The following is a 144,179-nucleotide window of genomic DNA, read 5'->3' on the forward strand; positions in this document are numbered from 1 at the left end:
AAATTCATGCAATAAGAAATGAAAAAGGAGAAATCACTACAGACCCAATAGAAATACAGAGGATCATCAACACCTATTTCGAAAACCTCTACTCTCAAAAGTTTGATAACACAGAAGAAGTAGACAGATTCTTAGAAACATATGAAGTACCAAAGCTAGATCAGGAAGATGTAAAACTGTTGAATAACCCAATCTCTGTTAATGAAATTGAAAATGTCACTAAGTCCTTACCTACAAAAAAGAGCCCAGGCCCAGATGCATTCACTGCAGAATTCTACAAGAAATACAAAGAAGACCTAATGCCGACACTCCTCAAACTATTCAATGAAATTGAAAGGGAAGCAATCCTTCGTAAGTCATTCCTGGAAGCAAATATTACTCTAGTACCAAAACCTGAGAAAGACCCAACTAAAAAAGAGAACTATAGACCGATCTCCCTAATGAACACAGATGCAAAAATCTTCAATAAAATATTGGCAAATAGGATGCAGCAAATCATCAAGAAGATTATACACCATGACCAAGTGGGATTCATCCCAGGAATGCAAGGATGGTTCAACATACGTAAATCAATAAATGTAATCCACCATATCAATAAATCCAAAAGTAAGAATCACATGATCATTTCTATAGATGCGGAAAAAGCCTTCGATAAGGTCCAATATTTATTCATGATAAGAACTTTACAGAAAATTGGAATAGATGGTCTTTATCTCAATATAATAAAGGCCATTTATGACAAACCAACAGCCAACATCATACTAAATGGCCAAAAATTGAAAGCCTTTACTTTAAAATCAGGCACAAGACAAGGATGTCCTTTATCACTACTCCTATTTAATATAGTACTGGAAGTACTAGCCGGAGCAATTAGGCAAGAGAGAGAAATAAAAGGGGTAAAGATAGGAAAAGAAGAAGTTAATTATCATTGTTTGCAGATGACATAATACTCTACACAGAAGACCCCCTAAACTCCATTGAAAGACTCTTAGATACAATAAATGAATTCAGTTATGTGGCTGGATACAAAATCAATATTCAGAAATCAATAGCATTCCTATACATGAACAACAAAATCACAGAGAGGGAAATAAGAGAAACTACACTCTTCACATTAGCAAGCAAAAAAATGAAATATTTAGGAATTACTCTTACAAAAGAAGTGAAAGATTTATACAGTGAAAATTATAATACACTGAAAAAAGAAATTGAAGATGATCTCAGAAAATGGAAATACATCCCTTACTCATGGATAGGAAGAACAAACATTGTGAAAATGGCCATTCTCGCAAAACTGTTAGACAGATTCAATGCAATCCCAATAGAAATACCATCAACATACCTTATAGATCTAGAGAAATCACTCCTAAATTTCATCTGGAACCAGAAGAGACCTAGAATAGCAAAGGAAATTCTAAGCAGCAAAGACAAAGCAGGAGGCATCACAATCCCTGACTTTAAGTTATACTACAAAGCAACAGTAGTAAAATCAACATGGTATTGGAATCAAAACAGAGCCGAAGATCAATGGAATAGATTAGAAGATACAACCACAGCTACAAACACACTCAACCACCTTATCTTTGATAAAGGAGCCAAGCAGGTTCACTGGAAGAACGACAGTCTCTTTCATAAATGGTGCTGGAAAAACTGGCTCTCCATTTGCCGAAAACTAAAGCTAGACCCATGTCTATCACCATGTACTAAATTAAAATCTAAATGGGTCAAAGATCTGACTATTAAAACAGAAACACTAAATCTATTGGAAGACAAATTGGGTAGAAATCTTGAAGACATAGGAGTAGGTAGAGAATTCATGAACAGGACTCAAACCACATGGGAAATACTTCCCAGAATCAATAGCTGGAACACTTCTTATTAAAAAGTTTCTGCATGTCAAAACAAATCTCCAGCATGGTAAAAAGAAAACCCACAAACTGGGAAAAGATTTTCATAAACTCTCTCTCAGACAAGGGACTCTTGTCTAAAACATATAAAGAATTAAAAAAAACTCAGACCCCCAAAATTCAAAGATCCAATCCAAAAATGGGCATCTGAGATGAATATGCACTTCTCAGATGAAGAAATGCAAATGGCAAGTAAATACATGAAAAAATGTTCATCATCATTAGTCATTAGACAAATGCAAATTAAAATGACACTGAGATACCATCTCACTCCTGAAAGAATGGCCAGGATCAAGAAAACCAACAACAACAAATGCTGGAGAGGCTGTGGGGAAAAAGGAACTTTCCTGCAATGTTGGTGGGAGTGTAGACTGGCACAGCCTTTGTGGAGGTCCGTCTGGAGATTTCTCAAAAAGCTGGGATTGGAAGTCCCATTTATTCCAGCTATTCCACTTCTAGGCATATTCCCAGAAGAACTGAAAGCATCATACCACAGTGATATATGTGCACCTATGTTTATAGCAGCACAATTTGTAATCGCCAGATCTTGGAAACAACACAAGTGTCCATCAACTGAGGAATGGATAAAAAAGTTGTGGTATTTCTATACAATGGACTATTATTCAACTATAAAGAAGGATCACATTGAGATATTTATCAATAAATGGGCACAGCTTGAGACCATACTCATAAGTGAAATAAATCAATCTCGCATGTATGAATACCGAATAGTTTCCCTAATGTAAGTAGTGATTCAAATATATAAAAATATGTGGTAATCATGATTCCCCATTATGTGGCCTTGAAGCCTTATAAAGTTTTTACTTATTAATTGGAAAGGCTTTATTCTGGGCTTCTTGATATGGAAATACTTGAAGCTATAGTACATGAAGTTTTATTCAAATATTTCAAGGAAAAAGCCAGACACTATGGTAACTACTATTAAGTCGGGTTATTTGGTGGTGAACCACTAGATTGCTGAAACAGTCATGCTTTGACCTGTATTGTTATATTGTTATGTCCTGTTTTATCTCAATCTATGCCTTATTCATTAAAAAATTATTAAGTTATTTTTTATGTTTTTTTTAATTAAGGGGAAAAATTAAAAAAAAATTAGCAGGGTATATAATAATAACTTTTTTGATTTCCTATTAACTTGTTTTGAAGTCCTGTAATACTCCCACGATCTTGTTTTCACTCATTAGACTCTGTTCCATTCTGTATGATAGTATCAAGTTTGAGGGTATAGGCAACTACTTTGAAGGCAATAAGATTCACTAAGATGCCCATTCTAGTTTGACTATTGTCTCCTTTGGAAGTCCTGTAATTTTTACAGTGCTTAATTTTATTGGTTTTGTTCTCTACTGTTTTGTTCAACTTTATAATATATAATGAGATAGACAATTCTTTTTAAGGAAACAAGAGACATTGTTGATAACCATTGTTGATGACCTTGTACTCTGTTTTACATCATGTGCTATGTCTTTCCTTGGTTTGATTGACAGCTTTGTTTTGCCACATTTGACTTTATTCTCTCCTCCCCCCCAAAAAAGTAATAAGAACTAAGAAGTAATAAAACCCAAAATGTGTAAATTTTGTTGTAAAAAAGAGAGGGAAATAAAGAGTTCTGAATGATACAACAGCAAGAGTGTTTAGGGGTGTTAAATAGCTAACCATATTAATGTTTTTGGTTGGATCACTGAACACAACTGTTTGCAGTCTCCCTGTTTGAGTGTCCACTTTGTATGCTTTGATACTGTGATTTGAGCAACTATCTCTAAGATGATAATATGTAATTTATTAACCGGTGATTTCTTACTTTTTTTTTTTTGTAGTTCTGTATTACTTGTACCCTTACACTGCTTTGTTTTGTTTTGTTTTTTCTCTTTTTCCTTTTAAATAAAATTTTAAAAAATGACTGGAAAAAAAAAAGATGTATGTACTCAAGATACAACTATTCCATACGGCAAATAAAGTACAAGTTACCTTGAAGTTTAATGTAATGTGTTTATTGTGTATTATTTACCAACTAATGTTTAAATAGTACTTGATAATTTCTGGAAATTTCAATTCAAATAATCATTTTACATGATCATTTGCAACAAAGTAGAAATTATTTCTCCTTTCATAATAAAGGAGCCTTTCATGGTCAAGTGAGATCCGAAATTTACCCATAGCAATATAGCAAATAAGTGAATACCTTTGACTTCAATTCATGGATTCTTATCATAAAAGTCACGGTAAGAAATATGTAAAAGAAAAACAGGCTAAAGTAATTAAATACAAGACAATGACTAGTTTGAGGCAAATTTTTTAGGATACAAGGCATTCCAGGCTTTCAAAAATTACACGCCAATTTCAGTTTTGCTGATTGTCTGCTCTGTGATTTGTAAGAAAACATTTTTATTTCTCTGCCTGACATATAACAGGCTCCTACTTTCAGGAAGGTAACTGATGGGCTCACATTTTCAGTGCCATCACTGATGGGAGGATACTATCTGTCTGTTACCTTTCTCAGTCCCTCCTTATCACAAACAGAGGAAGAGTCCATACATACGTGAAAAGTTCCAAAACTTTAGACAACATATAATTCTGACTTGCCTAACTCTGACTAACCTAGTTTCTCAGAAATACCTAATCTTCCCAGATTATTTTCACATGGAAATATTCTTTTTACTCTCTTATCACCTTGAAGTTTTAGTTCACATCACTGATTCCATCAAGTTTTGTGGTTGCTTTCTTCCCCTATCTATGATTTTTGGGAAAGGCTTAAGGAGAGCTGCGTACTACATGATTTTACAAAAACAGCTTAACAAAAAGAACAGGAGCATGAAGATATAGCCTGGCAAGTAGGAGGCCCTGGATTCAATCTTGGGGAGGGGGGACAGGAGGGTTTTAGGAAAATTTATCTAGATTACACAGGCCACTTCAGAAAACCTGATTCCTTCTCAGATACTTCAAATATTTTTTTAAAAAAATACTATATTTCAGTGTGCTGCCTAAAAATATATTTCTTTTAATTTCAAAATTTAAATATAATTGCTATCACGGCCTTTGAAATATTATAGTTATTTTACAGTCATTCTTTAGTCCTACCTGCCCTGTGGATGTCAAAGCAAGTGAAGACTGGCTCCCAGCACAAACTTTGCAAATGAACATTCCTTTTAAAGCTTCAATAACTTTAGGTTTATACACTCTGTTGGTGTCACCATGGCCAAGCTTACCTATAAAAAACAAACATATTTTCAAGTTAAGCATTTTACTTATTCTAAAGACCTCATATTCTGTTATAAATATTAAAGTTGACAAAGTGCTCTAAACTTTTCATCACTTATCTGACAGATGTTGAAAACTGACAACAAAGCTTATTAACAAATGAGCATTTTTGTTACAAGAAAGTTACCAACCAGCTACTAATCACTTTCTGTATCTTAACCTCATGCAATTAGAATCATTTTAAAGAGATATGGAAAAGTCTTTTTTTTTTTCTTTCTTCCCCTTTAATGGCCGTATCTCTTAACTTCAACAATACACAGGTTCTTGTTGGATGCGGTGGTGCACACCTGTAATCTCAGCACTTGAAAGGCTGAGGTAGCAGGATCTTCACAAGTATGGTAGAGGTCATCCTGGGCTACATAGTAAATTCCAGGCCAGCCTGAACTACACAGTAAGACACTGCCTCAAAAACAACAAAAACAAATAAACAACAAAAAGCTAACACGTAGCTTCTAGACAAAAATATGTATTCATGTAATTTTTTAAAACTACAAGTTATTTTCAATATAAACTTTTTAAAATTATCTTTAGTGTGTGAGGTACTGAGGATTAAATCCAAGGCCTTCACACTGAGCTACACCCCCAGCTTTTTTTCCAAATTTTGTTTTTTATTTTGAAACAGAAACTCATGAAGAAGCCAGGAATGGTGGTGCACACCTATAATCCCAGCATTCAGAAGGCTGACACTGAAGAATCATTGCAAATTCAGGATACTAAATTCATTCAAGGCTAGTGGGACCCTGTCTCTAAAAAGATCTTGTGAAGTTACCAGATTGTCCAAACTAGGCTCAAACTTGTAATTCTCCCACTTCACCTCTCAGAATGCTTGGATTACAGACAAAACTTTCCGCACTTTGAAATTTACTTTTCGTATCTACACTTTTGAGGGATACAAGCAGTTGAGCATTCACACTGCTAGTGGAAGTGACTAATTAAAGTGAGCAATGATTTAGTCATTCATTGCAATGCTTTAATACTGAAAAAACCACAAACCATGTAGGTACTCGACAATTGGAAGGCAGTTTATAAATCATACTGAAGACACATGAAAATATCGATCCTTTTACAACTGTTAATAGGACATTGGTTGATATAGAAAAGATACTCATAAAAAACAGTCTCATTTGGGCTGGAGATTTAGTTCAGCAGCACAAGCACCTGCAAGCACATGGTCATGAGTTCGATCCCTGATACTGATAAAAAAGTCTCATTAAATCTAACAGGTTATAAAATATCTATGAAAATACACATGTCTACTTTAGCTTTTAAATACATCAATAGAGACATACATATAAATATTTCTGCGTGTGTGTTTGTATATGTAGATATATATAGAGAGAGATATGCAAGTCTACCTACCAAATGTTAACAATAGTTAAGACAATATTGGTAGGAGTAGAGTTTAATTTTTATTTCTGTTCATGTGGAGTTTTTCTATACTACAAACATGTCACTGAAAAATAAATCTTTTTTTAAATAAATCTTTTAAAAAGTCAAGAAGAAAGGCCAAAGCAACTGATAAATAATTTTTTACATACCATTGTCTCCTCCTCCAAAAGACCACACAGTTCTTCCATCTTTAGACAGAGCAATAGTATGTGAACTGCCACAAGAAACCTCTCCAACATTGCTAATGTCTTTTACTAACGTTGGAATGTTACGGCTATTGCTATCACCATGACCTTACATGAAAAACACAATGAAGAAGCAGTGTTAACTCCTTTTCTATAGGAAATCATTGCAAAAGTAGAATAAACATCACAAGTTATTTTGAAGTGCATTTAAATATGACAAGTGGAATCATTCCTAGCATCTTCTTAATCAGTCATTCAGTAGAACAACTGGGGCATCCAGACACCAGTGAAGCATCTGACATTCTATTAATGGTGCTAGAATCATGCTTGTATCAACTTGTTTCCATGACCCAGTAGATTATAACATCATATCATGAAGGTATGTCTCTTATTCCTAAAGCTGTACAGTGCCTGGCCATAATATAAGCTCTAGGTTAAAAACTTACTAGATTTAATTACATTTTACATAACAGCATGAGCCTGTAGGTATAAAAACTATATGCCCCTGAGCTTAAAATTAACATAATAAATGGTCTATATATCTATTCTCACAGCTTCTCAGTAACTAATCATTTTTATTTTCTGCAAGAATAGCTTTAATTTTTTAAAAAAAAATTTACCTAGTCTTCCAAAGTCTCCTTCGCCCCATGTATATAATTCACCATCCTCTGCAACAGCACCACTGTGTCGGTATCCAGCTGACACACAAACAACTACCTGCATGACACACACGGGAGTTTAAAGAGCACAGATGCTAAAACACACAGTCTGTACACTTCAAAGATACTAATATTCTACTAAGACTTCAAGATATTAATAGTCACAGCACTTTCAGAAACTATTCTAATATGGAAACTACACTCAGGACAAGACATGGGTGTTTTGATTACTTGTAAGGTAGTCAAGGAAGTGTCTATGTTCTACTTGCCAAGGAACAAACCTTGGCTTCCACCCACGTGAGAGAACTTTTCTCAATTTATGTAAAGGCACTGCAAGGGCTGGCAGGATCTCTAAAGATATCAGTCTAAATACTTGTAGAAATACCAAACGTATCTTGGCTTAGAGTAGGAAAGATCACAGTCCTTTCAGAACAATAATAAACTCCATTCCCAATACTGAGGAATGAACCCAAGGATGCTCTACCATGGAGTGACATCCCCAGCTCTTTTTATACTTTGAGACATGTTCTCATTAAGTTGCCCAGGCTCATCTGGAGCTCGTGACCCTACTGCCTCAGGGTCCTAAATAGCTAGGATTACAGGCACACTCCACAGTACCTGGTTAACAATTTTTACATATATAGTTAGCACAAAATATCTAGATCTAGCTGATCAAGAAAATCTCATTGTGGGGCCGAGGATTTAGCTCAGCAGCATAAGTGCCTGCCTGGCAAGCATGAGGTCATGAGTTCAATTTCTGGTATAAAAGAAAAGAAAATTATTATAAACTGGGTGTGGTGGCACATGGTAATTACCCTGACACTCAAGAGGCTGAGGCAGTAGGATCACAATGAGTCCAAAACCAGCCTCAATACACAATGAGTTTCTGAACTACACAAGACCCTGTCTCAAAAACAAAATCTTATATAATAGATCTCTTATTATATAATAAAGAGATTGATTATTACCAATTTAGAAAACTCAAAAGCAATATATAGGCGTCTATTAATTAAGGGGGTAAAGAATCAAGGGAGTAAAGATGTACAGTACATCAATATAATGCAGTTCTAACACTGATAGAAATCATAGCAACCAAAAATTTGAAAAAAATAACTGCACTAAAAGCTCCATATCTATTTAACCTCCAAATATTAAACCACACTGTAGGAAACTAAATATGAGATTAAATTAAAAATATTCAGCACCAGGCAGGGAAGGGAGGTGGTGGTGGCACTGTAATCCCTGCACTTGAGAGGCTAACGCAGGAGGATCAATGTAAGTTTGAGGTCAGCCTGAGCTGCTACTGAGTTCAAAGCCACTCTGAACAGCAGAGGAAGACTCTGTCTCAAAAAAAATCAGCATATAATAGATTAAATAGATGCTAAAAACTTGTGAAATGTTTCTCAATTTAAAATTGTATGATATTTTTCCTTTATCATATTTGTACTATTATTTGTTTTGTGGTATTGGCTATTGTATTCAAAGCTTCACACAGAGGCTTGGCAAGCCCAAACACCTGAGCTATACCTTCAGCAACCCCCCCCCACCCTTGTTTTATCTACAGGGTCTGAGTTTGTCAGGGTGGCCTAACACTTGGAATCCTCCTGCCTCAGCCGCCCATTAGCCAACAGTACAGACATACACCACCACACCCCACACTACTTTTTTTTTTTTGTTTTTTAATTTTATTTTGAAAGTAGTAAAATACAACAGATCAAGACAGAATAAAGCCAACTAAAATCGTACAGTGCAATTGGTACAGAACTTCACAGCAAGTTACCGGGATAACAGTAATAAGTATCACAGTATATTTCATTATCTTTACAATAGTTGTTCTTTCAACCACATATATCAAAATAAAATGAAATACAGAATATTACAGAACTTATCAAAACAGAATATTGAATAGAGCAGTACCATTAATCAAAATAGAGCAAAACAGTTACAAAAATATTTGCCTTCAAAGAGATGGCAGAAGGAAATCCCCCTTATTTGCTATGGTCAATCTCCCAGGTGATGCTCAGATTTCTGGTTCCCATTTGCTAATGGGGGGACAGAAGAAGTAGGGTAAGGAAAGTGGGATATTTGACTGTGGACCATGCACCAGTAGCTTCACTACTGCTTAGCAGGGAGGCAGGCTGGTTGCTTCGCATGTTCCAACATAGTGTGGATCTCAGAAGACACTGGTGGTTCTCCCCATGAAGGGGCTGTAGTCTGCCACACCACTGCTGCTTACCAAGGAGGGGAGCTGCTTGCTCGGTTTCCCAGGGTCCTAAGTTCCAACATGGTACAGATCTCAGGAGACACTGGTGATTCTCCCCCTGGAAGGGCCCAGCCGGCCACACCACCACCGCTTACCAGGGAAGGGAGCTGCTTCCTTGGTCTCCCAGGGTCCTAAGTTCCAACATTGTGCAAATCTCAGAAGACACTGGTGGTTCTCCCCCTGGAAGGGCCGTAGTCTTCCACATCACTGCTGCTTACCAGGGAAGGGAGCTTCTTGCTTGGTTTCCCAGAGTCCTAAGTTCCAACATGGCGTGGATCTCAGGAGCTGCTGGTGGTTCTCCCCCTGGAAGTGGTGCAGTCTGCCACACTGCAGCCTCTTACCAGGGAGGGGAAATGCTTGCTTGGCTTCCCAGCATTCTAAGTTGCAACATGGCGTGGATCTCAGGAGACACTGGTTGTTCTCCTCCTGGTAGGGCCACAGTGCCGCCGCTTACCAGGGAGGCATGCTTCTTGCTTGGTTTTCCAGGGTCCTAAGCTCCAACATGGCATGAATCTCAGGAGACATTGGTGGTTCTCCCCCTGGAAGGGCTGCAGTCTGCCACACCGCAGCTACTTACCAGGGAGGGGAAATGCTTGCTTGGCTTTCCAGCATCCTAAGTTCCAACATGGCACAGATCTCAGAACAGAATTGATTTGAATGATGGTTTTCTCTATCTCCATGGTTAACAACGTTAATAACAACGGCCTCCGGCCTCTGTCAATCTCACTTACTTGTTTAACAATTGGACCTTACATTATAAATGAATTAGTAAATTATGTCAAAGTTCAGATTCATAAAACTCATGATTTTAAAGACACAAGTTTATGAACAGATACCGCTACTTGAAAACTCCATGAGCCAATCTTTTGGTTCACTGACAAAAATCAGGGGGAATGTTATGCTCTATGCTTATCACCCTAGTAACCATGTACCCAGAGCACCAACCACATTAGTTATAAATTAACTGAGGTGTGCCATATTGTTCTGTATGCATCATCACCTTAGTAACCTGTTTGCTGTGTCAACCATTGTTCCCTTTGTGAAGAGACAAATGATGATGTGTCAACCTTTGTTCACCAAGGGCTGTAACTTAAGAAAAAATAAAAAGGCCTACTACCAACTGTGAAACATCTCTGACCTCAAGCAAAGGGAAACAAAGGCCTTCCTAATTCCTGCTCTGTCAGGTCACTCAGTTAATGTGCTATAAAAATCTGTCAAAATTCTGATTTAGTTGCACAGCTTTGCAAACTCTATCTTCTCTATGCCACTGGGTACTAGCTTAAATAAAGAGCTCTCTTACAGACATCTTGCCCTCCCCCCCTTGACAACAAACAACATCATGGGGCTACAACACTGACCACCTCCCTGATGTGTGGGAAACTCCCTAGAGCTGCTGCCCCATGCCTGTGTCCTATTATACTGGCCCCACAGGTCCTCACACACCTTGATGGGATTAATTACTGGTAGGTCACTCTGATTGGCAGGGCCAGGCTCCCTCTCTGTAATCTCTAAATGGCATTTGGGGAACACGACTCTCTCCCCTGTCCCTCTAGCTCCAGACACGGGGATCCAAGGGATCTCAGGGCCACCAGGATGCCCTTACTGCACTCCCAGGGCGAGGAGACCAAATTCACAGTGTGTATGGGCGAAGGCCTGAGCCCAGAGTCCAGGGGAAGACAGAAGATGAGGCTTGACAGGGTGGCATTAGGGTCAAATGAAACCCACTCTCGTTAACCATTACCATCACTTTTTTTTTTTGTCTTTTTCTTTTTTATCGGTACCAGGGATCGAACTAACGATTGCCTGTTTATAAGGCAGGCGCTTATGCCACTGAGCTAAATCCTCAGCCCCTACCATCACTTCTTAAAGGAGTCTTCATACTAAGTAGGAAGCTTTTCCAGGAAAACCACTCTCCTCTCACCTAGAAAATATCATTTGGTAAAACTTTTTTTTCAGACTGATGTAACTTTCAGGAGATGCCTGTGTGAAGTCCAGTGCTTGGGACCAACTCGCATGGGTAGTCATGCACACGCATACACACACACCTGCACCTGTGAAGTGAGCTTAACGTGAGAGAGCTGGGGCGCAAGGTCACAGTCCGTCTGGGGTCCGGCTTGATAGCGCCCAGGCCAGGCCTGAGCTCAGGATCCCTGATTGCCCTCCTCGCTGGGCTGGCTGGGCTAGCAGTGCGGTGTGGAGCAGAGCAGAGTGGGGATCCCCACCCCAACCCACCCCCGTGCCCTCTGAGCACCCTTGTGGGTGGCTGAGGACTCCCTGCCACAGGCATGGGTGCTGCTGGTTTAGGGGTTTCGGCAGTTTCCTAGGAGACCCTGGGATCCTTGGCTGCCTCCAAGACAGGCTGCAGGAGGGAGTCCCCGAAACGCAGGCTGGTACAGGGGCAAATCACCAAGGGGCCAGTGAACCCCAGACCATGTGTGCCCCTTCCCCTTGTACCCACTGGTGCACGCTAGATGGCTCAGAGAAGGCACGCACCTGGCGGCCCGGGGACACGTGGAGCCCAGCAAGTTGGAGGCCACACAGAGGCCACCATCTGGGCCAGAGCAGCCATTGCGCCTGGAAACGCCATGCCCTGGCACCTAGGCTGTGCCAAGCTGACTGTCGCCGCACGGACCAGGTGGGTCTCCCGGCCCCGCGCGGCTGCAGTGGGCCTCCTGCGGCCCGCACCCCGGACCCACGCTGCTTTCCAAGACCCAGGGCCCCGCGTGCCGCGCGTGGCTGTAGCAGCCTCCGCCCCACCGCACCCAGGCTCTGCACCCCCTAGGGCGCCCGCACGGACCCCTGGCAGACCCCGCCAGACCCGGGCTCCCTGTCCTACTCCCCGACCCTGCGACCTGGCTCCCTGGCCCCATGGCCGCGTTGGAAACCCTTTCACGCTCCCAGCCTCCTCTGCCCTTCTACAGCCTCCTCACAGGTGCTGGTGGATCTCCGCCAGCCCACACTATTGTTTTTAATTGGAAATATTTATACTATGAAAATGAGACATTCAAAGGAATATAACTAATGAAATTAAGGAAGTGTTAGACTAACAAAATATAATTTCAAATAATTGATCTAAAGCTCCCTTACTGAGTCCTATTTCCTGAATCGTACTTCCTGTGTTCTACTTCCAGAATTCTATTTCCTGAATCCTGCTTCTGTGTTCTACTTCCGGAATGTGATTTCCTGAAATCTACTTCCTGTGTTCTACTTTGAGAATTCTATTTCTTGAATCTTACTTCCTGTTTTCTCCTACATGAGGCCTCTTTCTTTAATCCTATTTCCTGTATTCTACTTCCTTAGTTCTATTTCCTGAATCTTGCTTTCTGTGATCTCCTTCCCGAGTTCTATTTCCTGAATTCTACTTCCGGAATTCTATTGCCTGAATCCTACTTCCTGTTTTCTACTTCCAGAATATTATTTCCTGAATGCTACTTCCGGTGTTCTACTTCCGGAATTCTATTTCCTGCATTCTCCTTCCTGTGTAGTACTTACGGATTTGTATTTCCGGATTCCTACTTCCTGTGTTCTACTTCCGAAATTCTATTTCCTGAATCCTACTTCCTATGTTCTACTACTTGAATTAAATTTCATGAATCCTACTTCCTGTGTTCTACTTTCGAAATTCTATTCCTTGAAACCTAATTCCTGTGTTCTACTTCTGGAATTCTATTTCCTGAATCCTACTTCCTGTGTTCTACTTCCAGAATTCTATTTCCTAAATCCTACTTCCGGTGTTCTTGTTCCTGCGTTCTACTTCCTGAATCCTACTTCCTGTGTTCTACTTCCAGAATTCTATGTCCTGAATCCTGCTTCCTCTCTTCTACTTCCTGAGGTGTATTTCCTGAATCCCACTTCCCGTGTTCTACTTCTGGAATTCTATTTCCTGAATCCTACTTCCTGCATTCTACTTCTTGAATTCTATTTCCTGAATCCTAATTCCTGTGTTCTCCTTCCTGAGTTCTATTTCCTGAATCCTATGTGCTGTGATATACTTCCAGAATTCTATTTCCTGAATCCTACTTCCTGTGTTCTCCTCCCACAGTTCTACATCCAGAAGCATAATTCCTCTGTTCTACTTCCAGAATTCTATTTCCTGAATCCTACTTCCTGTATTCTACTTTCAAAATTCTTTTTCCTGAATTGTACATCCTGTATTCTACTTCGGGCATTCTATTTCCTGAATCCTACTTCCTGTATTCTACTTTCTGAATTCTATTTCCTCAGTCCTAAATTCTGTGGCCTCCTTCTTGAGTTCTATTTCTAAATCATACTTCCTGTGTTCTACTTCAGAAATTTTGTTTCCTGAATCCTACTTCCTGTGTTCTACTTCCTGAATTCTATTTCCTGAATCCTGCTTCCTATGTTATCCTTCCTGAATTCTATTTCCTGAATCGTACTTCCTGTGTTCTGCTTTCTGAGTACTATTTCCTGAATTATACTTCCTGTGTTCTCCTTCTTGAGGTCTATTTCCTGAATCCTGTTTCCTGTGTTCTACTTCCGGATTTCTATTTCCAGAATCCTACTTCCTGTGTTCTACATCCAGAATTCTATTTCCTGAAACCTACTTCCAAAGTTCTCCTTCCTGAGTTCTATTTTCTGAATCCTACTTCCTGTGTTCAACTTCCGGAATTCTAAGTCCTGAATCCTGCTTTCTCTGTTCTACTTTATGAGTTCTATTTCCTGAATCCCACTTCCTGTGTTTTACTTCCGGAATTCTATTTCCTGAATCCTACTTCCTGTGTTCTCCTTCCTGAGTTCTATTTCCTGAATCCTACTTCCTGTGTTCTACTAACGGAATTCAATTTCCTGAATCCTACTTCCTGTGTTCTACTTCTGGAATTCTATTTCCTGAATGCTACTTCCTGTGTTCTACTTCCGGAATTCTATTTTCTGAATCCTACTTAATGTGTTCTGCTTTCTGAGTACTGTTTCCTGAATCCTACTTGCTGTGTTCTACTTCCAGAATTCTATATCCTGAATCCTACCTCCTGTGTTCTCCTTCCAGAGTTCTATTTCCTGTATTCTAATTCCTATGTTCCACTTCCGGAATTCTATTTCCTGAATCCTCCTTCCTGTGTTCTACTTCTGGAATTCTATTTCCTGTATTCTACTTACTTTGTTCGACTTTCGGAATTCTATATCCAGAATGCTATTTCCTGTGTTCTACTTCCGGAATTCTATTTCCTGAATTGTACTTCCTGTGTTCTCCTTTCTGAGTACTATTTCCTGAATCCTACATACTGCATTCTCTTCTTGAGTTCTATTTCCTAAACCCTACTTCCTGTGTTCTACTTAGGGAATTCTATTTCCGGAATCCTACTTCCTGTGTTCTACTCCTGGAATTCTATTTCCTGAATCCTACCTCCTGTGTTCAACTTCCGGAATTCTATGTCCTGAATCCTGCTTTCTCTGTTCTACTTCCTGAGTTCTATTTCCTGAATCCCACTTTCTGTGTTCTACTTCCGGAATGCTATTTCCTGAATCTTACTTCCTTTGTTCTACTTCCGGAATTGTATTTCCTGAATCCTACTTCCTGTGTTCTTTTTCCTGAGTTCTGTATCCTGAATCCTACTTCCTGTGTTGTACGTCCAGAATTCTATGTCCTGAATCCTGCTTTTGCTGTTCTACTTTCTGAGTTCTATTTCCTGAATCCCACTTCCTGTGTCTTACTTTGGGAATTCTATTTCCTGAATTCTACTTCCTGTGTTCTCCTTCCTGAGTTCTATTTCCTGAATCCTACTTCCTGTGTTCTACATCTGAAGTACAATTTCCTGAAATCTACTTCCTGTGTTCTCCTTCCTGAGTTCTATTTCTTGAATCCTACTTCCTGTGTTTTACTACTGGAATTCAATTTCCTTAATCCTACTTCCTGTGTTCTACTTTCAAAATTCTATTTCCTGAAACATACTTCCTGTGTTCTCCTTCTTGAGTTCTATTTCCTAAATCCTACGTGCTGTGTTCTACTTCCAGAATTCTATTTCCAGAATACTACTCCCTGTGTTCTCCAACATTAGTTCTATTTCCTGAATCCTACTTCCTGGGTTTTACTTCCGGCATTCCATTTCCTGAATCCTCCTTCCAGTGTTCTACCTCCAGAATACAATTTCCTTAATCCTATTTCCTGTGTTCTCCTTCTGGAATTCTATTTCCTGAATCCTAATTCCTGTGTTCTACTTCCGGAAATATATTTCCTGAATCCTACTTCCTGCATTCTACTTCTGGAATTGTATTTCCTGAATCCTAATTCTTGTGTTCTACTTTCAGAATTTATTTCATGAATCCTACTTCCTGTGTTGGATGGTCTGAATTTTATTTCCTGAATTTGACTCCCTGTTTTGTACCTTCGGAATTCTATTTCCTGAATCCTTCCTTGTGGCTTCTCCTTAAGAAATTCTATTTCTTGAATGCTCCTTCCAGTGTTCTACTTCCAGAATTCTTTTTCCTGAATCCTACATCCTGTGTTCTCCTTCCTGAGTTCTATGTCGTGAATCCTACTTCTTGTGTTCTCCTTCTTGATTTCTATTTCCTGAATCGTACTTCCTGTGTTCTACATGCAGCATTGTGTGTCCTGAATACTACTTCCTGTTTTCTACACCCGAAATTCCATTTCATGAATAATACTTCCTGTGTTCTACTTCAGAAATTCTATTTTCTGAATACTACTACCTGTGTTCTACTTCCGGAATTCTATTTCCTGAATCCTACATCCTGTGTTGTACTAACGGAATTTTATTTCCTGAATCCTACTTCCTGTGTCCTAACTTCCGGAATTCTATTTCGTGAATCGTCCTTCCAGTGTTCTACTTCCAGAATTCGATTTCCTGAATCCTACTTTCTGTGTTCTACTTCTGGAAATCTATTTCCTGAATCATACTTCCTGCATTCTACTTCTGGAATTGTATTTCCTGAATCCTAATTCTTGTGTAATTCTACTTTCAGAATTTATTTCATGAATCCTACTTCCGGTGTTCGACGTCCTGAATTGTATTTCCTGAATTCGACTTCCTGTGTTATACTTCCGGAATTCTATTTCCAGAATCCTTCTTTGTGAGTTCTCCTTAAGGAATTCTATTTCCTGAATGCTCCTTTCAGTGTTCTACTTCTGGAATTCTTTTTCCTGAATCCTACATCCTGTGTTCTCCTTCCTGAGTTCTATGTCCTGAAACCTACTTCTTGTGTTCTCCTTCTTGAGTTCTACTTCCTGAATCCTACTTCATTTGTTCTACTTGCATCATTGTGTGTCCTGAATACTACTTCCTGTTGTCTATGTCCGGAATTCTATTTCCTGAATCCTCCTTCCTGTGTTTTTCTTCAGAAATTCTATTTCCTGAATCCTACTTCCTGTGTTCTACTTTCTGAATTCTATTTCCTGAATCCTACTTCTTGTGTTCTACTACCGAAATTCAATTTCCAGTATCCTACTTCCTGTGTTCTTCTTCCAGTATTCTATTTTTGAATCCCATATCCTGTGTTCTACTTCCAGAATTTTATTTCCTGAATGCTACTTCCTGTGTTGTACTTCCTGAGTTCTATTTCGTGAATCCTAATTCCTATGATCTACTTTCAGAATTCAATTTGGAGAATCGTAATTTCTGTGTTCTACTTTTGGAATTCTGTTTCCTGAATCATACTCCCTGTTTTCTACTTGCAGAATTCTATATGCTGAATCCTACTTCCTGTGTTCTACTCCGAAATTCTATTTCTTGAATCCTCCTTCCAGTGTTCTACTTCCGGAATTCTATTTCCTGAATCCTACTTCCAGTGTTCTACTTCTGGAATTCTTTCTGCTGAATCCTACTTAATGTGTTCTCCTTTCTGAGTACTATTTTCTGAATGCTACTTCCTGTGTTCTCCTTCTTGATTTCTATTTCCTGAATCTTATTCCCTGTGTCCTAACTTCCAGAATTCTATTTCCTGAATGCTACTTCCTGTGTTCTACTTCTGGAATTCAATTTCCTGAATCCTACTTCCTGTGTTCTCTTCCTGAGTTCTATTTCCTAAATCCTACTTACTGTGTTCCCCTTCTTGATTTCTATTTCCTGAATCCTGTTTCCTGTGTTCTACTTCAGGAATTCTATTTCCTGAATCCTACATCCTTTGTTCTACTTCCGTAATTCTATTTCCTGAATCCTACTTCCTGTGTCCTAACTTCTGGAATACAATTTCCTGAATCCAACTTCCTGTGTTCTGCTTCCGGAATTCTATTTCCAGAATCCTACTTTCTGTGTTCTCCTTCCTGAGTTCTATTTCCTGAGTCTTACACTCTGTGTTTTACATCCGGAATTCTATTTCCTGAATCCTGAATCCTCCTTCCAGTGTTCTACTTCCAGAATTCGAATTCCTGAATCCTATTTCCTGTGTTCTACTTCCACAATTCTATTTCCTGAATCCTAATGCCTGTGTTCTACTTCCGGAACTCTATTTCCTGAATCCTACTTCCAGCGTTCTACTTCCAGAATTTTATTTCCTGAATCCTACTTCTTGTGTTCTACTTACAGAATTTTATTTCATGAATCCTACTTCCTGTTTTCGACTTCCACAATTCGATTTCCTGAATTCGACTTCCTGTGTTGTACTTGTGGTATTCTATTTCCTGAATCCGAATTCCTGTGTTCTCCTTCCAGAATTCTATTTCCTGAATCCTTGCTGTGTTCTACTTCCAGAATTCTATTTCCTGAATCCTACTTAATGTGTTCTCCTTTCTGAGTACTATTTCCTGAATCCTTCTTCCTGTGTTCTCCTTCTTGAGTTCTATTTCTTGCATCCTATTTCTTGTGTCCTAACTTCTGGAATTCTATTTCCTATATCCTACTTTCTGTGTTCTACTTCCAGAATTCTATTTCCTGAATCCTACTTCCTGTGTTCTCCTTCCAGAATTCTATTTCCTGAATCCTTGCTGTGTTCTACTTCCAGAATTCTATTTCCTGAATCCCACTTAATGTGTTCTCCTTTCTGAGTACTATTTCCTGAATCCTTCTTCCTGTGTTCTCCTTCTTGAGTTCTATTTCTTGCATCCTATTTCTTCTGTCCTAACTTCTGGAATTCTATTTCCTAAATCCTACTTTTTGTGTTCTACTTCCAGAATTCTATTTCCTGAATCCTACTTCCTGTGTTCTCCTTCCTGAGTTCTATTTCGTGAATCTTACTTCCTGTGTTTTACTTCCAGAATTCTAATTCATGAATCCTCCTTCCTGTGTTTCACTTCCGAAATACTATTTCCTGAATCGTACTTCCTGTGCTCTACTTCCGGAATTTTATTTCCCGAATCCTATATCCTGTGTTCTATTTCCGGAATTCTATTACCTGAATCCTATATCCTGTGGTCTCATTCTTGAGTTCTATTTCCTAAATCCTAATTCCTGTGTTCTACTTCCTGAGTTCCATTTGGTGAATCCTAATTCCTATGTTCTACTTCTGGAATTGTATTTGATGAATCCTACTTTCTGTGTTCTCCTTTCAGAATTGTAAATCCTGAGCCCTACTTCCTGTGTTCTACTTGAGTAATTCTCCATCCTGAATCCTACATTCTTTGTTCTACTTCCGGAATTGTATTTCCTGAATCTTACTCCCTGTGTACTCAATCCTAACGCCTATTTCCTGAGTCCTATTTCCTGTGTTATCCTTCCTGATTTCTATTTCCTGAATCCTACTTCCTGTATTCTACTTCCAGTATACTATTTCTGGAATACTACTTCCGGTGTTCTACTTCCAGAATTGTATTTCCTGAATCCTATTTTCTGTGTTCTACGTCTGGAATTCGATTTCCTGAAATCTACTTCCTGTGTTCTACTTCAGGAATGTTATTTCCTTAATGTTACTTCCTATATTCTCCTACATGAGGCCTATTTTGTGAATCCTACTTCATGTGTTCTACTTCCTGAGTTCCATTTCCTGAATCTTACTTCCTGTGTTCTACTTCAGGAATTCTATATCCTGAATTTTATTTCTTGTTCTGCTTTAAGAATATTATTTCCTGAGTCCTACTTGCTGTGTTCTACTTCCCTAATTCTATTTCCTGAATACTACTTACTGTGTTCTAATTCTGGAATTCTATTTTCTGAATGCTAAGTCCTGTGTTCTCCTTCCTGAGTTCCACATCCTGAATCCTAATTCCTGTGTTGTACATGCGGAATTGTATTTACTGGAAGGTTCTTCCTTTGTTCTCCTTCCAGAATACTATTTCCTGAATTCTACTTCCTGTGTTGTACTTCAGAAATTCAATTTCCTGAATCCGAATTCCTTTGTCCTACTTCAGGAATTCTATTTCCTGAATCCTACCTCCTGTGTTCTACTTCCAGAATTCTATTTCCTGAATCCAACTTCCTGTGTTCTACTTTTTCTGTTCTATTTCCTGAATCTTACTTCTTGTGTTCTCCTTCATGAGACCTATTTCCTGAATCCTGCTTCTTGTGTTCTCCTTCCTGAGTTCTCTTACCTGAATCCTATTTCCTGTGTTCTACTTTCGGAATTCTATTTCCTCTATCCTACTTCCTGTATTCTCTTTCGGGAATTGTACTACCTGAATCCTGCTTCTGGGTGTTCTACATTCTTAGTTCTATTTCCTGAATCTTGCTTCGTGTGTTCTACTTCCGGAATTGTATTTCATGAATCCTACTTCCTGTGTTCTACTTCCTTAATTCTATTTGCTGAATCCTGCTTCCTGTAATCTACTTCTGGAATGCTATTTCATGAATCCTACTTCGTATGTTCTACCTCTGCAATTCTATTTGCTGAATCCTACTTTCTTTGTTCTACTTCCGGAATTCTAATACCTGAATCCTACGTCCTGTGTTGAACTTGTGCAATTCGGTTTCTTGAATCCTAATTCCTGTGTTCTACTTCTGGAATTGTATTTCCTGAAGCTTACTTCCTGTGTACTCCTTCCTAAGGCCTATTTCCTGAATCCTACTTTCTGTGTTCTACTTCCTGAATTCTATTTCCTGTGTTCTCCTTCCTGATTTCTATTTCCTGAATTCTACTTCCTGTGTTCTATTCCGGAATTCTATTTCCAGAATACTACTTTGGGTGTTCTACTTCCGGAATTCTATTTGCTGAATCCTACTTCCTGGGTTCTAACTCTGGAATTCTATTTCCTATATCTTACTTCCTATGTTCTCCTTCCTTAGTTTTATTTCCTGAATTCTACTTCTGGTGTTCTACTTCCGGATTTCTCTTTCCTGAATCATACTTCCTGTGTTCTACTTCCAGAATTCTATTTCCTAAATTCTATTTCCTACGTTCTCCTTCCTGAGTTCTACTTCCTGAATCCTACTTCATGTGTTCTACTTCCGGAATTCTATTTCCCGAATCCTACTTTCAGAGTTCTACATACGAAATTGTATTTCCTGGATCCTACTTCCTGTGTGCTACTTACGGAATTCTATTTTTGCATACAACATCCTGTGTTCTACTTCTGGAATTCTATTTCCTGAATCCTACTTCCTGTGTTCCACTTCCGGAATTCTATCCTACATGTGTGTTCTCCTTTCTGAGTACTATTTCTTGAATCCTACTTCCTGTGTTTTCCTTCTTGAGTTCTATTTTCTGAATACTATTTCCTGTGTTCCACTTCAGAATCCTATTTCCTGAATCCTACTTCTTGTGTTCTACTTCCTGATTTGTATTTTATGAATCCTAAATCCTGTGATCTACTTCCGGAATTCTATTTGCCGAGTCCTACTTTCTGTGTTCTACTTCCGGAATCCTATTTCTGAATCCTACTTCCTGTGTTCTACTTGCAGAATTCTATTTCCTGAATCCTACTTCTTGTGTTCTACTTCCGATATTCTATTTCCTGAATTTTACTTTCTGTGTTCTACTTCCGGAAGATAATTTCCTGAATCCTACTTCCTCATTTGTACTTCCGGAATTCTATTTCCTGAATCCACATTCCTGTGTTCTCTTTCTAGATTTCTATTTCCTGAATACTACTTCCTGTGTTCTACTTATGAAATTCTATTTCCTGAATCCTACTTCCTGTGTTTTACTTCCCGAATTCTATTTGCTGAATCCTACCTCCTGTGTTCTACTTCGGTAATACGATTTCCTGAAATCTACTTCCTGTGTTCTACTTCCGTAATTCTATTTCCGGATTCCTACTTCCTGTGTTCTCCTTTATGAGGCCTATATCCTGAATTCTAAGTCCTGTGTTGTATTTATGGTATTCTATTTCCTGAATCCTACCTCCTGTGTTCTACTTCTTGTGCTCTATTTCCTCAATCCTACTTCTTGTGATTTACTGAATGCGCCCTATTTGCTGAACTCTATTTCCTCTGTTCTCTTTTCTTAGTTCTATTCTAAATCCTACTTACTCTGTTCTACTTCCGGAATTCTATTTCCTGGATCTTACTTCCTGTGATCTCCTTCCAGAATTGTATTTCCTGAATCCTACATCCTGTGTTCTACTTCAGAAATTCAATTTCCTGAATTCTACTTGCTGTGTTCTACTTCGGGAATTCAATTTCCTGAATCCTACTTCCGCAATTCTATTTTCTGAATCCTACTTCGCCTGTTCTACTTCCAGAATTCTATTTCCTGAATCCAACTTCCTATGTTCTACTTTCTGAGTTCTATTTCCTGAATACTACCTCCGGTGTTCTACTTCCGGACTTCTATTTCGGGAATACTACTTCCTGTGTTCTACTTCTGGGATTCTATTTACTGAATCCTACTTACTGTGTTCCACTTCCTGAGTTCTATTTCGTGAATCCTGCTTCCTATGTTCTAATTCCTGAATTCTATTTGCGGAATCCTGTTTCTGTGATCCCCTTCAGGACATCAAATTCCTGAGTACTACTTCCTCTGTTCTCCTTGCGGAATTTTGTTTCCTGAATCCTACTTCCTGTGTTCTACTTCCGGAATTCTATTTCCTGAATCCTCCTTCAAGTGTTCTTTTTCCAGAATTTTATTTCATGAATACTACTTCCTGCATTCTACGTTCGGAATTCTATTTCCTTACTCCTACTTCCTGTGTTCTACTTCTGTTCTATTTCCTGAATCCTACTTCTTTTGTTCTCCTTAATGATTCCTATTTCATTAATCCTACTTCCTGTGTTCTCTTTCCTGAGTTCTATTCCTGAATCCTACTTCCTGTGTTCTACTTCTGGAATTCAATTTCATGTATCCTACTTCCTGTGTTATACTTCCGACATCCTATTACCTGAATCCTCCTTCCTGTGTTCTACTTCCTGAATTCTATTTTGTGAATCCTACTTCCCGTGTTCTACTTTCGATATTGTATTTGCTGAATCCTACTTTCTGTGTTCTACTTCCGGTATTATAATTCCTGAATCCTACTTCCTGCATTTTACTTGAGGAATTCTGCTTCCTGAATCCTACTTCCTGTGTTCTACTTCCAGAATTGTATTTCCTGAATCTTATTTCCTGTGTTATCCTTCCTAATGCCTATTTCCTGAATCCTACTTCCTGTGTTCTCCTTCCTGATTTCTATTTCCTCAATCCTACATCCTGTGTTCTATTTTCGGAATTCTATTTCCGGAATACTACTTCCAGTGTTCTCCTTCCAGAATTGTATTTCCTGAATCCTACTTCCTGTGTTCTACTTCCTTAGTTCTATTTCCTGAATCTTGCTTCCTGTATTCTACTTCTGGGATTCTATTTCGTGAATCATACGTCCTATGTTCTACCTCTGGAATTCTATTTGCTGAATCCTACTTTCTTTTTTTCTACTTCGGGAATTCTAATTCCTGAATCCTACTTCCTGAGGTCTACTTGCACAATACTGTTTCCTGAATCCTACTTCCTGTGTTCTTCTGGAATTGTATTTCGTGAATCTTACTTCCTGTGTAGTCCTTCCTAAGGCCTATTTCCTGAATCTTACTTCCTGTGTTCTACTTCCTGAATTCTATTTCCTGAATATTATTTCCTGTGTTATCCTTCCTGATTTCTATTTCCTGAATTCTAATTCCTGTGTTCTACTTCCAGAATTCTATTTCCAGAATACTACTTTGGGTGTTATTCTTCCGGAATTCTATTTGCTGAATCCTACTTCCTGAGTTCTACTTCCAGAATTATATTTTCTGTGTTCTACTTACGGAATTTGACTTCCTGGAGTCTACTTCCAGTGTTCTACTTCAAAAATGCTATTTCCTGAATCTTACATCCCGTGTTCTCCTACAAGAGGCCTATTTCTTGAGTCCTACTTCATGTATTCTACTTCCTGGTTTCTATTTCCTGAATCCTACTTTCTGTGTTCTACTTCCTTAATTCTATTTCCTGAATACTACTTCCTGTGTTCTACTTCCGGAATTCCGTTTCCTGAATTTTACTTCCTGTGTTGTCCTTCCGGAATGCTATTTCCTGAATCCTACTTCCTGTGTTTTCCTTCTGGATTCTTATTTACTGAATCCTACTTCTTGGGTTCCACTTCCAGATTTCTATTTCGTGAATCCTGCTTCGTGTGTTCTCCTTCCTGCATTCTATGTCCTGAATTCTAATTCTTGTGTTCTCCTTCTTGAGTTCTATTTCCTGAATCCAACTTTCTGTTTTCTACTTCCAGCATTGTATATCCTGAATAATACTTCCTGTTTTCTACATTCGGATTTCTATTTCGTGAATCCTACATCCTGTGTTCTCCTTTCTGAGTCCTATTTCCTTAATCCTACTTCCTGTGTTCTATTTCGGGAATTTGATTTCCAGAAATCTACTTCCTGTGTTCTGCTTCCGGAATTCTATTTCTTGATTCTTATTTCCTGTGTTCTCCTAGATGAGGCCTATTTCCTGAATTCTACATCCTGTGTTCTACTTCCGGAATTCTATTTCTTGAATCCCACGTCCTGTGTTCTATTTACGGAATTCTACTTCATGACTCCTACTTCCTGTGTTGTCCTTCCGGAATTCTATTTCCTGAATCCTAATTCCTATGTTCTCCATCCTAAATTATATTTCCTCAATCCTACTTCCTGTGTTCTACATACGGAACTGTGTTTCCTGGATCCTATTTCCTGTGTTCTCCATCCAGAATTCGATTTCCCGAATCCTACTTCCTGTATTGCACTTCAGAAATTCAATTTACTGAATCCCAATGCCTGTGTTCTACTTGGGGAATTCTATTTCTTGAATACCATGTCCTGTGTTCTACTTCCTTAATTCTATTTCCTGAATCCTACTTCCTTTGTTCTACTTTTGGAATTCTATTTCCTGAATCCCAGGTCCAGTTTTCAATGTCCGGAGATCTATTTCCTGAATCCTACTTCCTCTGTTCTGCTTCCAGAATGCTATTTTATGAATCCTTCTTCCTGTGTTCTACTTCCTGTGTTCTATTTACTGAATCCTGCTTCCTGTGTTCTATTTCCAGAATTCTATTTCCTGAATCCTACTTCCTCTGTTCTACTTTCTGAGTTCTATTTCCTGAATCCTGCTTCCTGTGTTCTACCTCTGGAATTCTATTTACTGATTCCTACTTTCTGTGTTTTACTTCCGGAATTCTATTTCCTGAATCCTAGTTTCTGTGTTCCACTTCCGGAATTCAATTTCCTGAATCCTACTTCCTGTGTTCTCCTTCCTGAGTTCTCTTTCCTGAATCCTACTACCTGTGTTCTACTTCTGGAATTCTATTCCCTGGATCCTACTTCCTGTGTTATCCTTCCAGAATGTTCTTTCCTGAATACTTCTTCCTGTGTTCTACTTCCTGAGTTATGTTTCCTGAATCCTACTTCCTGTGTTCTATTTCCAGAATTCTACTTCCTGAAACCTACTTTCTGTGTTTTGCTTCTGGAATTGTCTTTCCTGAGTCATACGTCCTGTGTTCTACTTCCTGTGTTCTATTTCATGAATCCGACTTCCTGTGTTCCACTTATGGAATTCTATTTCCTGATTCCTACTTCCTTTGTTCTACTTTTTCTGTTCTATTTCCTGAATCCTACTTCTTGTGTTCTATTTCAGGAATTCTATTTCTTGAATCCTACTTTCGTGTTCTACTTCAGGAATTCTATTTCATGAGTTCTACTTCCTGTGTTCTTCTTTTTCTGTTTTATTTCCTAAATACTACATCTTGTGTTCTCCTTCATGAGGCCTATTTCATGAATCCTACTTCCTGTGTTCCCCTTCAAAAGTTCTATTTCCTGTATCTTACTCCCTGTATTCTAGGTCTGGAATTCTTTTTCCTGCATCCTACTTCTGTGCTCCCCTTCCGGAATTGTATTTCCTGAATCCTATTTCCTGTGTTCTACTTCCTGAGTTCTATTTCCTAAATCCTGCTTCCTGTGTTCTATTTCCGGAATTCTATTTACTGATTCCTACTTTCTGTGTTTACTTCCGGAATTCTATTTCCTGAATCCTACTTCCTCTGTTGTCCTTCCTGAGTTCTCTATCTTGAATCCTACTTCCTGTGTTCTACTTCCGGAATTCTATTCCCTGGATCCTACTTCCTGTGTTCTCTTTCTGGAATTTTCTTTCCTGAATCCTTCTTCCTTTGTTCTACTTCCTGAGTTCTATTTCCTGAATCCTACTTCCTGGGTTCTATTTGCAGAATCCTACTTCCTGTGTTCTCTTTCCTGAGTTCTATTTCCTGAATCGTACTTCCTGTGTTCTACTTCCGCAATTCTATGTCCTGAATCCTGCTTTCTCTGTTCTACTTTCTGAGTTCTATTTCCTGAATCCCACTTCCTGTGTTCTACTTCCTGAGTTCTATTTCCTGAATCCTATTTCCTGTGTTCTCCTTCCTAAGTGCTATTACCTGAATCCTACTTCCTATGTTCTAATTCCAAAATTCTATTTTCTGAACAGTACTTCCTTTGTTCTCCTTCCTTAGTTCTATTTCCTAAATCCTATTTCCTGTGCTCTACTTCTGGAATTCTATTTCCTGAATCATAATTCCTGTGCTCTACTTCGGGAATTCTATTTCTTGAATACAACGTCTTGTGTTCTACTTTTGGAATTCTATTTCCTGAATCCTACTTCCTGTGTACTACTTCCCAAATTCTTTTTCCTGAACCCCACATTATGTGTTCTACTTCTGGAGTTCTATTTCCTGAATCCTACTTCCTGTGTTCTTTTTCTGGAATTCGATTTCCTGAATCCTGCTTCCTGTGCTCTAATTCTGGAATCAATTTCCTGAATCCTCCTGTGTTCTACTTCCGGAATTCTATTTCCTGAATCCCATTTCCTGTGTTCTACTACCATAATTCTGTTTCCTGAATCCTACTTCCTGTGTTCTATTTCTTGAATCCTATTCCATGTGTTCTACATACGGAATTATATTTCCTGAATCCTACTTCCTGTGTTCTACTTCTGGAATTCTATTTCCTGAATCTTACTTCCTGTGTTCTCCATCCTGAGTTCTATATCCTGAATCTTACTTCGTGTGTTCCCCTTCTTGAGTTCTGTTTCCTGAATCTTACTTCCTGTGTTCTACTTCCGGCATTCTCTTTCCTGAATCCTACTTCCTGTGTTCTACTTCAAGAATTCTATTTCCTGAATCGTATTTCCTGTGTTCTTCTTCCAGAATACTATTTCCTAAACCCTGATTCCTGTGTTCTACATCCAGAATTCTATTTCCTGAATCCTACTTCCTGTGTTACACTTCTGGAATTCAATTTCTTGAAATCTACTTCCTGTGTTCTACTACCTGTATTCTATTTCCTGAATTCTCCTTCCTATGTTCTACTTACTGAGGTCTATTTCCTGAAAGCTACTTCTTGTGTTCTACTTCTGAAATTCTATTTCCTGAATTCTACTTCCTGTGTTCTCCTTTCTGAGTTCTATTTCTTGAATCCTACTTCCTGTTTTCTCTTTCATGAGTGCTATTTCTTGAAACTTACTTCTTCTGTTCTAATTCCACAATTCTATTTCCTGAATCATACTTCCTGTGCTCTACTTCCAGAATTCTATTTCCTGAATCCTACTTCCTGTGTTCAACTTCCTGAGTTCTATTTCCTGAGTCCCACTTTCTGTGTTCTACTACCAAAATTCTATTTCCTGAATCCTACATCCTGTGTTCTACCTCTGAAATTCGATTTCCTGAAATCTACTTCCTGTGTTCTATATCCGTGATTCTATTACTTGAATCTTACTTACTGTGTTCTCCTACATGAGGCCTATTTCCTTTATCCTACTTCAGGTGTTACACTTCCTGTGTTGTATTACCTCAATCTTTCTTCCCATGTTTTCCTTCCTGAGTTCTGTTTCCTGAATTCTACTTCATGTGTTGTACTTCCGAAATTGTGTTTCGTGATTCCTACTTTCTATGCTCTCCTTTCTGAGTTCTATTTCCTGAATCCTTCTTCCGGAATTCTACTTCCGGAATTCTATTTCCTGAATCCTATTTCCGGTGTTCTACTTCCGGAATTCTATTTCCTGCATCCTCCTTCTTGTGTTCTACTTCCGGAATTCTATTTGCTGAATGCCACTTCTTGTGTTCTACTTCGGGAATACAATTTATTGGATCCTTCTTCCTGTGTTCTCATTTTTGAGGTCTATTTCCTGAATCCTACTTTCTGTGCTCTCCTTCTTGAGTTCTATTTCCTGAATCCTATTTCCTGTGTTCTACTTACGGAATTCTATTTCCTGAATTGTACTTCCTGTGTTCTCCTACATGAGGCCTATTTCCTGCATTCTACATCCTGTGCTCTATTTCCGGAATTCTATTTCCTGAATCCTACTTCCTGTGTACAACTTCCTGAGTTCTATTTCCTGAATCCCACTTTCTGTGTTCTACTACCGAAATTCTATTTCCTGAATCCTACGTCCTGTGTTCTACTTCTGAAATTAGATTTCCTGAAATCTACTTCGTGTGTTCTACTTCCGTGATTCTATTACTTGAATCTTAGTTACTGTGTTCTCCTACATGAGGCCTATTTCCTTTATCCTACTTCAGGTGTTATACTTCCTGTGTTGTATTACCTCAATCTTTCTTCCCGTGTTTTCCTTCCTGAGTTCTGTTTCCTGAATTCTACTTCATGTGTTGTACTTCCGAAATTGTATTTCATGTATCCTACTTTTTGTGTTCTCCTTTCTGAGTTCTATTTCCTGAATCTTTCTTCCTGAATCCTTATTCTGGAATTCTATTTCCTGAATCCTACTTCCTGTGTTCAACTTCCTGAGTTCTATTTCCTGAATCCCAATTTCTGTGTTCTGCTACCGAAATTCTATTTACTACATCCTACATCCTGTGTTCTACTTCTGAAATTCAATTTCCTGAAATCTACTTCCTGTGCTCTACTTCAGCGATTCCATTACTTGAATCTTACTTACTGTGTTCTCCTACATGAGACCTATTTCCTTTATCCTACTGCAGGTATTATACTTCCTGTGTTCTGTTACCTCAAACTTTCTTCATGTGTTCTCCTTCGTGAGTTCTGTATCCTGAATTCTACTTCATGTGTTGTACTTGCGAAATTGTATTTTTGAATCCTACTTCCTGTGCTCTCCTTTCTGACTTCTATTTCCTGAATCCTTCTTCCTGATTTCTACTTCTGGAATTCTATTTCCTGAATCCTATTTCTGGTGTTCTACTTCCGGAATTCTATTTCCTGTATCCTCCTTCTTGTGTTCTACTTCCAGATTTCTGTTTGCTGAATGCTACTTCATGTGTTCTACTTCTGGAATTGTTTTTCTTGGATCCTACTTCCTGTGATCTACTTATGGAATTCTATTTCCTGAATCCTACTTCCTGTGGTCTACTTCTGCAATTCTATTTCCTGAATCATACTTCCAGTGTTCTATTTCCAGAATACTATTTCCTGAATCCAACATCCTGTGTTCTACTTTTGGAATTCTGTATCCTGAACCTTACTTCCTGTTTTCTCCTACATGAGGCCTATTTCCTGCATTCTACTTCCTGTGTGCTACATCCTGGGTTCTATTTCCTGAAACTTACTTCCTGTGTTCTCCTTCTTGATTTCTATTTCCTGAATCCTTCTTCCTGTGTTCTACTTCCAGAATTTTATTTCCTGAATCCTACATCCTGAGTTCAACTTCCATAATTCGATTTCCTGAAATTGACTTAATGCGTTCTACTTACCAAATTCTATTTCCTGAATCCTACATCCTGTGTTCTCCTTCCTGAGTTCTATTTCCTGAATCGCTCTTGCTGAGTTCTACATTCGGGATTCTATTTGCTTAATCCTTCCTCCTGTGTTCTACTTCCGAAATTCTATTTTCTGAATCCTTCCTCCTGTGTTCTACTTCCGTAATTCTATTTCCTGAATCCTACTTCCTGTGTTCTACTTCCAGAATCTATTTCCAGAATCCTACTTCCTGTGTTCTACTTCAGAATTCTATTTCCTGAATCTTGTTTCCAGTGTTCTTCTTCCAGAATTTTATTTCCTGAATCCTATTTTCTGTGTTCTCCTGCCGGAATTCTATTTCCTGAATCCTAATTCCTGTGGGCAAATTGAAGAATTCTATTTCCTGAATCTTACCTCCAGTGTTTTATTTCAGAAATTCTATTTCCTGAATCCTACTTTAGGTGTTCTACTTCCAAAATTAGGTTTAATGAAATCTTATTCCTGTTTTCTACTTCCACAATTCTATTTCATGAATCTTACTTCCTGTGTTCTGCCACATGAGGCCTATTTCCTGAATCGTAATTCCTGTGTCCTGCTTCCTGATTTCTGCTTCCTGAATCTAACTTCCTGTGTTCTGCTTCCTGAGTTCCATTTCCAGAATCCCACTACCTGTGTTCTACTTCCAGTATATTATTTCTTGAATGCTACTTCCTGTGTTCTTCTTCTGGAATTCTATTTCCTGAATCTTACTTTCTGTATTTTCCTTCAGGGATACTATTTCTTGAATCCCACATCTTGTGTTCTACTTCCAGAATTCCATTTCCTGAATCCTAATTCCTTGGTTCTACTTCCTGAATCCTATTCCTGAATCCCATTTCTTGTGTTCTAATTCCAGAACTTTGTTTCCTGAATCCTAATTCCTGTGTTCTCCTTCCTGAGTTCTCTTTCCTGAATCCTACTTCCTGTGTCCTACTTATGGAATTCTATTTCCTGAATCCTACTTCCTGTATTCTACTTCTGGAATTCTATTTCATGAATTCTACTTCCAAGGTTCTACTTCCAGAATTCTATTTCCTGAATCCTACTTCCTTTGCTCTACTTCCCTAGTTGTATATCCTGAATCCTACTTCTTGTGTTCTACTTTCGGTATTCTATTACCTGAATCCTAATTCCTGTGTTCTAGTTCCACAATTCTATTTCCTGAATCCTACTTCCTTTTTTCTACATCCAGAGTTGTATTTCCTGAACCCAACTTCCTGTGTTCTACTTCTGGAATTCTATTTCCTGAGTCCAACTTCCTGTGGTCGACTTCCAGAATTCTATTTCCTCTTACTTCCCATTTTCTCCTACATGAGGCCTATTTCGTGAATCCTAGTTCTGTGTTTTCCTTCCAGAGTTCTACTTCCTGTGTTGTCCTTCCTGAGTTTTATTTCCTGAATCTTATTTCTTGTGTTCTACTTCCGGAATTCTATTTCCTGAATTTACTTCCTGTGCTCTCCTTCAAGAATTCTATTTCTTGAATGCCACGTCTTGTGTTCTACTTCCAGAATTCTATTTCCTGAATCCTACTTTCTGTGTTCTAGTTCATGAAATATATTTCCTGAATTCTACTTCCTGTGTTCTACTTCCATTTTTTATTTCCTGAATCTTACTTTCAGTGTTCTCCTACATGAAGCCTATTTCCTGCATTCTACTTTCTGTGTTCTTCATACGGAATTCTATTTCCTGAATCCTACTTCCTGTGTTCTACTTCTGGAATTGTATTTCCTCAGTCCTACTTCCTGTGTTCTACTTCTGGAATTCTATTCCCTGAATCCTACTTCCTGTGTTCTACTTCCTGAGTTGTTTATCCTGAATCCTACTTCCTGTGTTCTAGTTCAGGAATTCTATTTCCTGTGTTCTACTTCCTGTGTTCCACTTACAGAATTCTATTTCCTGAATCCTACTCCTTGTGTTCTCCTTCATGAGGCCTATTTCTTGAATCTTACTTCCTGTGTTCTCCTTCTGAGTTCTATAACCTGAATCCTACCTCCTGTGTTGTACTTGCGGAAGTCTATTTCCTGAATCCTACTTCCTGTGGTCCACATCCGTAATTTGATTTCCTGAAATCTTCCTGTGTTCGGTTTCCAGAATTCTATTACCTGAATCCTACTTCGTGTGTTCTACTTCCCGAATTTTGTTTCCTGAATCCTACTTCCTGTGTTCTATTTCTGGAATTCTATTTCCTGAATCTTATTTCCTGTGTTCTGCTTCCGGAATTCTATTTTCTGAATCTTACTTCCTGTGTTCTCCTACATGAGGCCTATTTCCTGAATCCTACTTCTGTGTTTTGCTTCCTGAGTTCTATTTCCTGAATCTTACTTCCTATGTTGGCCATCCTGAGTTCTATTTCCTGAATCCTACTTCCTGTGTTCTACTTCTGGAATTCTATTTCCTAAGTCCTACTTCCTGTGTTCAACTTCCAGAATTGTATTTCCTGAATGCTTCTTCCTGTGTTCTTGTTCTGGCATTCTATTTCCTGAATCTTACTTCCTGTGTTCTCCTATATGAGGCCTCTTTCCTGAAACTTGTTTCTGTGTTTTGCTTCATGAGTTCTATTTCCTGAATCTTAATTCCTGTGTTTTCCTTCCTGAGTTCTATTTCCTGAATCCTACTTCCTGTGTTTTACTATCAGAATTGTATTTCCTGAATCCTACTTCATGTGTTCTCCTTTATCAGGCCTATTTCCTGAATCCTATGTCCTGTGTTCTACTTCCGGAAATCTATTTCCTGAATCCTACTTCCTGTGTTCTACATCCGGAATTCAATTTCCTAAATCCTACTTCTTCTGTTCTACTTCCGGAATCCTATTTACTGAATCCAACTTCCTGTGTTCTGCTTTCAGAATTCTGTTTCCAGAAACCTACTTCCTGTTTTCTACTTCCAGTATTTTATTTCCTGAATCCTACCTCCTGTTTTCTACTTCTGGAATTGAATTTCCTGAGTACTACTTCATGTGTTCTCCTTCCTTAATTCTATTGCCTGAATCTTACTTCCTGTGTTCTCCTTCCTGAGTTCTTTTTCCTGAATCCTACTTCCTGTGTTCTACTTACGTAATTCTATTTCTTGAAAACTACTTCCTGTGTTCCACTTCCGAAATACTATTTCCTGTGTCCTACTTCCTGTGTTCTACTTCCGGAGTGTATATCCTGAATCCTACTTCTTGTGTTCTACTTTCGGAATTCTATTACCTGAATCCTACTTCTTGTGTTCTACTTTCGGAATTCTATTACCTGAATCCTACTTCCTGTGTTCAATTTTCAGAATTCTATTTCCTGAATCCTACTTCCTGTGTTCTACTTCATGAATTCTATTTCCTGAATCCTACTGGCTCTGGTTGACTTCCAGAATTCTATTTCCTGAATTCTACTTCCTGTGTTCTACTTCCAATATTCAATTTCCTGAAATGTACTTCCTGTGTTCTTCCGGTATTCTATTTCCCGAAACATATTTCCTGTGTTCTTCCACATGAGGCCTTTTTCCTGAATCCTAATTCCTGTTTTCTGCTTCCTAATTTCTATTTCCTGAATCCTACTTCCTGTGTTCTTCTTCTGGAGTTGTATATGCTTAATGCTACTTCTTGTGTTCTACTTTCAGAATTCTATTACCTGAATCCTACTTCCTGTGTTTGATTTCCAGAATTCTATTTCCTGAATACCACTTCCTGTGTTCTACTTCTGGAATTCTATTTCCTGAATTGTACTTCCTGCATTCTACTTCCAGAATTCTATTTCCTGAATCCTACTTCCTCTGGTCAACTTCCAGAATTCTATTACCTGAATCCTACTGCCTGGGTTTTATTTCCAGAATTCTATTTCCTGAATTCTGCTTTCTGTGCTCTACTTATGAAATTTGATTTCCTGAATTCTACTTCCTGTGTTCTTCTTCAGGAATTCTATTTCCTGAATCTTCCTTCCTCTGTTCTCCCACGTGAGGCCTATTTCCTGAATCCTAATACCTGTTTTTGGCTTCCTGATTTCTATTTCCTGAATCTATGTTCCTGTGTTCTCCTTCATTAGTTCCATATCCAGAATCCTACTTCCTGTGTTCTACTTCCAGTATTTTATCTCCTGAATCCTACTTCTTGTATTCTACCTCCGGAATTCAATGTCCTGAATCCTACATCATGTATTCTGTTTCCTGAGTTCTATTTCCTGAATCCTACTTCCTGTGTTCTAGTTAAGGAATTCTATTTCCTCAGTCCTACTTACTGTGTTCTAATTCCGGAATTCTATTTCCTTAAACCTACTTCCTGTGTTCCACTTCTGTAATTCTATTTCCTAAATCCCAATTGAGATGTTTTACTTACGGAATTTTATTTCCTGAATCTTACTTCCTTTGTTTTCCTACATGAGCCTATTTCCTTCGTTCTACTTCCTGTGTTCTACATCCTGATTTGTACTTCCTAAATCTTACTTCCTGTGTTCTCCTTCCTGAGTTCTATTTCCTGGAAGCTACTTCCTGTGTTCTACTTGCAGAATTCTATTTCCTGAATTCTACATCCTGTGTTCTACTTCCATAATTCGATTTCCTGAAATCTACTTACTGTGTTCTACCTCTGGAATTCTATTTCATTAATTCTATTTCATTAATCTTACTTCCAGGGTTTTACATTCGAGATTCTATTTCCTGAATCCTTCCTCCTGTGTTCTACTTCAGGAGTTCTATTTCCTGAATCCTACTTCCTGTGTTTTACTTCCATAATTCTATTTCCTGAACCCTACTTCCTATGTTCTACTTCCAGAATCTATTTCCGGAATACTACTTTGGAATTCTATTTCCGGAATCCTACTTCCTGTGTTCTACTTCCAGATTTCTATTTCCTGAATCCTATGTCCTGTGGTTGACTTCAAGATTTCTATTTCCTGAATCCTCCTTCCTGTGTTCAAATTCCAGAATTCTATTTCCTGAATCCTACTTTTTGTGTTCTACTTCCAAAATTCGATTTCCTGGAAACAACCTCTTCTGTTCTACTTCCAGAATTGTATTTCCTGGATCTTACTTACTGTGTTCTGCTACATGAGGCCTATTTTCTGAATCCTAAGGCCTGTGTTCTCCTTCCTGATTTCTATTTCCTGAATCTAACTTCCTGTGTTCTCCTTCCTGAGTTTCATTTCCAGAATCCTAGTACCTATGTTCTACTTCCAGTATTTCTTTCTTGAATCCTACTTCCTGTGTTCTCCTTCCGGAATTCAATTTCCTGATTCCTACTACGTGTGTTATCCTTCCTGAGTTCTATTTCTAGAATCCTACCTACTGTGTTCTAATTCGGGAATTCTATTTCCTGAATCCTACTTCCTGAGTTCTACTTGTGGAATTCTATTTCCTGAAGCCTACTTCCTGTGTTGTACTTGTGGAATGCAATTTCCTGTATCCTACTTTTTGTGTTCTAATTCCGGAATTCTATTTCATGAATCCTACTTCCTGTGTTCTGCTTCCGGTATTCTATTTCCTGAATCCTACTTCCTGTGTCCTACCTCCAAAATTCTATTTCCTGAATCTTACTTCCTGTGTTCTCCTACATGAGTTCTATTTCCTGAATCGTACTTCTTGTGTTTTACTTCCTGAATTCTATGTCCTGAATGCTATTTCCGATGCAAATTTGCTGCATTCTACTTCCTGTGTTCTACTTCCGGAATTCTATTTCCTGAATCCTACTTCTTGTGTTCTTCTACATGAGGATTATTTTCTGAATCTTACTTCCTGTGTTCCCCTTACTGAGTGCTATATCCTGAATCCTACCTCCTGTGTTGTACCTACGGAATTCTATTGCCTTAATCCTACTTTCTGTGGTCTGCTTCTGTAATTTGATTTCCTGAAATCTACTTCCTGTGTTCTGGAATTTTATTTCCTTAATCCTACTTCTTGTGTTCTACTTCCAGAATTCTATTTCCTGAATCCTACTTCCTGTGTTCTGCTTCTGGAATTCTATTTCCTGAAACTTACTTCCTGTATCCTACCTCCGAAATTCTATTTCCTGAATCCTGCTTCCTATGTTCTACCTCCGGAATTGTATTTCCTGAATCTTTCTTCCAGTGTTCTCCTACATCAGGCCTATTTCCTGAATCCTACTTCTGTGTTTTGCTTCCTGAGTTCTATTTCCTGAATCTTACCCCCTCTGTTGTCCTTCCTGAGTTCGATTTCCTGAATCCTATTTTCTGTGTTTTACTTCTGAAATTCGATTTCCTGAAATCTAATTCCTGTGTTCTACTTCCGGAAATTTATTTCCTGAATCCTACATCATGTGTTCTCCTTCATGAGGACTATTTCCTGAATCTTATTTCCTATGTTCTCCTTCCTGAGTTCTATTTCTTGAATCCTGCCTCCAGTGTTGTACTTGCGAAATTGTATTTCGTGAATCCTACTTCCTGTGGTTCACTTCCGTAATTCAATTTCCTGAATTCTACTTCCTGTGTTTGATTTCCAGTATTCTCTTTCCTGAATCTTACTTCCTGTGTTTTACTTCTGGAATTCTATTTTCTGAATCCTACTTCCTGTGTTCTACATCCAGAATTCTATTTCCTGAATCCTACTTCCGGTGGTCAACTTCTAGAATTCTATTTCCTGAATCCTACTTCCTGTGTTCAACTTTCGGAATTCTATTTCCCGAATCCTACTTTTTGTGTTTTACTTCCAAAATTCAATTTCCTGAAATCTAATTCTTGTATTCTACTTCTGGATTACTATTTCCTTAATCTTACTTCCTGTGTTCTCCTACATGAGGCCTATTTCCTGAATCTGAATTCCTGTGTTCTCCTTCTTGATTTATATTTCCTGAATCAAACTTCTTTGTTCTCCTTCCTGAGTTCCATTTCAAGAATCCTACTACCTGTGTTCTACTTCCTGTATTTTATTTCCTGAATCCTACTTGCTGGGTTCTACTACAGAAATTCAATTTCTTAATTCCTACTTCATGTGTTCGGCTTCCTGAGTTCTATTTACTGAATCCTACTTCCTGTGTTCTACTTCCGGAATTCTATTTCCTGAATCCTACTTCCTGTGTTCTACTTCCAGAACTCAATTTCCTGAATAATAATTCAAGTGGTCTCCTTTCTGAGTTCTATTTGCTGATTCCTACTTCTTGTGTCATACTTCCAGAATACTATTTCCTATATCCTACTTCCTGTTATGCTTCCAGAATTCTATTTCCTGAATCCGAATTCCTGTGTTCTACTTGCAGAATTCCATTTCCTGAATCCTACTTCCTGTGGTCTACTTCCGTAATTTGATTTCCTGAAATCTACCTCCTGTGTTCTATTTCCAGAATTCTATTTCCTGAATCCTACTTCCTGTGTTCTACATCTGGATTTCTACTTCCTGAATATTATGTCCTATGTTCTCCAACATGAAGCCTATTTCTTGCATTCTACTTCCTGTGTTCTACTTCCAGAGTTCTATTTCTGAATCTTACTTCCTGTGTTCTCCTTCTTGAGTTCTTTTTCCTGAATCCTACCTCCTGTTTTCTACTATCGGAATTCTATTTCCTGAATCCTACTTCCTGTGTTATACATCCTGTGTTCTATTTCCTGAATCTTACTTCCTTTGTTCTCCTTCCTGAGTTCTATTTCTTGAATCCTACTTCCTGGTTTCGACTTCCAGAGTTCTATTTCCTGAATCCAATGTCCTGTGTTTTACTTCCATAATTCGATTTCCTGAAATGTACTTACTGTGTTCTTCTTCTGGAATTCTATTTCTTGAATCCTACTTCCTGTGTTCTCCTTCCTGAGTTCTATTTGCTGAATCTTACTTCCTGAGTTCTACTTCCAGTATTCTATTTCCTGAATCTTACTTCCAGTGTTTATCTTCCAGAATTCTATTTCCTGAATCCTACCTCTTGTGTTCTACTTACGGAATTCTATTTTCTGAATCCTACTTCCTGTGGTCTATTTCTGTAATTCGATTTCCTTAAATCTACTCCTGTGTTCTACTTCAAAATTCTATTTCCTGAATCTTACCTCTTGTGTTTTCCTACATGAGGCCTATTTCCTAAATCCTACTTCCTATGTTCTACCTCCTGAGTTCTATTTCCTGAATCTTACTTCCTGTGTTCTCCTTCCTGAGTTCTATTTCCTGAATCCTACTTCCTCTGTTCTACTTTGGGAATTTTATTTCCTGAATACTACTTGCTAAGTTCTACTTCCAGGATTGTATTTCCTGAATCCTACTTCCTGTGTTCTACTTGTGGAATTCTATTTCCTGAATCCTACTCCTGTGTTCTACTTCCGGAATTCTATTTCCTGAATCCTACTGCCTGTGGTTGCTTCCGAATTCTATTTCCTGAATCCTAATTCCTGTGTTCTGTTTCAAAATTCAATTTCCAGAGATCTACTTCCTGTGTTCTACTTCCGGAATTCTATTTCCGGAATCCTAATTCCTGTGTTCTCCTTCAGGAATTCTATTTCCTGAATCCCACTTCTTGTGTTCTACTTCCGGAATTCTATATCCTGAATCCTACTTTTTGTGTTCTACTTCCCGAATTCTATTTCCTGAATTGTATTTCCTGTGCTCTACTTCCTGAATTTTATTTCCTGAATGCTACTTCCTGTGTTCTACTTCCGGAAATCTATTTCCTGGATCTTACTTCCTATGTTTTCCTGCATGAGGCCTATTTCCTGTATTCCACTTCCTGTGTTCTACTTGCTGAGTTCTATTTGCTGAATCTTACTTGCTGTGTTCTCCTTTCCTCTGTACTCCTTCCGGAATCCTACTTCCTGTGTGCTACTTATGGAATTCTATTTCCTGAATCCTACTTCCTGTGTAAAGCTTCCGGAAGTCTATTTCCTGAATATTACTTCTTGTGTTCTTTTTACATGAGGCCTACATCCTAAATCCTACTTCCAATGTTCTAAGTCCTGGGTTCTATTTCCTAAATCTTACTTCCTGTGTTCTCCTTCCTGAATTCTATTTCCTGAATCCTACTTCCTGGGTTCTACTACCAGAATATTATTTCCTGAATACTACTTCCTGTGTTCTCCTTCGTGTGTTCTATTTCCTGAATATTACTTCCTGTGTTCTACTTCTGGAATTCTATTTCCTAAATCTACTTTCTGTGTTCTACTTCCAGTGTTCTATTTACTGAATCCTACTTCCTGAGTTCTCCTTCCTGAGTTCTATTTCTTGAACCCTACTTCCTGTGTTTACTTCCTGAATTCTACTTGCTTAATCCTACTTCCTGTGTTCTACTTCCAAAACTCTATTTCCTGAATCCTGCTTCCTTTGTTCTATGTCCGGAATTCTATTTCTGGAATCCTACTTCCTGTGTTTTACTTCTGGAATCTATTTCCTGAATCCTACTTCCTGTGATCTTCTTCCGGAATTCTATTTCCTGAATCTTACTTCCTGTGCTGTCCTACAAGAGGCGTATTTCCTGCATACTTCCTGTGTTCTCCTTCCTGAATTCTATTTCCTGAATCATGCTTCCTGTGTTCTAGTTCATGAGTTCTATTTTCTGAATCCTACTTCCTGTGTTCTACTCCCAGAATTCTATTTCCTGAATCTTACTTCTTGTGTTCTCCCACATGAGGCCTATTTCCTGCATTCTACTTCCTGAGTTCTACTTCCTGAGTCTTACTTCCTGTGTTCTCCTTCCTGAGATGTATATCCTGAATCCTACTTGCTGTACTCTACTTCCGGAATTCAATTTCCTGAATCCTACTTCCTGTGTTTTATTTCCTGAATACTATTTCTTGAATCTTACTTACTGTGTTCTCCTTCCTGAGTTCTATTTCCTGAATCCTACTCTTTGTGTTCTCCTTTATGAGGCCAATTTCCTGAATCCCACTTCCTGTGTTCTCCTTCCTGAGTTCTATTTCCTGAATCCTACTTCCTGAGTTCTACTTCAGGAATACTATTTTCTGTGTTCTAATTCGGGATTTTTATTTCCTGAATTCTTCTTCCATTGTTGTACTTCTGGAATTGTATTTACTGAAACCTGCTTCCTGTGTCCTACTTCTGAAGTTCTATATACTGTATCGTAATACCTGTGTTCTACTTTCGGAATTCTAATTCCTCAATCCTACTTCTTCTCTTCTACTTCCTGAATTCTATTTCCTCAGTCCTACTTCCTGTGTTCTCCTTACTGAGTTCTATTTCCTAAATCCTTCTCCTGAGTTCAAATTCCAGAATTCTATTTCCTGAACCCTACTTTCTTTGTTCTATATCCGGATTTATATTCCTGAATCCTTCTTTCATTGTTCTACTTCTGGAATTGTATTTACTGAATCCTACCTCCTGTGTACTTCTTCCAGAATTCTACACACTGTATCCTACTTCCTGTGTTCTACTTTCAGAATTCTAATTCCTGAATCCTACTTCTTGTGTTCTCCTTCATGAGGCCTATGTCATGAATCTTACTTACTGTGTTCTCCCTCCAGAGTTCTATTTCCTGAATCCTACCTCCTGTGTTCTACTTGCAGAATTCTATTTCCTAAATCCTACTTCCTGTGGTATACTTCTGTAATTCGATTTCCTGCAGTCTACTTCCTGTGTTCTATTTCCAGAATTTTATTTCCTGAATCCTACTTCCTGTGTTCTACTTCATGTGTCCCATTTCCTAAATCCTACTTCCTGTGTTGTACTTCCAGAATTCTATTTCCTGAATCTTACTTCTAGGTTGCTCCTACATGAGGCCTATTTCCTAAATCCTACTTCCTCTGTTCTATGTCCTGAGTTCAATTTCATGAATCTTACTTCCTGTGTTCTCCTTCCTGAGTTCTATTTCCTGAATCTTACTTCCTGTGTTCTATTTCCTGAATAATACTTCCTGTGTTCTAATTCCAGAATTCTATTTCCTGAATCCTACTTCCTGTGTTCTGCTTTCAGAATTCTATTTCCTGAATCCCACTTCCTGTGTTCTACTTTCGGAATTCTATTTCATGAATTCTACTTCTTGTGTTCTACTTCCGGAATTCTATTTCTTGAATCCTGCTTCCTGTATTGTACTTCCGGAATTCTATTTCCTGAAACCTTCTTCCTGTGTTTTTCTTCTGTAATTCAATTTCCTGAATCCTACTTCGTTTGTTCTACTTCCAGAATCTATTTCCAGAATCATGCCTCTTGTGTTTTACTTCAGAATTCTATTTCCTAAATCCAACTTCTTGTGCTCTACTTCCAGAATTTTATTTCCCTTTACTTCCTCTGTTCTATGTCCTGAGTTCAATTTCCTGAATCTTACTTCCTGTGTTCTCCTTCCTGAGTTCTATTTCCTGAATCTTACTTCCTATGTTCTATTTCCTGAATAATACTTCCTGTGTTCTACTTCCAGAATTCTATTTCCTGAATCCTACTTCCTGTGTTCTGCTTCCGCAATTATATTTCCTGAATCCTACTTCCTGTAGTCGACTTCTACTTCTGGAATTCTATCTCTAAATCCTACTTCCTGTGTTCTACTTCCAGAATTCTATTTCCTGAATCCTACTTCCTGTGATTGACTTACGTGATTCTATTTCCTGAATCCTACTTCCTGTGTTCTACTTCTGAAATTCTATTTCATGAATCTTACTTCCTCTGTTCTCATTTCGCAATTGTATTTCTTGAATCCCACATCTGTGTTCTACTTATGGAATTCTATTTACTCAATCCCACTTGCTGTGTTCTAATTCCAGAATTCTATCTCCTGAATCCTAATTCCTGTGTTCTACTTCTGGAGTTCTATTTCCTGAATCCTACTTCCTGTGGTCTACTTCCAGATTTCCATTTCCTGAATCCTACTTGCTGTGTTCGACTTACTGAATTCTATTCCCTGAATCCTGCTACCTGTGTTCTACTTTGGGAATTATATTTCCTGAATCTTACTTCCAGTGGTTCTCCTACATGTGGCCTATGTCCTGCATTCTACTTCCTGTGTTCTATTTTCTGAGTACTATTTCTTGAATCTTACTTACTGTGTTCTCCTTCCTTAATTCTATCTCCTGAATACTACTTCCTGTGTTCTCCTTTGTGTGTTCTATTTCCTGCATACTATTTCCTGTGTTCTACTTCTGGAATACTATTACGTAAATCTACTTCCTGTGTTCCACTTCCGGTGTTCTATTTACTGAATCCTACTTCTTGTATTCTCCTTCCTGAGTTCTATTTCCTGAATCCTGCTTCCTGAGTTCTACTTCCGGAATTAATTCTATTTACTTAACCCTACTTCCTGTGTTCTAATTCCGGAATTCAATTTCTTGAATCCTACTTCCAGAATTCTATTTCTTGTATAATACTTCCTGTGTTTTATTCCGGAATCTATTTCCTGAATCCTACTTCCTGTGTTCTACTTCGGGAATTCTATTTCCTAAATCCTACTTTGTGTGCTCGACTTCCGGAATTCGATTTCTTGAAATCTTCTTCCTATGTTCTACTTCCTGAATTCTATTTCCGGAATCTTACTTACTGTGTTCTACTTTCTGAGTTCTATTTCCTGAATCCTACTTCCTGTGTTCTACTTCTGTAATTCTATTTCCTGAATCTTACATCATGTGTTCTCCTACATCAGGCCTATTTCCTGAATTCTACTTCCTGTGTTCTACTTCCAGAATTCTATTTCCTGAATCCCACATCCTGTGTTCTAATTCCAGAATTCTATTTCCTGAATCCTACTTCCTGTTATCTACTTCCGGAATTTTATTTCCTGAATCCTACTTCCTGTGCTCTACTTCCTGAGTTCTATTTCCTGAATCCTACGTTCTGTGTTCAATCCCAGAATTCTATTTCCTGAATCCTACTTCCAGTGTGCTACTTCTGGAAAACTATTTCCTGAATCCTACTTCCTGTGCTCTACTTCTGGAATTCTATTTCCTCAATCCTACTTCCTGTGTTCTATTGCCATAATTCTATTTCCTGAATCCTAATTCATGTGTTCTGCTTCCGGAGATCTATTACCTGAATACTGTTTCTGGGTTCTCCTTCCTGAGTTCTATTTCCTAAATTTTACTTTCTGTGTTATACTTCTGTAATTCTATTTCCTGAATCTACTTCCTGTGTTCTACTTCTGGCATTCTATTTCCTGAATCCTACTTCCCTGTTTTCCTTCCTGAGTTCTATTTCCTGAATCCTACTTCCTGTGTTTTACTTCCATAATTCTATTTGCTAAATCTTACTACCTGTGTTCTACTTCCAGAATCTATTAACTGAATGCTACTTCCTGTGTTCTGCTTCCAGAATTCTATTTCTTGAATCCTAATTCCTGTGTTCTACTTTTGGAGTTCTACTTCCTGATTCCAACTTCCTGTATTCTACTTCCTGAATTCTATTTCCTGAATCTTAACTCCTGTGCACTCCTACATGAGGCCTATTTTTGCATTCTACTTCCTGTGTTCTCCTTCCTGAGTTCTATTTCTGGAATCTTACTTTTGGTGTTCTCCTCCCTGAATTCCATTTCCTGAATACTACTTCCTGGGTTGTACTTGTGGAATTCTATTTCCTGAATCCTTCTTCCTGTGTTCTACTTCCGAAATACTATTTACTGAATCCTACTTCCATTTTCTACTTCTGGAATTGTATTTCCTGAATCCCACTTCCTGTGTTCTACTTATGGAGTTCTATATTCTGTATCCTACTTCCTGTGTTCTACTTTTGGGATTCTATTTTTTGAATTCTACTTCCTGTGTTCTACCTCTGGAATTCTATTTGCTGAATGCAACTTCCCGTGTTGCACTTCCGGAATTATATTTCTTGAATCATTCTTCATGTTTTCTCCTATATGAGGACTATTCCCTGAATCCTACATCTTGTGTTGTACTTCCTGCATTATGTTTCCTGAATCTGTCCTCCTGTGTTCTCCTTTCTGAGTTCTTTTTCCTGAATCCTACTTCCTGTGTTACACTTCCGGAATGCTATTTCCAGAATGCTATTTCCTGTGTTCTACTTCTAGAATAATATTTTCTGAATCCTACTTCCATTGTTCTACTTCTGACATTGTATTTCCTGAATCCTACTTCCTGTGTTCTACTTCCGGAAGTCTTTTTCCTTAATCCTACTTCCTGGGTTACACTTCTGGAATTCCATTTTTCAAATCCTATTTCTTGTGTTCTACTTCCTGAGTTCTATTTCCTTAATCCTACTTTTTGTGTTCTCCTTAGGGTTGTTCTATTTCCTTAATCCTACTTCTTGTGTTCTCCTTCATGAGGCCTATTTGCTGAATCCTACTTCCTGTGTTTTCCTTCTTGAGTTCTATTTCCTGAATCCTACTTCCTGTGTTTTCCTTCTTGAGTTCTATTTCCTGAATGCTACTTCCTGAGTTCTACTTACGCAATTTATTTGCTGAATCCTACTTCCTGTGTTCATCTTCGGGAATTCTATTTCCTGAATCCTACTCTCTGTGTTCTACTTCCGGAATTCTATTTCCTGAATCCTACTTCCTGTGATTTACTACTGGAATTCTATTTCGTGAATCCTAATTCCTGTGCTCTACTTCCTGAGTTCTATTTCCTGAATCCTACTTCTTGAGTTCTACTTCCTGAATTCTATTTCCTGAATCCTACTTCCTGTGTTCTACTTCTGGAATTCTATTTCCTGTATCTTACTTCCTGTGCTCTCCTACATGAGGCCTATTTCTTGCATTCTACTTCCTGTGTTCTACTTCCTGAGTTCTATTTGTTAAATCTTACTTTCTGTGTTCTCCTTCCTGAATTTTATTTCCTGAATACAACTTCCTGTGTTCTACTTCCGGAATTCTATTTCCTGAATTTTTCTTCCTGAGTTCTACTTCTGGAATACTATTTCCTGGATCCTACTTCCATTGTTATATTTTTGGAATTGTATTTCCTGAATCCTACTTCCTGTGTTCTTCTTCCAGAATTCTATTTCCTGAATCCTACTTCCTGTGTTACACATACAGAATTCTATTTCCTGAATCCTACTTCTTGTGTTCTCCTTCCTCCGTAATATTTCTTTAATCCTATTTTGTGTTCTCCTTCATGAAGCCTATTTCCTGAATCCTACTTCCTGTGTTTTGCTTCTTGAGCTCTATTTCCTGAATATACTTCCTGTGTTCTACTTCGGGAATCCTATTTCCTGTATCCTACTTCTTGTGTAATACTTCCAAAATTCTATTTCCTGAATCCTAATTCCTGAGTTCCACTTCTACAATACTATTTCCTGAATCCTACTTCCTGTGTTTTATTTCCGGAATTCTATTTCCTGAATCCTACTTTCTGTCATCTACCTCCGGAATTCAATTTCATAAATCCTACTTCCTGTGCTTTTCTTCCTGAATTCTATTTAATGAAACATACTTCCTGTTTTCTCTTTCCTGAGTATTATTATTTGAATCTTAATTTCTGTGTTCTATTTCATGAGCCCTATTTCCTGAATCCTACTTTCTCTGTTCTCCTTCCTGAGTTCTATTTCTTGAACCTTACTTCCTGTGTTCTCCTTCCTGAGTTCTATTTCCTGAATCCTACTTACTGTGTTCTCCTTCTGAGTACTATTTGGTGAATCCTACTTCCTCTGTTCTACTTCCGGAATTCTATTTACTGAATCCTAATTCCTGTAATCCCCTTCCTGAATTCTATTACATAAATCCTCCTTCCTGTGTTCTATTTCTGGAATTCTATTTGTAGAATCCGAATTTCTGTGTTCTCCTTCTTGAGTTTTATTTCCTGAATCCTACTTCCTGTGTTCCATTCCGGAATTCTATTTCCTGAATCCTATTTCCTGAGTTCTACTTGCTGAATACTGTTTCCTTAATCCTACTTACTTTGTTCTACTTCCGCAAATGTATTTCCTGAATCCTACTTCCTGTGTTCTACTTCCTGAGTTATATAACCCCAATTTTACATCCTGTGTGTTCTTCCTCAGTTCTTTTTCCTGACTCATGCTTCCTGTGTTCTCCTTCCGGAGTTTTTTTTCCTGAATTCTACTTCCTATGCTCTACTTCCTGAGTTCTATTTCCTGAATCCTACTTCCAGTGTTCTCCTTCTTGAGTTCTATTTCGTGAATAGTAATTCGTGTGTTCTACCTTCAGAATTCGATTTCCTGAATCCTACTTCCTGTGTTCTACTTTCTGAGGTCTATTTCCGAATCTTATCTCCTGTGTTGTACTTTCGGATATCTATTTCCTGATTCCTACTTCCTGTGTTCCACTTCCAGAGTTCTATTTCCTGAATCTTACTTCTTGTGTTCTCTTACATGAGGCCAATGTCCTGAATCCAAATTCCTGTGTTCTAAGTCCTGAGATCTGTTTCCTGAATCTTACTTCCGGTGTTCACCTTGCTGAGCTCTATTTCCAGAATCCTACTTCCTGTATTATCCTTCCTGAGTTTTATTTCCTAAGTAGCGCTTCCTGTGTTCTACTCGGGGAATTCTATTTCATGAATCCTATTTTGTTTGTTTTATTTCCTGACTGCTATTTCCTGAATCCTACTTCCTGTGTTCTACTTCCGGAATCCCCTTTCCTGAATCCTACCTCTTGTGTTCTTGTTCCAGATATCTATGTCCTGAATCTACTTCCTGTGTTCTACTTCCGGAATTCTATTTCCTGAATCCTACATCCTGTTTTATAGTTACAGAATTCTACTTCCTGAATCCTGCTCCCTTATGTCCTACTTCTGGTGTTCTATTTCCTGAATCCTACTTCCTTTGTTCTCCTTCCAGAGTTCTATTTCCTGAATGCTACTTCCTGTGTTCTCCTTAATGAGTTATTATTCCTGAATCCTACTTCCTGTGTTCTACTTCCGGAATTTTATTTCCTGGATCTTACTACCTGTGTGCTACTTCTGGAATTCTATTTCCTGAATCCTGCTTCCTCTGTTCTCCTTCATGAGTTATATTTCCTGAATCACCCTTCCTGTGTTCTACTTCCTGAGTTCTATATCCGGAATTTTATATCCTGTGTGCTCTTCCTGAGTTCTTTTTCCTGACTCCTGCTTCCTGTGTTCTAATTCCAGAGTTTTTTTTCCTGAATTCTACTTCCTATGCTCTACTTCCTGAGGTCTATTTCCTGAATCCTACATCCAGTGTTCTCCTTCTTGAGTTCTATTTCGTGAATACTAATTCGTGTGTTCTACCTTCAGAATTCTAATTCCGGAGTCCTACTTCCTGTGTTCTCCTTCCTGAGTTGTATTTGCTGAATAGCACTTCCTGTGTTCTACTTCCGGAATTATATTTCGTGAATCCTATTTGTTTGTTTTCTTTCCTGAGTGCTATTTCCTGAATCCTACTTCCTGTGTTCTACTTCCGGAATTCTATTTCCTGAATCCTACCTCCTGTGTTCTTGTTCCAGATATCTATGTCCTGAATCCTACATACTGTGTCCTATTCCCAGAATTCTATTCCCTGAATCCTACATCCTGTTTTATAGTTCCAGATTTCTATTTCCTGAATGCTGCTTCCTTGTGTCCTACTTCTGGTGTTCTATTTTCTGAATCCTAGTTCCTGTGTTCTCCTTCCTGATGTTCTATTTCTTGAATCTTACTTCCTGTGTTCTCATTCCTGAGTTCTATTTCCTGAATCCTACTTCCTGTATTCTCTTTCTGAGTTCTATTTGGTGAATCCTACTTCCTGTGTTCTACTTCAAGAATTGTATTTCCTGAATCCCACTTGCTGTGTTCTCCTTCCCAGGTTCAATTTCCTGAATGCTACTTCTTCTGTTCTACTTCTGGAATTGTAATTCATGAATCCTAGTTCCTGTGTTCTTCCAGTATTCTAATTCCAAAATTCTACTTCCGGTGTCCTGCTTCCTGAGTTTTATTTCCTGAATCTTACATTCTCTGTTCTACTTCCCAAATTCTATTTCCTGAAAGCTACTTCCTGTGTTCTACATGCTGAATACTTTTTTCTGCATCCTACTTCCTGTGTTCTCCTTACGGACTTCTATTTCTTGAATCCTACTTCCTTTGTTCTGCTTCATGTGTTCTATATCCTGAATCCTACTTCCATTGTTCTACTTCCTAAATTCAAATTCATGGATCCTACTTCCTGTGTTTTTCTTCCGGAATTCTATTTCCAGAATCCTATTTCCTGTGTTCTACTTTCTGTGATTTATTTCCTGAATCCTACTTCCTGTGTTCTCCTCCATTAGTTCTGTTTCCTGAATCATCTTCCAGTGTTCTACTTCCGTAATTCTATTTCGTGAATCCTACTGCCTGTGTTCCACTTCCTGAGTTCTATATCCTTAATCTTGTATCTTGTGTTCTACTTCGGGAATTCTATTTCCGGAATACTACATCCTGTGTTCTCCTTCCGCAATTCGACTTCCTGAATATACTTCCTGTGTTCCACTTCGGGAATTCTATTTCCTGAATCCTACGTCCTATTTTCTACTTCTGGAATTCTATTCGTGAAACCTGCTTCCTGTGTATTACTTGCAGAATTCTGTTTCCTGGGTCCTACTTCCTGAGTTCTACCTCCGGAATTCTATTTCCAGAATCCTACTTCCTGTGTTCTCCTTCTTGAGTTCTATTTCGTGAATACTAACTCATGTTTTCTACTTTCAGAATTCTATTTCCTGAATCCTACTTCCTGTGTTCTACTTCCGGAGTTCTATTTCCTGAATCCTACTTCTTGTGTTCTCTTACATTAGGCCAATGTCCTGAATCCAAATTCCTGTGTTCTAAGTCCTGAGATCTGTTTCCTGAATCTTACTTCCGGTGTTCTCCTGGCTGAGCTCTATTTCCGGAATCCTACTTCCTGTGTTCTAATTAGTGTATTGTATTTCCTGTATCCAACTTTCTGTGTTCTCCTTCCCATGTTCAATTTCCTGAAAGCTACTTCTTGTGTTCTACTTCTGGAATTGCAATTCATAAATCCTACTTCCTGTGTTCTTCTTCCAGTATTCTACTTCCAGAATCCTACTTCCGGTGTCCTGCTTCCTGAGTTTTATTTCCTGAATCCTACTTTCTGTGTTCTACTTCCAAAATTCTATTTCCTGAATACTATTTCCTGTGTTCTACATGCTGAATACTGTTTTCTACATCCTACTTCCTGTGTTCTCCTTAAGGAGTTCTATTTCCTGAATCCTACATCCTTTGTTCTGCTTATGTGTTCTATATTCTGAATCCTACTTCCATTGTTCTACTTTCTGAATTCTGATTCATGGATCCTACTTCCTGTATTCTTCTTCTGGAATTCTATTTCCAGAATCCTTTTTTCCTGTGTTCTACTTTCTGTTATTTATTTCCTGAATGCTACTTCCTTTGTTCTCCTTCCAGAGTTCTATTTCCTGAATGCTGCATCTTGTGTTCTCCTTCATGAGTTATTTTTCCTGAATCCTACTTCCTGTGTTCTAATTCCGGAATTCTATTTCCTGTATCTGACTTCCTGTGTTCTACTTCTGGAATTCTATTTCCTGAATCCTGCTTCCTCTGTTCTCCTTCATGAGTTATATTTCCTGAATCACACTTCTTGTGTTCTACTTCCGGAATTCTGTTTCCTCAATCCTATATGCTGTGTTCTACTTCAGGAATTCTATTTCCTGAATATACTTTTGTGTTTTACTTCCGGAATTCTATTTCCTGAGTCTTACATCCTGTATTCTACTTCAGGAATCCTATTTCCTGTATCCTACTAGCTGTGTTTTACTTCTGAAAATCTATTTCCGGAATCTTAATTCCTGAGTTACACTTCTACAATACTATTTCCTGAATCCAACTTCCTGTGTTTTATTTCCGGAATTCTATTTCCTGAATCCTATTTCCCATGTTCTCCTTCTGAGTTCTACTTGGTGAAACCTACTTCCTGTGTTCTACTTCCGGAATTCCATTTCCTGAATCCCACTTTCTGTGTTCTCCTTCCCAGGTTCAATTTCCTGAATGCGACTTCTTCTGTTCTACTTCTGGAATTGTAATTCATGAATCCTACTTCCTCTGTTCTTCTTCCAGTGTTGTAGTTCCAGAATTCTACTTCCGGTGTTCTGCTTCCTGAATTTTATTTCCTGAATCCTACTTTCTGTCTTCTACTTCCCAAATTCTATTTCCTGAAAGCTACTTCCTGTGTTCTACATGCTGAATACTGTGTTCTGCATCCAACTTCTTGTGTTCTCCTTACGGAGTTCTATTTCCTGAATCCTCCTTAGTTTGTTCTACTTCCGGAATACTATTTCCTGGATATTACTTCCTGTGTTCTACTTCTGGAATTCTATTTCCTGAATCCTGCTTCCTGTGTTCTCCTTCATGAGTTATATTTCCTGAATCACACTTCCTGTGTTCTACTTCTGGAATTATATTTCCTCAATCCTAAGTCCTAATTTCTACTTCCAGAATTCTATTCCTGAAACCTGCTTCCTGTGTATTACTTGCAGAATTCTGTTTCCTGGGTCCTACTTCCTAAGTTCTACCTCTGGAATTTTATTTGCTGAATCCTACTTCCTGTAAACTCCTTCCTGAATTCTGTTTCGTAAATCCTCCTTCCTGTCTTTAACTTCCAGTATTCTATTTGTAGAATCCTACTTTCGGTGTTCTCCTTCATGAGTTTTATTTCCTGAATCCTACTTCCTGTGTTCCACTTCCAGAAGTCTGTTTCCTGAATCCTATTTCTTGTGTTCTACTTGCTGAATACTGTTTCCTGAATCCTACTTCCTTTGTTCTACTTCCGCAAATCTATTTCCTGAATCCTACTTCCTGTGTTCTACTTCCTGAGTTGTATATCCGGAATTTTACATCCTGTGTGACTACCTGAGTTCTTTTTCCTGACTCCTGCTTCCTGTGTTCTACTTCTGGAGTTTTTTTCCTGAATTGTACTTCCTATGCTCTACTTCCTGAGGTCTATTTCCTGAATCCCACTTCCAGTGTTCTCCTTCTTGAGTTCTATTTCGTGAATACTAATTTGTGTGTTCTGCCTTCAGAATTCTATTTCATGAATCCTACTTCCTGTGTTCTACTTTCTGAGGTCTATTTCCAAATCGTACCTCCTGTGTTCTACTTTCCGATATCTATTTCCTGATTCCTACTTCCTGTGTTCTACTTCCGGAGTTCTATTTCCTGAATCTTACTTCTTGTGTTCTCTTACATGAGGCCAATGTCCTGAATCCAAATTCCTGTGTTCTACGTCCTGAGATCTGATTCCTGAGTCTTACTACAGGTGTTCTCCTTGCTGAGCTCTGTTTCCGGAATCCTACTTCCTGTGTTCTCCTTCCGGAGTTGCATTTCCTGAATACCACTTCCTGTGTTCTACTTACAGAATTCTATTTCGTGAATCCTATTTTGATTGTTTTCTTTCTGACTGCTATTTCCTGAATCCTACTTCCTGTGTTCTACTTCCGGAATCCTCTTTCCTGAATCCTACCTCCTGTGTTCTTGTTCCAGGTATGTATTTCCTGAATCCTACTTCCTCATGTCCTACTTCTGGTGTTCTATTTCCTGAATCCTACTTCCTTTGTCCTCCTTCCAGAGTTCTATTTCCTGAATGCTGCTTCCTGTGTTCTCCTTCATGAGTTATTTTTCCTGAATCTTACTTCCTGTGTTCTACTTCCGGAAATCTATTCCTGGATCTTACCTCCTGTGTTCTACTTCTGGAATTCTATTTCCTGAATTCTGCTTCCTCTGTTCTCCTTCATGAGTTATATTTCCTGAATCACACTTCCTGTGTTCTACTTCCAGAATTCTGTTTCCTCAATCCTATATCCTGTGTTCTACTTCCAGAATTCTATTTCCTGAATATACTTCCTGTGTTCCACTTTGGGAATACTATTTCCTGAATCCTACGTCTATTTTCTACTTCCAGAATTCAATTCCTGGATCCTGCTTCCTGTGTATCACTTGCAGAATTCTGTTTCATGGGTCCTGCATCCTGAGTTCTTCTTCCGGAATTCTATTTCCTGAATCCTACTTCCTGTAATCTCCTTCCTGAATTCTATTTCGTAAATCCTTCTTCCTGTGTTCTACTTCCAGAATTCTGTTTCTAGAATCCTACTTTCTGTGTACTCCTTCATGAGTTTTATTTCCTGAATCCTACTTCTTGTGTTCCACTTCTGGAATTCTATTTCCTGAATCCTATTTCCTGTGTTCTACTTGTTGAATACTGTTTCCTGAATCCAACTTCCTTTGTTCTACTTCCGCAAATCTATTTCCTGAGTCCTACTTCCTGTTTTCTACTTCCTGAGTTATATAACCAGAATTTTACATCCTGTGTGCTCTTCCTCAGTTCTTTTTCCTGACTCATGCTTCCTGTGTTCTACTTCCGGAGGTATTTTTTCCTGAATTCTACTTCCTATGCTCTACTTCCTGAGTTCTATTTCCTGAATCCTACTTCCAGTGTTCTTCATGAGTTCTATTTCGTGAATACTAATTCGTGTGTTCTACCTTCAGAATTCTATTTCCTGAATCCTACGTCCTGTGTTCTACTTTCTGAGGTCTATTTCTGAATCCTACGTCCTGTGTTCTACTTTCAGATCTCTATTTCTTGATTCCTACTTCCTGTGTTCTCCTTCTGAGTTCTATTTGGTGAATCCTACTTCTTGTGTTCTGCTTCCGAAATTGTATTTCCTGAATCCCACTTTTTGTGTTCTCCTTCCCAGGTTCAATTTCCTGAATTCTACTTCTTGTGTTCTACTTCTGGAATTCTAATTCATGAATCGAATTCCTGTGTTCTTCTTCCAGTATTCTAGTTCCTGTATCCTACATCCAGTGTGCTACTTCCTGAGTTTTATTTCCTGAATCCTACTTTCTGTGTTCTACTTCACAAATTCTATTTCCTGAAAGCTACTTCCTATGTTCTACATGCTGAATACTGTTTTCTGCATCCTACTTCCTGTGTTCTCCTTACGGAATTCTATTTCCTGAATCCTACTTCCTTTGTTCTCCTTCATGTGTTCTATATCCTGAATCCTACTTCCATTGTTCTACTTCCTGAATTCTAATTCATGGATCCTACTTCCTGTGTTCTTCTTCCGGAATTCTATTTCCAGAATCCTATTTCCTGTGTTCTACTTTCAGTGATTTATTTCCTGAATCCTACTTCCTGTGTTCTCCTTCATGAGTTCTGTTTCCTGAAACCTCTTCCTGTGTTCTACTTTGGGAATTCTATTTCTGAATCCTACTTCTTGTGTTCCCCTTCCTGAGTTCTATATCCTGAATCGTACATCCTGTGTTCTACTTCCGGAATTCTATTTCTGGAATACTACATCCTGTGTTCTCCTTCCGCAATTCTACTTCCTGAATATACTTCCTGTGTTCCACTTCAGGAATTCTATTTCTTGAATCCTACATCCTATTTTCTACTTCCGGAATTCAATTCCTGAAACCTGCTTCCTGTGTATTACTTGCAGAATTCTGTTTCCTGGGTCCTACTTCCTGAGTTCTACTTCCGGAATTTTATTTCCTGAATCCTACTTCAGGTAATCTCGTTCCTGAATTCTATTTCGGAAATCCTTCTTCCTGTGTTCTCCTTCCGGAATTCTATTTGTAAAATCCTACTTTCTGTGTACTCCTTCATGAGTTTTATTTCCTGAATCCTACTTCCTGTGTTCTACTTCCGGAAGTCGATTTCCTGAATCCTATTTCTTGTGTTCTACTTGCTGAATACAGTTTCCTGAATCCTACTTCCTTTGTTCTACTTCCGCAAATCTATTTCCTGAATCCTACTTCCTGTGTTCTACTTCCTGAGTTCTATATCTGGATTTTACATGCTGAGTGCTCTTCCTGAGTTCTTTTACCTGACTCCTCCTTCCTGTGTTCTACTTCCAGAGGTATTTTCCTGAATTCTACTTCCTATGTTCTACTTCCTGAATCCTCCTTCCAGTGTTCTCCTTCTTGAGTTCTATTTCGTGAATAGTAATTCGTGTGTTCTACTTCCAGAATTCTATTTCCTGAAATCTATTTCCTGTGTTCTACTTACTGAGGTTTATTTCTGAATCGTACCTACTGTGTTCTACTTTCGGATATCTATTTCCTGATTCCTACTTCCTGTGTTCTACTTCCGGAGTTCTATTTCCTGAATCTTACTTCTTGTGTTCTCTTCCATGAGGCCAATGTCCTGAATCCAAATTCCTGTGTTCTAAGTCCTGAGATCTGTTTCCTGAATCTTACTTCCGGTGTTCTACATGCTGAGCTCTATTTTCGGAATCCTACTTCCTGTGTTCTCCTTCCTGAGTTGTATATCCTGAATAGCACTTCCTGTGTTCTACTTCCGGAATTCTATTTCGTGAATCCTATTTTGTTTGTTTTCTTTCCTGATTGCTATTTCCTGAATACTACTTCCTGTGTTCTACATCCAGAATTCTATTTCCTGAATCGTACATTCTGTTTTATAGTTCCAGAATTCTATTTCCTAAAACCTGCTTCCTTATCTCCTACTTCTGGAGTGCTATTTCCTGAATCCTACTTCCTTTGTTCTCCTTCCAGAGTTCTATTTCCTGAATGGTGCTTCCTTTGCTCTCCTTCATGAGTAATTTTTCCTGAATCCTGCTTCCTGTGTTCTCCTTTATGAGTTATATTTCCTGAATCACACTTCCTGTGTTCTACTTCTGGAATTCTGTTTCCTCAATCCTATATCCTGTGTTCTACTTCCGGAATTCTATTTCCTGAATATACTTCCTGTGTTTTACTACCAGAATTGTACTTCCTGAATGTTACTTCCTGTGTTGTACTTTGGGAATCTGATTTCCTGTATCCTACTTCCTGTGTTTTACTTCCGAAATTCTATTTCCTGAATTCTAATTCCGGAGTTCCACTTCTACAATACTATTTCCTGAATCCTACTTCCGGTGTTCTACTTCCTGATTTCTATATCCAGATTTTACATCCTGAGTGCTTTTCCTGTGTTCTTTATCCTGACTCCTGCTTCCTGTGTTCTATTTCAAGAGTTTTTTTTTTCCTGAATTGTACTTCCTATGCTCTACTTCCTGAGTTCTATTTACTGAATCTTACTTCCAGTGTTCTCTTTCTTGAGTTCTATTTCGTGAATACTAATTCGTGTGTTCTACGTTCAGAATTCTATTTCCTGAATCCTACTTCCCATGTTCTACTTTCTGAGGTCTATTTCAGAATCCTACCCCCTGTGTTCTACTTTCGGATATCTATTTCCTGATTCCTACTTCCTGTGTTCTACTTCCGGAGTTCTATTTGCTGAATCTTACTTCTTGTGTTCTCTTACATTAGGCCAATGTCCTGAATCCAAATTCCTGTGTTCTAAGTCCTGAGATCTGTTTCCTGAATCTTACTTCCGGTGTTCTACTTGCTGAGCTCTGTTTTCAGAATCCTACTTCCTGTGTTCTCCTTCCTGAGTTGTATTTGCTGAATAGCACTTCCTGTGTTCTACTTCCAGAATTCTATTTCGGGAATCCTATTTTGTTTGTTTCTTTCCTGATTGCTATTTCCTGAATCCTACTTCCTGTGTTCCATTTCCAGAATTCTATTTCCTGAATTGTACATGCTGTTTTCTAGTTCCACAATTGTATTTCTTGATTCTTGCTTCCATATGTCCTACTTCTGGTGTTCTATTTCCTGAATCCTACTTCCTTTGTTCTCCTACCAGAGTTCTATTTCCTGAATGGTGCTTCCTGTGCTCTCCTTCATGAGTTATTTTCCTGAATCCTACTTCCTGTGTTCTACTTCCGAAATTCTATTCCCTGGATCTTAATTCCTGTGTTCTACTTCTGGAATTGTATTTCCTGAATCCTGCTTCGTGTGTTCTACTTCCAGAATTCTATTTCCTGAATCGTATATCCTGTTTTATAGTTACAGAATTCTATTTCCTGAATCCTGCTTCCTTATGTCCTACTTCTGGCATTCTATTTGCTGAATCCTACTTCCTTTGTTCTCCTTCCAGAGTTCTATTTCCTGAATGGTGCTTCCTGTGTTCTCCTTCATGAGTTATTTTTCCTGAATCCTACTTCCTGTGTTCTACTACCCAAATTCTATTTCCTGGATGTTACTTCCTGGGTTCTACTTCTGGAATTCTATTTCCTGAATCTTGGTTCCTGTGTTCTCCCTCAAGAATTATATTTCCTAAATCACCCTTCCTGTGTTCTACTTCCGGAATTATGTTTCCTCAATCCTATATCCTGTGTTCTACTTCCGGAATTCTATTTCGTGAATATACTTCTTGTGTTTTACTTGCAGAATTCTGTTTCCTGAATCTTACTTCCTGTATTCTACTTCGGGAATTGTATTTCCTGTATGCTACTTCCTGTGTTCTCATTCCGGAATTCTGTTTTCTGAATCCTACATCCTCTGTTCTACTTTTGGAATTCTATTTCCTGAATCCTACTTCCTGTGTTCTCCTTCTGAGTTCTATTTGGTGAATCCCACTTTCAGTGTTCTACTTCCGAAATTCTATTTGTAGAATACTACATTCTGTATTTTCCTTCATGAGTTTTATTTCCTGAATCCTACTTCCTTTGTTCTAGTTCCGGAATTCTATTTCCTGGAACTTACTTCCTGTGTTCTACTTCTGGAATTCTATTTCCTGAATCCTGCTTCCTGTGTTCTCCTTCATGAGTTATATTTCCTGAATCACACTTCCTGTGTTCTACTTCTGGAATTCTGTTTCCTCAATCCTATATCCTGTATTCTACTTTCGCAATTCTACTTCCTGAATATACTTCCTGTGTTCCACTTTGGGAATTCTATTTCCTGAATCCTACGTCCTATTTTCTACTTCCGGAATCCTATTCCTGAAACCTGCTTCCTGTGTATTACTTGCACAATTCTGTTTCCTGGGTCCTACTCCCTGAGTACTACTTCCGGAATTCTATTTCCTGAATCCTACTTCCTGTAATCTCCTTCCTGAATTCTATTTCGTAAATCCTCCTTCCTGTGTTCTACTTAAGGAATGCTATTTGTAGAATCCTACTATCTGTGTTCTCCTTCATGAGTTTTATTTCCTGAATCCTACTTCCTGTGTTCTACTTCCGGAAGTCAATTTCCTGAATCCTATTTCTTGTGTTCTACTTGCTGAATACTGTTTCCTGAATCCTACTTCCTTTGTTCTACTTCCGCAAATCTATTTCCTGAATCCAACTTCCTGTATTCTACTTCCTGAGTTCTATATAAGGAATTTTACATCCTGTGTGCTCTTCCTGAGTTCTTTTTCCTGACTCCTGCTTCCTGTGCTCTACTTCAAGAGTTTTTTTTTCCTGAATTCTACTTCCTATGGTCTACTTCCTGAGGTCTATTTCCTGAATCCTACTTCCAGTGTTCTCTTTCTTGAGTTCTATTTCGTGAATACTAATTCGTGTGTTCTGCCTTCAGAATTCTATTTCCTGAAGCCTACATCCTGTGTTCTACTTTCTGAGGTGTATTTCCGTATCGTAGCTCCTTGTGTTCTACTTTCGGATATCTATTTCCTGATTCCTACTTCCTGTGTTCTGCTTCTGGAGTTCTATTTCCTGAATCGTACTTCTTGTGTTCTCTTACATGAGGCCAATGTCCTGAATCCAAATTCCTGTGTTCTATGTCCTGAGATCTGTTTCCTGAATCTTACTTCCGGTGTTCTCCTTGCTGAGCTCTGTTTCCGGAATCATACTTCTTGTGTTGTCCTTCCTGAGTTGCATTTCCTGAATACCACTTCCTGTGTTCTACTTCCGGAATTCTCTTTCCTGAATCCTACCTCCTGTGTTCTTGTTCCAGATATCTATTTCCTGAACCCTACTTCCTGTGTTCTTCTTCCCGAATCCTATTTCCTGAATCCTTCATCCTGTTTTATAGTTCCAGAATTCTATTTCCTGAATCCTGCTCCCTCATGTCCTACTTCTGGTGTTCTATTTCCTGAATCCTACTTCCTTTGTTCTCCTTCCAGAGTTCTATTTCCTGAATGCTGCTTCCTGTGTTCTCCTTCATGAGTTATTATTCCTGAATCCTACTTCCTGTTTTCTACTTCGGGAATTCTATTTCCTGAATCCGACTTCCTGTGTTCCCCTTCCTGAGTTCTATATCCTGAATCTTACCTCCTGTGTTCTATTTCCGGAATTCTATTTCCAGAATACTACATGCTGTGTTCTCCTTCCACAATTCTACTTCCTGAATATACTTCCTGTGTTCCACTTTGGAATTATATTTCCTGAATCCTACGTCCTATTTTCTACTTCCGGAGTTCTATTCCTGAAAACTGCTTCCTGTGTATTACTTGCAGAATTTTGTTTCCTGGGTCCTACTTCCTGAGTTCTACTTCCGCAATTCTATTTCCTGAATCCTACTTCCTGTAATCTCCTTCCTGAATTCTATTTCGTAAATCCTCCTTCCTGTGTTCTAGTTTCGGAATTCTATTTGTAGAATCCTACTTTCTGTGTTCTCCTTCATGAGTTTTATTTCCTGAATTCTACTTCCTGTCCTCTACTTCCTGAGGTCTATTTCCTGAATCGTACTTCCAGTCTTCTCCATCATGAGTTCTATTTCGTGAATACTAATTCGTGTGTTCTGCCTTCAGAATTCTATTTCCTGAAGCCTACTTCCTGGGTTCTACTTTCTGAGGTCTCTTTCTGAATCGTACCTCCTGGGTTCTAATTTCGGATATCTATTTCCTGATTCCTACTTCCTGTGTTCTACTTCTGGAGTTCTATTTCCTGAATCTTACTTCTTGTCTTCTCTTACATGAGGCCAATGTCCTGAATCCAAATTCCTGTGTTCTAATTCAGAGATCTGTTTCCTGACTCTTACTTCTGGTGTTCTCCTTGCTGAGCTTTGTTTCCGGAATCCTACTTCCTGTGTTCTCCTTCCTGAGTTGCATTACCTGAATAGCACTTCCAGTGTTCTACTTCCAGAATTCTTTTTTATGAATCCTATTTTGTTTGTTTTCTTTCCTGACAGCTATTTCCTTAATCCTACTTCCTGTGTTCTACTTCCGGAATTCTCTGTCCTGAATCCTACCTCCTGTGTTCTTGTTCCAGATACCTATTTCCTGAATCCTACTTACTGTTTTCTACTTCCGGAATTCTATTTCCTGAATCCTACATCCTGTTTTATAGTTCCAGAAATCTATTTCCTGAATCCTGCTCCCTCATGTCCTACTTCTGGGGTTCTATTTCCTGAATCCTACTTCCTTTGTCCTCATTCCAGAGTTCTATTTCCTGAATGCTGCTTCCTGTGTTCTCCTTCATGAGTTATTATTCCTGAATCATACTTCCTGTGTTCTACTTCCGAAATTCTATTTGCTGAATCCTAATTCCTGAGTTCCACTTCTACAATACTATTTCCTGAATCCTACATCCTGTGTTTTATTTCCAGAATTCTATTTCCTGAATCCTATTTCCTTTAATCTACCTCCGTAATTCTATCTCATAAATCCTTCTTCCTGTGTTTTTCTTCCTGAATTCTATTAAATGAAAACTACTTCCTGTTTTCTCTTTCCTGAGTATTATTATCTGAACCTTAATTCCTGTGTTCTCTTTCATGAACCCTATTTCCTGAATCCTACTTTCTGTGTTCTCCTTCCTGAGTTCTATTTCTTGAAACTTACTTCCTGTGTTCTCCTTCTGAGTTCTATTTGGTGAATCCTACTTCCTGTGTTCTGCTTCCGCAATTGTATTTCTTGAATCCCACTTTCTGTGTTCTCCTTCCCAGGTTCAATTTCCTGAATGCTACTTCTTGTGTTCTACTTCTGGAATTCTAATTCATGAATCCTACTTCCTGTGTTCTTCTTCCAGTATTCTATTTCCAGAATCCTACTTCCTGAGTTTTATTTCCTCAATCCTACTTTCTGTGTTCTACTTCCCAAATTTAATTTCCTGAATCCTACTTCCTGTGTTCTACATGCTGAATACTGTGTTCTGCATCCTAATTCCTGTGTTCTCCTTACAGAGTTCTATTTCCTGAATCCTACTTCCTTTGTTCTCCTTCATGTGTTCTATATCCTGAATCCTACTTCCATTGTTCTACTTCCTAAATTCAAATTCATGGATCCTACTTCCTGTGTTCTTCTTCCGGAATTCTATTTCCAGAATCCTATTTCCTGTGTTCTACTTTCTGTGATTTATTTCCTGAATCCTACTTCCTGTGTTCTCCTTCATGAGTTCTATTTCCTGAATCCTCTTCCTGTGTTCTACTTCGGAATTCTATTTCTGAATCCTACTTCTTGTGTTCCCCTTCCTGAGTTCTATATCCTGAATCGTACATCCTGTGTTCTACTTCCGCAATTCTATTTCCGGAATACTACATCCTGTGTTCTCCTTCCGCAATTCTACTTCCTGAATATACTTCCTGTGTTCCACTTCAGGAATTCTATTTCTTGAATCCTACATCCTATTTTCTACTTCCGGAATTCAATTCCTGAAACCTGCTTCCTGTGTATTACTTGCAGAATTCTGTTTCCTGAGTCCTACTTCCTGAGTTCTACTTCTGGAGTTCTATTTCCTGAATCCTACTTCAGGTAATCTCCTTCCTGAATTCTATTTCATAAATCGTCCTTCCTGTGTTCTCCTTCCGGAATTCTATTTGTAAAATCCTACTTTCTGTGTACTCCTTCATGAGTTTTATTTCCTGAATCCTACTTCCGGAAGTGTATTTCCTGAATCCTATTTCATGTGTTCTACTTGCTGAATACTGTTTCCTGAATCCTACTTCCTTTGTTCTACTTCCGCAAATCTATTTCCTGAATCCTACATCCTGTGTTCTACTTCCTGAGTTCTATATCTGGATTTTACATGCTGAGTGCTCTTCCTGAGTTCTTTTTCCTGACTCCTCCTTCCTGTGTTCTACTTCCAGAGTTATTTTCGTGAATTCTACTTCCTATGCTCTACTTCCTGAATCCTACTTCCAGTGTTCTCCTTCTTGAGTTCTATTTCGTGAATACTAATTCGTGTGTTCTACCTTCAGAATTCTATTTCGTGAAATCTATTTCCTGTGTTCTACTTACTGAGGTCTATTTCCGAATCGTACCTCCTGTGTTCTACTTTCGGATATCTATTTCCTGATTCCTACATCCTGTATTCTCCTTCTTGAGTTGTATTTCCTGAATAGCACTTCCTGTGTTCTACTTCCGGAATTCTATTTCGTGAATCCTATTTTGTTTGTTTTCTTTCCTGATTGCTATTTCCTGAATCCTACTTCCTGTGTTCTACTTCCGCTATTCTCTTTCCTGAATCCTACCTCCTGTGTTCTTGTTCCAGACATCTATTTCCTGAATCCTACTTCCTGTGTTCTACTTCCAGAATTCTATTTCCTGAATCGTATATCCTGTTGTATAGTTACAGAATACTATTTCCTGAATCCTGCTTCCTTATGTCCTACTTCTGGTATTCTATTTCCTGAATTCTACTTCCTTTGTTCTCCTTCCAGAGTTCTATTTCCTGAATGGTGCTTCCTGTGCTCTCCTTCATGAGTTATTTTTCCTGAATCCTACTTCCTGTGTTCTACTACCCAAATTCTATTTCCTAGATGTTACTTCCTGGGTTCTACTTCTGGAATTCTATTTCCTGAAGCCTGGTTCCTGTGTTCTCCTTCAAGTATTATATATCCTAAATCACACTTCCTGTGTTCTACTTCCGGAATTATGTTTCCTCAATCCTATATCCTGTGTTCTACTTCCGGAATTCTATTTCATGAATATACTTCTTGTGTTTTACTTCCAGAATTCTGTTTCCTGAATCTTACTTCCTGTATTCTACTTCGGGAATTGTATTTCCTGTATCCTACTTCCTGTGTTCTCATTTCGGAAATCTGTTTCCTGAATCCTACATCCTCTGCTCTACTTTTGGAATTCTATTTCCTGAATCCTACTTCCTGTGTTCTCCTTCTGAGTTCTGTTTGGTGAATCCTACTTTCAGTGTTCTACTTCCGAAATTCTATTTGTAGAATCCTACATTCTGTGTTTCCCTTCATGAGTTTTATTTCCTGAATCCTACTTCCTTTGTTCTAGTTCCGGAATTCTATTTCCTGGATCTTACTGTGTTCTACTTCTGGAATTCTATTTCCTGAATCCTGGTTCCTGTGTTCTCCTTCATGAGTTATATTTCCTGAATCACACTTCCTGTATTCTACTTCTGGAATTCTGTTTCCTCAATCCTATATCCTGTGTTCTTCTTCCGCAATTCTACTTCCTGAATATACTTCCTGTGTTCCACTACGGGAATTCTATTTCCTGAATCCTACGTCCTATTTTCTACTTCCGGAATTCTATTCCTGAAACCTGCTTCCTGTTTATTACTTGCACAATTCTGTTTCCTGGGTCCTACTTCCTGAGTTCTACTTCCGGAATTCTATTTCCTGAATCCTACTTCCTGTAATCTCCTTCCTGAATTCTATTTCGTAAATCCTCCTTCCTGTGTTCTACTTCTGGAATTCTATTTGTAGAATCCTACTTTCTGTGTTCTCCTTCATGAATTTTATTTCCTGAATCCTACTTCCTGTGTTCCACTTCCGGAAGTCAATTTCCTGAATCGTATTTCTTGTGTTCTACTTGCTGAATACTGTTTCCTGAATCCTACTTCCTTTGTTCTACTTCCGCAAATCTATTTCCTGAATCCTACTTCCTGTGTTCTACTTCCTGAGTTCTATATCTGAAATTTTACATCCTGTGTGCTCTTCCTGAGTTCTTTTCCTCACTCCTGCTTCCTGTGTTCTACTTCCAGAGTTTTTTTTCCCTGAATTCTACTTCCTATGGTCTACTTCCTGAGGTCTAATTCCTGAATCCTACTTCCAGTGTTCTCTTTCTTGAGTTCTATTTCGTGAATACTAATTCACGTGTTCTGCCTTCAGAATTCTATTTCCTGAATCCTACTTTCTGTGTTCTACTTTCTGAGGTCTATTTCCGAATCGTACCTCCTGTGTTCTACTTTCGGATATATATTTCCTGATTCCTACTTCCTGTGTTCTACTTCCGGAATTCTATTTCCTGAATCTTACTTCTTGTCTTCTCTTACATGAGGCCAATGTCCTGAATCCAAATTCCTGTGTTCAAATTCCAAGATCTGTTTCCTAAATCTTACTTCCGGTGTTCTCCTTGCTGAGCTCTGTTTCCAGAATCCTACTTCCTGTGTTCTCCTTCCTGAGTTGCATTTCCTGAATAGCACTTCCCGTGTTCTACTTCTGGAATTCTATTTCGTGAATCCTATTTTGTTTGTTTTCTTTCCTGACGGCTATTTCCTCAATCCTACTTCCTGTGTTCTACTTCCGGAATTCTATTTCCTGAATCCTACATCCTGTTTTATAGTTCCAGAATTCTATTTCCTGAATCCTGCTCCCTCATGTCCTACTTCTGGTGTTCTATTTCCTGAATCCTACTTCCTTTGTCCTCATTCCAGAGTTCTATTTCATGAATGCTGCTTCCTGTGTTCTCCTTCATGAGTTATTTTTCCTGAATCTTACTTCCTGTGTTCTACTTCCGCAATTCTATTTCCTGAATCTTGCTTCCTGTGTTCTACTTTGGGAATCCGATTTCCTGTATCCTACTTCCTGTGTTTTACTTCCGAAATTCTATTTCCTGAATCCTAATTCCTGAGTTCCACTTCTACAATACTGTTTCCTGAATCCTACTTCCTGTGTTTTATTTCCGGAATTCTATTTCCTGAATCCTACTTCCTGTAATCTACCTTTCGGAATTCTATTTCATAAATCCTACTTCCTGTGTTTTTCTTCGTGAATTCTATTTAATGAAACGTACTTCCTGTTTTCTCTTTCCTGAGTATTATTATCTGAATCTTAATTCCTGTGTTCTCTTTCATGAGCCCTATTTCCTGAATCCTACTTTCTGTGTTCTCCTTCCTGAGTTCTATTTCTTGAATCTTACTTCCTGTGTTCTCCTTTCTGAGTTCTATTTCCTGAATTCTACTTTCTGTGTTCTCCTTCCTGAGTTCTATTTCCTGAATCCTACTTCCTGTGTTCTACATGCTGAATACTGTGTTCTGCATCCTACTTCCTGTGTTCTCCTTATGGAGTTCTATTTCCTGAATCCTACTTCGTTTGTTCTCCTTCATGTGTTCTATATCCCGAATCCTACTTCCATTGTTCTACTTCCTGAATTCTAATTCATGGATCCTACTTCCTGTGTTCTTCTTCCGGAATTCTATTTCCAGAATCCTATTTCCTGTGTTCTACTTTCAGTGATTTATTTCCTGAATCCTACTTCCTGTGTTCTCCTTCATGGGTTCTATTTCCTGAATCCTCTTCCTGTGTTCTACCTCGGGAATTCTATGTCCGGAATCGTACTTCCTGTGTTCCCCTTCCTGAGTTCTATATCCTGAATCTTACATCCTGTGTTCTCCTTCTGCAATTCTACTTCCTGAATATACTTCCTGTGTTCCACTTCAGGAATTCTGTTTCCTGAATCCTACGTCCTATTTTCTACTTCCGGAATTCTATTCCTGAAACCTGCTTCATGTGTATTACTTGCAGAATTCTGTTTCCTGGGTCCTACCTCTTGAGTTCTACTTCTGGAATTTTATTTCCTGAACCCTACATCCTGTAATCTCCTTCCTGAATTCTATTTCGTAAATCCTTCTTCCTGTGTTCTACTTCCGGAATTCTATTTGTAGAATCCTACTTTCTGTGTTCTGCTTCATGTGTTCTATATCCTGAATCCTACTAACATTGTTCTACTTCCTGAATTCTAATTCATGGATCCTACTTCCTGTGTTCTTCTTCCGGAATTCTATTTCCAGAATCCTGTTTCCTGTGTTCTACTTTCTGTGATTTATTTCCTGAATCCTACTTCCTGTGTTCTCCTTCATGAGTTCTATTTCCTGAATCCTACTTCCTGTGTTCTACTTCTGGAAGTCTATTTCCTGAATCCTATTTCTTGTGTTCTACTTGCTGAATACTGTTTCCTGAATCCTACTTCCTTTGTTCTACTTCTGCAAATCTAGTTCCTGAATCCAACTTCCTGTGTTCCACTTCCTGAGTTCTATATCAGGAATTTTACATCGTGTGTGCTCTTCCTGAGTTCTTTTTCCTGACTCTTGCTTCCTGTGTTCTACTTCTGGAGTTTTTTTTTCCTGAATTGTACTTCCTATGCTATACTTCCTGAGGTCTATTTCCTGAATCCTACTTCCAGTGCTTTCCTTCTTGAGTTCAATTTCATGAATACTAAGTCATTTGTTCTGCCTTCAGAATTCTATTTCCTGAACCCTACTTCCTGTGTTCTACTTTCTGAGGTCTATTTCCGAATCATACCTCCAGTGTTCTACTTTCGGATATCTACTTCCTGATTCCTACATCCTGTGTTCTGCCTCCGGAGTTCTTTTTCCTGAATCGTACTTCTTGTGTTCTTTTACATGAGGCCAATGTCCTGAATCCAAATTCCTGTGTTCTAAGTCCTGAGATCTGGTTCCTGAATCTTACTTCCGGTGTTCTCCTTGCTGAGCTCTGTTTCCGGAATCATACTTCCTGTGTTGTCCTTCCTGAGTTGCATTTCCTGAATACCACTTCCTGTGTTCTACTTCCAGAATTCTCTTTCCTGAATCCTACCTCCTGTGTTCTTGTTCCAGATATCTATTTCCTGAACGCTACTTCCTGTGTTCTACTTCCGGAATTCTATTTCCTGAATCCTACATCCTGTTTTATAGTTCCAGAATTCTATTTCCTGAATCCTGCTCCCTCATGTCCTACTTCTGGTGTTCTATTTCCTGAATCCTACTTCCTTTGTTCTCCTCCCAGAGTTCTATTTCCTGAATGCTGCTTGCTGTGTTCTCCTTCATGAGTTATTATTCCTGAATCCTACTTCCTGTGTTCTACTTCTGGAATTCTATTTCCTGAATCCGACTTCTTGTGTTCTCCTTCCTGAGTTCTATATCCTGAATCTTACCTCCTGTGTTCTATTTCCAGAATTCTATTTCCAGAATACTACATGCTGTGTTCTCCTTCCGCAATTCTACTTCCTGAATATAATTCCTGTGTTCCATTTCGGAACTCTATTTCCTGAATCCTACGTCCTATTTTCTACTTCCAGAGTTCTATTCCTGAAACCTGCTTCCTGTGTTTTACTTGCAGAATTCAGTTTCCTGGGTCCTACTTCCTGAGTTCTACTTCCGCAATTCTATATCCTGAATCCTACTTCCTGTAATCTCCTTCCTGAATACTATTTCGTAAATCCTCCTTCCTGTGTTCTACTTTCGGAATTCTATTTGTAGAATCCTACTTTCTGTGTTCTCCTTCATGAGTTTTATTTCCTTAATTCTACTTCCTATCCTCTACTTCCTGAGGTCTATTTCCTGAAGTGTACTTCCAGTCTTCTCCTTCATGAGTTCTATTTCGTGAATACTAATTCGTGTGTTCTGCCTTCAGAATTCTATGTCCTGAAGCCTACTTCCTGGGTTCTACTTTCTGGGGTCTATTTCTGAATCGTACCCCCGGTGTTCTACTTTCGGATATCTATTTCCTGATTCCTACTTCCTGTGTTCTACTTCCAGAATTCTCTTTCCTGAATCCTACCTCCTGTTTTCTTGTTCCAGGTATCTATTTCCTGAATCCTACTTCCTCTGTTCTACTTCCGGAATTCTATTTCCGGAATCCTACATCCTGTTTTATAGTTCCAGAATTCTATTTCCTGAATCCTGCTCCCTCATGTCCTAATTCTGGTGTTCTATTTCCTGAATCCTACTTTCTTTGTCCTCATTCCAGAGATCTATTTCCTGAATGCTGCTTCCTCTGTTCTCCTTCCTGAGTTATTTTTCCTGAATCTTACTTCCTGTGTTCTACTTCCGCAATTCTATTTCCTGGATCTTACTTCCTGTGTTCTACTTCTGGAATTCTATTTCCTGAATCCTGCTTCCTCTGTTCTCCTTCATGAGTTATATTTCCTGAATCACACTTCCTGTGTTCTATTTACGGAATTATGTTTCCTCAATCCTATATCCTGTGTTCTACTTCCGGAATTCTATTTCATGAATATACTTCCTGTGTTTTACTTCCGGAATTCTCTTTCCTGAATCCTACCTCCTGACTTCTTGTTCCAGATATCTATTTCCTGAATCCTACTTCCTGTGTTCTACTTCCGGAATTCTCTTTCCTGAATCCTACCTCCTGACTTCTTGTTCCAGATATCTATTTCCTGAATCCAACTTCCTGTGTTCTACTTCCAGAATTCTAATTCATGGATCCTACTTCCTGTGTTCTTCTTCCGGAATTCTATTTCCAGAATGCTATTTCCTGTGTTCTACTTTCTGTGATTTATTTCCTGAATCCTACTTCCTGTGTTCTCCTTCATGAGTTCTATTTCCTGAATCCTCTTCCTGTGTTCTACTTTGGGAATTCTATGTCTGGAATCGTACTGCCTGTGTTCCCCTTCCTGAGTTCTATATCCTGAATCTTACATCCTGTGTTCTACTTCTGGAATTCTATATGAGGAATACTACATCCTGTGTTCTCCTTCCGCAATTCTACTTCCTGAATATACTTCCTGTGTTCCACTTCGGGAATTCTATTTCCTGAATCCTACGTCCTATTTTCTACTTCCGGAATTCTATTCCTGAAACCTGCTTCCTGTTTATTACTTGCACAATTCTGTTTCCTGGGTCCTACTTCCTGAGTTCTACTTCCGGAATTCTATTTCCTGAATCCTACATCCTGTAATCTCATTCCTGAATTCTATTTCGTATATCCTTCTTCCTGTGTTCGACTTCCGGAATTCTATTTGTAGAATCCTACTTTCCGTGTTCTCCTTCATGTGTTCTACATCCTGAATCCTAATTCCATTGTTCTACTTCCTGAATTCTAATTCATGGAACCTACGTTCTGTGTTCTTCTTCCGGAATTCTATTTCCAGAATCCTGTTTCCTGTGTTCTACTTCCTGTGATTTATTTCCTGAATCCTACTTCCTGTGTTCTCCTTCATGAGTTCTATTTCCTGAATCCTACTTCCTGTATTCTACTTCCGGAAGTCTATTTCCTGAATCCTACTTCTTGTGTTCTACTTGCTGAATACTGTTTCCTGAATCCTACTTCCTTTGTTCTACTTCTGCAATCTAGTTCCTGAATCCAACTTCCTGTGTTCCACTTCCTGAGTTGTATATCCGGAATTTTACATCCTGTATGCTCTTCCTGAGTTCTTTTTCCTGACTCCTGCTTCCTGTGTTCTACTTCTGAGTTTTTTTCCTGAATTGTACTTCCTATGCTCTACTTCCTGAGGTCTATTTCCTGAATCCTACATCCAGTGTTCTCCTTCTTGAGTTCTATTTCGTGAACACTAATGCGTGTATTCTGCCTTCAGAATTCTATTTCCTGAATCCTACTTCCTGTGTTCTACTTTCTGAGGTCTATTTCTGAATCGTACCTCCTGTGTTCTTTCGGATATCTATTTCCTGATTCCTACTTCCTGTGTTCTACTTCCAGAGTTCTATTTCCTGAATCTTACTTCTTGTGTTCTCTTACATGAGGCCAATGTCCTGAATCCAAATTCCTGTGTTCTAAGTCCTGAGATCTGGTTCCTGAATCTTACTTCCGGTGTTCTCCTTGCTGAGCTCTGTTTCCGGAATCATACTTCCTGTGTTCTCCTTCCTGAGTGGCATTTCCTGAATAGCACTTCCTGTGTCCTACTTCCGGAATTCTATTTCGTGAATCCTATTTTGTTTGTTTTCTTCCCTGACTGCTATTTCCTGAATCCTACTTCCTGTGTTCAACTTCCGGAATTCTCTTACCTGAATCCTACATCCTGTGTTCTTGTTCCAGATATCTATTTCCTGAATCCTACATCCTGTTTTATAGTTCCAGAATTCTATTTCCTGAATCCTGCTCCCTCATGTCCTAATTCTGGTGTTCTATTTCCTGAATCCTACTTCCTTTGTCCTCATTCCAAAGTTCTATTTCCTGAATGCTGCTTCCTGTGTTCTCCTTCATGAGTTATTATTGCTGAATCCTACTTCCTGTGTTCTATGTCCAGAATTCTATTTCCTGGTTCTTACTTCCTGTGTTGTACTTCTGGAATTCTATTTCCTGAATCCTGCTTCCTGTGTTCTCCTTCATGAGTTATATATCCTGAATCACACTTCCTGTGTTCTACTTCCTGAATTCTGTTTCCTCAATCCTATATCCTGTGTTCTACTTCCGGAATTCTATTTCCTGAATATACTTCTGGTGTTTTACTTCCAGAATTCTATTTCCTGAATCTTACTTCCTGTGTTCTACTTCGGGAATCCGATTTCCTATATCCTACTTCCTGTGTTCTACTTCTGGAATTCTATTTCCTGAATCCTGCTTCCTCTGTTCTCCTTCATGAGTTATATTTCCTGAATCACACGTCCTGTGTTCTACTTCCGGAATTCTGTTTCCTCAATCCTATATCCTGTGTTCTACTTCCGGAATTCTATTTCCTGAATATACTTCCTGTGTTTTACTTCCGGAATTCTCTTTCCTGAATCCTACCTCCTGACTTCTTGTTCCAGATATCTATTTCCTGAATCCTACTTCCTGTGTTCTACTTCCGGAATTCAATTTCCTAAACCCTACATCCTGTTTTATAGTTCCAGATTTCTATTTCCTGAATCCTGCTTCCTCATGTCCTACTTCCGGTGTTCTATTTCCTGAATCCTACTTCCTTTGTCCTCCTTCCAGAGTTCTATTTACTGAATGCTGCTTCCTGTGTTCTCTTTCATGAGTTATATTTCCTGAATCACACTTCCTCTGTTGTACTTCCGGAATTCTGTTTCCTCAATCCTATATCCTGTGTTCTACTTCCGGAATCCTATTTCCTGAATCTTATTTCCTGTGTTCTACTTCGGGAATCCGATTTCCTGTATCCTACTTCCTGTGTTTTACTTCCGAAATTCTATTTCCTGAATCCTAATTCCTGAGTTCCACTTCTACAATACTATTTCCTGAATCCTCCTTCCTGTGTTTTATTTCCGGTGTTGTACTTCCTGAATCCTACTTCCTGTAATCTACCCCCGGAATTCTATTTCATAAATCCTACTTCTTGTGTTTTTCTTCCTGCATTCTATTTAATGAAACCTACTCCTTGTTTTCTCTTTCCTGAGTATTAGTATCTAAATCTTAATTCCTGTGTTCTCTTTCATGAGCCCTATTTCCTGAATCCTACTTTCTGTTCTCCTTTCTGAATTCTATTTCTTGAATCTTACTTCCTGTGTTCTCCTTCCTGACTTCTATTTCCTGAATCCTACTTTCTGTGTTCTCCTTCCTCAGTTCTATTTCCTGAATCTTACTTCCTGTGTTCTCCTTCTGAGTTCTATTTGGTGAATCCTACTTCCTCTCTTCTACTTACGGAATTCTATTTCCTGAATCCCACTTTCTGTCTTCTCCTTCCCAGGTTCAATTTCCTGAATGCTACTTCTTGTGTTCTACTTCTGGAATTCTAATTAATGAATGCTACTTCCTGTGTTCTTCTTCTAGTATTCTATTTCCAGAATCCTACTTCCGGTGTCCTGCTTCCTGAGTTTTATTTCCTCATTCCTACTTTCTGTGTTCTACTTCCCAAATTCTATTTCCTGAATCCTATTTCCTGTGTTCTACATGTTGAATACTGTTTTCTGCATCCTACTTCCTGTGTTCTTACGTAGTTCTATTTTCTGAATCCTACTTCCTTTGTTCTCCTTCATGTGTTCTATATCCTGAATCCTACTTCCATTGTTCTACTTCCTGAATTCTAATTCATGGATCCTACTTCCTGTGTTCTTCTTCTGGAATTCTATTTCCAGAATCCTGTTTCCTGTGTTCTACTTACTGTGATTTCCTGAATCCTACTTCCTTTGTTCTCCTTCTTGAGTTCTATTTCCTGAATGCACTTCCTGTGTTCTATTTCGGGAATTCTATTTCCTGAATCCTACTTCCTGTGTTCTCCTTCCTGTGTTCAATTTCCTGAATCTTATATCCTGTGTTCTACTTCCAGAATTCTATTTCCTGAATCCTACTTCCTGTGTTCTACTTCCGGAATTCTATTTCCTAATCCTCCTCCCTGTGTTCTCCTTCTTGAGTTCTATTTCGTGAATCCTCCTTCCTGTGTTCTCCTTCTTGAGTTCTATTTTGTCAATCCTCCTTCCTGTGTTCTACTTATGGAATTCTATTGTCTGAATCCTACTTCCAGTGTTCTCCTTCCTGAGTTCTATTTCCTGAATCCTTCTTGCTGTGTTCTCCTTCTTGAGTTCTATTTCCTGAATCCTACTTCCCGTGTTCTCCTTCATCTGTTCGATTTCCTGAATCGTATTTCCTGTGTTCTACTTCCGGAATTCTGTTTCCTGAATCCTACATCCTCTCTTCTACTTTGGAATTCTATTTCCTGAATTCTATTTGTATTTCCGGAATTCTATTTAGTAAATCATGCTTCCTGTGTTCTTCTTCCTGAGTTCTATTTAATGAAACCTACTTCCTGTTTTGTCTTTCCTATTATTCCCGGAATCTTAATTAGGTACTCTTCCCTGGGTATTATTACCTGAATCTTAGGCATTTCATGAGGCCCTTTTCCTGAATCCTACTTCGTGTGTTCTGCTTCCTGAGTTTTATTTCCTGAATCTTACTTCCTGTGTTCTCCTTCCTGAGTTCTATTTCCTGAATTCTACTTTTTGTGTTTTCCTTCCTGAGTTCTATTTCCTGAATCTTACTTCCTGTGTTCTCATTCTGAGTCCTATTTCTCTTGATAAGTATGTAGAGATCTTCTTTGACACTTTCAGTTAGTCTTGAATAGATGTTCACTTTATCTGTAAATACAACAGCTGCTCCTGCTTTTTTCTAGTTTTCTGCCATGTGACATATTGCTTTTATCATTTAGCTTTCATTAAATAAATTTCTTTTGGAATTAAATGTGATTCTTGTATGCAACATATTGTCTGGTCTTGTTTCTTGATCAATTTTGCTATCTCTTTATTTTGACTGATGAATTGAGCCCATTCACATTTATGGTTATAACTGATATTTATTGGAGTATCCTTGTTATACAATTATTCTCTTGTCAGTTCCATATCTTTTTCCTCTGTTTAATTGCTTGCCTTGCTTGCTGGATTCTTTCTACTGGTTTTCTTGCAATTGTAGTATTTGTGAGATCCGAGAAAGATGGCAGAACAGTAAGCAGCAGAGTAAACAGTCTCTCTGAGAGAAATAGTCCGGATACTGGAATATAGCATCATGGGGAAGACAAGAAGGAAGTAAGTGGATCCCCTTGACCCAGGAAGAACCTAAAGTAAGAATTGAAGCCCATAGAGAGAGAGAAAAAAAAAAAAAAAAACAGAAGGTGGAAGCTGGCAGCACTTTCACCCGGAGCCAGAACCATAATGCAAGAAAAGCTGTTGAAACCTGGGGATGCATGGTTACATTACAGGTGGTTTGGTGGCTGACAAACCTGAAGGTTTCTGCAGGGAGATGCAGTCGCAGAGGGTAGCAGTGGACTGGAGAACTACGCTGGCTATAACTCAACATGGAGGCCTCAGTCCTCTTTTGGGAGTGGGCAATTGGCCAGGAGCCATTTTGGAGTTGGGCAGCATAAGCCTGGAGCCAGAAATGCAGCTGCATTCATTCAGCCACTCCTAACTCAGAGCCGACTGATGTAAATTGCTTGGATTGAATCCCAGCACTGTACACCTTTCAACAGTCATCTGGAGGTTTTGCTAAAGCTATCCCCAACCAGCTCCACCCTTCTGTGTCTACTATACATGTTGAGGGCTCCCTGCTTTTAAACAGCACAGGAAGGAGGAAGCAGCCTGCTCCACCATTGCTTGCACTCCGATTGCCACAAGCAGGATGGGAAAAGCAGCAAACAGTCCCATACCAGCACATCCAATGTCACCACCTGTTGTCACTAGCCAACACAGGCTAGAAAAAGCAAACAGTCTCACTTCAGAGAAATTGTAGCCAATGCAGGAAGAGCCAGGGACCTCACTACCCACTTGTCCAGAAGAAAAGATAAGAGGAGGAAGCAAAAGGCAGTCTCTGGCCTCCAACCCAAGTACTACTTATCCAGGAGATGTAAGTAAGGAAGAGGTTGGGAGTTGCACACGTGAGGTTGCTAAGGCGACAACAACTAAAATAAAGAAACAAATTCAAGAGGCTATAAAACAACGTAGAATGGAAGTACTATCTTAGGTAAAAGAAGAAATGAGAAACATAATAAAAGAATTTCTAAGCACCTCAAAACAAGACACAGATAGAAGATTAGAGGAGAATAGAACAACGAGAGAAACCTCCAACGAAAAACATAAAAAATTTTAGAATACAAGAAACAGATCCAAAGAGATTACCAGGAAATTAAAAACTCCATTGATTTTAAAATCAGGCACATGACAAGGATGTCCTTTATCACCACTCCTATTTAATATAGTACAGGAAATAATAGCCACAGTAATTAGACAACACAGAGAAATAAAAGGAGTAAAGATAGGAAAAGAAGAAGTAAAATTATCATTATTTACAGATGGCATGATACTCTACATAGAAGACCGCTAAACCCCATTGAAAGACTCTTAAGTATAATAAATAAATTCAGTAATGTACCTGGATACAAAAACAATACTCAAAAATTAATAGCATTTTGATACACTAACAACAAAATCACAGAGAGAGAAATAAGAGAAGCCACACTCTTCACACTAGCAACCAAAAAAAAAGAAATATTTAGGAATTACTCTCATGAAAGAAGTGAAAGACCTATAGAGGGAAAATTATAATACACTGAAAAAAGAAACTGAAGACGATCTCAGAAAATGGAAAGACATCCCTTGCTCATGGATAGAAAGAATAAATATTTTGAAAATGGCCATTCTCCCAAAACTCTTGTACAGATTCAATTCAATCCCAATAAAAGTAACATCAACATACCTCATAGATCTAGAGAAATTACTCCTAAAGTTCATCTTGAGAGAGAAGAGACCTAGAATATCAAAGACAGTTCTAAGCAACAAAGGCAAGGCAGGAGGCATCACGATCCCTGACTTAAAGTTATACTACAAACAACTGTAATAAAATCAACATCGTACAGGAATCAAAACAGAGCCAAAGATCAATGGAATAGATTAGAAAATTCAACAACAACTACAAACACATTCAACCACCTTATCTTTCATAAAGGAGCTAAACAGGTTCACTGGAAGAACGACAGTCTCTTTAATAAATGGTGTTGGAAAAACTGACTCTTCATTTGCCAAAAACTAAAACTAGACCCATGTCTATCACCATGTACTAAATTAAAATCTAAATGGATCGAAGATCTGAATATTAAAACAGAAACAATCTATTGGAAGACAAATTGGGTACAAATCTTGAAGACATAGGAGTGGGTAGAGAATTCATGAAAAAGACTCAATCCGCATGGGAAATACTTCCAAGAATCAATAACTGGGACCACCTCTTATTAAAATGTTTCTGCATGAAAAAAAGAAATCTCCAGCATAGTGAAAAGAAAACCCACAAACTGGGAAAATATCTTAGTGAACTCTCCCTCAGACAAAGGAATTCTGTCTAAAACATATAAAGAATTTAAAAAAGTCAGACTCCCCACAATTCAAAGATCCAATCCAAAAATGGGCATCTGAGATGAATACACACTTCTCAGATGAAGAAATACAAATGACAAATAAATCCATGAAAAAATGTTCAGCATCATTAGTCATTAGAGAAATGCAAATTAAAAATACTGAGATTTCATCTCACTATGAAATAATGGCCAAGATCAAGAAAACCACCAACAACAAATGCTGGAGTGGTCGTGGGGGAAAAGGAACTCTCCTGCACTGTTGTTGGGAGCGTATACTGGTGCAACCATTGTGGAGGTCATTCTGGAGATTTCTCAAAAACCTGGGATTGGAAGTCCCATTTGTTCCAGCTATTCTACTTCTAGGCATATTCGCAGAACTGAAAGCATCATACCAATGTGATACATGTGCACCTCTGTTTATAGCAGCACAATTTGTAATCGCCAGATCTTGGAAAAACCCTAAGTGTCCATCAACTGAGGAGTGGATAAAAAAGGTGTGGTATTTTTATACAATGGAGTACTACTCAGCTATAAATAACAATCACATTGAGATAATTATAAATAAATGAACACAGCTTGAGACCGTACTCATAAGTGAAATAAATCAAACTCACATGTATGAATACCAAATAGTTTCCCTATTGTAAGAAATGATTCAAATATATAAGTATGTGGTAATTATGAATCCTCATTATGTGGCTTTGAAGCCTTATAACGTTTTCACCCACTAATTGGAATGGGTTTATTCTGGGCTGTTTGATATTATTTCCTGTGATTAAATGAACAGCTATTTTGAAGAAAACAAGATATCATAATAGCTAGTGTTGATTTAATACCATCTTGTTTTGAAGTCCCACCAAACAGTTGGTCTTCTGTCTCCATTGGTTTTTCTTACTAGATTTTGTTCTGTGTGATATCATAAAAATTTTTTTATAGGCAAACAGAATATATAGAAACCATGATTCATTTTCTGTTAACTGGTTCTAAATAACCCATAATACTTTCATCCTCTTGAATGGTTTCACATTGCCTTGATATGTTTGATGCTATAGTATACAAAGTTATATTCAAATATTTCAAGGAAAGAGACACTATGGTAACTACTATTACGTTGGTTTATCTTGTGGTGAAGCACTAGGTTGCTGAAATTTTCATGCTTTGACCTGTATTGTAATATTGTTATGTCCTCTTTTATCTCAGTCTCCCCCTTATTCATTAAAAAAATATTTTTTATTTTCATTTTTTAATAAATGGAAAAATCAAAAAAAATTAGGATATATAATATTAACTTTTTTGATTTCCTATTAACTGGATTTGAAGCCCTGTGTTACTCCCACTATATTGTTTTGACTGATTTTACTCTGTTGCATTCTGTTTGATAGTATCAAGCTTGAGGGTATAGGCAACTACTTTGAAGGCAATAAGATTCTCTATGATGCCCTTTCTGGTTTGACTATTACCTTCTTTTGAAGTTCTGTAATGTTTCCAATGATTAGGTTTTATTGATCTTGTTGTGTACTGTTTTGTTCAATTTTATTATACCTAATGATATAAGCAATTCTTTTTAAGGAAGCAAGAAGCATTATGGTAATCATTGTTGATAATCTTGTATTCTGTTTTTACATCATATGCTATGTCTAATCTTTGTTTTGACTGACTGCTTTGTTTTGTCATATTTGGCTTTATTCTCTTCCCAAAAAAAAACTATAAGAATTATTGTAGGGAGCAGCTTTGAATAGCTGCTGCTGCCCTGCCCCTCCTGCCTGAGGGCATTTTGTGTGTCAGCCTACATTTCCCATGATCCTCATGTCCACCTACATTACCCATAATCCTCTCCTGCTTACGTCATATATCCGGATGTGATGGTGACCTATCAGATAACACTCTGTGCCCTCTTCCTGCCCCATTGGCCCGCCTCCACCCTATATAAGTTGTAGCCATTTTGAAAATAAACGAGACTCGATTGGAATCGCATCCTGTCTCCATCTCTCTTTTCTCTTGCCCTGCCCCCATCCCTTGTCCCCTCTCCAGGTGAGAACCATGGATTGATCCGCAGGCCGGGTCAAGTGGCGACCACGAAGGGACCCCACCTGGCACGAGGGATAACGACGCGGGACCGTTCACAGGAGTAAAGCGCTGGCCAGCGTGACTGATTCAAGGACATTGTTCCTGTGATCTGTGCAGACGGCCACCTTATGTCTCCCCTGAATCACGGTAGGTGAATGGCATTAGCATGGGCAAGCATTCAGTGAGCATGAATTGTTCGTGACTGGCCTCAGGGAGGCACTCAAGACAAGAGAGATTAAGGTTATAAGACAAAGATTTGATAAAGTAATTTCAGTTTATACATTCAGTGTGTCTATGGTTCCCCCTAGAGGGTACCATTAATTTAAACAGGTGGAATAGAGTAGGAGATGCTCTTAAAGACTATGATGAAGTTTTTGGTCCAAAAAAGGTTCCTGTAACTGTTTTTCATATTGGATTTTAATCTCTGAGCTGCTGATACAACCTCACGCAGATCCCAGGTCGCAGAGAAGCTCGCCCAGGGTGAGGCTGCATTATTTGCCTTCTGCAATTGTACTCCACCCAGCTTATCTAAGGCACCCAGCCCTCCTGGCTCTGTGGTCCTTGATATCCTGGAGCCTTTTCAAGATGGCGACATGCCGCCACTGCCTTTGTCTGGAGGCCAGGAGGGTACTCAAAATGGCGTGCACCGCCCCAGTACTCAAAATGGCACCGCCTCCATACTGACTCTGGTGGTGAAAAAAAAAAATGGGGGCTGGGGATTTAGCTCAGTGGCACAAGTGCTTGCCTGACAAGCACAAGGTTGTGAGTTTGATTCCCCGGTATAATAAAAGTAAAATACAAATCCTGGTACTGTTAAAAAAAAAAAATAGGGGCTGGGGATTTACCTCAGCGGCATAAGCGCCTGCCTTGGAAGCAGGCAGTCATGAGTTCGATCCCTGGTGCCAATAAAAAAAAAAAAAAAAAAAAAACGGCGATTAGATGATGCAGAAGAAATTCATTCTAAAACCAAGGCAAGAAAACAACTGGGTAGGATCATGCTGAAAGGAGATAATATTACTCTGCTGCAAAGTGTCTCCAACTAGAAATGATCAGTGAATTAAGACAGCAGTGAGAAGCAATGGCAGGCAATTAAGGTAAATGTCAATTATAGTGTGTACCCATATAAAAAAGGCAGCTGATTAAGTGGTTTGCCTTGGGAGTATTTGTAAAATGTTTGTTCATATTGTTTTGTCTACCCTTACGTTTTTACTGGGAGCAATAAATGTAAGATTGTTTTTATTTAAAAAGGCGTTGCCATGCTCCCTTCTCCATACCACCCTATCTACCCTAGAAATGGGAGCTTATCCATTCTTACAAGTCGAGGTTTAAAAAAAAAAAAAAGAAAGAAAGAAATGGGAGCTTAGTCACTGGAAAGACCAAGAGGTGGTTTGGACTTGGATAGGATCAGGAAGTCCATGGTTTGCACCCACACCCTGTTGGTTCTTTCCAGGCCTCCAATGTCCCAAACAAAGTCATTTTTACCTTTGTCCCGCAGCAACCGGGGGCAGATCATATTGTAATTCCCCGGGAGAATATTTTTGTGCTTATTGGAGCTGTGAAACAGCTGCAACAGGGTGGCAACCCGCCTTCCCTGATAAACACCTTAAACTGACATGGGGGCCACCGGGGTGCAGCCTAGGTGACTACCCACTGGCCAATCAAAGATCCTGTCAGGTTCTAAATGTCACTGTCACCACTCCTGAGGACCCAGGTTGGCTGACAGGACGCACCTGGGGACTGCGAGTTTATGAGTCAGGTAAAGACAGGGGAAGTCTTATTCTCATAAAAAAGGTTCCCCTACAGACTTCATTTGTGCCCATAGGCCCAAACTTTGCTCTAAAGCCAAAATATTATCCAAATCCAAAATACAATCAGCCCACTACAGATCCTGTTACTACTGTTCAAATAACCACAGTAAGTCCCTCAGCCATAATGGTTTCTCAAGCTCCACTACACCAGACAGATCATGTACCTGCCCCTCAATATTCACATTCTAACCTATTCAGTTTGATTAAAGGAGCATACATGGCTTTAAATCATACCCAACCTGATCTCACCCAATCATGTTGGTTATGCTTGGCTGCTCCTCCCCCATATTATGAAGGAAAGGCCCTCAATTTAACCTTTATCAGTTCTTCTAGCTCATCTGCCTGTGACTGGGACAATCACCACAAGCTGACTCTCCCTGATGTCTCAGGTAGAGGAACTTGTCTTGGGGACTCCAGCCGTCCACCAGCACTGGCAGCACAACTCTGTGCCCAGCTTCATTCAAAATTCAAGCCAAATAATTACCTCATTCCACCCCCAGGAACGTCTTGGGCCTGCAATTTTGGCCTCTCACCCTGTATAGCAACTGCTGTTTTTAACAAGTCTGCAGATTTTTGTGTTCTTGTACAGGTTCTTCCTCACATAACCTTCCACCCAGGAGACTACTACCTCCAGGCATCGCAGATCAGCTATATATCTAAGAGAGAACCCGCGACACTCACCTTAGCTGTGTTACTAGGGTTAGGAGTAGCAACGGGAATAGGGACAGGGACCACAGCTCTAGTGTTGGGAAATACGCATCTAGCTCAATTACAGGCAGCAGTAGATCAGGATTTAAAAGAAATAGAAGCATCTGTGACAGCTCTACAGGCGTCCCTGACGTATCTATCTGAGGTAGTCCTGCAAAATAGAAGAGGACTAGACCTCCTATTTATGAAGGAGGGTGGCTTATGTGCAGCCCTCAAGGAAGAGTGTTGTTTTTATGCTGACCACTCGGGAGTAGTCAAAGAGTCCATGAGTTTACTGAGAGAGCGCCTCAAAGAGAGAGAAAAGGAGCGCATCGGAGCAACCACCTTCTCCTCCATGTGGGGGGGTCTCTTCCCTTACATTGCCCCCCTCTTGAGACCCCTAGCTGCCTTGCTGTTGCTGCTTACTGTAGGACCTTGTATTTTCCAGAGGATCGTGACACTCATTAATAACGTTAATAACAAGGTTGACACATTTATGGCAAAGCCCATTCAGGTATATTACCATCGGTTGGAAATGGCAGAACAACAAACTTATCGGGAAAATTCACCCACCGACGGCCCACATTATGCTGTGGCCCAGACGCCCTGAGGCACTGGACAGGCAGTCAGAGACGGGCAACTAGGACACATATATAATGCCAATCGGCCACCTAAGACAGGTCCAGGACCAACAGCTGTCCTGCAGGCCCATGACGGGTAAGGCTTGATTGGGTTCATATGAGGAGTCCTTGACCCAAGACAGGCGCTGTCCTCCCAGGGCCTGCCATGTTCCAAAAAATATATATAATAATAAGGGAGGAGATGTAGGGAGCAGCTTTGAATAGCTGCTGCTGCCTTGCCCCTCCTGCCTGAGGGCATTTTGTGTGTCAGCCTACATTTCCCATGATCCTCATGTCCACCTACATTACCCATAATCCTCTCCTGCTTACGTCATATATCCGGATGTGATGGTGACCTATCAGATAACACTCTGTGCCCTCTTCCTGCCCCATTGGCCCGCCTCCACCCTATATAAGTTGTAGCCATTTTGAAAATAAACGAGACTCGATTGGAATCGCATCCTGTCTCCATCTCTCTCTTCTCTTGCCCTGCCCCCATCCCCTGTCCCCTCTCCAGGTGAGACCCACGGACTGGTCCGCAGGCCGGATCAAATTATGAGAGTAATAAAACCCAAAATGTGTAAATTTTGTTGTAAACAAGAGAGGAAAAAAGTGCTCTAAAGGACACAAATGCAAGTGTGTTTAGGTGTGTTAAGATAAATGATCATATTACTGAGTTTTTGTTGGATCACTGAATACAACTGTTTGCATTCTCACTGTTTGAATGTCCACTTTGTATGCTCTAATCCTGTGACCTGAACAACTATTTTTAAGATGACAATATGTAATCTATTAACCACTGATTTATGTTTTTTTTGGGGGGGGAATTCTGTATTACTTGTACCTGTATACTGTTATGTTTTTTATTCCTTTAAAAAAAAAACTCCATTGATACTTGAAAAAACTGCTTGAAAGAAACTAAGGATAGACTATCAAACCTTGAGGACAGGTTTACAGCTTGTGATATGGGAAATGAAATATTTCTTAAAAATAACAAAGAACCAGGAAGTAAAAATACAAAGGCTACAAGATTACAAGAAGTGTAATTTAAGTATTAAAAATGTGAGTGAAAAAGCACGCATCAATACAAATGAAACTCAAAGTCTATTTACAGAAATAATTAATGAAAATATACCCACACAGGAAAGGGAAATGATATTCAGATAAGTGAGGCATACAGAACTCCAGCCAGCTATAATCAAAATAAATCTATACCCAGACATATAATAATAAAGATCCCAGAAATTCAATGTAAGAACAGAATATTACAAGCTGTCAAAGAAAAGAAACAGATCACCTATAAAGGAAAACTCATTAGAATCATGATACACTTCAGACACAAACTATCAAATCAAGAGCTTGGAGTGAAGTGTTCCAAGCCCTGAAAGAAAATAAACTCCTAGCTAGATTGATGTACCCTGCAAAACTATCTTTCAAAGTTGATGGAAAAACAAGATACTTTCATGATAAAGAACAACTGAAGAAATTAATGACCACCAAATCAACCCTACAAAAAATGCTGAAGCATGTTCTAGAGAAAGAGAGAGAGAAAAGACCATGGTTTCAGAAACAGCATCAGAGGGAGCTCACTGAATGGGGAAGACAGTGGAATGAAGGGGAAAAGTGGAACCAAAAGTGGCAGAAAAATGGCATGGCAGAGATGAGGCAGCGAAAGTGGGCCATAATCTATAATAAAGATAGCCTCAATTCACCAATGAAAAGAAACACAGGCAGAGTGGATCAGAAGATAGGATCTATCAATATGCTTTGTATAGGAAATACATTTGACCTGAAAGATGATTTATAGAATGAAAGTCAAAGACAAGAAAACAATGCTCTATATGACAAGGAACCAGAAAAAAGTGAGGATAGCTTGCACTTCAGCTGTAGATTAGTTAGAAAGCCATGACACTTTTATACAAAGGAAAACTTCTCAGCTACAAAGAAAGATACACTTGAGGATCTTGTAGGTAAATGAATACAACTTGAGATCATTCTCAGGGGTAAAAGATTCAAACTCACTTAAGTGAATAGTAGGATGCCACCCTAATATAAAAACTAAAGGAGTTAGTGGGATCCAAAGTGTATAATACATCCTGTGAAAGCGAATGGTGAGCAATTGTCTAAAAAGTGAAGACTGTGGCCATTATCAATCTGTTATTATGACTTGAAACTCATATTGCTTTCATTTTTCTGGTTAGTTTAGTTATATTATGTTTCAGTTTGTCTACTTGTATTAAATTTAATGACATGGACAGCTATTCCAAAGATAGCAGGATATATTATAGTAACCATTTTTCATTTCCTATTAGCTTGATTTGAAGCCCTGCATTGCTTTCATTGTTTTGTTTCAACTGATTTTATTCTATTCAGTTTTCTTTGATAGTATCAAGTCTGATGGTGTAGGCAACTATATTGAAGTCAATAAGGTGCACTAAGATGCCCATCATGGTTTCACTATTATCTTCTTTTGAAGTCCTATAATATCTCCATTGTTTTGTTTTTAGTGGTTTTTTTCTGTACTGTATTGTTCAATTTTATTATGCATGATGATATGGACAATTCTTTTCAAGATGACAAGAGGCATTATAGTGGCCATTACTGATCTCTTTGTATTTTGTTTTTAAGTCATGTACCATGTTCATCCTTTTGTTTTGATTAACTTTATTTTGTTTTGTCTCATTTGGTTTTATTCTCTTCAAAGTAAAAAAACAAAACAAAACAAGAAATTGTGGTCTTTGTTATTTCTATATAAAATATTCTTTAGACCATATGATAAAACAGGTTTTGGTGGTCATGAATTTGTTATGTTTTTTTCTATGGAGGAGTTTCTTATTTCTCCATTAATTTTGAAATATAGTTTTGCAGCGCACCTCAGTCTGTGTTGGAGGTTGTTTTAACAGTCTATTCTTTTTATGAATTTCTTGAATCTTGATTATTATATGTTTTGATGTGGAACTTTTTGGTCACTGCTAATTAAATTTTTATGTCTCCCTTACTTGTATTTTTAATTTTTTTCCATATTTGGGAAGTTTTCTGCCATTCCTTCTGCAAACAAGATTTTTATTGTGTTTGTGCTGGCTCTTGCTTTCTCATTGTCTCTGATTAAACTTGTGTTCTTCTTTGCATCATCTTGTAACTTTTGGACTTATTTTTCATTATCCCTTCCCATTTTTAAGAAACCTTTCTTTTTTATAGTCACTAACAACCCAGTCTTGTAGATGTGATAATCTGTTCTCCATTTGGTTCAGTCAGTTGCATATACTTTCAATGGAACTTTAGTCTCATGCATATCTGTTTGCATGTTTCATGGATTCCATGTTTACTATTTTGGGCATTCATAGTTTCTATAATTTTCCTAAATGCCTCTATTTTTAACTGTTTCTATTTTATATTCACTATCATCTATTTTTTACCTGAGAGATTATTTCTAATCTATTTTCTCTGTAGCCTAATTCAACTGTTTCATTTTATTTTTGATTTTTTTACAACCTGCTATTATTTCAGAAAAATTCAGGTTGGTGGCTTTTGATTTCTTCTATCTCACTGTCCTCTGGATTTATATTGGGGAAGCCTAGAGTTCTGGGGTTGCATTTTGCTTTCTGAGTTTTGTCATTTTCTAATTTTAATTTTAGTTTGCTTCAGTATTGATGGTTGAAAATGCTTATGGGAGAGAGGTTTATCACTAGTATTGAGATTTCCCTGGGAAAACTCTATTCCTCAAAGATGTCTACTTGGTGTATCTTGCTCTTGGTCTTCTGTCTGCCCTAAGATTTTACCTTCCCAATTTAACAGGAATGACATTTTTTTATCTATTTAGCTCTGGACCCAGTCCCTTGGCACTGGACTGTGGTGATGATTATGATCCCTGACAATCACAGTGTTCTCATAAAAGGAAGAACAACTAATTACAACAGGTATAACACCCTGGCTAAAACAGCACAATTAGAAATATCACTAGCATCAAGCACAACATAGAAACTGAAAACTGAATAACCCCGAAGGCAAAGGGTGATCATCCAAGTTGGAGAAACTGGAAAAGAAGATAGGAGAGAAACAATGAAAAAGAAATCAAAAGAATATTGAAGTGGAAAAGATCAGAAACAACGTTCACCTATTTGAAAGCATCAAAAAATCAAGAAACAGAGTTGGGAAATGGGAGAACAGAGATGAATAAAATGAAACAAAGCAAAAAACTCAACAACTGAAAAGAAGGACAGAAAAAGGAAAATGAGACAAAGAAAGTAAAGTGTTCCATTGATTTCCACATTTCTGTGGTAGTTTGCAAATCAGAACTCAAAACTGTGCCTGGTAACCCTATAAAGTCTGCAGTAGTATCGGTGCTGTATAGAAGGCTGATCTTGTCCTCCATGTGTGACTACTTGGGCCAACCATCTGTCAGCAAATTTATGTATGTCCTTTGGTATCCTGTCTTTGTCTGTTTAGCATGTTTGCCACTTTGCCACTCTCTCAGTTGCTGCAGCACCCTTAGACAGAGACAACCCAAGGCTTCTCCCAGTCCTGTGTACAGTTGGCTCTTCCTGGCCCTAGCACAGCTCTTTCTGTTCCACTTCCACGGGCATGTCTCTACCCTTCCATGTCATTTTTTGCAGGACAGAGGATGCTGCTTTCTGAATCACTGAGTCTGCCACCACCACAGAGATGCCCAAGGCTACTCGGCCCAACTCTAATCTTCTTTCCACTCTTCTCTTCCCCAAGGCTGCTTAAATCCTGCACACCTATGTCCCTCTCTCAAGCCACTAGTCATGGGGAAGGAGGGATCATGCTGTTCCCCTCACTACCTTTACTGATGCTGTTGTGGTACCTAACCTTGTTGTCTCTGGAGGTTCCAGTTAACTTTTATGGCACATGACAATAAAATAAACCCCGGTGGCCCATTAGGGAAGATGTAGTGTTCTCCTCACTTGCATCTTTTCATGTCAGCAATATTTGCACTTGGCTGGGCTGCAACACCCTCTTTATGGAGAAAGGTAAAAGTAACAAGGGGCCTTATATCTCAAATGTGGTTTGAGTTAGTCACACTGTGGCTGTCCATAAGTTTTTGTAAACTTCTCGGCATGAAACCTGCTCTACTCATAGATGGCAGCCTCACCAGCAGATCTGTGAGTCAGTTTGCTATATACAGAGGGGCAACAGTGGTTAAAATATCAATGAGGCTAGGTTTTACAATTCTTTACAGAGGAGAGCACTGATTAACATATCAATTAGGTCACCCAGAGGAAAAGAAACAGGCATATAGAACAATAGGCAACATTAAAGGTATTTTGGTATAATACAAATATAACAACGCTCTTTTTGATAGTGTACAACAGTTACCAACTCCAATGGGCACAAGGATCCCTAGGAACAAAAAGCTCCCCTCAAAGGGGAAGTCCACACAGTAAAGCCCAAGGCACTTTCCCAACAAAACCGCACTGCAAAGCAACCCAGGGCGCAAGGTTCAGCACAATCCCATGGCCTACATGCTGGGCACCCTGTCAACATCTCTTCCTATTCTGCAAATTAGGAGTACCAAAGACTGGTTCATGGGATTGTAAACACACTCTACATGTGAGGCTCATGGCAAAACACCAGTCATTGACACACAACACTCAGCCAAGACAGAATGACATAGCCCTCGACCAATGCTCTGCCTTTCCAGGTTACAAGAAAACTGAGTGATGACAGACCCAGAATGCCAAGCTGCTGCAGGGTCCATCCAGGAGAAAGGGAGCCAGACCCAAATGCCAACAGGATCATGGATGATATGCAAAAGAAGGGCAGGACTTCCAAAGTGGGTCAATACAGAGAGGTATTGAAAGTGGGATGCTTGGAAAACAGCACCTTTTCTTGCCAAAAGGGCACCAGCAAAATGATTCCCATCCAGCTCCCTTGTTGGGTGTGTATCCTCAATTCATTCAAGATGTGGGACAAAACTCTTATTCACTAGCTGAGTGTATCCCACTCAGTCTCAAGGAATGAAGTGGTGGGGGTGAGGTCAGGACCAGCATGTGGTTTTAGGGCTCCCACTGGCAAAAAGAAGCCAAACTCAGAAGCCAGCACGACCACGATGGAAGGACCAAGAAGAAGGTTCCCAAACACGGGCAGGCACAGTACAAACCAAAGGGAGTCAGGGAAGATGCCAGCCCTTGGGGCGATGCTGCTCACCTTTTACAGGACAACCCCAGTCCCTATCCAGCAGGCGGTATGACTTCAAAGATTAGTGTGTTCACACCAGAGAGGCCACCAATAAAGGCCAACTCAAAAGCTGACAGACAACACCCCAGTTAGGTTTCTGGAAAAGAATAGGGGTTCCAGGGCCTGCATTTTTTTTTCCAGTGGAAAAGTGTGCAGTACTGTGCATACATACAGGATATTTCATGGTGCGGGGCAGGGAATTGTGGGAACAAAGAATGGAACTCAGGATCTTGCCCTTGCCAGGCAGGCACTCATGGCAATGAGCTCTATCCCCAACCCCTGAGGCTACATCTGGAGATGACGAGTGCACCCAGTGTGGGGAGGAACAAAACCTCCAAGTACCTACACTCACCAAAGATCAACTTGCAACTCTAAAATAAGAGCAGCCTAAGGAGCAAGGAATGCCAATGACTCTGCATTCAGGAAGCAACTGAAAAGACCAGAAAGGGCAACTTGCAGAGGATGTGCTCCCCAGGAAGGCAAGGCCATGGAGAACAGGGCACACACTGTGGACAGCCCGCCCACAGTGTCATGGACAACCAAACCAATGCAGAGTGCTTAGTGCAGAGTAATTCTCTAGTCCCTTCACAGCTTTTAGACCATGGCAGAATTCACAGGTCCAAATCCTGAATGGGTTAAGTCACAAGACAAATCATGCTCACCAACTGCAATGCCTGCAGACAACTTCTTTGCCAAGAGAAGTGGGCCACAGGGGGTGAACTGTGTTGAGAGCCTGCAATGCCTGTTTGGAGGCCCTGCTGCACTATACTCTGGCAGGAGGCAGCAACAAACTTGGAAAAGCCTACCTGGTTCCCTGACAGCAGCAATGTACCTCTGTTCCCTAGTGGCTCAGGAACAGTGCTTCCACTGACAAGTCTGTTGACTATGGCCATGACAGCACTGAGTTGGGATGCTTATGCACCATGACTCTCTTTCTGGGAGGTGTCACCCTTGGCCACTGTGCCACACTCCACGGCTGTTGTTGAGCTCAAAGAGGGCAGCATGGTGTTCGATAAGTGGATGAGAAGGAGAGTGAGAAGAGTTAATCACCTTGACAACTGGAGGAACCTGAGGGAAGCATGCTAGGCCTCCAGACTGTGTCGTCAAGAGCAGGTGAATGCTGCTGGGACCAAGGAGTGACACCCGCTGAATCCTTTCCGTAAGAAGCTATGCGTGAATTCTTGACCTAGGTAGTATCTTCCATTGTAGTAACCACTTGCATGTAATACGTGCACAAGAGTCAAGCAGCTCTAGGAACAAAAACCAGACAACCTCAAGCACATAGTCGCTTTCTCTGGCCCATAGCACATGGCATGCTTGCACCCTTGTCAGTCACCACAGCCCAGGTCAGTGCCTGCATCCTCACAACCCAAAGGCTCCACAAAGGAGACCATGTGCCCGGTTGACTGGGGCATCTCACACACAGATGAACCTTACTGGAACAGCAGACACCATGCACTGTATACATGGAAGCCCACGTAAGTTTCATTCACATGGCCCTCTAGGTGGTTCATTCTGCACTAGAAGATGGTGGTTACCAACTCCAATGAGCACAAGGATCCATAGGAACAAAAAGCTCCCCTCAAAGGGGAAGTCCATGCAGTAAAGTGCAAGGCACTTCCCCAATAAAATGGCACTGCAAAGCAACCTAGGGCCCAAGCTTCAACACAATCCCATGACCTACATGCTGGACACCCTGTCAACAACTCTTCCTATTCTGCAAGTTAGGAGTACCAAAGACCGGTTCTTGGGATTCTAAACACCTCTACATGTGATGGTCACAGCACAAAATGAGGCACAGACACACAATACCCAACCAAGGCAGAATGAGCTATTTCTGTACCCACCCTTTGCCTTCCCTATGTGGTTTTATTCTAAGTCTTGGCCAAACCCAGGGTGCAAAATACTTAAGGGCTCCATGTAGGTGCCAAGAGGTCAGAGAAAAAGGCCAATGGGACTGTGAATGATTTGCAAAAGAAGGGAAGCCATCCACATAGTCATGGTCAATAAATACAGAGGTATTCAAAGTATAGTGCTCAGAAAACAGCCACTTGCCTTGTCAGGAGGGCACCTGTCCAATACTTCCATACAGCTATCTTGCTGGGTATGTGGCCTTGCTTTAGGGAAGGTGCGGGGCAAAACTCTTCCTCCTTGGCACAGAGGATCCCCTCCAGTATCAAGGAATTCAGGGGTAGGTGTGATGGCAAGGCCAACACATGGATTTAGGGCCCCACTGGCAAGAAGAAGCAAAACTCAGAAGCTAGCATCAACAGGAATGAAACACAAAGCAAAATGGCTCCCAAATATGGGCAGGCACAGCACATATGAAAAGAAGTCAGTAAAGATGCATGTTTTTGGGCGATCTTCCCACCTTTACACCATGTCCCCAATCCCTTTCTTGCAGACAGTGTGACTTGTCACACTAGTATGTTCACATTAGAGAAGCCACAAAGAAAGACCCTTTTAGAAAGTGACAGGCAATGTACTATTTAGACTAGGGAAAAGGAATTGGAGTTCCAGGCCCCACATTCCTCACTGCAATGCAAAAATGAGCAGTCCCTAGGGTATATTTCTCCATGAGCTCACCCAATGTGGCGATGAGCCAAATTCCATGCGCCTACATTTATTCAAGATCAGGCTGCAACTCTAATGTTAGAGCAGCCTATAGAACCAGGAATACCAATGACTTTTCATTCAGACATCAAATTCAAAGACTGAAGGCACAACTTGAAGAGCATGTCTTCCCAGGAATGCAAGGTTAAGGAGATGAATGCACCTATTTTTGCAAAATCAGCCTGGAGTGTGGTGGACAATGAAGCCTACACAGAAATTAAAATGGGCTCAATGCATTCAAAACATAGCAGTGTACTTGCCATTCAAATTTCTGGATGGACTCTTTAATATTCATCCCAGGAACAATATCCTTTAGGCACTGAGAGTTCCCCTCATGGCAAAAACCATCCCTGAAGGTCCTGAAGAACCACAAAAGAACTAGTTAGGGGGTGCCCTGCTGTAACTTGCAACAGAAACCAATAACCAAAGTGCCCTTTGGTTCACTCTAAGGAACTCTAAGGTCACTCTAAGGAAATTAGTATGGGGCATGCCACCCTATCATGTCTTTCTCCTGTGGAGATCGCACTCTCAAGTACTAACTTCATTTGCTACAGCCTGAACCTATTGTCAGAGGACTGCAAAACCCTAGATATGACATGAACACAGGCAACACCCTGTCGAGTTCAACACTGCCCTGCACCCGAAGAGAGGCACATCATCATTACTTGCTCACTCCTTTGCCAGGATGGATTTCTCCCAAGCCCTCAGTTGTGGCCATAATAGGCTAAGGGGCCACAGCCTTGCATTAAGAATCTGGGCAAAAATGGGCACAATTCCATTGACTGACAGGCAAAACAAAGTCAGTCATTCCAACTAAGGATATGCTCAGATATCAAAGGTAGTTAAAAGCACAGCATGTGTTCGTGGACCTTATCACTTCCAGAGGATTACCAGAAGCAACACTTTCAAGAAATGACACATTGGCCTCCTTCACATGTCAGGTGAAGCAGCTGAGTCCATGGGGAGTTGTAGCCAATGTGGAAATGCTGAAGGTCTTCAATACAGTACGAGTGATCTTGTGACAAGCAGTCCATCTGCACCAACATGTTGAGAGGCATGAAGTAGACATTACAGGAGCAGTCATCAAGTGTTTGGAGTGGAAGAAATTTGGATTCATGCTCATGATATTCCCTTCTGACCTGTGATGAAAACATGAATCAGATCAATAGTGACTTTTTAAAACGCTCTTCCCTCACAGCGCTGGTGAAGCATACTGAAAGCAAGCAAATTCTGGAACATGCTGATGGTGGTGAATGTAAAAGGATTGCAAGGATTATTGATACACACTAAATATTCCTTTGTGTTCACTACTTACAAAAGAACAAACTACTTAACAAAATGACTCAAAAGTTAGAGTGTAAGATATTAAGTAGCACCATATAGATTTTTAAATGTGCTATGAAAGGACAGAGAATGAGAAAGTCTTATCCATTCCTATGTTTCTCAAAATTATCTTGCATCTGAAGAGCCTCAAGGTCCCATTAAAACATAAACACCAACAGTTTCTGATGCAATAATTTAGTTGAGTGGCTTGAGACTTTGTATTTTTATCATTTTCTGAAAGGCTTATGTTGCGCACATGGGAATCTGAATGTGAGACTCAGTGACATCTACTACTGAGGTCAAAGTGTCCTGAGTCATCCAGAGTACATACAGTAGATTCCCCCATGCAGGCCTTAGAGTAAGTATTTTGAGACAATCCACAGACATACTCTTTATACCAGATAATAGCAGGCATAGGGAGGAAGAACTACAAAACAACTCGGAGACATTTAATTTCAGAAACATGGAATGTATGTCCACAAACAAAACAATGATACTGTGGAAAGGAGGAGCACCAAAGTGGAAGAAGCAATGAGCTTGTTTCATTCAAAGAATAGCTGGTGCTGACATCATTTGGGAGGACTTTCCTGAGGTGATGAGGGCCTCAATGAGAAAACGCATAAGCTCAAATTTGAGGTTGTAGTGCCGAGAATGGAGAGGGGATAAAGGTATAAGAAAACAAAAGGGAGAACTCCAAGAATTTCATGACTAGTTAACTTACGAAAATGAACTTAACAGGTACTTTATATATACATACATATATATATATATATTTTAGCAGAAATCAAATTCATAACCTTGGGTTTGCAGGCAGGTGCTGTGCCTCCGAGCTATGTTCCCAGCCAAACATTTGGTTTTTGACCAAAAAATCATGAAGAAAAATTAGCCTTTGAGTATGTTGGCATGTGGCTGGTTGGGATGAGATGGCTGGGGGCTTGAGGGGGCACTAATTTGGAGAGCTTAACAATGTGTCCTGCTAATGGTGGATTACGTTGTACACATTATCTCTATCAATGAGAGAAGTATAAATCTTTGAAGTTTCAGAGTGATAATAAGATAATGGGGAATTCTCTGCCATAAATTGATGAGTTGAGAAAACCTCAAAAAAAAAACGAAGTCTATTTCATTGGTACATTTGTGATTTGTCATCATTTTCTCATCTTTAAGTGACCACCCTATAAGTTACATTGCATCTCTGATAGCCATAAAGTGATGGGACACTATGAGGGGAGGATCTGTTGGGGATTCTAGTAAGTGGTTATGTTAATTCTGTGTTTGTGATTGTTTATGTTGTGCTTCATTGGGTGAGATTAAAGTGAAAAAGTCAATGATGAAATGAGTGAAGACAGAGAAGATACCTATTTACATAAGTACATCTTATTAGCTACCTATTTATAGCTCCATAAAACTTCTGTGTAAATGTGAAAAATAAACTATAATACAGCTTCACTGAGTAATTTTACTACTTACAAAGTATTCCTTAGTGAGACGATTGTCACTTTGGCTTCCAGAGGACTGTTAGATTTTGCCTAAAATAGTAAACACTAATATCAACATTTGGACAATAAAAAATCCTTGAAAAAAATAAAACTTTATTGTAAAATATGCCTATTTTAGGATTGCGTTAGTACTGAAGTTTGAACCTAAGGCCTTGAACCTAATATAGAAAATCTGTACAAACACTTCATGAATGAAGGGAAAATATAAGACATTCTATCATATGGAACACTAAGCAGTGTAACTTTCATGAACTTCATTGGGTGTCAGTGACAAATTTTTTTGCATAAATTTAACTTTCTAATTATTTGATTGCTGTGTTTTTGTCACCTCATTGTTTTTAAATAACGTGGATTCTCTTCTTGGTACCCTGATGGATCATGTCATGTACCACTACAGATGTATTCACTTGATCATGTACCACTGCTGTGTATCGGGAGCACAGCACAAACCCTCAGGTACCCTTGCCATTGCTCCTACTCTGCATTTCCCAGACACTATGCACCCTTCTCTCAATCCCTGAAATCTTTCTTACTCCGTGGGTGTGATGTGTTTACTTTTTCACTCTCCTACTAAATTGTGAACCCAAGAGAAAAAGTTGACCTGTATTTATCCTTATAAAGCAATACTTGAAAAAGAGCAGATTCTCCATAAGAGATGTTTTAGATACAAAACAAAGAGCATAGCAAATTAGATATACTTATTAGACATTTTCACCAGTGATAGAATGATATTTTATTTTTTTAATCTAAAAAAGATTAAGATATAAGAGGACATAACAACACAGGTCAGAACAGAACAATTTAAGTAACACAGTGTTTCACCACAAGACAACCCGACATAACTGTAGCTACCATAGTGTCTCTTTCCTTGAAGTATGTGAGTATACCTTCATAGACTATAGTATCAAACATAACAAGACAGTATAAATTCATTCAAGAGAATGAAAGTATTACAGGGCATTCAGAACCAACTAACAGAAAGCGAACAATGGTTACTATATTATGTCCTTGTCCATAAAAAATTTTGTTTATACTATCACATGTAGTAAAATCCAATAAGATACAACATGATAAAACTGATGGAGACAGAAGAACAAAAGCTTGGTAGGACTTCAAAACAAGGTGATATTAAATCAGTACTGGCTATTATAATGTCTTGTTTTCTTCAAAATAGCTGTTCATATCATCACAGACAATAAAATTAAACAACCCAGAATAAAACCATTCCAACTAATCAATGAAAACATTATAAGGTTTCAAAGCAATATAATGGGGAATCATGATTACCACACACTTTTAAGTATTGCTACTATTTCTTACAGTAGGGAAACTATTCAGTATTTATACATGTGAGTTTGATTTATTTTGCTTATGAGTATAGTCTCAAGCTGCGTCCATTTATTTATAAATATCTCAATGTGATCATAGAATGATATTTTAAATAGGGCACTGCAATAATTTGTCTTATGTAATAGTTTTATCTGCAAAAATATCATTTATTTAATATCTGCCAAAAGAGCATTTCTATAAAATACATGTATATTGGTTATGTCCAGTCAGGCCTTTGGGCATTATTTTTGATTACTTCTCATTCACTTTCAAAATTACCAACACAAGTATACACATACATATACAAACACTTACCATCATATGCACGCTACATAATTTAATATATAGCATTATAACACATAGTTGTATCAATGTTTAAATCATGCATATATAATAAACATCTGAATTTAGAAAATGCAGCTCAAATTTTAATGCCTTTACATTAAAAAATAGTAACTTTTAAAGAGAAATCTCTGCTCAAATTATTTCTAATGATTTCTTTTAGTCTAACTTAAGGACAAATCTTCTTCTCCAAAATAGACCTCTATGTTGACCTCAGGATTTAATCTCTCTCAGTTTCCTTCTTATCACAATGCATTGAGAGAATCATGCTATAGCTGCCATAATACCACAGCAAACACTCAATTTTTATTTGAATTTTTAACTATTGACAGTTTTAGATGACTATAAAGAGAAATCTCATTTTATAGAGAACTGACATATTTCATGATTCATATACACTAATTATTATGATGGCAGTACAGAAAAAGGCAGAGGAAGACATGAACCAAAGGAGTAGGAAGAATAAAGAAAGTAGGAAAGGGAGAATAAAATTCTACACAATTAATTAGGATTTTATGCCATACTATGGTTTATGTCTGGATGCCCACCCAAAGCCTCATGTGGTTGTAGGGGGTGGGCTTTTCAGAGGCAATAGAATCTAGATTTTGTGATCCATTCTAGTGCAAGGCTAGGAATAATGGTGCTAGAATTAAGGGTGAGAGACTGTTGGATCAGTCCACTGATTAGACTGGCACTGCCACAGTTGCAGTAATTTGGATAAGGTACAAGGAGTATAAAGAGGCATGCGTTTTCTCTCATTCTTTCCCCCTTTTGCTCTTGCTGTCTTCCAAGGCTGTGAACTCTTGCCCCTCTGCCATGTCCTATCGGGTCCTGATCTAGATCCCCAATGTCCCAAATGAACGTATGGTGAAGGCTTAAATGAGACAAGTGGTATGATTTTAGGGCTCCAGGAGGGTCAAAACCCTTTAGCTGAGTTTTGAGACTCTGAGGGCTAAAACAAGGACTTCTCTGCAACACCCATTTTTATTAGGTCAAAAACAAAGGGTGGGGACTCTGAGTAAAGAGCAGGAAATGAGCAGGACCTTGGGAGTCATTTCAAAGACTTCTCCAAGTAGTAAATTATGCCAATTTAGGACAATCATTTTATCTCTAGGATGACAGTTATCATAGGAGTGAGATGGTAGGAGTAATTCCTGCAGCTGCAATCTCTAGCTACTTAATTGATGTTTGAACCTACTGTCCACAGCTGTAGCCTTCTCCTGTCCCTCTGAGGTATCTCTGGTCTCACAGAAAACTATAGGCCTCAGCCAGGACCAGTGATTTTAGAGGTTCACTTACTATGAATCAGCTCCCATTGCCAAGCGAGTGGCCTAGGCCTAAGACAGATTCACAGATAACCATAGAAAGCCAATTAGTTAATACTAAATCCTGCTCAAAGCCACTTCATAGTGGTCTCCAACAATGACATACCCTTTCTTTGAGCCACCTGATTATGGACTGAAACCTCTGCAAACGGTGTGTTAGCTAAATAAATCTTTCTTCCTTTCATACTGGGTGTTGGTTATTTTGTCTCAGGAACAAGAGAAAGGTAACTAAAGCATGTCGTAACATACTTATTCATTTTTCTTGAGAGAAAAAACTTCATTTGTGAACTGTCTCTACAATGAAGGAATAAAGAGAACAACTTGGAATTTAAAGTTTCAAGACCTGCCAAGCATGAGGGCACATGCCTGTAATCTCAGCACTCTAGGAGGATGAAGTAGGATTGCAAATTCAAGCCCAGCCTGAGCAACTTGCTGACACAGTAAGACCCTGTTTCTAAATTAAAAAAGAAAATGTCATGACCGAATTCTCAGTTCCCTGATTTTTCATAAGCAATTAAGCACCAGTCGCTTCATTACAACATGCAACATCCATCTCTTAATGTTTTTGAAAATTAAACTGAATTCACCTGCAAGTTCTTTCCATGGTACCTATGACACTGTGAGCAGTCAGAAAGTAGTACCTCTTATTATCATCGCTTTCATTCTTCTTCAGTAATACCTATCTTGTCAGGATTTTGGTAGTTACTTTTCTCTCGTTGCTGAGACAAAATACCTGATGCCAAAATTAGGGAAGGAAAGATTTACTCAGTTTACAGTTTGTGGAGGTTTCATTCCACAATCACTTGGTTCCAAGGCAGGGTGGCAAGGCAGAGGGGCAACCACTCATGGCAGCAGAAGACAGGAAAGCAAAATGAGAGGAGCACACAGAGAAGATTCTTATGTTCTCTTATATTGTATGAAGGCTACCATCCCTTGGATGGGGATAGCATGCACATCTATAATGCTAGCATTGGACTATGAATCAGGCAGAAATTCTAGAAGCTTGCTCCTATGACTGCATGAGGTTTTGAGGGGACATGCAGCCATGAACCAAAGCAATGGTGCTATTATCTGTGTTTAGGCACTCACTTCATAATTACATTTGTCTGTCCCTTAAGCAAAGCTGAATGACGGTAGCTTCAAGCTTGTAGCTCTGTGGAATTTGATTACACATTTTTTTTCCTGAATAGAAGTACTCTTTGATATTGAGAGTAGCTCATGGTTATTTACTAATAGAACAAAATATGGTATTCTTCTAATAATGTGCTTTCTGTGACTCACCACATTTATTTTACGGAATTTAAAAATGGTGGATCCTAGTACTGATCATCAAATGACAAGTGACAGTAATATCACCCTTTTACAAATCTAATGCAGTGCATAAAAAGATACAGAAGCACTACATGAACCAGTTTGCTTGCAAAAGTGAACAATAAGAAATACAATGTAATGACATTATAGCACTGATTTTTACTTTGTAATTACATTACATGAAGTACATGAACTTCAGGGTTCCTTCTTTGCTGTATGGAAATCTATTCACTTTACTTAACAATTACTATTCAATATAGGACAATGAAAACCTTTATTGTCTTGACCATCTAGTGCCAACTTAAATTTGTTTACTGTCTATACTTTGTACCCTGTGGATAAAACTTTAAGAATTCCCAAAATTTTTCCATTCACTTTTAGGAAAAAAGTTCTCTGGTCATTTTAGCCTAAAAAAGTACTCCTCTTAATAACAAATGTCCACAACTTTAATAATAGTAAAATCTTTAATATCTATTAAAATGTATAGTTTCTCTGTCTAACTTGTAACTCAGCAAGTCTACTCATTGATATATTCCTAAGAAAAATGGGCACACAGTTTCCACAGACATATATATTACTACGTGTATAAAAGTTGTATCCAACGTAGCCTCAAATGGGACAAATTAAAATGTCAGGAAAGAGTAGAATGGATCAATATCTACATGATGGAATACTTATGCACCACAATACTAGTCACAAAAACAAAATATAAACTGGTCCTACAAACAACTACAAAACTGTCATTATTTGAAAAACAATCGGTACACAAAAGGGTATGCAATGATACAGTTACAATTATTAACTTTCAAACACATTTTAGTACAAACATATATTTCAAATATACATGAATTATACACACTATCACTTAAGGGAACAAGCAGTACACTAAATAGTAAGTGAACATTAGCAAAGTCCAATACCTTTGGGATACAATACCTACCTACAAGCCCTGAATTATATTATCTTGTGGCCTCCTCAGAAAATGTGCTTGTGTGTGTACATACACACATAAATTATATAAATATGAACATAAAACATAGAAAAATCTCATTGATATCATTCCCTTGCTTCTCTAGATAATGTATATAATATTCACATGTCACATATTAATACCTTAACAAATAATACAAATACAGAACAGTGAAAAATACCAAGTAATCAAACCCATGTGGTTAGCCAAAAATAATTCAACTGAATAAAAACCACCCAGCTAGAAAATGGAACATTCTAAGCACTCCAAGAGAAGGAAGATGGCTAACTGCTTTACGGCCTCCCAGGACATTGCCTAACTTTTCCCCATAGTCAATCACCACCCCAAATACTAAACACTTTTAGGCTCATTCTGCCAGGTTTAAAGAAAGGAATGATATCACAGATCAAAGACAGTAGAGATCAGGAGCAAAGTGTGACCTCTCTGGGATCTGGAGTTGAAACTGCTGAAGCACAGCAATTGGGTGAACTCAAGGAGGGAGGTGAATCTCTGGGAATTGCAAGGGAGCTGACACGAAGACTAAAAAGTAGAGAGAAGCTAGAGAGATGGAGCATAGTGTAGAGGAAGGAATAAAGCAGTCTGGAAGGCTCACCTTGAATCACAGGGAGGCAACAGTGTCTCCACCAACATACAGCAAGTCTAGTGGCTGAGCTAGATGGCAAACCAGACTGGCAAGACAAGCCATGGATACTGTAAACTGCAAAAATATCGCTGTGTGTTACTCTGACAGTGCCTCCTTCCACAAGACAGAATGAGGCACCTGCCATATCTGAAGAGGGTTTCATCAGGAGCCATTTTAGGAAGGAGTTGTTTGGGACTGGGTAATACAGCAACTGCAGAGTAGCTTCACTCCAGGGTTCCTGGTGTTCCCCAGCCAGAGGACTGGTTAGGAAGAGACCAGGAGAGACAGTGTTGAATACACAGGCTACACAGGTACAGGCTACACAGAGTCCCTGACAAATTCAAGCTCTTCTTGGGGACAACATGGGGGCCCTGCCCACTATGATGAGAAGCCAGGCATGTCATGTGTGGCTCTGTGAGCCAGCTAGGCCTGGAAGTGCTGGCATTAAGTCCAGCAGACAGCTTGACCCCCTGCCCTGCTGCCTACAGCAACACAGAACTCAAAGGACCCTTCACTTTTTACATCTACCAATGTGAACAAGTGCATGGTCCGGCTTTGATCACTGTCACAGCCAGGGCTGCACAGAGACAGGGGTGTCTGGAGCATAGGATGCAGCTTACAACCTTTAGGCCATACGGCTAGTCAGAGGACCCATGACTTTCAGTACACAGAGGAACACGCAAATGGGGAGCTGCAAGAATGACTAGAGTCTCAGTGCAGATGTGCTGACCCCCTGTGCACTGCAGGAAAGGTGGGTCAGGAAGCAGGACTCCCACACATGGGAAAATGTGTGCAGAAACAGGACAGGTCTCAGCACTGACTCACTATCCTCTACCACACTTGCTAGACTAACAAAAAGTAAACTAACCTAAGATTAAATAGATTAGTGAAAACTTACAAAGCCACACAAATGGCATAAAAACTGCTTACAAAAATAATAGCAGAAAACTTTCCAAATATGGGGAAAGGATTTCACATACAAAATGTGAGGCCAATGCAATGGGAAAGAGCCATGACCAGAAGAGAACTTCTTCACAGCACATCAAATTCAAATTCCCAAAAACCCAACAGAGGCCAGAATTTTAAAATCTGTTAGAAAAGCAATGACTCTAACTAACTTAAAAAGTCATTATAGTAACTGCAGACTTTGGTTAAAAAAATTTAAATACCTGTAGAGCTTGAATGTAAGTGTTTCAAGTCCTAAAAGAAAACACCTTCCAATTCCAACTGATATAGCCTGCAAAACTCTCTTTCTAAACTGGAGGACAAATAAGGTCTGTATATGTCAAAAGGACTTTAACAAATTCACAGCCACTTAACCAACACTACAAAAATTCTCAAAACTATCCTAGAAAGGCACAAGGGAGTGAACACTGTTGAACCATCTAATGGAATAAAAACTCCAAGAAGGGTAAGTAGGGAAGCAGTAGGATAAAAGAAAAGGGAACCATCAATAGAAAAATAATGTAATGACAGGAATAAGCCACTACTTTTAAGTACTAATTCTCAATGTAAATGGTCACCTTGAGAAAGTCACAGATTGAAAAAACAGAGTTAAAAAAAAAGAGTATACTGTATACAAGAAACACATTTAATCCAAAAGAACATTCAGAGACCAAATATCGAAAGATGGAAAACAGTATTCCAGTTAGTAACTGAGATTCTCACATGGGCAGAAGGTCTCCTATTTTCACATACAGTAGAAGTCAAGCCAAAAACTGCTGGAGAGGCAAACAAGGTCACTACATACTGGTTAAGGGAACAATACAAAAGGAAGAGATAACAATTATAAATAAATAATATATGCACTGCACACTAGTGTATGCAACTCCATTAAATGAATACTAACGGAACTACAAGAGTGGTTAAGTTTCAGCACAGTTATAACAGGCGACCCACACACTCCACTGTTACACATAGATGAATCCACTAGACAAAAACAAAACAAAGAAATGATGAAATAATCCTTTGAAAAAATGAACTGAATCAGTATCTCTCGAGGGTTCTAGTCAACGAGTGTCGCACTTTTCTCAACACAGTGTAAACTTTCTCAAAATATTCCACACACTAGCCCAACAGTTCCACATCAATAAATGTAGAACAAAGGAAATCATCCCATATAAATTAACATTTCACAGTGCAATGAAACTAAAAACTAAGGTTAGAAAAAAACCACACAGACTATGCAAATACATGTAAATTTAATAAAGTCCTCCTGAGTAATCAACAGGTGATAGAAGAAATCAAGGAATAAGTTAGTTCCATAATCAAATGATAACACTAGTACCCCACGCTAGAACCTATGGAGCACAATGAAAGCAATCCAAGAAGGTCATTTATAGCTGGGCATGTTTACATCATAAAAACAGCATGAGTCCAAATGAATAACTTAGGCACCTAAAGGTCCTAGAAAAATAAGAAAGATGCAAATCCAAAGCTAGTAGAAGGAGGGAATTTATAAAGACAGGGGCAATAATAAACTAAACTGAGACTAACATAATACAAAGAATCAAAGAAGAGAATTGCTGGATTATGGAAAAGCATAAAAAAGTGGTCAAAGCCTTAGAGAACAGTACCAGAAAAAAGAAATAAAAGACCCAAATCAATGCAATTAGAAAACAAAAAAAGAGAGAAGCCATCAAAGTCTAGAAGATAAATAGTAAGTACCCTGAAAACCCATACTCCAATCAGTTCAAAAATCCCAAAACAATGAGTACACTACTCTGTAAACATAAACTACCAAACGTGAATCAAGAAAACAAAAATTCCTGAGAAATTCAAAAACATGTAATGAAATTGAAGCAGTCTTAATAATAGCAATAATAATAATGAAAGAACTACCAAGGAAGAAAAAAACAGATTTGATGGATTCACTGCTGAAATGTACAAGAACCTCAGGAAATATCAATTCCAAACACCCCTCAAACTCTAATGAAATTGAAAAGGGAAGCAGTACTCCCAAAGTCATTCCTGGAATCAGGCAGTAATCTGACTCCAAAACCATAAAAGACTTGACCAGAAAAGCAAACTATGCACCAATTTCTAAAAAGAACACAGAAACAAAAATTTTGAAAGAAATACTGTCAAACACAATGCAACAATTCATCAAAAACATCATGTATTATGACAGGGTAGACTTCATCCCTGGGATGCAAGCCTGGTTCAACATATTCAAATCAACAAATGTAATATATCACATACACAGAAGCAAGGACAAAAGACACGTAATCATCTTGATAGAAGCGGAAACAGCCTTTCACATCCTTTCATGATAAAAATCCTGAAGAAAATTAGTATAAAATGACTTTATCGCAGGTTGACAAAAACAATTTATAACAAATCTGTAGCTAATATCATATTTAATGGAGATAAAATAAAAGCTTTCCCTTTAAAATCTGGAACAAGACAAGCATATTCAAAAGAAGTAAGAAAAAAGTCACATGGTTGTCTCAATACTTGCAGAAAAAGACTTTGACAAAATGCAACATGCATTCATTATTAAAAACCGTGAAGAAAATAGACACAGGGCTTTATCTTAATGTGATGAAAAACTATTGCAAACTTCCCAGCATCATACTAAACAGGAAAAATCCAAAAGATTTATCTTTAAATCAAGGACAAGAGAAAGATAACTACTATTGCCATTCATGTTCAGTGTACTACTCAAAACATTACCCAGAGCACTCAGTCAAGTGAAAGAAACGGGAAATGTATAGGAATAAAAGAAGTCAAATTACTGTTATCTGCAGGACACATAATCCCATACAAAGACCGGAAAAGTCCATCAAAAGCTCTCAAGAATTTGAACCAAATTAAGTAGTAAAGTAAAATACAAAATTCACACAAGGAAATCAATCACGTTCTTGTACTACCACAATGAATTCACGGAGGAACAAACTATAGAAACAATGACTTTCACAACATCATCAAGAAAAATCAAATTGGAGTTAACCTAACAAATAAGTGAAAAACCTCTACAACAAAAACTACAGGAACCTGTGAAAAAGAGATCTAACAGGACATCAGAACATGGAAAGACATCCTTTGTCCCTGGATAGGCAGAACCAATATCCTCAGAAAGGTCATAATTCCAAACCTGATAGATTTAATGCAATCACAATCAAAATACCCACATCATTCCTCACAGAACTAGACAAAACAATCCTAAAATTCATATGGAACTAGAAAAGAAACCCTGGACAACAAGAGCAAAGCAGGAGGTATCACAATCACCAATCACGGACTTCAAATTACATTATAGAGCCACACTGATAAAAATGCATAGCACTGGCAGAAACGCAGACATGAGAATCAATGGACAGAATAGAGGATGCAGAAACAACCACAGTTCACTCAACTTTTTGATCTTTGACAAAGGCATCAAAATCACACACTTGAGGAAAGACAACCTCTTTTAAAAATAATGGTGCTTGCTGGGCATGGTGGCAGACACCTGCAATCCCAGCACTCAGGAGGCTAAGGATTTGGGGAGTTCAAGACCAGCCTGGGCTACAAAGTGAGCTCAAAGCCAGCCTAAACTGCATAGTGAGACCTTGACTCAAAAAGGAAAAAAAAAATGGTGCTAGGAAAACTGGCTACTCACATGCAGAAGACTGAACTTAGACAAGGATCTCCCACCATACACTGCAATCAAATCAATGGTCAGAGATCTGTATATTGAAATGGAAACACCATCACTGGAAGATAAAACAGGGGACGTTCTGAACACAATCACAATTGCTTAATAAATAACATTAGTAATAAAATGTGGGTCATATAAAATTACAAGGCTTTTGTATTGCAAAGAAAGTAAGCAACAAGGCAGAAAAAACATAAAATGGGGGGGGGCATGTCACTCCCATCCCTTGGACAGAGCACTAATATCTAAAATATGTAAACAATTCAAAAAACAGTAGATCACCCAAAATAAAAAACAAAAGCAAAAAAAAAAAAAAACAGCCACTGAAATCAATAGACATTTCTCAAAAGAAGAAGTACAAATGGACAATAAATCCATGAATAAATGTTCCACATATCTGGCTAGCAGAAAAGTCTCAATGAAAATTATTATCCATCTTACTCCAGAAAGACTAGCTATCATCAAGACTTGTACACTAATTGGGGAGATCAATGTGGAGAATTCTCAAACACTAAAAGGAGATACTGCACTTGAGTCAACTCTTTCCTTTCGAGTTGTTTTCCCCAAATAGCTAAAGACAGGATGTTGCAGGGATATATGCATACCACACTGATTTCCCAATGGAGAAGCAGAACAAGTAATAGCTAAACCTTGGAAGAGGCCCATATGTGCACCAACAGATGAATGGATAAAGAAAATGTCATATTTTTACACAACTAAATACTTCTCTACCACAAAGAAGGATAATGTTGACTCACTTGTAGGAAATTTTATGTATCTTGAGAACATACTGCTAAGTAAAAGAAATCAGACACACTTCAATATTGCATTGTTTCTCATATATGAGAATCCCAAAATATACATAAATTAAAGCACAAAATAAAAGATAACAGGAAGCAGCAACACAGATATTTTAGAAAAGGTAATGAAACTAAGAGACAGAAGGAGATGAGAGATGGGAGATGGGAATAGAACAATAAAGAATTCACATGTGCTGTGTACATGTAGCAACCCTGCAGGATTAGTGTAATGAATGGGTACTCAAAAAATGTTCTAATAAAAAAGGAATATATCAAGTCTGTAATTATCTATTCTTAACGATTATGCCTGGTGGAGTAAAAAGTAAAACTGCCTTGTAAAAAGTGCCTGCCTCACACAGTATCTCCCTGGAAAGCGTGAGGTTTTAAGTTCAAATCCATGGACCAAAAAAAAAGTGCTAATGATATTATTATAGTTTGTATAAACCTACTCATAGCCACCATTACCAGAGCATAACATGACTACCTGAGTTTCTTATTCTAAGTAAACCTAAATAAGCACTTTACTAATGGATGTGTGTGAAGCTGGGTGAACACATTCTCCTAGAAGGCAATCATTTAAATGGTGAATATGAAGTTACAAACACTGAAAACGTCTGAAAGAAATCTAAGGGCACACAGCAAATGAGAAAACATTCTATAAATTCTGCCAGATCTTGGTATAAATAGCAAGTCTTAGGCATTTCAGCTCTGATCTGCTCTCATGTACTCTCATCCTGGAGAGGTATGAGAGAATCTCCATGGCAGGAAAGTGTGGAGAAAAGGTAATAACTCTTTCCTCTCCACGTTCAGTGCAGGGCTCCAATTTCACTACACCAGGACAGGCAGCTACCATTCACTAACCCCTCTCCACGCTGCCTGCTGAAGCAGGTCTGTTCCACATAAGCAGAGTCAGGATGACTGGGATACATTTCCCTCAAGCAGTTCCCACTAGTGGGGCAAACGCTGCCCCTCAGGGACAAAGGGCTGCTAATACTGATTTCCTTCCCCTTTCTAGTTTAGTGGGCAGAGAGCACATCCTAGCAAAGAGGTAGTTGGTAGTAATGAGACTTTACCCAGGGAACACGGAGGCTGTAACTACTGGTATTTCACAGCTCTACTTGCACCACATGACTTTGGAACACAACCTGAAGATTTCTTGTCTATGGGCTTCAAACATTATGGAGATACTGGAAAGCTATTAAAAAAGGACACATAGGCAGGAAGTGGTGGTACATGTCTATAATCCCAGCACTTGGGAAACTGAGGCAGAAGTTTTGCTGCAAGGCCAGCGTGAGTTGCACAATGAATTTAAGGCTGGTCTAAACTAAATGGTGAGACCCTGTCTCACAGAAAGAAAGAAAAGAAAAAAGAAAGAAAGAAAGAAAGAAAGAAAGAAAGAAAGAAAGAAAGAAAGAAAGAAAGAGGGAGAGGGAGAGGGAGAGGGAGAGAAGGGGGGAGAGGCAAATGGACATATGTACCGGGTAAAAGGCAAGCAGAGACTGCCTGTGAGGGAAACCACACATTGTACTAGCAGGAGAAGATTTCACAACTGTTATAAATATATCCACAGAACTAAGGAAAACTGTTGGTCACAGAGGTGCATGGCTGTAATCCCAGCATTAGAAGGCTGAGCCAAGAGGATTGCCCTGAGTTCAAGGCCAGTGTGGCGATGCTGGGTGTTCAAAGCCAGCCTGGATTATACAGTAAGATCTTATCTCAGAAACCAAAACAAAAACAAAAATGAACAAAAAAAGCACAGGTCCCTTGGTTCAATCCCCTGTACTGGAAACAAACAAAAAGTGAGCAAGTAACACAAATTCACAGCAAGAAAGGCAATGAAAACTAATAGATAAGAATTTTTAAATGAAATAATATAAAATCTATAAACACATTTCACTTTTCTACATTCCTCAACTGACACAGAACTTTCAGAGAAATAGTGTGGCAATGCAGTTTTGCATGTAGCATACATATACAAAAAATACCAAAGTGAGGAAGTACTATGTAACTAACTCTTCTGTTTCTCACTGGATACACATGCATGAGCACAATAGACATATAGGTTAATGTGGTGTAAATCTGAAACACTTTCTGACAGATTAAGGTTTCTATTATAAAACAGAGACAAAAATCATAATGACATAAAGGCATGGTAAAAATTGCGGAAGACACTAAAACACTACTAAATGTTTTTCATGAAAGGAAGTTAGGGAAATTAGGAGCAAGAGGCAAACAGTCACAAGTCATACAGAGAACAAACTGGCGGACATAAATCCAATAGCATCAAAAGTAACAAAATGTAAATAGTAAGCAATTCAAGAAAAGGAAAAAAAATTTAGAGTAAATAAAAAATAAGATACAAGAATATGCTGTGTATATGAAACACACTGGATTGAAGATCCAAATACACAGAAGACAAACAATGGGGAAAAAACAGAAAAAATCAAACATAAGAAAACAGGGATGGCTATTTTAGTATCAGACAGACTGAAATTTTTGCTAGAAAATGTTATTAATCTTTATGACAATACAGTCAAGTGATCACAAAGACATGAAAGTTAAAAACGAATATGTACTAACAACAAAGCTCCAAAATACTTCAACTAAAGATTAGCCAAATTGAATGGAAAAATGGATAATTCAAACAGAATATTTGGAACCTTCAATAATCACTTCAGAAACATTTTTATCCAATGTTACTGACAAATAAATTTGCACGTTTAAAGTATATGACGTTTGATGATTGTGTACACTGTGAAATGATTACACATGAATCTTGCACACCTATCTCACTTTCAAAAAGGGATAAAACACAGAGGCAGTAAAGTTTTAAAATTGCTTATACAAGACATGGACATTATAAATCAAGTAGACTGAGCAGACATCCACAGAGCGTGTCACCCAATAACTGTAGAAAATACATTCTTTGCAGGTAAACCTGGACCATTTCCAGGATAAACTACATTAAGGCCACAGAAGAAATCGCAATAGATTAAACAAAGTGAAGTAAAACAAAATATGCTCTGACACAGTACATTGAAATTAGAAATCAACATCAAAGAGAAATTAGGAAACATTTTAAAATGTGGAACTCAAACCACACAGTACTAGTTAAACAGTATGTCAAGGAAAAATTAATGTGAAAACTAGAACATTAAAAGACAGCTGCCAGCCAGCTGTGGTGGTGAATGCCTGCAATTCCAGCACCCTGGGAGGCTGAGGTAGGAGGATGGCAAGTTCTGGCCAAGCCCAGGCAATCTAGTGAGGCCCTGACTCAAAAAATTTATAAAGGGGCCAGGGACAAGGCCAGAGTGAAGGCCTGGGTTTCATACCCATACCTCCCCCCACATACACATATACTCCTACATAAAAGAACTGACATTTGTAATTAAAAACTGCTTAGTATTTTTATATAATACCTGATTTGCAAAATCCAAATGTTACCTGAAGACACCCACATTTAACTACATACAATCACCTCATTAAAATATTAAAGGTACACATGAATTATTAATATAAAACTTTCAATAAAAAATACTTAAATAATATATTTAGGACACAAAGAATACCAAAAAAGGGAAATGGAATTTTCTTCTGGTGAAGGTGCATTTACATCAATTAGTATTATCTTAACTCCAAGGAAACCAATAAAAGAAAAAGATTTATATGCCAATGGCTAGAGTAACCAGTACCCACGACACAAAGAGGTATAGTTAATATTTTAGCTATTAATATAGCTCATATTTTGGTACTGGGGATTGCACTTGGACTGTCACACAACTCTACATTCCCAGTCCTTTTCTTTATTGTTATTTTGAAACAAGGTCCCTAAATTGCCCTGGTGGGACTTGAACTTGTGACCCTCTTGCCTCAGCCTCGCTTTGCTGGGAGCACAGGTGTCTGCTGCCACACCCAGCTACTAATACAACTTTAAAAATTGTCGGGCGCAGGCGCTCAACACACCCCGCCCAGGACGATAAGACCACGTCAGCTTCCGCAATGCGCTAAGTCCCTCTCTAAACTAGCCGCCCAGTGCGCACCTCGTGCTCACTCCGTATTCGCCCCGTGCTGACTCTGTGGCAATCCCTGATTGGCCACAGCTGGATATATTAGCCAGAGCCTGCGTCTCATTCCCGCCCTGCTTCCTTGTGGCGGCCTGTGATTGGTCACGGCCGAATATATAAACCAGAGCCCGCGTAAATAAAGCAGCAGTTCCTGTTACCACCTGAAGCGTCTCCTGTCTCATTGGGGGGCTGCGCTGGTCAAAAAATTACTTCCAAAATTTAAAAGTTACACCATATGCCATTTTTACTTGTTTGTTTTCTACTAGGCTCTCCCTCATTAATGTACCTCCATCACAAGACACATACCTAACACCTGCCGGGAACTGCACAATCAATGAAAATATGTAACAGAAATACACTAAACAAAGAAAATAAGTATCACCCACTCCTTTAGGAGTATTTGCCTTTAAGGAAAATTTTACATCTGTAAAAATCAGGCATTGGAACTCAAATATCCAAAATGAAACTTACTTCAAAAAAACAAGGGCCAAGTATATAGTTCAGTGGTACAGTACTTGACCGGCACATGAAGCCCTGGGTTCAATGACATATGTGATCTATATAATTAAGAAAAAAAGAAAAGAAGGGCATTAGAAGTTCAGTAACTATTCAAAGAATGGTATTTTAATGTGAAAATAGGACATCACTGTTTACTGATTATACACTCAAATTTAAATATTAAAACCTATGTTCTCATTGTATGAACACAATACAATTTACTTAAAACTGACACTTTAGCTGGGTGTGGATGTTCAAGCTTGTAAGCCCAGCATTGAGGAGGCTGAGGTAGGAAGATCCCAGTGAGTTTGAGGCAAGCCAGGGATACTTAGTGAGATTAAGGCGCTGTCTTGAGCAATCAAGTAAAAAAAAAAAGAAAGAAAGAAAGAAAGAAAAGAAAAGCATAACAAGATTAGTAACTGTTCAAAGACTAGTATTTTAATGTGAAAATAGTATGTAATTGTTACTGATTATAAACTTCAATTTAAATATTAACAACTATATTCTCATTATTTGAACACAATACAATTTACTTAAAACAAACCTTTCAGCTTGTGAGGATGATCAAGCGTGTGAGATGGGCACTGAGGATGCTGAGGCAGGAAGATATCGAGTTCTAGACCACCTGGGCTACTGAGTGAGATTAAGGTGCACCTGAACTATGTAATGAGACCCTGTTGAATAATCAGGAAAAAAAAAGAAAGACAAGAAAAGCATAAGAAGATTAGTAACTATTCAACAAATAGTATTTTAATGTGAAAATAGGACATAATTATTTGCTAGTTACAAACTTAAATTTAAATGCTAAGAACTATATCCTCATTGTCTTAACACAATAATTTGCCTAAAACAGACCTTTTAGTTGGGTGTGGATGCTCAAGCCTGTATGATGGCATTGGGGAGGCTGAGGCAGGAGGATCACCATGAGTTCAATGCAAGCACAGTGAGTTTAAGGCCAGCCTGCAGTGAAAAGTGACAACCTGTCTCAAACAAATATCAACAAGCAAAAAACACAAAACAGACTTTTCATTATTTATTAACCAAAACTTTATACACATTTGTGAGTGGATTTGTGGACTACATTCCTAGAAGGAAAATGATTACCTATAATTGGTAGGATAAATTTAAAATTTGCTTAAAAATTTCAATTTCAATTTTAATTCCCAAAACCTCGCCCATTTTTTCCTCTCAGGAATTTGGCATCATGATAGAAAGACTAGTTTACTATTTGCTTACAATGTTACATTTATCTATCATGTTAAATGTATTAATTTGATATAAATACTTTTGTGTCTACTGTAAGAGGCAGCACAGAAACCAAAGAGAGGCAGACCACAAATAACAACAGGTTAGGCAGCAATAAGCCTATGTTACCAAACCACACATTCTACAGTAACCAGGTGAAACAGCGGGACCTGCTCAGTAAATGCCAACGTTCTGAACTGTGGCCCGTTTCTAACTTAGGACCAAGTTGAAGGGCCCAAACACGCTCCTCTAACCCATCATACAAAACGCTACACGCCTGCTAGGTCTGTGCCTACCTTCAGCATCCCCCAAACATACTACCTGCATCAAGATATCCCCAAAGCTTCCACTTTTTCTACTACAATTTTCCCACTTCCTTGAATAGCGTTGCATCCCGCTAGACGCAAAAGATAATGGCCACATCCCTTGCTGTAGCAAACCAAAAATATATTGTTCCTCTTTTCATTTATTTTCAGAATTTTTGATGATTATTGTTAAATAGTCTATGATTTCCTAAATATTTCAAACTTCAGAACTGTCACATATACTAAACTTATACATATATATTTTTATTTTCACACGAATACACACATATTACCTAATTTCAATAAATGGATTCAAATCAGGACGTATTTACCACACTTGAATGCTAATGACTATAAGAACCCTACATATAAGACAGGAAACTTTAAAATGGTCTTGTACTTCGAGACGTATGTGGGACCTATGTGAACTAGGAAGAGCACTGGCGCCGGTGAAAATTCAAGGCGCTCCGAGAAGCGGAGACACAGCGCCCAGGCCCAGCAGCTCTATCCCGCGGGCCGCCTTCCCAACGGACCCGGAGACCCAGGTGATGGACACGGACGCGTTCAGAACAGACGGTAAAGGAAACCGGCGAAACTGCCAACAGCACCCCCAACACCTGCAAATCCCCCTTCCCCAAATGATACTAAAAGGAGCATTTCTTTGACAGACAAACCTTGGACCGCTGGCGGGTGGACAACCGCCATTTCCCTCGCTCCCGGAACTACTCCTTCAGGAAGGGAAGCAGGGAATCCGGGAAGGGAACTGAGAATTTCCGGAGGGCCAGAGGGGCCCTGGCCAGGAGGCCGAACGGTGCCCCTGCTGGTGGCAGTGGGGAATGGCAATTGACTGGCGCTTAGGTTTAGGAACTGGACACCATACATACCATATGTGTGTCCTGCGGCTTAGCCGCCTAAGTGAACTTTAATAGGGGTGAACCTTATACATGAGTGGCCAGAAACTGACTCATTGCCAACTCTCTATTTTAGTATGGGATGAGGTCTTAATCAAGTAGCCTTCTACCTTTTCTACCTCATACCTTCTGCAAAGATCCTTTAAATGGTTTATTTTCTTGTTCACACTCTTTATGAACCTTTCAATCTGAAGTTATGCTGTGTGTCTTATATTGTCTTGAATGTCAAGCAATTGAGATTTACATAGGAAAACACTTTGATTGCCAGTTACCTAGAATGTATAAGAAAAGCAGGATTTGGTGGTACATGTCTGTAATCTCAGCACTTGGGAGACAGAGGGGTAAAGATCCCTATGAGTTTGAAAGCAACCTGCGCTACTAAGCAAGATCAAGGCAAGCCTGAACTATGTAGTGAGACGCTGTCTCCAATAATGTAAAAAGAAAGAAAAGCATGAGATTAGTAATTCTTCAAAGAGGGGTATTTTAATGTGAAAGTAGGACATAATTGTTTACGGATTATAAACTTAATTTGAAATATTAAGCAATTTATACATATTTGTCAATGCCTATTTGATAGCTATAAAGATCATTATGGCACATAAAATATTTTTATCAATTGAAAATGGCATAGTTATATAAATCTAGTGTCATAATTTGATTGTGCAGTAGATTAACAGAGAATATTTATGTAATGATTATTATGGTAACTTTCTAATAGTAGCACTTGTAGATTTCAATATTAAATTCACTTTCTCCTCTGCCCTGTCAATTAATTCCATCTCATATCACTATCACCAAGGACTCTGGAAATAAATTGAATGCTTCATTGCAAATTCAGCTTATTATGATTCTTGAGACTTTGTCAAACTATACCTATTCACCACAGTTTGAAATGACCTTCAAAACTTATACTCATCAGCTACATAACACTGTACTTACAAAACAAGTAAAATATACAACACTTTGGAACATATGATAGACGAAGCACATTTCTTGATTCCATATGTGGTTTTTCCACCATAAATAATACTTATATAAATTGATACAGTAAACCTGAACCAAGGATAAAGCAAAATTGTGTGTTCTCCTAATAAACAATAGGTCTGAACTTTTCTTCAACAAAAATTATAGTTGATTCCTAATTGGGAAGAACAGGTATCCATATTTAATGCATTAGCAAAAATAGTTGATTCATTAAAACCACAAAGTGAATTTATGATATCGTTTCAAGTTCTTAAGAAAAGGAGCCATTTTTATATGGCTAATTATCAAAATCCACTGAAATGGTATGTTTCCTAATTTATAAAACAAATCCTCTGATAAACTTTGTAATAACTCCATTCTTCTGATTATGACATGATTCCAAAATCAGACCTTTTCCAAAGCTTATTATGTGCATGCTTTCAAGTATATATTCATATATATAATATTATCATAAAAGTTGAGCTATTTCCCTAATCTTTACTTGTTTCTTTTGTTTTCATTCTTGGAGAGCTACAGTAACCAAAATGATAGCATAACATCTGGAACCTAAGAAGTCAAACAGCGTCCTGGTGTAAACCATCCTCTATCCTCCTCACCTGAGCCCAGTCCTTGGTGTTCTTTGATTAGATTAAATGGAACTTTCTATTATATGAACAGCACCTTTGTTGAATTTTTGTATGAGGTTCATTTTCATTAACAGTGACTGTTATATAATAATAGCATTTGGAGAACCTGTGGGTCTAAAAGCAGCAGGTACTTGAAGAAAGCACTATTTTTAACACTGCTTTTTTTTTAAGAGAATAAACCAAACAATGTACAATATAATAAAGCCAGTCCAAACAAGGCAATAAAAGCAATACAGGTCTCTCGAACAAGATAATAGGAAATCAACAATGGCTGCCATCATATATCTTATTATCTTTAAGTAGCTGTGCATACCATTGGATATCAGAAAATCAAACAAAACAAAATGGAATGAAATCAAACAAAACAAAACAATGAAAATGACCCAGGACTTCAAAACAAGATCATAGGAAATTAACAATGGCTATCATAATACTTCTTGGTCTCCTCTAAATAGTTGCTCAGACTACTAAATTTAGGTCTGCAAAGTTAATCAGTACAAGTACTAAATTCTTTCTTTACTTCATTGCCATCACCTCAGCCTGTGTTCCCACAAATCAACCAGGTATGTGGGGAAGGGACAGGGCTTCCTGTTTCTCACCTGGCCTGCATCATCTCTACTGGCTCACCAGGGGACATGGGTTTCTGGTCCTTCCCCAGCCAGCATGAGTTCTGCTGGATTGCAGAGGACCTTGACTTCTTGGCTCATTCCCCACCCACATGACTGCTGCAGGCTCATGGCGGGGCTTAGCTTTCAGTTCCCTCTCAATACTGATTATTCTGACAAATAGCAAACAGCTCGTGCTAGTCTCTAATTGACTCTATTTCCTCAGCCAACTGTGAGAAGCATTTTATGTTGGTTAGATTTTATTTCTTAAACTGAAAGGACAGAAAAATGCCACGTGATAATTTCATTAGATGTACAGTGTCTTAGTGATCTATTTCTTAATTGTTAAGTTATTTTATCTTTTATAGCTTATGGGATGAATACCCATCGAAAAACAAACTCATAAAGTTTTATAAACTATGAGGTGTCTCAAAGTTTTGGTAAGGAATTTGACTAGAGAATGAAAAAAAAATTGGAAGTTTGTATTTTTTTTGTATTTGCATTGCTCTGGAATTTCCAGGATTTAATGAAGTCTTTGAGGCTATGACAAAATGACTGTCCATGGCAAATTCAATGAAAAACTGTCACACTATAGTGAGTAAAGGATAAGGACAGTCATAAGCAGGGTTTGGGATTTTCTTTCTTTAAGGTGCCCCTTATTTTTCTCTCCTCATACTGTAAGAAGGTAAAGGAGAACAGGCGCAACTCCATGCTATGCGATAGGCTGACAGTGAAGCAGTATTCACAATAGAGCAAGGGGGCCCATCCCAGTCACAGGAGCTGGGAGAGTGATAAGACAGATGCCCTCTGCTTACTGGCTTACAGAAAAGTATCATTCTGGCAATAGTACAGACTGTTCCAAATATTTCTGTGTCCTTTTTGCATAGGCTTTTTTCCAAATGTTTGTTGCAGTTCTCCAATGAAGCTAACAGAGATTTAAATATTAGCGAGAAAAAATTTCAATGACAGGTTCAAATTATGTAAACATTGTAGAACTATTCGGCCAGTTTCCTTAACTTTTTTTTTATTATTTGAAAGTTTCATCTAAATTCCCTAACTCATCATCATAGAGTTTTTATAGAATTAACCCTTTTTTTGTGCATCATGGATACGAAAGGCTATTCCCACAGGTATTGCTTCTACAGATTGGCTCTCAGAATAATCTACCAATTTTGATGTTCTTGATTATCACCTGTTGTGCGTTTCTTTCTTTCTTTCTTCAGCTGTAGCATTTTATGTGCTTTGCAGTGTTCTCTTTCATTACAATACCATTATCATATTTATTACAAGTGTAATTGATTTTCACTAAAGAGATATTTAGTATCTACTATAATAATGGTTTTCATTACAGATAATTGCAGTCTATATTATCCTAATATGTTAGGGAGATTATCTTTTTATATGAACTCCTAATAAAATTAACAATAGTAACTTAAAAACCCCTATATGTTTTCACTTTTGTCAGATTCTTTGAGATCTGCTTCGTGATTCTGTGGTCACATTTTATAATGTTTCAATGTGTGCTAGAGAAAAGTATGTACTCTGTGATTTTTCCTCAAAGGCAACAAGCAAATGAAAGAAAACATAATGCCTAAAATGGTGTGGAAAATCATTTAACAAAAGAAGAGAGCAAAAAAAGCTAATAAACCCATGACATTTCTAAATAACATCATCATTTGGGGAATAAAAAATCATAGTAGGAGACTTCTCATCATGTAAACACCTGTCTGAAGGACTGAAGTGAAAAAAGATGTATAGAAAACTTTATGTCATTTCATTGTGCTTCTATTCCCACTGGCTTTGCTAAAATAATAAGTTTTCGAGGCATAACTGATGCTCCTTTCTAGGTACTTATTCTTTTTGGGCTTTATATGGATTATTTACCATTTTTTAAAATTTATTTTTCAAATTGTCTGTCATTGTGTCCACCTATGTATTTTGGCCTAATGTTTATTTTTCACCTTTGAGGTATACCTTAAAATAATTTTGGGACATCTTAGCATATTATTTTCTTGATCCTTTTTTCTCTAATACAACATTTCTGATTTATGATACAGGCTACCAAAACTGATACTCTTATTCGTGATATAAAGTTGTAAAAACTCAGTGAAATTACTCATGAACTTACTTTTGAAGCTGTCAAGATGAAAACCATATCCTATAAATGTAATACCAGCACTCTGGTAAGTTGAGGCAGAATGACTGCAATACAAAATCCAGTTGTGCATGTTAGCAACTTAGCCAGCTCCAGATTCAAAGCAAAAAATAGTAAACAACGGCAGATACAGTTCAGTGCAAAGGATCTGAGACCTGTACTGCCATGAAATATGGCAGGAGGGAGGCTAAGACAGCATGTCAGAAGACGGAAAGCAGGGGAACGAGGAAGACAAAAAGCAAGGGAAATAACAGACTGGAAGAGCAAGGGAAATTATATCAAGTAAATGACCTTCAAGCCAGGTCTAGGAGACGCACTGATTTTTCTGGCTAGCTTAGCATATTTCCAGAGAGGGAGAGAGAGAGAGAGAGATAGAGAGAGAGAGAGAGAGAGAGATAGATAGATAGATAGAGAGAGAGAGAGAGAGAGAGAGAAGCAGACACACAGAGACAGAGGTAGACAGAGAAAGAAAGACACACAGAGAGACAGAGAGAATAAGAAAGATGAATGTAGTGGAGGGAATAAAAACAGAAGGAAAAAGGAGCAAATAAATTTTCCTCTTAAAAGCTGTCTTCACAATCACTAATTTACATGCTAGTTCCAGGAAGAGCTGCGATTCTTCTCCCCTTGTCTCTGGTGACACCTTTATTAGTTCTTGCATGTGAAGCACACACCCACAACAATGGTGATGGTGGCTGTGGCGGTCCAAGTGCTAGGAGAATTATTAGGTGTCCCTAAGGCAGGAAGTCTGAGCAACATCTTAGAAGCAGGGAGAAAAGAAAGGAGAGTGCACACCTTCATCTGCAGCATTAACCTGACAAACTTCCATTTGTAGCCACAGCAACCCTTGTCCCCACAGGCTTAAGGAGGGGCAGAACTAATGTCCTCTCAAATTTCATTCATGGCAATCTATGGTAAGGAATCTTTCTCTCTGAATAAAGTCTCTCTGAATAATAATATCTCCTTAATATTTGACATTTTTGGGACCCCTTGTAAAACTGAGTCATGGAGAAGCTGGAGCATAAGACAGGGCCCCAGGACAGCAAGTGGGATGTTAGAGGTAAAACATGCTGGTCAATTCCATTTCTTCAGCTTTGAAAATTAGATTATTGAAAATGATCTGACATCAAGATCTACGTGCTGAATGGAAAATGTGATAAGCAGATTTTGTGAGCACCTGAATTTTTGATAGTGTCAAATGTGACTGTATCCAGGGTGGTGAATTTTATTTTTACCATCATTCATCCTGTGGATAGTATACATTACACATATGTATGTAATGTCCACCAAGAATGTTTGAAGATATGTGCATTTTCTCAATTTCATAAAAAAGCACCCAACCTTACTAGGAGTGATTTCCACTGGTATTATTTTTCTAGAGCAATTTAAACATTCTGTTAATGTAATTGCAAATCACTCATTAATAAACTTCAAATAAATCCTTTAGTCTCTGGACTCGTGTTGCCTCTTACAACCATGTTTCCTTGTGCTTTTTTTTTTTGTTGTTGTTATATCTTTGTTTATATTGTCTCACATGTATGGGATGACGTTTCTGCCATGGAGCAATAGAATTCCAATGAACCTAGGCCTTTTGGGGAATTACAAGGATAAGGATAAACACTTCTTCTAACATATCTTGTCATTGTGTACAACTGTAAGCTATAGACTCACTCAAATCCATGGCATGATGCTCTGCTCCTTTGTGAAATGTGCATACATCTGAAATTTGAAAAGAAATAATTTTGTGTTAGTATTCATCATAAATTAAAACACTTGCAGTGGGAAAGACATACATAAAAGAAGAAAATTGCAATCAACATACTGAGCAAACATATCTGCAAATCATTTATCTGAGACAAGAGTAATTTCCCAAATAATATGGAAGTCTAAATCAATACTAAGAAACAAAGATGAAAGATAGACAAGAGCATAAGACTTGATCACATATGAACAGCTATTTTGAAGAAAACAAGACATCATAATAGCTAGTGCTGATTTAATATCATCTTGTTTTGAAGTCCCACCAAACTGTTGTTCTTCTGTCTCCACTAGTTTTATCATGCTGTATCTTATTGGATTTTATTATATGTGATAGTATAAACAAAAAGTTTTATAGGCAAAGAGATAATATAGAAGCCATTGTTAGTTTTCCATTAACTGATTCTAAATACCCTTTAATACTTTTATCATCTTGTATGGTTTCACACTGTCTTGATATGTTTGGAGCCATAGAGTATGAAGTTATACTCAAATATTTCAAGGAAAGAGACATTATGGTACCTATTGTTAAGTTGTGTTATCTTGTGATGAAACACTAGGTTGCTGAAATTGTTCTGTTATGATCTGTATTGTTATGTTGTTATGTCCTCTTTTATCTCAATCTCCCCCCTTTTTAAAATTTTATCTATTTATTATTTTTAATTAAGGTAAAAATAGAAAAAGTAGCAGGATATATTATATTAACTTTTTTGATTTCCTATTAACTTGATTTGAGGCCCTGTATTGCTCTCACCATCTTGTTTTGACTGATTAGACTCTGTTCCATTCTGTGTGATAGTATCAAGTTTGAGGGTATAGGCAACTGCTTTGAAGGCAATAAGATTCACTATGATGCTCATTCTGGTTTGACTATTATCTTCTTTTGAAGTCCTGTAATGTCTCCAATGTTTAGGTTTTATTGGTCTTATTCTGTATTGTGTTGTTCAATTTTATTATACCTGATGCTATAGGCAATTCTTTTTAACGTAGCAAGAGGCATTATGGTAACCATTGTTGATTACTTTGTATTCTGTTTTTACATCATGTACTATGTCCATCCTTCGTTTTGACTGACTGCTTTGTTTTGTCATACTTGGTTTTATTCTCTTCTAAAAAAAAAAGTAATAAGAACTGTGGGAGTAATAAAACCCAAAATGTGTAAATGTTATTATAAAAAAGAGAAGAAAAGAAAGTGCTCTAAAGGATACAACTGCAAGTGTGCCTACGTGTGCAAGATAGATGACCATATTACTAAGTTTTTGTTGGATCATTGAACACAACTGTTTGCAGTCTCACTGTTTGAATGTCCACTTTGTATGCTTTAATTTTGTAACTTGAACAACTATTTCTAAGGTGACAATATGTAATCTATTAACTAGTGATTTCTTACTGTTTATTTTTTTGAAATTCTTTATTACTTGTACCCTTTTAGTGTTTTGGATTTTTTTCTTTAAATAAAATTTTTTTGAAAAGAAAAAAAAGACTTGATCACATACTTAGCAAATATACCCCATGGTTTGCAAAAGAAGAAAAAAAAAATGTTTAACATCTTTATGGACTGTTTCAGTTGTAAGTTTACAATATATACTTGTTATATGTTTTGGGGAAATGTGTGCATGTATATAAAATATCATAATAATTTTAAATACCTTACTTGAACTGCATAGCGAGACCCTGTCACAAACAAACATATAAAACAAAAGCAAAACAAGTAATCAGGAGGACTCTGAGAAGGACCTAAAACAAGCTCAGTAAGGAAGCTAGGAGCATGCTCTGAGCCCCCCTGCAGTGGACAGAGAATGTTCCCAAAGGAGGGGCAAGGATGACCCGGATGTGATTTCCTTGCAGTATGTGCAGTCTGTGAGGCACTCTATCCTAAGCAACCATGGTGTCCAATGAGAGGAGTGTGGAGGAGTTGTCACAGGCGCTGCTCAGTGTTAAAGTGAGATGAAGGAAGCACTGAGGGGAGTGCGTGACAGCACAGAAAGCCTGGCAATGCATGGCGTCACTGCTCCCATTAAGTACTGGGAACCTTCAGCCTGGAGGTCCCAGTACCCCTGTGCTGTCCTCGCCTGCCTCTCAGGCTCTGAGGAGGGTGGAGGCCTTGTTTGTGTAGGAGGAATCCGGAGTTGTGCAGTATTTAAGATAAAGGCTCCTTGTGCCTTGTGGTACTCAAAATCCCAGCACTTTGGGAGGCTAGGCAGGTCAATCACTAGTTGGAGCCCAGTCTAACCAATTTAGCAAGAATCTATTCCAAATTTAAAAAACATTTTTTTTCCAAAAATGCTGATGTTGTACCTCAGTGTGAAGGTCCTTGTTTCAAAGCACTGTACTGGAGAAAAACAATCTGTGTAGGCGGCAAGTGCCTGCAGACCCATGGCTAGAGTGCAAAGCAGGATTGCAAGTTTGAGCCCGGTTTGGCTAGTATTTGCAGAGCTATCTGAAAACTTTAAAAATAATGTTTTTAAAGGGATGGGGAATATCTGTGAGGTTGCCTGAACCCTTGAGACAACTGGAGGCAGAAATATTTCTTAGTGATATAAGAACAGCAGTATCTGAGTGATGTGAAGTAGACTTTTGCATCTTCCAGGCCCCAGGATCAGAGCAGCACCTTTTAAGCCTCAGGTGGGGGCAGGAGCTCCGGCTGAGGAATGGGATGGGGGTGGAATGAAGAAGTCAGCAGGCTCTGAGCCTAGAGAAGTTAGGGGGAGTTTTAAGCTAATGTGTCAGGCTTTTGTTATGAATAGAAAAGGGGGGTAATCAGAATAAAAAATACATAAAAGAATGAGACTGTCATTGCGGACAGGGAAGGGAAGATTGGAAACTGGACAGACCTGCCCCCTCTTTGGGCTGCTTTCTCCTGTGTTGGGGCATCTTGGTTCAGGGTTATGCTTTTTCACCCCTATGAGAGATTTCTTGGTTTCTGTTTTATTTTTGTGCTTTTGAGCAGAACGACATGTTCTATGAATTATTAGGTGAGGTTTGGACTGTTGCTCAGGTGAAATGCATCACCTGAGGACTCCTGCATCATGGTGCAGGACTTGAACGGTCCTGCTGGTTCTGGATCATGGTTAGGAATTTTGAGATTGTAATGAGGCTCTCCTGCAGGTCCTGTGATAAGCTTGAGTAACAGGTGAGAGACCTGCTCTTTTTCCAGCACAGCAGCTACTTCCACAGTTATCTCTAAAGGTAGAAATGAGGTTAGAGGGACTTCCCTTTTTGCTGGATGTATTCAGTGGGAGCTGCATGAATACGGGGCACAATCAGAGTAAAGTGTGTATCCCTGTCTGGTTAGTGGGTAGGCACAGAATTGTTTGCCCAAACTCAGGTTTGGAACAGCCAAGTTGTGAGATGTAATAGGATGGTGCTGTAAAGCATAGGCCCCTATGAAAGAATGAAGGACTGTGACCCCTTTCCATACAAAGATTTACCTGGCTAAGGAAGCCCCCATTATACGTTGTATTGATACAGTTATGGAGGGAGGAGATGTCAATAAGCTCTCGTGGAAATTATCTACAGGTCATGGGATTGATTAGGCCTGGGAAAGAGATTGTGGTTGTAGGTCGTCCAGAGAAATGAACAGACTGTGTGAACTTTGTTTGCTTCGGGTGAAATTTTATAATATCTCTGGAGAGTTTGTAGTCTCTGAGACTCCTGATAGTGACAGTTTCATTGCTTTGAGAAGTTTTTCCCTGAAATGCACTCTCAGGGGTTGGCCCATGTTAAGTGTAGAAAGGGGCTTGCTGTATGCAGGAAGTGTCTAGGGCTATGAAACCAATAGCGTATGGAGTGTAGGCAATTCACAGCACTTAAGAGGCCTGTGTCTGAAAGAGTTTGGTTGCCCTGTGCACCACAGCTATTGGGTCTGAGGTAAGGATGGTATTGGCTGGAACTTGGAAGGATGGGCCTAAGCCCTTTGGCAGAGCAAATCGCCTCTGGGTGCTCAACTAGGCAGACTTGGGGGTGGAGATTGCCATACAGGCTGAAGACAATAGAGACAGTCACAGCAAGCAACCTTGGGCAAGAGACAGATTTGTCCTGTTTACAAGCCTGGAGGTGAGATTAAAGAAATACTGTAAATGTTGGGCTAGAAGTAAGTGTTTTTACAGGGGGAATAGTGTTGTGGAGAAGAAAGAGAGCCATCTGAAGAGTGGGTAGATCATGGTGAGTTCAGAGGAGGAAGGAATTGAGCCCCGGTGGTGTAAAGGGGCCTCTAGTCAGGCTGAGAGGCTATCAGAGGAAAAAATCTGTGAAATTTCCTGTGAATAGTTTTTAAGGAGGAGTAGAATAAGGTAAAAGAGTAGAAGGGCTAGGATTGGAGTTATGGTTAGGGCTCATGGTTTAAGAGGTGTGGTGTCTTCTTGGGGAAGGATACAGAATCTTTGTGGTAACCTTGGGAAGAGTATGACAAGAAGCAACTGAAGGGTATTTAATGTCCCATAAAAGAGGTTTTCTTTTTAGGGTATAATGAAGTAAAGTTTGTATGCTCTGTGTTATGGAAGGTATTGGGCTAAGAAGAATAGCTCAGGTTGGGTGGCAGTGGTAGAGTGAGTATGTCAAAGTATACCTCATGTTGTTAATGGGATTGGATAGGTTAGGAGTGCTAGAAAGGAATGTGCCAAAATGAATGCTTTTAAGGTGTAAAACTGAAGTTTCTTACTCAGTAGTTTGGAGATAAGACCATCAATCCCGCAATAGTGACAGAGGAGAGAGCTAGAGTCCTGTGTGCTCCTGTAAAACTGACCACATTGTGCCTGTGCCTAGAAGAAAAGAGATGAGCTTACCTGCTGTTGTGAGACCAGCCCTGAGCTCTTTTGTGGTGATGGAGATCACAGGAGCCTTGGAATTGGGCCTAGTTAGTGAGCTGTCCTCCACAGCCATTTCCAGCAGACTGGCGAAGGACAGTTTGAAGTTGGTCTTAGGACAGGGACAATTGGCCCCATTCCCAGAGTTCTGGGTACAGTCTGCCTTCCAATGTCCCTTTTGTCCAGAGGCTGGACCTGGCTTGAGTAGGTGCTGAGGGTTTGGACCGTCCTTGGCCCAGTGTCCTTCAGTGTTCATTTGAAACATTGTATTGGAGGTGCTGAGGAGACTTTGTTAGGGCTTTGTTTCTGTTTCCCATTACCTTGAAAGGCTGATACCAGCAGCTGGCATTTAATCTGTTTCTGTTTTATCATCCCCTAGTTTCTGTTATTAAAGATCTTGAAGGCTGCCTCAGTGAGATCTTTCTGACAGGTCCATGACCCCTTCTCTAATTTTTGGAGTTCCTTTTTGGAATCTGAGGAGCAGTGGGAAATAAATTGTGAATAAATACAATTTTCCTGTCTCTGAAGCAGGATCTAGAGTGGTATATTTAAAACATTTTAAACTTAAAATGGCCTCAGTGAATCTGTTCATGAAGGCTGCTGGATTTTCATCCAATTTTGAATGATTTCTTCACTTTTATGTTAATTTAGTACTTTTCGTACAACTGTTGCTTTTTCTCTTTCAAATTCAAGATAAAAAGAAACATATCACTAAATTAGGGGGGTGTCAGCCTGATGGTTCCATTGGGGTCCTTGTCAAGAATGCTCCAGAGGCCTTCTGCACTGGGTTTGGGTCTCACACATGGAGAGAGTCTACAAAAGCTGTGTCACAGGCCCAGATGCATGTTTTTATTTGAGGGGGAGGAGTAGAAATAAGGATAGAATAAACATCTGCTATTTGAACCAACAGGAGAGGGTGAGATGTTAGAATTCCTTGGTGTAGTGCAGGGTCTGCAGTGTAGAACCCCAGGTGTTTTTCAGTTTGGGAGAGGTCAGAAGTGAAAAGTAAACATGGATGTACACAATGCCTGTGCTCTGCCACCTCACAGAGAGGACAGAGCCTAGCAGAGGTTGTGGTTGCAGAGAGAGTTGGTGTGTGTGAGAGTGGGTAGTGCATGAGGAAAAGGATGGTAGAAAGGGAGAAGAGGTAGAATGAGAGTTTCAAATAGTAGAGTTGGGAAGACCAGAGGAAAGTGAGGGTGGGAGGTGGTGGGGAAGTGGAAGAAGGCACTGAAGCCAGAGGGACATGTGATGGCTGAGGTGTGTGGTTAGAGGGGTCAAATTCTGGTTCCAAGAGAGAATTAGAATCAAATCTAGATTGATGATGAAATAGGAGGATTTGGAACATAGTACAGGATTAGCAGAGTGAAGGGTGACTGAGAAGATGGAAAAATGCCTGTAGCTAAGGCATTTCTGATCACTTGACTTTGCGCTGAATAAAGTTGTCTAAATGTAGAAGTATTTGAGACTCAAAGGTGTGATGCTTTGGTCACCAGTGAATTTATCTAACTGATACTGTGGGAAGATAGTATTATAAATAAAAAAGATGAATTATTTTGGTTTGATATTTCCCCCTTGCCTTAGTTACTTTTTACTGGTTGCTGAGGCAAAATACTTGAAGCCCAAAGTTGGGAAAGGAAAGGCTTATTTATTACAGTTTTTGGAGGTTTCAGTCCACGCTCAGTTGGCTCCCAGGCAGGTGGGCATGGCTGGGCTGCCTTTCATGGTGGCTGCAAACAGCAAACTCGATCCAGCAAAGAGAAAGACACACCTTCTTCATGCCATTACATCACATCCTGGCTCCACCCCTATGTGAGTGGAGCAATGACACCATCAATCCAAGCACTAGACAATAAATCATCACAAATGAACAATGCAAACTCATGAGGCCTGGGGGAGACAGATATAAACCATGAAATTTCACCCCTGGCCCCCAGGACTCATGTACACCATTTATAAAAAAGACATTTAGTCCACCTCCAAGAGTTGCCAAAGTCCTAAGTTTCAGCATTGCTGAACAAAGTCCCAAGTCTCCTCCAAGATCTATGTCAAACTGTTAACTGTAACCCTGTACAAATGAAACAAGTTTAAGCATTACTGAAATGGAAAGGCACAAGATAAACGTTACCATTCCAAAAGTTACAAACAGGGGAATATAAAGTATTGGAAACAAAGCAAGTCCAACATCCAGCAGGACAAACATTAAGTCCTAGAGTTCCACACTCAGCATCTGAAGCAATATGGTTGCAAGCTCCAAAAGCATTGGGTGATTCCACCCTCAGGGCACCTCTGGCGATTTCAACTCCTGCAGCTTTTCTCTTAAATCTTCTCTGTTCACTTTTTGCAGCTTCCCTTGGATCATCCACACTCCTGGCTTTTCCAAACTTCTGGAGTCTCCACTGCACCTTCGGCTTCACACTTACATCTTCACAAATTGCCCTCTCAGGGGCACACTGCTTGGCCAGTCAGGCCCTTTGCAATCGAGGTGGAAGCCATCTCACCCTCAGAATTTGTGCATTTTCCTTGCACCTAAAATCATCACCTTGTGGATGCCACCAAGATTTGCTGCTAGCTGAAGCAATAGCCAGGCTTTTTCTCTCTCTTGGCTGTAGGGGTCAGTTGCCTGCATCACAGAGCCCTGTTTACTTGATTGTGAGAAAAAGCTTCTCTATGTTGCCACCATTCTGAAACCTCATGTGGCCACTGTTGCCATTCTGGAACATGGCACTTTGGAGCTTTTCCCTCTGAGCAAATTTTTTCACCTTGGCTGTGAGGCTGCACAGGGTGGGAAACCGCTTCTTGGGATGCTCCAGGGCCATCTTTCTTATCTCTCTGTTTCTCTTTAGGAATCAAAATCTCAACTCTGTCTTTACAATTCACAGCCTTCCTGGAATTTAGCTTCTGGCCAAACTCACAGCATTGTGAATTATCCTGTTGGGCTCTTGCTCTTGATTTGAAACTTATAGCTGGCTAAAAGCCCCCAACAATAGCCATGCCACAGCCTCAATGTTTGATTGCTTTTTAATTGCTTTTTCAAGATTAATCAGTCCATTGCCCTTTGTCTCAGTTTCAGGCAAAGTCTCTGGGCAGGAGCAAAACGCAGACAAACTTTCTGCCAAGCCATAACACACATCATGTGGAGTCCAAAGACCAATGCAGTCTTTCCCAGCAGAAACCTCCCAAGCCTGGTCTTTACTGTCTGGCTCTCTGTCAGCTTTCTGGTCTCCTGAGCTCTGACCAGAATCTCCTCTACACAACAGCCTAAGCTGCGTCATCTCTATGCATCCAGGCGACATGTATGAACCTTTCCAAACTCTGTCCACAGCCATTTCCAAAGCCTCTTGAAAAACATGGCCAGGTATAGTCACAGCAAACAACCCCACTCCTCAGTACCAAATTCTGTCTTCGTTACTTTTTACTCATTGCTGAGGCAAAATACCTGAAGCCCAAAGTTGGGAAAGGAAAGATTTATTTCTTACAGTTTTTGGAGGTTTCAGTCTATGCTCAGTTGGCTCCCAGGCAGGCAGGCATGGCTGGGTTGCTTTTCATGGTGGCTGCAAACAACAAACTCGAACCAGCAAAGAGAAAGACACACCTTCTTCCTGCCATTACATCACATCCTGGCTCCACCCCTATGTGGATGGAGCAGTGACACCAATCCAAGCACTAGACTAACAACCATCACAAATGAACAATGCAAACTCATAAGGCCTGGGGGCCACAGATATAAACCACGACAACCCTCCCAGTTAGAAGGCTTCTAGTTTTTTAAAAAGCTTTAAAAAGATGAGTCTTTGGGTGGTTGGAGGTCTGAGTTGGAATTGCCCAGAATTCAGTGGGTGGGGTTTCTAAGCCAAAGGAGGAGAAAACCATGGAGACATAGGTGTCTTTGAATAGTCTCAGGGAAATGGTAGAGATTGGAATCTTGTGTCTCCTGAGAGGCCAGGCCAAAGGGCTAGTTCCTCATGCCTGGGAGAAACAAGACCTAGAGAGAGGATTTATGGGCAGATGGATGGGAGAAGGGGCAAGGTACTCTGGAGGAGATCTAGAGACTCCCTGGACTTCTATGTGTTGACTGCCTGCATTATAGAAGACAGCTGGTGTTGTTTGCAAGGGCGGTGACAGCAAGGGTGGCCTTATGGGTAGGTGGCCTCACACAGGGCCCCTGAGTTTCAGCACCAAGTGTTTAGGTTAATTAAGACCAAGAGATGGCCAATCAAGGCAGAACTTGAAACACAGCAAGTATTGTAGTACACTGGCAGCCCGAAATAGACTTTCACCATGCCCTAGGAGGCCGTGCAGAAGCTTGCAAGCCTCATGGGGTGGATGGAGTTTGGGCTGGGGTGTGGAATGAGGGATGTAGTGAGGAAATCAGTAGGTATTAAATAGAGAGTAGAAGTCAGATTGCTGGGAAGATTTAACCTAATGCTGCTCATAAATGCAAAGGGCCTGCTGCAGCTGAATTCTCTCAGTATTGTGGGGGAGGAAAAGAAGCTTGTGTTTTGTCACCAGACTGTAATCCCAATAGTCTTGGAGGCTGCAGTGAGAGATGGCCACTGTCAGGCCAGACATATAGTTTCAGCCTCTTAGCATGTCCATGTCTCAAAATTTAAAAAAAAAAAAAAGAATTAAAAAGTACTAGGGATGAATTTCAGTGCAAAGGCCCTGTGTTGTAGTGTCCAGTACAGGAGAAAAACATAGAAAAACAAAACAAAAAAAATAAATAAAACCCAAAATAAAAAACCCTAAATAACTAAACTGTTATGGAGACTCTTAACCAAACCATTGAGCTTCACCCTGTTGTCAGCCCTGAGTCTCTCGGTACCAGTGAAAGAATGAACTGCCCACAGATGTCTCCCTAAAGAATCTAGAGGTGGTGAGGCCTTAGTCTTACATCAGCAGCATCATGTCTTCAGAGAAAGAATTCCAGTTTCTGAGGACCTGCCAGGGGCCCAGGTGGAAACCTTGAGTGAATTCTTAAGGTTACGCCACCCCAAACCAGAGAGTGCACCACGGTATCTAGGACCCATTGTGTTTGGGATGTCCCAGGCCTAAGGTGTTTCAAAAATCCCTTGTGGGCTATGTGAGTAAGTAGAAGACTTTCCAGACAATAGATAAGCAGCAGCATATTTATAGCCACTTTCCAATATGAACGGTGCATGTGAAGGCTGTGAGAATATGAGCAGCTGACAGAGAAGGATCCCAAAACCTCTTCCCTTGCTGTCAGCTTTGGGAGACCAGCAGAACAAATAACAGCCTGAGGAGACCTCTCATCTCCTCCTGACAACACAAAAAAATGTAGGTTTTGTTCAAAGTGTACAACTGGATTCTGTCAGGTTCATATAATTAGTGCTGGCTTTCCAGAGATTTTATAAAAATATATCAGGTGAATAAATCTCAGACCTGTGAGGATGCAGGGACCCTGACTGAAGATCATCTAACTACACACACTGAAATAAAGGACCCTGCTGAGCCTCTACACAAACCCTTTGGTCAACTCTGGGGAGAACATGGGATGGAAACAAACAGGTCAGATAATTTCATGTTGTCCTTGTCTTTTTATTTTTAGAGCAGAGACAGCTTCAGTCTGAGAGAGCATGACCAGATCATCAGGCAGAATTCCTAGGTAATTCAGGGATTAAAGTTAAGAACCCTGAGTTAGTAGTGAGGGAACCACTCTGGTTGGAACACATGCAGCCCCGCCATGTGTTGTCCACCATGGGATGTTAAGCCACATATATGTAATATCCCATCAGTTCCTCCTAGGTTTTCTTTAGGAGGGGAATCTTTAGCATAAGGAGGGGATAACAGGTCAGCAATTTAGGAACGTCATACAGGAGCAGGTGCTAATGTGTAGAGACTGAGTAAACGCTAAGCATCTATTTATGATACTATGTTTGGGGCCTTCATAACTCCACTCTGGCTCTGCATTAGTCCATTGGAAACTCCTGGTAGAAATGGTTGGAACTTTTACAATCTCATTTAATTTTCATGCTTCTTAGGGAAGTCTTTGTATCAAAGGCTCCTCCGGTCAACATAGGAGTAAGTGCATAATGGCTTCTCAGAAGAGAGGTGAATTCAAAGACCAAAGCTATGACCCACCTCAGTTCAAAAAGGACCCAAATCTCTATTTCTGCTATCAGTTCAGGGTGTCTCAGGCATGCATCACCTGAATAGGATTTCTTCTTTTCATTCCTGGACTTCCAGGGAGGGCAGTATTTTGCTGTGTAGGGTCCACAGTACATCAGGTGAGCTGAAGAATGAGTGGGAAAGCCTACCAGGATCAGCGTGGGACCCTGAACAAGTGTGAGGACTCTATCTGCTCTTATGTACTGGTCTTCCCTTTGGTGTGATGACTGCTAAACTGCCTTTGATAGATGTATAAGACATCTTTTCCCTCGCTTCATAGTAATCTCATGAATGTGAGGCCCTTTTGTGGTAGAAGTGATGAAAGTTATCAGAATTGGTGACTGCAGCTCAGTAGGGAAGGATTAAACACTATGAGCCCAGGAAAGCAGCATTTCAGAAGGCAGGATCTGATCATTGCCCTGCTTTGATGTGCTTGGAGCTGATAAAAGCACAGGGCAAGCCTGTCAGGCTGAAGTCTCTGTTCTTCATGCAAAGTAAATGTAGATTTATAAACATTTGTGTCTGAAAAATTAACTTCACAGTTGTACCTTGGTTTAAGAGAATAATTTCTTTTACAATTTAAGAAAGGTGGCTGCACTTTTGTTTCTGTGAGGAAGACGGTGTCGTGATCATGTTTGTCATTTCATGCTGAGTTTCTGAAAGGAAGCAAACATTGGTTGAATGCTTTTGTTTGTGAAACCAAGTATTTCAAACAGAAGCATTCATGAATGGAAATATAAGAGTGCACCTGCAAAAGTTGTGTTACTCAAGGAAAGTCACAGAATCAGGACAATAGGACATACACCTCAGAACATAGTGATCCTGATGGAATTTAGTGTTGCTCTAGCACTTGGGAAACTGAGACAAATACATTTGCATGTGATGTTCCTGACTCTTCCCAAATGGTTATAATGTCATAAGTAAGTAGTAAAAGTCAGCAAAATCAGTTTCAAGGACAGAAGGTATATCACACATTGCAAAGAGCATTTGCTTTAATAGAGCAAAATAATGATCATCTCCCCCAAGGATAAATGAGAATTGATGTACTGGCCACAATCTCCTATTCATTCCATTATAAAATGCAGACACGAAAGGCACAAAGTCTCACTAGCTTACTTTATGCACTGGTGTTTCAGTGAGGGACTGGTGTAGATATGAATGTTGCATGTTGAGAATCCAGTGTGTATGGAGCTCAGGAATTGTGAAGCATGTATATGGAGATGGGGAATAGGGACTGAAAAGCATCCACTACAGGCATAAGGTTACCAAGTATCCTGTACCCTGACAACTTTATCAAGCCAGGGAGCCATAGATAGCTTTCAACTTAAGAGCTTGCTGCAGTTTTAATGGTAGTGAGGTTTTAGGCAAGATTATTTGTCACAGTGTGAGACTGTGGTGACACAAAAACTGAAAATAGATTGTTCATAGAGGAAACCTAATTCAGTCACCAAGAAGGCCAGAGGGGCTACACTCAACCGAGGGCACCCATGTTAGACAGACTCCCAGGAGTAGCACTGAAGCTGAGGACTCTCAGGCTTTTATTTAGGACCTTAGTGTAAGAGAAAATAAAACAGAAGAAAAGCTGTTTGGGCAAGTAGCTGTCTCAAGGCCAGGCAGTTTTCTTGGGGAAAGGGGAAGGACAATGGCCAGACATGACATGCCTCACTAATCTAAACTTCCTACTGTTTAACGATTCACTCCTCCCATGACGTGCATACTCTTGTCCCACAGTTTAACCATTCACTCATTGGCCAAGTCCTCCACAACTGTGCTTGATCCATAACCCTGTGTCATATCACATTAGTAGGAATAATCTGTAGATGCTGTCAGTGGTTCTGGTAAGGGCCTTCAAGCACATTCTTGAATCTCCCTTGAACAAAGTGTTCTCTGCCATGTAGCCCTTGAAATTATTCCAGGGAAATATTGGTGGTGGTGGATACACAGTGTCCTTTCTCACTATATTCACAGACAAGTAAGATGGAGAGCAGTTTTTAAGTAGGATATATAGACTTATGCGTAGGTGGTTGGGCCTAAAGTTCCACTGGAAGTTAAGGCTGGAAGTATAAATGATAGCTACAAAATGGTTGGATTACCATGGAATCAATCCCAGGTTATTTCAATCATGAGACTGAATGGAAAAGGGTTTGATGTACAGAAGACACCTCACCAAATCATCTGATGTTAGGGAGGTCACCACAATATTCAGAAAGACTAAAAGTAACTTCATTGAATGGTCATCGCTCCTGCTTGGTTACAAATTATATCATCTACATAATCTACTGCGGTACTGAGTAGTGAATTGTAGGGTGATACAGAGCCCCATCCAGCTGTCTCATGTGATCCCTGAGGATTCCCAAGTTGAGTCACTGACAGTGCCCTCTGGAGGATTTTTACATCCTCCTTCAGGTATTTGGGAGACATAGAAACCAGGAGCATGAAAACGGGGGAAGGCTTTATAGCACTCTTTTTTAGGTATGGTCTTTTGGTCACAGCTACTATCAGAGCTACAAAAGATGAGTATTAATGCTGAAGATGCTGACATCCTCTGTTTCTTCTTTTCTCCCTTAGGTAGTGACTCTTCCCTGCCCACTCTTGTCAGCTTTTATTCCTCTGTGGTTCACTTGCATCATTATGTCTCAGTATCAGGCAAATCGAGAATGCCTAGAGGATGAAGACCTTCAGACATGCAGTGACCCTCAAGGCCTAGAGAGTGCACAGGTCTTCAGAGATGATGAGGAGAAATTTCTCTCCTCCTCCAAACCTCTTGTGCCTGGCACCCTGGAGGAGGCTCCTGTGGCTGAGACACCCAGTACTTCCAAGGGTCTTCAGCATTCTTGTTTTTCTTCAAGCAATTCTGAGCAGGGTGCCAGTAGCCAAGAAAATCAGCAGATCTTATGCACCAAACAGGCTGCAATGGTCCCCGGGACTGTCCCTCACAATGATGTGGATGAGAAAGTGACTGTACTAGTGAATTTTATGCTGCTCAAGTATCAAATGAAAGAGCTAGTATGGAAAGCAGATATGTTGGAGATTATCATGCAAGAAGATGAGGAACACTTCCCAAAGATCCTACTGCAGGCCTGTCAGACCATGGAGATGGTGTTTGGCTTAGATGTAAAGTTACTGGATCCCTTCAACCACTGCTATGGGGTCTTCATCAAGCTTGGCCTCACCTATGATGGGATGGGGAGTGACGAAGACAGCGTGCCCAAAACTGGCCTCTTGATACTTCTCCTGGGTGTGATCTTCACAAAGGGCTCCTGTGTCCCAGAAGAGGAGGTCTGGACAGCACTGAAGCTGACAGGGATGTATCCTGGGAGGGTTCACTTTCTGTTTGGGGATCCCGGGGAGATCATCACCAAAGAATTTGTGAAGGAAAAGTATGTGGAGTACCGGCTGGTGGCCAACAGTGATCCTCCTCAGTATGAATTCCTGTGGGGCCCAAGAGCCTATGCTGAAACCAGCAAGATGAAAGTCCTGGGGTTTATGGCCAATATTCTGGGAACTGACCCATGTCATTTGCCAGTTCAGTATGTAGAGGCTGTGCTGGAGAAAGTAGAGAAAGCGCTCACCAGCATTTCCTTGTGGGCTGCCTCCAGGTTCAGGTCCATTGTAAGGTATTATGCTAGGGGCAGTAGTTTCTCCCATCCGTGGTCACAGGAGACGTGGGTTGTCACTTACTGTTCCAAAAGTAGCTAGTTTATTCCAAGTGCAGGCTTGTACTGAAAGAATGTAGGTACTGGTAGTGGGATGAGTCTGACAGGAAAACAGAATATATCATTCATATGTAGTTTTTAATGTATGATCTCACAATTTATTGGTTTGTTTTCTGAAGGTTGTAGTTTTCAACAAGACTTAATTCATTTAAAATAGATTTAGTTGAAATATTTTTAATATCCTAATCATACTATTCAAACATAATGTCATTTATGAGGTTAATTATCATTTCTATATGATAAAACAAATTTTAAAAGAATCAATTTTGTGTTGTAATGTGGGATAAAAAAATTGAATTTACAGAGATGTGTCTGTGGAAATATGACAGAAAATATCACAGAAAAATATCACTCGATGCACCTGGCATGAAGTGAAAGAAATTCTAAAAGTTATTCACTTTTTTTCTTTTTGTCTCTTGTTTTGTAAAATTAAAAGATTTATACATACCTTTGTTTAGCTCTTTTCTAGTGTATGAGAAATAAATCTTAATGAATTACATTATGTGCTTACTGGTTCGTTATTCTCCAAACGTGAATTGCATGCTAGCTCTTGGGAAAGCAGTGCACTACTGCTGGGATCCTAGGGTCAAGGGCACTGAGGATCCACTTGTAGAGTTTTAGCTAAAAGCAGTAGCCTTCTAGAGATGAAGATAAATCTTCTAATATCAAAAGCCAAACAGCAAGAGGTATGGGAAGGAGGAGAAGGAAGACAAGCCCACGTCAGTTTCTGCCATAAGTGTTTTCTTACAAGCATTCATTTGGCACACTTCAAATTCTTTAAAAGAACTCATTTTAGTTGAAGCTGGACTGTGTGTCAGGTGAGGCTGAAGGTAGGTGCACTCTCAAAATGTGTCTCTCAGATCCTAATTCCAAAAGTTTATGATGAGAATTGCTTATATGTGTTATCTACCCATCTTAGGCAATTCTGAAAGGATCCTCATGTATGCCAGAAATGGTAGACATTGTCCTGGCATGTTCAAAACAGTTGATCACTATACAAATGGAATATTTTATTTAAATCTTCTTCAATGATATTTTGAAGAACAAGGATGATGCTCTTTGAGATTGGTTACTAAAAGTCAGTTGTGTGTGGGAATGCATTTCCATAACCTAGAAGACCAATGCTTACTTCATTCAAAGCAATCTTTTTTTTTTTTTTTTTGGCGGGGGGAGTACTGGGTATTGAACCCAAGGCCTTCACACTATGATATATCCTCAGCCCTTTTAAATTGTTATTTTTGAGTCAGGATCTGGCCAATTGTTACATTGCCCAGGGTGTGTTAGAACTTAGCCTTCTGACTGAGTCTCCTAGAGTGTTGAGATTACAAATGTATTCCTCCACATCCTACTGAAAAGGGATTTTTAAGTAGATTGTCTAGCATATAATTTGTCAAGTAATAAATAAGAGAAAGCATTGGTTGGAGGAATGAAATGAGTAAAAGTAGGATTTAGATTGGAGGGAAACTTTGAGCAAGGGAAGGAATTTGCATTTCTGCAAAATTTCCATCCTGCTACTGAAGAAGGAAGCCTTTAATTCACATTAAATACTGAACCTTGAGGAAAAACAATATTATTTTACTTGATAAGGATAATTTTTGCCTGATAGTCCAGGATGCAATGCATTTTGTTTTCTGAGAGGATATGTATTTAGATCATACCCAGATAAAAGTAGATTTGAAGTCAACATAAAGCAATAGGTGCTCTTCAGCAAAAACCGAAAATAAGCCCAGGAGTTTACCATCTTCTTCATATACTTTACATGGTCTTAGAAGATATGAATTACTTAAAATTCTGTGATGACACCCTGTTCACAATGCTTGTGATTGTGTCCTGTTGCACATACCTGGTTCATGAACACAAAGACCAGACTTCTTGACTGAGTTCATCTAGAATTGACTCATGCACGTGGAATTACACCTCTGTCTCTGGCCTGGTTGCTATTGCCACAAATGCTTAATGACCCTGAGGATAGGAAAGAAAACACACTGTTCCCAATGAAGTTAAAGTGGAATTAAAGACAGAAAGTTGAAATAATATTCAAAAACAAATTTAGGCTTCTCGGGGATTGATTTGGCCAGAGTACTGTTTCCCCATCTGCCAAGATTTCTCGAGTACTGTCTTGGTCTCTGTGCTGATATTTTGCCTACTCCTTGCATTATAGCACAATTCTCCTGGTCATGTACAATGTGCCATCTTATTCATACGGAGGTCTGACAGACTGGCTGTTATGGATTAAAAACTGGTGATCAACTTAACACCAGCTGAATTAAATCAGCAGAGCATTGAGTGTGGATGTTCCACCTGAGAAAAGTTGCCACCATAGAGATGTGCAGAAGAGAGGCATTGAGGTGTTGGGGTGTTGGGGCATTGTGAATTCTCCTATGCATTGCTCTATGGAGCTGTCAGTTCTTTGGGAGAAGCTCTGGTCCTTACATTGATCATTGCTTCCTGGCTCTGGAGAGGAAGAATTGTGCTGCATAATCTCCAGCTGAACTCATCATGCTGGCTTCCTGGCATGTACTCGACTGTGCTTACCATTGAAGGAGCTTGGGCCTTTGATTTTGCTGATAATGGCTGTGGTATTTATCAGGACAGTCCTGGTCTTTGTGTTGGGCATGACTTATTGCCTTAAGTGTAGAACCCTCAAACTACTGGCACCACTCCTTCACCCTGCTGGCACAGACTTTCTAGCTTCCACCGCTGACCTTTGGGCTTTCCCAGCCTGGGCCCATAAAAGAAACTGGCATGAGTTCTTCTCATGGACTCTAGACCTCCAGTTGGACTTGTGGAAGGCATTGTCATGAACTCTGTGTATTCATCTGGACTCACATGGGACATTTCTGTGGGATTCAGGCCCTTGGCTGAATATTCTATGTCTTTGGTGTTGTGGATAGATTTCCTGGAGTTTTTTGTGTTAACTCTGGGTGACCATCATAAAACAATATAAATTCCATGTCCTGATTCTAACCGTTCTCCTCACAACTCTGACCTTCAATATCTCCTCCTGTAAAGGCTGCATCCTGTTCTCATGGGGAGAAACTGCAGAATCTCCTGCCCTCCCCCTTCCATAGAGCACTGCCACTCCTTGTCAGTCTCTTTCCTCATACTGCTATTCTTCTGGTGGCAGCTCACAGTGAAATTCCAGCATGACCATGCTGTTTGCAGCCCCAACCACATTTGACAAATGGTTTTCCAGAAAGCTGATGAGTATAGTCTCTTTTGCTGTCTCATTCCTTGAGAGATCAAATATTGAAGATGGAAAAAGTGAATGGAAGTCACAGGGACACTACAGTGGAATTTTCATAGGCTGGTATACTAGGAACTTGTTACTGATCACACAGATCTACAATGGAGCTTACCTGTGCAATCAAACACAAAAAATCAACTGAGTATCTCATATATGTCACCTGCAAGGAGTTTCCCAGGAGAAGGATGTCTCCTGAGATTCAAAAACTAAAATCTGAAGCTGTGAGTGTAATATGCCTAGGCCATTTGAAAGAAAATGAGATAAGTTCTCCTCATTGAATTTGGCAAACAATAAGAAAAGATAATGTGTTTTCAGGTGATATAAAGAACAAAAAAAGATAAGTTGGAACAATCTATCTTAATTACTTATACCCTATATATGCATGGTCAACAACATGGAACTCACTGGGTAGCAAACTTCATTGGATGTTTTTGTAAACTTCCTATAGTTCTTCAAGCAGTGAATCCTGTTTTATTGGAAGACATGGTGTCTTTGCTTAGCAAAGATAGAAATAATTTGACATATTTGCACTGCATCTTTTTTGACTTACAACCCAGGGCAAAAATTTTTGTTTTTGTCTCTTTTCTGTGGGCACAGTAGGCTTTCAAGCATGTTTCCACATCATGAAGACAGTAAAAATTTAGATTTTGATAATGAACCAGTAGGAAGTAGAGAACTGTCATGCTCCTAATACTTTAGAAATTATCACATAACTATGTGTAGAAAGTCATTCTTGTTTTTTTTGTTTTTTTGGTTTTTTTTGCCTAAAATGTAGCACAAAGGCCTGCTGATGGGATTGTGGGGATTGCTCTGGCCTACAGTCAATGGAGCCAGCTAGTCATGAACTGAAATCTCTGAAACCATGAATCAAAAGACAACTTTCCTCCTCCTAAATTGCTTGCTCAGGAATTTGCTCTCAGTGAGAACAACCTTACTAATAAAGGTATTACTGGATCCAGAATGCAAAGCATCAGGCATCCTGATGCATGCCTGGCATCCCAGGAACCACTTAGGTAGAGGAAAGTGAATGTAAGTTCACCCCAGATCACATAACAACTTAGTCAGACCCTGTCTGAAAATTATAAAAATAAATTAAAAATTGGAAAGAAATGTTTGTAAAGGTAGCTCTTTGTAATGGTCCTGGGTTCAGTACACAACACAAAAAAGGGTAGGTGGATTTCAGTTCTCACTGTGAGCCTGTGTGTGGAGATAATTCCTCAAAATAGAAAGACAATACAATGGGCTCTTTAAAAAAAAAGTTTGGAAAATATCAAGGAAATTGACCTTGGAAACTGAACCATGAACTCAAAGGGGCTTTATAAAAAATTATACCAGAGGGGCTGGGGATTTAACTCAGCGGCATAAGTGCCTGCCTTACAAGCAAGCAGTCGTGAGTTCGATCCCTGGTACCGGTAAAAACGAAAAAGACAAAAAAAAAAAAAGAAAGAAAAGAAAAAAGAAAAAAATTATACCAGCTTGTCTGCTAGGGACCTATATACAAGTGCAAGGGAACTGGAAAGTGCTTCTCTGTATCTGGTACTCTTCACCATCTTGAGCTTAGTGTTCTTGCAGTTATAAATAACCACATGACTAGGCCTTGCCATTTATGGATGAGTCAAATAATAGCTCTCTCTTGCAGGCTGCATTTTCAATATCCATTTTATCACCTTTCCCTTTTTTGTCTCCTTCAACAACAAAATCAGAGGTCACATTCCTAAGTAGAGCTCTGAGAGGAAAGCTGTGTAGACTCTTCGCTGTCTGTTAGCCCAGAATGTCTGCCAGTCCACACGTATGATATGTAGTGTCCTTAGGCAGGCTGGTGATTCCAACCAAACTTCATCAGCAGTAGAAGTTGTAGAACTCACAAGTAAATCTAAATTATGAATGTGTACCAGTATCCCCAAAGGAAAAGCTAACATTTCAGATGGTTAAAGTTGAAATGGGAAGACTATGGGAAACATAGAAATACTTAAGTAATTTTGTCCTGCAATGTTCCACATTTGGAGTATTATATTAAGTAGAGTTGCCTTTTGTGATTTACTCTTTTTCTGTCAGCTTAATGACTTGGAGATCAACTGAAATTTCTGCCTATACCACTTTTATATTCTTTCTTATTATGGCTTCATATATCTATGTTGGCAGCCGTTGAAGCTGGAAATTGACCACACTTGTGTTGGCTGGCCTGCTAGTCTGAGAACAAAGATCACCCTTGAGGAGCCACAGAAACAAGTGATTCCAGGCCCTAAAAACCTCAGGCTCTTAGGTTTCTAAACATGCATATTGCTAGGCAACAGGGTGTCGCTCAACCCTAAGTTGATAAATATATAAATAAATGCCCCTACAGTGAGAGTACAATGCCTTTCCTCCCATTGGGAGATACAGAGCCCCAGCTAACCTGAGCTTTTCTCTTTTCTTTTGTCTTTTTTATTTAAAAAGAAAAAAGAAAGGACATAAAAAAAAGCAGTAAAAGGTACAAATAATTCAGTATTTCAAGAAAAAAAATATACAGTAAGAAATACCAGTTAATAGGTTACACGTTATCTTCCCAGAAACAGTTGTCCAAATTACAAAATTAAAGCATATAAAGTGGACATTCATACAGAAATTGGAGAGAGTTCTGTTTGATGATCCAACAAAAGCTCAGTAATATGGTTTTCCAGCCTACACACTCAAACATACCTTTGGTCATATACCTTAGTCCACCTTCCTTTCCTCTCTTTTTTACAATAACAATTAGACATTTGGGTTTTATTATTCCCATGGTTCTTATCACTTTTTTGAAGAGAATAAAACCAAATGTGACTAAGCAAAACAGAGTCTGTTAGAACAGAAGGGTGGGCATAGCACATGATGCAAAAATAGAATACCAGGTGATCAAAAGTGGTTACCATTGTGCCTCTTGCTATTTTTAAATTGAGTTGTCTATATCATCAGATATAATAGAATTGATCAAAACAGTACAGAACAAGATCAATAAAACCTACACTGAAGGCCTTTATTTTCTCATCCTTTCAATGTCTTTCTCCCAGGAAACCTCAAGAAGCCCAGAGGTCATGGCAGTCATATGGAAAACAGATTTTTTGTCTATTTTTTTTTTTTTAGTGTGGCTGGGAAACAAAACCAGTCATACTCTACCAACAAGTTGCTTCAAGGTCCCTTAAGTTAACTTTTCATTTTGACACAGGGTCTCCCTAATTTAACTGATCCAGACTTGAGCTTGCCATCATCCTACTTCATCCTACTGTGTAGCAGGGTTTCCAGATACATCCCATAAGCTTATGAGTAACACTTCTTTATCCATTCACACAGATACACACATTGGTTTTCTCTTATCATTTGGTCTTTATTCAAAACCTTCCATGAACACTCATATGCAGTTTTTTGTGCATACACGTAATTATCATTTTTCTGTTAAAATATGCAATAGGAGCCTAATAAGATAATAATGACCTAGTCATTTTCTTTTTCTTTTTCTTTTCTTTTTTTTTTTTTTTTTGTCTTTTTGAGACAGGGTCTTGCTGTGCAGTTCAGCCTGGACTTGAGCTCACTTTATAGTCTAGGCTGGTCTTGAACTCGCAATGATTCTCCTGCCTCAGCCTCCACACAGTCATTTTCTTAAAAATCTTTCAGGCTGCTTTTGAAATGGCCAAGATTATTTTGCATTTATACAGTCAGTATATAAGAGATCATTTGCTCTGTGCATGCAAGACAACTTGGAATTTCTAGTAAATTTCAAAGCTATTCTAACTGGTACATAATGATGATATATAGTGGCTTAATTACATTTTCATAAAGGAACATTTCTACGCTTTTGGAAGAATGTTAAACTACTCAAAGCATATGGAACTCCATATGGAGAGTTCTCAAAAATCTAACAGGATAAATATCATTTGTTCAGGTTGTACCATCCCTGGTGATATTCCTCAAAGACAAAAAACATCATTCTCTTCTGATACATGCATACCTATTTTTAATGTTGCATAAATCATAATAAATAAACTGAGAAAAGGATAGATACTCATCAACAGGAAAATGGATAAAGACTGTGTGGTATATATGCAAAGTAGAATATTATTCATAAAGGTGAATGAAAACATGTTACTTTCAGTAAAAAGTAGATGAATCTTGAGAACTTATAGCCAAGTGAAAGAAATCAGAATCTGAAGTTAAATATATTATGGCATCCTTTATGAGAAACCTAAGTTATAAGTAAATAAAAGAGTGAAACACAGATGGTAAGAATAAAAAAGTAGGCTTTTTGGAAATGCAGAAAAGATCAAAGGAAGTGGGAGGATTGATAAGCAGAGAAAGGGAGGGTACATTATCATGTTATGTTACAGATGTATGTTAATTCCACAAAATGAATGTAAATATTAAGTATTGCAAACATACACTATCATCTGCTCTTGAGGCACACATTTGATTCTATCTGAATGTACATGCTAAAAACTTATGCTGTTTTGTATCTTTCCACTTCAATTTTTAATGTTGACTTTAGGGGGGATTGTTTGTTTCCTTTTCAGTTAGAAAACAATTTCTGTGTTAGATATGTGATTTGTAAATATTTTCTCTCAGTAGACTAAAATTTCCTTTTCCTGTCAGTGTTTTCCACAACAAAGAGTTTCACTCTAACTTGCCTGCATATCAAGGCTATTTTACAGTTCTAAAATCACTTTAAGTGAAGTTCACAAAAGAGCAGAGAGTAATACCATGGAGGTAGAGAAAGTTTGTAATCTACAGTTGGACACAGGTACAGGACACAAAGTTGTAAAGTTCTCTTAGTAGTTCCAAAAATGTGTAGGTTAGTGGCAATTCCATTGTCTCATGGCAGAAGTTCAAATCACACAGGCCTGCCAATTTGAATGAGAAAGCACCCTAGGAAACCATTGAATTGTTTGGTGAGGGTGTGTGTCCAGGGGCTACAAGACCCACATAAAGAAAAAATCCTGATATATTTTGCCATATAAGAAATCAGAGAGGATCTCATTCTCTCCCCCAGATGGGAGAAAGGGGAAGGAGTGAGGGCTGCTCCTGCTGCAAGCCCTTGGAGGCATGGGATGCTGTGGCTAGATATGGGAAGTAAGGTGCTGAGTCCGCAAGGTGGTGACATTAATTTAGCACATTATAAAATGCTCTAATCTTTCTTCTTTCCTTTTTTTAAACTTATTTTCCTGACTTGCCTGCTTTGGGGACAACAACTATATTCTTTGGTCATTGAAGAACAATATCCATCATGTCTACACCTGCAGGTAGACATGTATACAAAATACCTGTCATGTTTCATGTATAAGAAATAATGAAGTCATCAACAGACACCAGGAGAGAGAAACAGAGGCCTTTCCCAGGCTTAGCTTGATAATGAGTACTTGTGCAGACAGTCTCTAAGAAAGAGATGTGTTTGGTACAGCTTCCATCACTCTTACATCTCTCTCTGTCTCTGTCTCTCTCCCTCTCTCTCTTTTTTCTCTGTCTCTGTTTCTCTGTCTGTCTCTCATTCTGGTTGAAATGAAGTCAGAGTTTTCACACTTGTTCTAGACCATTACAAAGTGGCTCTGAGCAAGATTTAAATTTTACTAATCGGCCTTCAATGGTTATCTCTGAGTCTGTCCTAGGCCTACGCCCCTTGCCTGGTGATGGGAGCTGATTCATAGTAAGTGAACCTCTATGAATCACTGATCTTGGATGAGGCCTGTAATTGCCTGTGAGGCCAGAGATACCTTAAAGGGCAAGATAAGGCCACAGCTGCAGACACTGGGCTCCAACCCCAATTAACAAGATAGAGACTGCAGCTGCAGAAATTACTCCTACGGTCTCACTTCTACCATGTCTTCATAAGAAAATACTACTGAATTGACTTGATTCATTACTTGGAGATGTCCTTGAAGTGACTCCCAAGGTCCTTTTCATTGCCTGTGCTTTTCTGATTTCCCCATACCTCATTGTTGGACCTCATAAATAAAGTGGGTGATCCAGAGAACCTTTTGTCTTAGCCTTAGAGTGGTGAGCTTAATTAAAGGGTTTTGACCCTCCTGGAGTCCCAAATTCATAAATTTGTCTCTTTTTATTTAACCTCCACTGTATAACAGTCATTTGGGTGACCAGAGATCTAGGTCAGGACCTGATAACACTGAGCTATGTCTCCATTTATTTCATTATTTCTTATTATAAAGCACAGTGTCACTAACTTGCTAACTCACTTGGACTTGGACTGGGCTGGGACTTGCAGTCATCTTTTCTCAGTCTTTTATTTTTTCTTTCTTTTTTTGTCTTTTTCCTTTTTATCAGTACCGGGGATGGCACTCATGACTGCCTGCTTGCAAGGCAGGTGATTATGCCACTGAGCTAAATCCCCAGCCCCATCTTTTCTCAGTCTAAAGGAGTGGTCAGTTGTTCTTCCCTCTGACACATTCATAAGGTCAGTCTATGAATGATTTGGCTATATGTTTACTATCTGTTATAGATTAAAAAGTTGGTGGTCAATGTAATGTCAGAAAAATTAAATCACCATGACGCTAAGCATAGATGTTCCACCTGAGAAAAGTTGACAGCATAAACAGAGACACAGAGAAGGAAAAAAAAAGACATTGAGGCATTGAGGCATTGTGGGTTCTCTTACATGTTGCTGTTTGAACCATTGGTTCTCCTGGAGAAGCTCTGGTCCTTTAATGAGCATTGATTTTGGCTATGGAGTGGAAGATGTGTGCCACTTAATCTAAAAGATAAACTCATCATGCTAACATACTGGCTCTTACTCACCTTGTGCTTATTGTCGGAGGAGCTTGTAGGTTCCATGTCACTGAGCATGGCTATGGTACTTTTTATGACAACCCTGGTCTTTATTTTCAGCATGACTTCTTGGCTCTAGCATAAAGCTTTTAACCTACCAGCACAGCTGCTTTACCCTGTTGTCACAGACTTTTTAGCTTCCACTGTTGAACTTTGGACCTTCTGTGCACAGATCCGTAAAAGAAACTGGCATGAGTCTTTATGTGGGCTCTAGACCTTTAGTTAGACTTGTAGGAGGCCTTATTATGAGCTGCAGGTCTTCATCTGTACTCATATGGGACATTGCTATGGGGTTTAGGGCCTTGGTTAAATACTTTATGTCTTTAGGGTTGTGGATAGATTTCCTATATTTTCTTGTGTTAACTCTGGGTGACCATCATAAAATCATAAAATAAACTCCATATCCTGATTCTAATTGTTCTCCTCACAACCCCTGACTACAACAGAAATTGATAATGAGAGTGGGGTCCTTGCTGTGTTGTCTGGCCATGTGGCTTATGAGCCTTAATAATTAAATTAAAAAGTTTTTGAGAGACTAGCCAAAAGAAGCCTCTGTATGCTGTAAACTATGTTGGATAATCTGGTCAAAACCTAAAAAAGTCAGAGTATTGATAAAAATGCTTCCAGTTAAGATGAAGCTTGGGATGCTTCTGTTGGGGATAACTGCAATGGCTTCTGGAGTCCAGGTAGTATACTGTGCTTTGCCTGAAAGTTGGTCTTCATTTTGATTGTGTTTAGAGATATTACCAGATTGACAGAAAACTTTCAGTGCAGTCTAATATTGAGATGGTGGCACAGTTACTTCAGAGAGCTTTTGACCAGATCTATATCAAAAATTTAGAGCAAAAAGCCAATAAAAAATATTTGGCCAAAAAAAAAGCTCCTCTAGAACTGTGAGTTACAAAGATAAAACAACAGAAAATATAGTTGTTTAGAGAAACAAGACTAAAAAATTAAGAGTACATATAAATTACAAGATATCCTTATATTTTAGCCTGGTCATTCCACATTAAAAGTTAATGAAAAACAAAGACTGTGACTTTAACTGTTCTTTTAGCTTGATTTTAATATTGTTTTATATGTTGGTTATCAGGTTAACAAAGTACTGTATTTTAATGTTAAACTTTGGTCTCCCTTTAAAGTTGTTGTTGGTACAGGAATAAATGTTAAAAGAATTGTGTGTGTGTGTATATATATATATATATATATATATGATTGTGTTTTTTATTTTAACAAGGATAAAACTAAACATAAAATAGAATAAAGCATATCAGAAGAAAAAAAATTAAGTAGCATAGATTTCAAATCAAGACAAAAGATATCATCACTTTCTATCATGTTGTCTCCTGTTTTCTCCTAAATAGTTGTCCATATCTTCACACAATGTATTCATACAAAACAAAATAATATTAAACTGATCAGAACAGAATGAAGAAGGCATTTTAGACCTTCAAAACCAGACAATAAGAAATCAACTATGGCTGCCATAAGGTCTTTCCCTGTCTTCAAAATAGCTGTCCATACCTTCATGTATGTGAAATTAAACAATAAAAAACAGACTAAAATCACTCTGAAAAAAATAATAGTGTTGCAGGGTTTTACAGTGTGATGTTACAGAATCATCATGGATACCATAGTGTCTCTTTTTGTTTAAAGTAGCTGTTCATTTCATCATGCATTATATAATCAATTCTCATAAACTGTTTAGGAGAAGTGCTATGCATGCATGAGTCTCTACCTGTATACCTGTCCTTTCTGTATTAGAGGGAAAAACAAAACAAAACAAATTCCTAGAAAAACATGAAACAAAAAAGACAAATGCATAACAATAGCACAGAGCCCAAAACACTGATAATATAGGCCTTCAAAACTATATCATAACTCGCATGGCTATCTTAGAACCCTTCAAGAGTTCTTCAGATCACCATATAATAATATGCAAAACTGTTCTATTCCTGTGAGTGTTAATTGAATGTTAAACTTTTGTTCCAAGAACTTATAGAATGTGTAGCAAAATCATCTTAGTTATCTTATATGTGTTTATATAATTTTAGATTTTTTCCTTTATACTCATTTCCCTGAAATATTATTTTTCTTCTTTAGACAGATTCTTATCCTTTCACTGGATTTATTGAGTTTTTTGCATCCTATGTATTCTTACCATTTCTTACACTGGGGAGACTCTATAGTATTTACACATGTGAGTTTGATCTATTTGTCTTAAGTGTATGGTCTTGAGTTGCATCCATTTACTTATAAATACCTCAATGTGATCATTCTTTATAGCTCAGTAGCACTCCGTTGTATAAAAATACCACATCTTTTTTCTTCATTCCTCAGTTGATAGGCATTTAGGTTGTTTTCAACATCTGGCCATTCCAAATTGTGCTGCTATAAACATGGATAGACAAATATCACTGTGGTGTGATGTTTTCATTTCTCCTGGAAATATGCCCAGAATTGGAATAGCTGGGTCAAATGGGACTGCTCATCCCCGCTTTTTGAGGGAACTGCAGATTGACCTCCATAGTGGTTGCACTAGACTACCCTCCCATCAACATGGCAGAAGAGTTCCTTTTTCCCCACAGGCTGTCCAACATTTGTTGTTGGTAGTTTTCTTGATCTTGGCCACTGTTTCTAGGGTGAGATGGAATGTCAGTGTTGTTTTAATTTGCATTCCTCTAATGACCAATGATGATGAGCATTTTTCATCTGCTTATTTGCACTTGTATTTCTTCATATGAGAGCTGTACATTCATATCACACGCCCATTTTTGGAATAGGTCTTTGAATTTTGGAGATCTGATTTTTTAAAATTTTTTATATGTTCTAGAAAGAAGTCCTTTGTCTGAGGGACAGTTCACTAAGGTTTTTTCTTTTTTTTGCCAATTTATAGATTTTCTTTTGGTTATGCTGGAGATTTCATTTGACATACAAAAGCTCTTCAATGGGATGTAATACAGTTATTGATTCTGTGAAGTATTTCACATGCAGTTTGATTCTTGTTCATGAATGCTCTATCTCCCCATATGTCTTTAAGATCTCTACCTACATTGCCTTTCACCAGATTTAGTGTTTCTGTTTCAATATTTAGATCTTTGATCCATTTAGACTTTATTTTAGTACGTGGTGATAGGCATGGGTCAAATTTTAGTTTATGGGGAGCCACTTTTTCCAACACCATTTATTAAAGAGACTCATTTTCTCCCAGTGAATGTGTTTGGCCCCTTTATCAAAGATGAGTTGGCTGATTGTGTTTACACTTGTAGTTGTATCTTGTAATCTATTCCATTGATCTTCAGTTCTGTTTTTTCCAGTACCATGCTAATTTTATTAAAGTAGCTCTGTAGTATAACTTCAGGTCAGGGATTGTGATGCCTCCTGCTTTGCCTTTGTTGCTTAGAATTGCCTTTGCTATTCTCACTCTTTTGTGCTTTCAGATAAATTTTAGCAGTGGTTTTGATAGACCTGTGAGGTATACTAGTGGTATTTTGATTAGGATTGCATTAAATCCATATAACAATTTTGAAAGAATGGCCATTTTCACAATGTTTGTTCTTCCTATCCATGAACAAGAGATGTTTTTCCATTTTCTGAGATGTTCTTTGATTGCTTTTTCAGGGCATTATAATTTTTCCTGAATAGATCTTTTACTTCTTATGTTAGATTGACTGTTAAGTATTTCATTTTGGATGCTATTGTGAAGGGTGTAGCTTCTCTTTTTTCCGCCTCAGTAACTTTGCTGTTAGTGTATAGGAATGCTGTTAATCTTTGAGTGTTGACTTTGTATCCAGCTACATTACTGAATTTACTTATTATATCTAGGTGTCTTTCAATGGAATTTTGGGGGTGTTCTATATAGAATATTATGTCATCTGCAAATAATGATAATTTAGCTTCTTCTTTTCCTATCTTTATTCCTTTTATTTCTGTCTCTTGTCTAATTGGTTTGGCTAGTATTTCCAGTACTGTATTGAATATGAGAGATGATAGTGGACATCCTTTTCTTGTTTCTGATTTTAAGGTAAATGCTTTCAGTTTTTGGCCATTTAATATGATGCTGGCTGTTGGTTTTTCATAAATGGCTTTTATCCTATTGAGGTAAAGACAATCTATTCCAATTTTCTTTAAGGTTCTTATCATGAATAAGTGTTGGACCTCATCAAAAGTTTTTTCTGCATCTATAGAAATGATCACATGATTCTTATTTTTGGCTCTCTTGGTATGGCGGATTACATTTATTGATTTGCATATGCTGAACCATCCCTCCATTCATGGGATGAATCTCACTTG

General features: G+C 38.9%; 1 protein-coding gene and 1 long non-coding RNA gene across 3 annotated transcripts; one reads left to right on the plus strand and one right to left on the minus strand.

Annotated features, from left to right (window-relative positions):
* Positions 1-4,963: 4,963 nt before the first annotated feature.
* On the minus strand, positions 4,964-108,932 carry LOC101788420 (uncharacterized). 2 transcript variants are annotated; one of them, XR_010045416.1, is made up of 6 exons: positions 108,839-108,932; positions 107,470-107,574; positions 107,159-107,288; positions 7,378-7,474; positions 6,722-6,865; positions 4,964-5,131 (listed from the first exon to the last, which is right to left on the minus strand). It is a non-coding gene; the product is annotated as an uncharacterized LOC101788420 (long non-coding RNA). The 2 variants fall into 2 exon arrangements; XR_010045417.1 differs by lacking the exons at positions 4,964-5,131; positions 6,722-6,865; positions 7,378-7,474 and adding an exon at positions 106,680-106,963.
* Positions 108,933-128,622: 19,690 nt separating this feature from the next.
* LOC134474577 (melanoma-associated antigen B16-like) lies at positions 128,623-129,877 on the plus strand. The gene has a single exon (XM_063242937.1). It carries the CDS (start codon positions 128,769-128,771, stop codon positions 129,834-129,836), a length of 1,068 nt encoding a protein of 355 aa, XP_063099007.1. The 5' UTR covers positions 128,623-128,768; the 3' UTR covers positions 129,837-129,877.
* Positions 129,878-144,179: the final 14,302 nt, after the last annotated feature.

This window comes from Cavia porcellus, unplaced genomic scaffold, assembly GCF_034190915.1.
Source record: "Cavia porcellus strain 051 isolate PalLab524CR breed Dunkin Hartley unplaced genomic scaffold, mCavPor4.1 scaffold_33, whole genome shotgun sequence".
Lineage (NCBI taxonomy): Eukaryota > Metazoa > Chordata > Mammalia > Rodentia > Caviidae > Cavia > Cavia porcellus.

Coding starts and splice junctions, on each gene's coding strand:
- LOC134474577 (XM_063242937.1), top strand. CDS start 128,769: ATGTCTCAGTATCAGGCAAATCGAGAATGCCTAGAGGATGAAGACCTT.